We start from the raw sequence: 139,452 nt of genomic DNA, 5'->3' as shown, positions 1-139,452 counted from the left end.
CAATGTATTTGCAATTACATTGGACAATGCATTTGTAAATGATAACTTTTCAAAAACTTTGCAAGAGAACCTTGTTGATAAGGGTCAATTACCTCGCAAAGGAAAATTGTTTCATTGTCGCTGTGCTTTTTTTTCTCGAACGCGCAGGAGAGCTGCGCATCAATATATTAAGAAGGAAAAAACGGGGGTAAAGAGCCCCTAGAACAAAAGACGTTACAACATTGGAGGGTTTGTAACACACCCTGAAAACACTCTTAAACTGATTCTCTCAAAGAACCCTAGGACCAGACCAGACTGACAACAAGAGAGACTAGGAGGGAGCCAAGGCGAGGAGGTGAGACACTCCTCGAGCCCCTGCTACAGACCAGCACTGAGCCTCTTCTTTAAACTCTGAAATAACCCAGGGTAAGACAGGTGTTCCTCCATAAAAAATACAGTGGTTGCGAAGTTTCCAAACTGACCACGCTCCAAGGATAATAATGGAATTGAATCCCTTTTTTACTTGACCCGAAAGCCTACTGCTTGCTCCATTCCACCATTCTACAAAAAATTGATCATTCATCTGTGGAGCAACAGCCTGCAGACCAAAACTCTGTAGAATGATGAACCAAAATTGCCGGGTGAACACACAAGAAACCAATAGGTGGTCAATTGTTTCACCCTCCTGGTCACATAGAGGACATTTTGGTGGGTGATCAAGACCATGCCGTGCAAGCCTATCAGTAGTCCAGCACCTTTTGTGGGCCACTGTCCACATGAAAAATTTGCATTTCCCCGGGCCCCAACTCTTCCAAATTATTTCCCAGGGACTGAACTGAGTTGCTCCAATAAACAATGCCTCATATGCTGATTTGGACGAGTATTTTCCAGAAGTTGTGAACTTCCAAATGTGTGCATCTTCCACTTCCGGCTGCAAGACGACATTGGAAAGAATGTCCCACAAATGAAGATATTCAACCAGCACCGGCACACTCAAAGCACCTTTAATATCTGAGATCCATTTTCCATCATTGAGTGCATCATAAACCGTCCTTTTCCTTGCTCTGACTGCTATAGCACTGAATAAATGAGGCAGGGCCTATTTTAAACTCTGGCCGAGCAGCCAGCAGTCTGTCCAAAAGCGAGTATTTTTGCCATTGCCCACTACTGTTTCAACCGCCACTTCAAAGAAGGATTGGACTTTAGATGAAGCTTTGATGGGGATGATGGCCCATGCCTTTTCAGGGTCCGTTTTCTGCAGCCATAACCACCTAAGTTGCAGGGCATATCCCATGTTCTGAAGGTCAGAAATGCCAAGACCCCCCAAATAAATTGGTCTTGTGACCTTTGGCCAGGCTAGCAAGCAATGCCCTCCCCTTGCATCTTTTCTGCCTTTCCAAAGAAATCCTTTCCTTATCTTGTCAATTGCCTTCAAGGCACAAGGGGGCAACTCCAGTGCCATGATGATGTATACAAGCATTGAGGTGAGAACGTACTGCACCAAAATTGTCCTGCCAGCTTTAGTAAGCAAATCAGCCTTCCAGCTTGGGAGTCGATCTGCAATTTTTTCAATGATGGATTGTGCCTGTGCTTTGGTTAACTTGTATGGGGAGAGGGGTACCCCTAGGTACTTGCAAGGAAATTCAGACACTTGGCATGGCAAGGAGTCCTGCAGAACAATCTTGTCCTCTTCATTGCACTGTATGGGGAGAGCACTACTTTTCTGAAGATTTGTTGTGAGGCCGGATGCATTACCAAAGACTGATTGGCCTATTGTCGCTGTGCTGCACATGTCTTAAATCTGATTGTTCAAGAGGGTTTCAAGTCAATCAGTAGTGCTACCAAGAACATTAGAGATAGTATAAAGTATGTTAAGAGCTCACAAGCTCGGAAGCAAAGGTTTGTAGAAATCGTAGAGCAAGTTGGTATTTCTCCTGGGAAACGACCTCCTCTTGATGTTGTAACTCGATGGAATTCAACATTCCTAATGCTCGAGACAGCTCTGAAGTACAGGAAGGTATATGAAGCTTTAAAGCAGGGGGCCCGCAATACTTACATGAGCCTTCAACCAAGGACTGGAAGGTGGCAAAGAAGTTGTGTAACATGTTACAGCCTTTCTATGAAGCAACCAAGATAGTCTCGGGATCAAAATATCCTACTTCAAGTCGTTACTTTCATATGTTGTGGGAAGTGAAGAGAGAGCTGGACAAACAGTCTTCAATTGGTGACCCTGTGATTACAACTATGGTGAATGGGATGAGAGGAAAAATGAACACATATTGGGATCTGTCCTATTTGAAAATCTGCATTCCAGTTATTCTCAATCCTCGATTTAAGATGCGCTTTCTTGAGTTCCGCTTAAACCAATGGTTTGAGGAAGAAGCATTTAGATATAGTTCTAAAGTGGAGAAGACATTTCGAAAGCTATTTGCTGAATATTCCGTAGAAATCAGTGACCCATTTCTTGAGAAGGCCCATATGATTGATGAGAAAGTTGATGAGAACAATCCATGGGCAGATTGGGGGCAGCATCAAAGTGCACATCAAATGAGTAAAACAAATGAGTTAGACAAGTAATTAGAAGAAGAGACAATGTCGGTAGGAGTTGAGCTTGATATCTTGCAGTATTGGAAGATGCACTCAGGCACTTATCCAATACTTGCACGAATGGCACACGATATTCTAGCAGTGCCTGCATCAACAGTGGCCTCAGAATCTGCATTTTCTTCTGCAGAAAGAACTGTGAGTGACTACAGAAGTAGGTTGAAAAGTGAAACAATAGAAGCTCTTATTTGCTTTCAAGACTGGTTGAGATCAGAAGATGGTACACATGATCATATAGCCGGAAACATAGCTGGAGATGAGCTTGATTGCATCTAATGCATATTGCTGTAAGTATTACTAACTGAGATTCATGCAGTTCTATTCTTTAAAAGTTCTTTGCATATGGGCCAATATTCTGATTGCTTTTGATTTAGTTTTTTGGAAACTTGGACAGCTAATTTTGTCATTGTTTGGCTGATAGAGTGCAAATATTCTGATTGCTTTTGATTTAGTTTTTTGGAAACTTGGATAGCTAATTTAGTGGTTCTTTCGGTATATAAGGAAATTTGCCAAGGGATCCAGCTAATTACTATTTCTGCAACATTTTTGGGATAAAAGGAACTCCTTTTTTGTGCAAATATTTGGTGCAGCCAAATATGTTGGGCTAAAAGACCTGAAATATGTGAGCATTAATGATATCATGTGCATAAATATGTGACCTGAAATATGTTTAGGATGCTAACTTTTATGTTTAATGAAACCCAGCAAACTATTGCATATTCAGGAATCTGGATCCTGATCACTGTTGCATATTTAGGAATCAGGATCCTTTAATTCACTAATGACTAATGATGTGTTCTTTTTTTTAGAATGCGGGTAGATGTTTCTGGGTTCTACCTGCGATGATTCTGGGTTGCCTGATCCCACTATTACATCACAGAAAGGCTTTTGCTGTGGAATTGCCTGCTCCAATGCCATTCTAGTGACAAGATTGATGGTAGCATTGAATTGCCTGCTCTGTTTTAACCTGGCTACAATTTTCTGTTGCTTTTGACATTTTAGTAGTTTGTTAGACTGGAATCGAAGAAGCTGCAGCAACAAGATTGCTAAGCCACGTAGAGAAGTGATGGACTAGTGTGGTTCTGTAATGTATAATCCATTTTAATATTTTCAGACACCGATGTCATCATCCGATCCTGGAGTATATTTGGATTTTGATGTATGGTGTTGAAAAATCTGGAGAATATAGTTGTTATAAGCTTCTTATACATGTATGGTGTTGCAAAATCTGGATCATAGGCTTGTCATACTTAGAGCTTAAGCTTTCTAGCATGGGCGCCTGAGCGGTCTTCTCTGCTAGCCTGCTAGCCTGGGTGGTCACGGCAGCAATTGGCGGCAATTGCCCACACCCGCCCCGCTTGCATCGTGACTTGGGGGAGCATGGACTGTCTGTGGTCGACAAACCGCCAATGCTTGGCGGGACTCTTGCCATGGATATCGATGGAGGGTTAGGGTTCGTCCAATACTATCGCAACTGCATTTACACGTGGTCACGCCAAGCGGGTGTTGTGAATGGGGTTGGAGGATGGGTGCGACACAATGTTGCGGAGCTCGAGATGAAATTGATCCCCTCATCCTCAAACTACGTTCCCTCGCACCGATATGACATGATTAGATTCGCAGAGGGAACAAATACTATTTTGTTCAGTTTATATAATTATATAGACCGGGGAGTCTTCACACTTGATCTCAAGTCAAGGCAGGTGAGGAAGGTCGGTGAAACATGTGGCTATCGCATTGACATCTTACCTTATATGAGCTTCTACACTCCAGGTACCACTTGTGCTTTACTGTATGTAACTTGTGCACCTTGCACATGCATATCTTCGTCGTTGCGATCTATAGTAGTAGTACATAATTAATTTTATTCAAATATATATAGGACAACAACAAATAACACTTAATTCGTTTAGTAGTAGCTTGTAGCATAAATGTATGAGCGATGACACCCATGTGCTCGATCTTGAGACAACACCCAATGGGATTGAGCAATTAGAAGCTTGCAGTTTCATATATATGCACCAAGTTACTCACACAAATCTTTAATCCTAGAGGCCTAGACTGTACCGCACGACTTCTATATGTTTTGAGTAGTCATGATCCATGAATATTCAATCAGATGAGCAAGCAAAATGTGATAATCATGCATGATTTTTTAAGTAAGAGAATTAATATATGGAACCGAAAGCTTGTGATATCATAAGAACCAAAGATAACTACATTTTCTTTTTCTTGGCCGGTTCAAACTATTAAGAACAATTCTCAAAATTTGTATTGCTCAACTTTTTTTTTAAAATTTGCTAGATATCTATAGGGACTAAACGTGTGTGTGTGTGTGTCTATATATATATATATATATATATATATATATATATATATATATATATATATATATATATATATATATATATATATAGAGAGAGAGAGAGAGAGAGACTATTCTTTTACTCACTTCGTGTGCACAAACACCAAGCTAGTTCTTATAATCATCCAGAAGTACATATATCTCAAACATATGCAGACATCAATTGAGTTATGCCACGGCTGTAATTTTCTGCATTTTGTCTTTGCAGATCTTGCTAAGGGCAAACTGTCACCACAATGAATAAGATGCAACAATCTATCCCTTAGTGTGTTATTGTTGGCTTCTTAATGATTAGAGTGTTTTGTCTCAGGGTCTTGTTTTAAGTTTTCCTGTTTAAATAAGAAAAGAGTTGGCCATGTGTGATCATACTCATCTTAGTGATTAACCAGGCAGTTTTTAAGTATCAATCCGGCAGGCATCAAGATCAATTAGTATGTTTCTTCTTTCAATCTTTTCATGATCATGTCTGAGAACATGTGTCCGTTTTACATATTTGTGTGAATGCTCATTTCATGTTTGTGAAGACTGGCCCACATGGAATTGATAGGCTGAATCTTCTGTTATCTTGGACGACAAATCTTTAGTCCAATTCCTATTTGCAACAATGAATCTTCTCTTGTGGGAATTGATAATCATTCAAAATCAGAAGCCACGGCCTATTTGCAAAAAAAATTCAATCTTTCAACATTATCCCATTTTCTGATTTTCACCATATATGCCCTCGAAAAATGGTGCAAATCCTTGAACCATTTCTTAGTAGTAGTTTCAGCTTGTTCTGGCACGTTGCATGCTTGGAACTGAATACATTTGAATTTTAGTTCAGTTGTGAACCTTTCAGTAAACAAGGTTGTCCCTATGATGTATAAACTTAAATTGAAGAATACACGAAACAGAATGGGAAGTTAAAGCCAAATAGTGTTGAGCTGTGTTGTTATTGCTGAAGTAGTTGCCACTGGGAACTTCATTTTCATGAATACACAAATTGGTGTAGATGGATGATAGCCTATGTGGTTTGGATTATTCTCCCTTTTGCTCAATCCTATAAACTTGCACAATTGTTTGGTCTCTGTGCTCACATCTAGACTTGGAGATGATATGAGTTTCAAACGATGCTCTGGTCACTACTACAAAAAGAGTTTGCAGGGACGGTTGAATTTGCATCTGCAGAGGTGGGTGGTTCAACTGCTCCCGCTTCTCACAGCTAAAAATGAGGATTCTCGCAGCTAGAAACCAGTGTGCCGTCGCGCCTCGTAGCCCGTCCACCAGCAGGCAGCAGGGCCCCGGTCGCCCTCCTAGGCTTCCTCAAACCTATGTTTTGCTACCAAAGCTTCTACACTCCTGGTACTAGCAGCCTCATGCACATTTATCCACATGCATGGTTCCTACTATTTTCATTTGTCAACGATATTACGAGATGAGATGGCATTTAGTTATGCTCCTATATATGCTCTTGTAAATAATAGAACTTTCACTTAGTGACAAAAAATTCTGGATTACGATCTTGTATTCATCTTATTGCTTCAACCTTATTTACTTTGTTCGAGTATAAAATACGCTGACGGTCCATAAAACTGTGCTGCAATGGCACCTAGATCCATGAAGATCGCAGCTTCAGGGACACTTCTAGAGTACGAGACTTACAAACCAGTCTAGTGGCTTTTAGCTGACTGCCTGTAATAGTATATTAGCAGTATGCAAGACTAAATGCTACATTTAGCTTATGTTATTTTAATTTTTGTGTTTTACCACAGCATTGGGACCAGCACCCTGCATGAGTTTTCCACCAAGGTTAGGTCTCCTGTTCAGAATGCAGACTAGTAGGAGTAGCAAGTAGCAGTTACTGATTTGAATTACATCTTCCTTCATAGCCAAAGCACAAAAGTTTCAACTAAGAAAAGAAAAACGCGTTAAGTTCTGGAAAGTCAACCAGGTAAACGGTCAAATCATATTGTGCACTAGCTAGCTTCTGACTTCATAGTCTTGTAGTCGGTGATGTAAACATGGTTAGGTCCAGGTAAAGATCAAGATGTGGCTCAAATAATCAACCTGAAGCCCTCTCCATTGAGTGCCCTGCGGATTCGTCTATTTCCGAAGAGAAAACTGTGAAGGCATCAACCAAAACTAGAAGAAAGAAAAGGTCTGGGTGTGAAGGAAAAGACAGAGAAGCTGAAACAAGATCCCGTCACTTCACAGCCCTGCAATGGGCACCAGAAGCGAAACAACGGCTCAAAATAGCCCGGCAATGTCAACCAGAAGCAAAACAAGGATGAGCCGTTGAGGGAGTGCTTATTTAACTTGTTTTGGTGGTGCTCTTGATGAGCACCAATGCTGTAATGTGAATGGGACACATCTGTATGTCATGCTTTTTTGCTGTAAGTCGACAAAGCTTTGTCGTGCTACCATGGCAATACTTGTTGAAATGTGATAAGTACATGGTTTCATGGCCATACGACACTGACTTGTTTCGGTGTCGGAGTCCAAGAAGGCGACGAGGAAGGGCCCGCGGCTGCAAGCGAGGTGAGGTGGTCGCACTCGCCGAGGATTTGGGCGGCGGCGAATTGCGAGTTCAGTCGATACAGATTGACTGGTGGACCCTGTCATGTGGGGCCAGGGTGGCAGTGGCACTGGCACCACAGAGAGATAACTCGCTCAATGGCTACTAGATTGCGGGGCTCTATAAGATTTTCGGAAAATATAATACTATATATATGCCCTTCACAATTATTCCTGAATTGTGAGATGTGTGTTGATTGTGACAATTTTGCTTTCCCCTTGTGCTTTTCATTCACAAATAATTTTATTGAGATGTGCTTTTACAAGACAAATATCAGTAGCCATTTGCGCATTTTGTTTGGTCAATTTCAATAGTACAAGACAAGATTTGGTTAATTTCACGAAGTGTTTTGTGGCCAATATAATAACCATTAATTGTTTCGCAAAAAAAAATAACCATTAATTGTAACAACATGGCATGGATGAATTATACTGCTGCAGTGTTGACGCGTTGAATGAAAAGCCATCATGCGGCCGGGGCGCATCCTCCGATGAGACCACGTGTACACGCACATTCGTTCTCAGTACTGTGGCAATCCAGGAAGAGGATCGACGACGTGGAAGCAAGCAAGGGTCCTCGGACTCTCGGAGGCAGTCGAGGTGCTGCGTGGCCGCAATAGCCTCCCCGTCGGCGCCACGTCGCGGGCGCCACACCAACGGACGGCCGCGTTCGTCTGCGAGCGGACGGCCGCCGCGCGCGGGCCTGTTCCTGACCCGGCCCGGTGGTCCAAGCCGCTTCCGGCTGCTCGGTTGGCGCGGCGCGATGGTAAGGCCTCCGGGCTCCGGCTCAGCCTCTCAGGCGTCCTGGCGGTATCGGTCCGGGCGCACGGGGCGCAAGAAACGTTTGGCGGCGAGGAGGTGGGCGTCCGGCGGCTGCCGGAGGGCAGCCGAGATGGTTCCACGACGACGGCGGGAGATCGTCGAACAGGCGGCGAACCCGGGCCCGGCCGTGTTCAGCATCTCCTTGGTGCGCCCCGACGGGTTCGGTTCGGGCTCCGCCTCCGGTCCAGCGCGTGGACGTGGCCGGGCCTGAGGCCAGCGCGGAGGCCGACAAGGATCTAGCGGATCAAGAACTGCACGCCGGCGTGGGCACACCTTTATTTGTTTCAATTAACACAGCAGTGTTTCGGTTAGTAGAAATTAACCGATTGATGTTTTGTGCATTGTCGTTGCCTCCTTTGTACCCAATTGGGCACAACTCTATTTCAAATAAGCCTTTCCATCCAGTTACTGATCATGCAGATTTGCCATGTCCAATCACGAGACAAGACTTGGTTTCAGGAAAACCGAGAGAGGTTTCAGTAGTTATCTATCAAACTTCAAGCCACCAAATGTTTGGTGCCCAACCATTGTAGCAACATGGCATGTATTAGTAACATACTAGCACTCTTCAAATTTCATAGGCTAATCTCCAAACAAGCAAAACATCAGGTACATTCAGACAATGAACTGTATTCAATCCTAGCTAGCTCTGATGTCAACAGAAAATTCAGGAATTGCATGAAAGCAGCACTATTCTCCTGTCAGGACTCAATGAGCATGTTTCCAACGTATACAGAAACTGAGAAACAATGAGCATGCTTCTTATGCACCCATTCGTCTCCATCACCTTCAGCAGCTATTCTCAGTGCTGCAAAAACAAACAAATAAAAAAACATATATAAGTAAAACTGAGGAATCGATTTGCCATTAATAATCTGTTGTTGTAAAAATTAAATTCTTTGAAATATGAAAGTTAAAAGTGTTTTTTACTCATCCTTCCTTAATGCTTGCACCTCCATTTGCTTGATGAATCCAGAGAAAAGTACTCCATAAAATTTAAATTTCTAGTAGCATGTTTTCACCCTTTGAAAATCAGTTCAAGTAGCACTGCATGTCAGAAGACTTGGAGAGTTAACAAATACTCTGATCTGAAATCATCCATCCTATTGCATGAACTATTCTAGTTATTCATCTATCGTGTGAGTGCGATGAAGGCAACAAGTCATACTGAAGAAAGTGGTTTTGCTTTCCTGAAAAGAATGACTCAGTACTTCAGTCAGTTTCGGTTTGACCTCCCCAAGTAATAGATTAGGCCATTCTTCATACATCAATCCTTGGAGCTGAAAAGCAGTGTCATAAAGTTTCAGTGACGCAAAGTTTGTATTCGTGGTGAATAAATTTAGAAGCATTGTTGAAATAAAAGGAAGCAATTGCCTTTGCGGATCGTGTCTGCTATAAGTTTTGTGGAGTACATGGGCACATCTAGCTCACACCTGATGACTTCCAGCAAACACCAGTTTTAGCTACAACTTTTAAGAAACCTAAGTTTCAGTGTAATTCAAGAAATCTAACTGAACTGTTTATATGTTTGTCGTGTGCTGAATCTTTCCCTCTGGTTTTCCAGGGGGCACCGAGATCACTGATCACCTAGGGTACACCTGACCTGACAAAACAACCATCGATGTTCAGTTCAGTTCATCGATGTTCAGTTCAGTTCATCAATGTTCAGAGCTCAGATACTGTTCTAAAAGTAACACATTAGCATATCGGACTACATGTCTTCCTCACACCTCAACATAAGTTATAGTTTCCTCTTAATTGCCTAACGAGGCAAATTTTAAACATGGACTGATCATCTTAAGCTCTGAAAATCGCAAGCATGAAAATAGTGTGTGTTTAACTTCATATGGCCAAGAACCAATAATTTCAGGCACAGTACTTGTATTCAATCCAAGCTCTGATTGCAAACAGAAGTTCTGAAGAACATAGACTACGATGCTGCTTGAGTGAACATCTTACAGACAAGCGCAAGTAAGCTTTACACCAACCAACAAGCTCTGTCACCACAAAACCCACATATGAACAATGAATATTCAGATACAAGAAGTATCACTTATCAGTAGGTAGAACTGAGTTGGAGAAAATTCTAATCCTAGATGCAGAAGAACCAAATGCTTCCTCCTCATCTTGGCTTGGGGAGCTCTCATGACGCAAAGAAGCAAGACACAAAGAACCGTATTCAATCCAATCTTTTCGAGGAGTAATCACTTATGAGCTGTAGGACCTAGAACCGATCTAGAGAAAATTCTAATCCTAGAAACTTCCTCCTCACTGCTTGGGGAGGCCTCATCAGCCTCACGAGCTGTACCTGGAGAGAGAGGGGGATAGAAACTCATGATGGGCAGTAGATCAAACTCTCCGTTGGCTTTCGGCAGCTTGTGCCACTTGCAATCCTCCATGTTTATGCAGATGGTTTCCTTATCTTTCGTATCCAGAATCAAGGAAGGAGGTTCCTCCACGAAACCCGCCATTCGGACGCAGGGCATTGGGAGGACGAATTTTTCCCGTCGGATCCACTTCGGGGCTCCATCTGAATCAATGACCAGCTCCCGCAGTCGAACCTTCCATTCCTTGCTGGCTCGAAGTGCAGCAAACTGGAGCCTGCCAGCTGCTGGAACAAGCACTAACGTGTCCTCAAACTGGTCATACCTGGGAAGCTTGATGAATGACAGGCGCGACCCGTCCAACTGGTAGCGAATGATGCTTGCTCTTGCTGTCCAGAAATAGACGGAGTCACCCACCATGGTGCTAGGCTTGTGGGAGGAGATGACGGCGCGGGGGCTGTGGCTCTCAGGCGTGTGAAGCACCGCCGTGGCGGTCCAGGCACCTGTGACAGAACTGTAGACGAACCCGTACAAGTACGCGGCGGCGTATGTCGCACCGACGAAGACGATGTTGTAGGGGCCGCCGCCGGCGCCGCAGTCGAGGTGGTCGCAGCCCTGAGCGTTGCAGAGGATGCAGGCGCTCCAGCTGTGGCCCCAGAACTCCTCGGGTAGGTGCACCTTCTGCTGCTCGCCGGTGACGGCATTCCATACGAGCATGGACTGCTTGTTCTCCCAGTGATAGGTGTTCTTCAGGAACAGTACTCGCCCGTGGCGGCTGTCGAGGGCGCAGAGCTTGCGGCCTCCACCGGGCAGGCGTCGCACGCGCGGGGTGATGGATGCAGGAGTGACGGGCGCAAAGGTGGTGTGCACTTGGCTCGTGGTTGCGTCGCAGAAGCTGAACACGTACCCGAGCATAGGGCGCGCGTTGCGGTGAAACTTGCGGAAGCGGTTGACAAAACCGGCATCCGTGACCATGCGGCGCCATCCCTGGGAGACCGGGGTGCATCGGAACAGCAGCTCCGGCTGGTCCGCGGGAAGACGCAGCAGCACCTCCTGGATGATGTCGTCGTTGAGAACACGCCTAGCGCGGGCGGCGCGCGCCAAGATCTGTGAGGTCCGATCTGCATACAAAACAGCAGTAATAATTAAAGGTGGTGCTAGTCTTATCAAATAGAACACTCCTATATTGCCGAACCGGGTCAGCAATTGCAAACAGCAATAATCCAAATGGTAGTAACAGAGACATGAATTTCCCTCAAAAAAAATGTAAACAGCAATTGCAAATCAAAGACATGAATTTCCCTCAAAAAGAAAAACAGAGTACGTGTAACAGTAGTAACAGAATCTTGACCAACAGCAAGTGCAAAAGTTCAGAGCAATTCTATTCTGCACAAGCAAGCAAGATTGGTAAATACCTAGTAAATGGTAACAGTACTACAGTACTAGTAGCTGTTGAGTACGTGTTGACTAGTATCATCTTCAGTTTAATTCAATCCTAAGCACGCTGTGCAGTTACAATTTCGACTGCAAATAACAGAGTAGTAATATCTTGGAATGGTGATTTGTATATGCAATCTTCGAACAAAATCCACAACTTACTGAAAAGAATATTAATGAATGCAACTTCAGTACTCATAATCTACACGAGGCACCCTTTTGTAATGGTTAATTGGGTTTGGGTCAGACTGTGAGCACATATATTATCAGAGAAGTCAGCACACACTGAAAATGATCTAGCAGACTGTGAGCAATCCAGCGTGTATACGTATGTACCAGATTCGGGCGCCACCCAGGCCTCAACGAAGCGGGTGGACAGGTATCCCTCCATCTCATCAGCATCGCCAATGAGGCATTCGTCGCAGGCCACGACCCACCTCGTGCGCACATCCAAGCCGAAGAGCCGCATGCCCTCGAAGAAGTAGACGACGCCGTGGTTGTCGGGGTCGACGAGGGCGAGGTTGGGCACCTTGTCCAGCGGCAGGCGGGCGGCGACGTAGCTTTCGTGGGCCCAGATCTCGGCGAAGGGCGCCTCGTACTCGAACTCCCAGTTCCAGGTGTTGCGGTCGCGGACGAGCGTCCACATCGTGACGGTGGGGTTGATCGGGGGCTCGGCGGCGGCGGCGGCCGTGTGGTAGTCGAAGCCGCCGATCTCGACGTATCGAAGCTTGCCCTCGCTGGGCCTGATGAAGCGGCGCTGGTCGAGGAACTCGCGGGTTTGTCGCGAGGACGCGAGCCATTGGACTTTTGCTCCATCTCCACGCCCTGCAGTGCGCAGCCATCCGGGAGCGGGACGAGGCGCAGGTGTGGGGCGTCGTCGAAGGGGTTGCAGACGACCATCCCGTAGGCGACGTCGACCCACCAGAGGAGCCCGTCGTGGGCGAGGACGCCGTGGCCGCTCCAGCGCTTGTGCTCCGGGGCGGAGGCGAGCTGCTTGGTCGCCCAGCGGCGCGTGGTGGTGGAAGCAGTTTGTTTGCATGGTTGTTCAGACTGTTAGTGAAGGTGTTCATAATGTGTGTTGGTCGAGATAAATTTTGCATGTCTTTGTGGTTTGGTTTTACAAACACTTGGTTTAGTGCTGAAATTTGGTTGTTTCGCCTCTTGCCTAGCAACTTGCAAGAGACACAAGTAATCACACGACCAAAATTGGAGGCAGCAAAACGGCAGTTCCTAACACTGCTCGATTCTTTTTAGCCACACGAAGACTTTGACTACCACCTTTAGGAGTCATATACCCATGAGCAGAGTTGTTTCAGACTTTCAGAGTACGTACACATTCAGTACTTGATATTTGATATGCTGTATAATTTCCTTAGCTTTCAATTCTTGATTCCTTTGGTCTGTTATTTATGAAGCTTATGTTTGTGCATTAAGCTAGTTTTGTTTTGATTAGAGCATTAAGCTAGTTTTGTTTTGATTAGATATGTCGATTGGTCGCTAGAACTGGATCAGTATTAGGCTAGTCTTGTTTTGACAGAATTATATTATTATATACTAGCTAAAGCCACTGATGCCACATCATGGATCAGTATTATGAATTGTAAATGGAATTATAATGTGTTTACATAATCTCTGAATATATTTTTCACCTTTATGTTTCATCTTTAATTAGCATCCAACTCAAACCAGATTTGCTTGTTTTGATGACTAGGATAGCCACATCATCGGTTATTATTCACATGTCATGTCATTATTCACATCATCAATCATTAGCCACATCATAAGCAAATCCATTTTCCATGGTCAAAACCAGTTGCTTGGCTGACCAGCTTATGTTTATGTATTATGCCGGCTTTGTTTTGATTAGAGATGTAGAACTACTTTCTGAATGTGCTTGAGTCTTTTTTTTTTCATGCTGCAGCTTATCATCACTTTGGTGGCCATAAGAGAGAAAGAGTGCTTGATGTCACTTAGGAGAGGCTGAGGAGCTTATCATCACTTTAGTGGTTAGTTGCTTACGAGTTGATTGCAGTGTGAAAATCATCCATAGCTGTCTCCAACGTAGCTTTTAGATTTTAGCTGAAAATGTCAAGAAAATCATCCATAGTTCTCCCACTTTCTAGAGTGCTGAATTAGCACATCCTGTAGTGAAGTGTTGATTAAGAGGCTCACTCGTAGGTGCCTTTTGTTTAGTTGTACATATATACTTTTGCTGTTTGTTACCACTTTGCACTCAATTTGATGTTGAGGTATAAATGAATGTGTTACTGCTATTCTCCATTGGTTTTCACTATCTGTAGGTAATACAAATACACATCTTGGCACTGCTATTTCAAAGATCAGGAATCATGTCATGAGCAATGTGGTTTTGTCTGAGAGAACATATGCTTTGTTCAGTGTTCACCGGTCGATCCGCTAAAACAATGGACTCACTTTGTGTTGTATTTATTTTAATATAATTCATTGTTGTTATGATCATGTTGAATGTTTTTCGAGATTTTAGCTCATTTTTTATTAATCATTTAGTTCTTGTAATACTTATATCCATCTGTGATAGGCTTATCATGTTCTTGGCTTTTCTGGTTTTTTCTTGATTTTTCTGTTCTTGGTAACGTTACCATATTCTTGATCAATGCTTGTGATACAGCTAGATGTGTTAGTTCATTTTATTTAATTTGCAGGATGTAATATACTTCCAAATAGATTTCCATGGAACAACAACGTGGGAGGGGAAGACCTGCCTTGTAGTGCTGCGCTGCCCATTCTTGCCAGTAGCCAGACGATGCCTCTAGCTATCTAGCGGGAGTGTGTGGGCTGCCGCAAAGCTCGCGTAAATGATGGAACTTTTTTCTTTTTTATATTTAAAAAAAATTAAAATTTCAAAAATATATGTCCGTTTTCAAAAATTTTAAAAATATACCCCGGTCGCCCTCCCATAGGGCGACAGGCCCAATGTGTAATTTTTTTTTTCAAATTTGCAACGAAGTCCCTGGAGAAAAAAAAAACAAGCCCTGTCGCCCGGCCCACGGGCGACCGCCGCTGGGCCCAGCCCACAGTCGCGGCAGGGGGCCTGTCGCCCCCCCCCCCCCCCCCCCCCCGCGGGCGACCGGGGTCTCCCCCCTTATAAAAGCCCCAGCCCTCCCCTTCCCTCCTCATTTGAGCCCGAAAATTCCACCAAAAATCCAGAAAAAAAAGAGAGGAGTGAGGAGAAGGAAAGCGGCGAAGCCCTGCCGGATTCAGCACTTGTGATCTGCAGGTTAGTACATTTAGTTTAAATATTGTTATATTTAAGTACTACGTATTTAAATATGAGTAATTTAATTTAATTAGTGCTATAGTAGATCCATTTAAGTAGGAGTTCAATGATACTTTAGTTTGTAGTTACGTAGTAGTAAATTAGTTTAGAAAATTAGTTCTACGCATTTATTATTACAATTGCAGTGCTATTAGAGACATGTTTATAAATTAATTATGATTTAGAATAGAATTTGGCATATGCAGTATAGAATTCGAGAGTCATCACGTAGTTATGAATACTTATACGTTATAGTTGAATTCCATACTTAGTTTTTACGGATTATTGAATAAGGTAGTGAAGTAAAGAGTATAACTCGATAAGTATTATGTGATATACAGATATGTCGAGCAAAATGCAGTTTCAAGTATTTTATGGTGAATACAATGTTATGTATGGGCCAAAATGAATACAATTGCTCGTGGAAGGCATTCGGTGTCATGATCCACAATTGTATTTCATTATTTGTAATATGTAGTAATGAAATATGGCAGGTATGTAATGAAGTATTATTGTATTTATGTGTCTAGTTTGTATGAAATATATATTTAGCTATGTGTTCTCATATATTTTTGAATGCAGGTATGGAGATGGACTCCTTGCTAGACCCAGTGATCGACTCGAGCCACAGGTCTTACTTTGCAGCTGTTGAGCACCGAGCCCTAGAGGTGCTACGTCATCGTCCACCCGGCGAGGCGATCTCTATACACAACGATTGGTGTGACCGGTATGTAATGAAATATTATTGTTTATGACTTATGTATTCGCCGGTATTCCTTTGTTTCGACATTTTTTGTTTTTTTGCAGGTTACGTGAGGCCGGCCTACTGACTCTGAGCCGTCTTGTCGAGGTTGGGCCTATTCAGCTCGACCGATCCCTCCTGACGGCGCTCGTTGACAGATGGAGGCCGGAGACACACACGTTCCACCTCCCGTGTGGGGAGATGACTCCTACGCTGCAGGACGTGGCCTACCTCCTCGGCCTCCCTATCGTCGGGGAGGCTGTAGGTCCGCGTGTGGTGGCGGCCTCATGGAAGGATGAGCTGGAGGCCCGTTTTGCCCTGGTTGACCGCGTGGATGAAGCAGGTCCGATCAACCCGCACCCGCGAGCAGCAGGTCCTTCGAAGACCTGGTTCCTACAGTTTACAGTACGTATTCATTCCAAATATAAATTTAATTGTTACAATTCACATGTTCCATTGATAGTTGAAACTATTTATCTTAATTGTTTATTCAGCCTGCCCTTTTGGCTGCGGATGCCGACGAGTACAGTGTGACCAGATCGCTGGAGGCGTACCTACTTTGGTTGTTTGGTTACATCATGTTCAACAACACTCATGGCAACTCGGTCGATAAGATTCTCCTTCCGTATGCACGGGAGATTGCGGATGGGGACGAGGACGTACCGCCCTACAGCTGGGGTGAGGCGGTACTTGCAGCCACTTACCGTGGACTCTGCGATGGGTGCATGAAGACACATGGGAACGCTATCCTGTCAGGGTGCCCACTACTGCTACAGCTTTGGTCGTACGAGAGGCTAGCCGTTGGTCGCCCATTGGTCAGCCACGAGCCTTACCACGGGGGCATGTACGGCGACGAGGAGGACGAGAGGCCCACTATGGGAACTATCTGGATCTGGCGTCAGGTATGTTCGCAACAAACCTAATTTTGTTATTCATTGTTACATGATGTATTAGCGCACTTTTAATTTTATTTATTCGGAATGCAGAGGTCCTGGGCACATGCGCGGGTTAAACGCGCATATCCTGAGTTTGTTTCGGAGCTCGACATGCTGACGCCCGAGGACGTTGTCTGGGAGCCTTACAGCCCAGAGGCTGTGGCTACCCGTGCACCAGCAGGCCTGTCTTCGCACTACTCCGCGAATGCGAGCCTGTGGCTTACTTCCGCCGTCCTGGTTTATGACATCGCGGTTGAGGCATATTGCCCCTGGAGAGTCAGGAGACAGTTTGGGCAGCGCCAGGAGTTTCCGGTGCCCACCGCGTTGGAGCGTGTCAGTCGCCAGGACCACAGGTAATTATGAATGAACTTGGCTCATACATTCGTGTCGATTCTAACGATTCTTCGTGGTCCACTTTGTAGGTTGTCAAGGAGTGGCTTGCCGTGCTCTGATGATTGGCTCACCAAGATCCAGCCGTGGGTGGACCAATGGGAACAGGCAGACGAGCACTTGGTCCATCCAACAGGACCACACACAGATAGCTCCTTTAGGGCTTACCTCACCTGGTACTTACCCCGGACTCGGGCTCGTCTGGTTTTTGTTGACACTCACCCGCAGCCACACCAGGCGAGGCCTCAGGATGGCTATGCCCGGCACCACGTGGAGGCACTAGCTGGCACGGTGAGTCTCTTGATCATATTTGCATATATATATATAATCATATTCATAAGATAATTCATGTATTTGTAACTTTACTGAATTGATGCAGTTTCGCCTTTGCAACATGATGGAGACGGACTGCTCGACTTACCTGACGAGGGTACGTGCCGGATCCCCAATGACCCAGTTTGAGCAGATAGAGGCATGGTCGAGGCAGCGTGATCAGTTGCGTCAGGTAACGCACAACTTCGGAAGCCGTGTGCAGTACGAAGACAGCCACGGGTCGTCTCAGGCGTCGTCGTCGTTCCCGTGTCCGTCGACCATACACGGGCCGACGTCGCAGTTCTTCCCAAGTACAGGTAACGTACATATCTCTTTAAAATTACATCAAGTGTTCCTACATATTTACTAATATCACATACAGGATACGATCCAGCTACTGCGTTCGGCCATACTGGAATGTTTAGAGGGACAGCACCAGTTGGCGGACCGTATCCAGGGATGGTACCGGGGCCACAGATACCGGCGCGCACAGGTTAATTTATGTTTCGTATTTCGGTTTCTACATGTCATTACGAAATATACGAGCGTACGCTAACATCCATATTTTTTGCGTAGGATTCTACCCCGATGCGGGCACCGGACCTTCTTCTTCCTCCTTTCGACCAGATAACGAGACATTCACCTTAGACGACTTCGACAGCTTGAGTCCAGAAGAGCCTGCCGCGCAAGGTGACCCCGATGTCTTGGGGTATTCACAGCTAGGAGGAGCACCACTTGGGATCTCTCAGCAGCAGACACCGCAGCCCCTTGCGCGTCCTGAGCGACAGGTGAGGTCTCCGGATGTTCTCACCTACTCCGAGGGACATGTCCGTGCCCAGCAGAGGGCTAAGAGGGTCCGACGCCCTAGGGGTGGTTAGATGTATATGATGTTTATTTGTAATGAGATAGCTGTGGACCGCTTATTTGTATCCGATGTTTATGATTGTGGTAGGTTACTTGTCATTTGTTTTTATAGATATTATTTATGTGAACTTATTATGTTTGTGAGTTCCATAATGCTCGTGAAATAAGGGAAGTTCTTGCGATTTTTTTCCGTGATTTAATGAAGGACAAGTAACGTGCGGTAGGAGTTAGCGGCCGAGATCTTGCCGACGATGATGACGAATACACGCTCAAATAGCTCAAAATAGGTCCCTGCAAAAATAAAAGTCCGAGAAAAAAAAGGGGGGCCTGTCGCCCCCCCAATGGGCGACAGGGGCCTGTCGCCCGAGGGGAGGGCGACAGGCCCCTGTCGCCCGTTGGGGGGGGGGGGGGCGACAGGTCCCCCGCCTTTTTTTTTCTCTCCAGAGACTTCGTTGCAAATTTGAAAAAAAAAATTACACATTGGGCCTGTCGCCCTATGGGAGGGCGACCGGGGTATATTTTTGAAATATTTGAAAACAGACATATATTTTTGAAATTTTAATTTTTAAAAATATAAAAAAGAAAAAACCGCTAAATGATGCGGGGCGGGCAGCCGCATCCCGCCCCGCTTGCAACCGTAGATCGAAGTATGGGCCGGGCGATGACTGCCTCAAAAGGAGCCCAGGTCATTCGAGAAACCTGGCCCGTGAAGGGCAGGCAGCCTGTGCCTATGATACCTCCTAACCTCCAGGTCCAAGGAGTTAATTTGTACACAATTACTCGTTCTATCACGAGAGCATTGTAACAATTTTGGATCCGTTTGATTGGCTATCAAAATTTGCCATGCTAAAATATAGGCAAGATTAAACTTTGGCACTTATCCATAAAGTAGCTCACCTTTTAGCACTATTCTAAAATTGCCAAGATTTTGGTAAAAGGATTGGTATGCCTACATTTTGGCATATCCACATTTTAGCATGGCAAATTTTAGTAGCAAACCAAACCGCTTCTTAGTGTAAAAAATTGCTATGATCGACAGTGGTATAAGTCAAATAAATGTAATCCCCCCCCTCCCCCGACCACATACAAAAGGGATGCTAAGGAACACACTAGAAATACTCCTCAAGGAGAAATACGAATCAAAATTACCATTACCACCAAACTCAACGGGTAAACATACTTGCATGCGCATGGCGCACCAACGCATATTGTTAGCGTCTAGTTTGGCCGGAGATGGAAAGGAATGATGATAATCTATCTGGTCCAAGTTGAATGGATTCGGGTACTACTCCTAGTTGTTAAAACCAAATAATTGGTACCGAATCCAAATAAAATTCAGTCCACCGGAAATGTCATCGTGGATAAGCGGAGCCGTAGCCGGCCTGTAGTACCTTCATCTCGACATCCATCGGCGGTGCTGTACTGCATGCCATGTCCACTCGCCGTGTGACACTACGTTTTACAGAAATTCGTTATTTGACACCACTAAAATGGACGCTTCCTTCCTTAACTCTCGTTTTCCCGAAATTCGTTATTTGACACCAAAATTTCCTTTCATCCCTAAAATAACACTTCCATCAGTTTTAAGCATGCAGTAAAATCTGTACATGTTGTGCACTATTTTCGCACTTGCATTTCAGTTGACACATACATACATCAACACATTGGGTTTCTTAAAAGGAGGTGCCTCCTCCACGCACGTCCGCAATTCACGGTTCTGCTTTGCCTCCGCGTGAGCCACGTCGCTGCCTCCATGGTGAGAGAAACACTACACATTTTCCAAAAAGGGAATTTGTATGGAGTATTAAATTAAGTCAATTTGTAAAACCTTTTCAGGAATAGATGTAACTTTTCACGACGAATCTAATGACAGTAATTAATTGACGATTGCGCTACGATCCTAGTGCGCACGTTTCCCGAAAAGAGAATTCCGCATGCATGGAGTACTAAATGAAGCCTTCAGTGATAGATGTAACTTTTCGCGACGAATCTAATGATAGTAATTACTCGATAATTGACTACAGTGATATTACAGTAACCATCCTCTAATCACGCGGTCAAAAGCCTCATTAGATTCTTCAGGGTTCCTAGCGCAGGGGTTCTGGAGTTGCTTTTGCAAACTAGCTTTGTTTGACACCGTAATTAGCGGTCAAAATATTACTATTCCTAGCACAAGAACTAACCAAACAAGACCCTAGACTGTGAACTAGGTAACCGAGCCGAAGGAATGTCATGTTCTATGACACTCCCCCTTCTCTCTTATGCCACATCAGCAAATTTAATGCTTATGATACTTCCATGACTCTTCCATTGAGATTGGCCTTAATGTCGATGTGGCCATTTAACGTGAAATGAGACCATCGAGGTGCTTGAGGTGGGAAGTGTGGAAAATATATCTGAGCAACTTCAGCAGCACATCTAATGGGGTGTTTGGTTATTTTAAACCGTGTCTCACAAGAGTATTTTGATATCAATTAGAAAGACTAAGCAAAAGCTAATTTGTAAAATAACTGCATAAATCTAGGGTTTAAACACGAGATGAATTCATTAAATCTAATTAATCCATAATTAGCATATGTCTACTATAGCATCACATGAGGTTTTATAGATTCCTCTCCTGAAAAATTTTAGGGGTTATGGAATTTATTTTCTCATTAGACTATATGATGGGACTAAATATAATAAGTTCTAAGGGAAACAAACGCCCCCTAAACACAATACCTAATACATATATCTAAAACTCAGAACACCTAAACCCCAACAAAAATTACTCCAACATCATATGATATATGGATAACTATATAATACCTGAAATTTTTAGATCTCAACCTAAATTTTTCTCTTCCAAACCAAAATATAGCAATCAAAAAGGCAGAGATACCAATTTCCTTCCTATCATGCGCGGAAGAAAAATAAACGACCTTTCCCGGTCATCGCATCCGACTACCGTGCGGCCGCCGTTGCACCGCCAACTCCCTAGCTAGGCTAGGCGACTACGAACCCCGAGCCGCCAGTACCAGCTCCCCCTGCCATCTGCACCTCTGGCTGCCGCCCCGCCCTTCCAACAATGCCTCCAGCCACCGTTTTCCCCTGATCTCCCTGCCTCCAACCGCCATGGATGGGAATAGGGTATCCCATGCGCTACTCGGGCTTCGCCCGGCTCGAAGCGAATGGTGCAGCGGCGATTGGGGCTAGCGCCACCCCCGCTCCTGGCCACCTCCAACACGATGGCTGTATAGTGTGATCTTCGTATCAAAAAAGCCTGGAACAGTGAAAGCTGAGATTCACTCATCCAATCAAATCAGGGAGCAGTTGGGCACTATAGATTTTTGCACGAGCTGTTGGTTTTTGCCGATAGACAATGCAATGCAATTTGCTCGCTGTTTAAAAATATTACTATACTAAGAAATTCTCATAAACTTGCTTGTTGTTCAAAAATATTGCTACGCTCGGTTCCTAATTTATGCTTGGTGTTGGTAAGCTTCTTTTCAATTTCTGCTGCTATATAGGTTCCTATATTTATATATTTAAATTTGCTATCTTATGCTATTTACTTATGTATATTAATCTATTTTATTTTAAATTAAGAAACTCATGATACGGCGCGCAAAGCGCGCGTTATGTTCTAGTCATAGAAAAAGATGGCATGCTTCCAGAGGCTGGAGGGAGAGTCCGGTGAGAAACTGAGAACCAAGGAGCTGAGCAAGCGTGAGGCCACGGGCACCTCGGCGGAGGCGCGTGCGCAGCCAGGGGAGGGGGATTCTGTGGGCGACGGGTCCATGGGGTGGCCGGTGCGACCCACCCCACCCCCAAGTCAACCTGTTAATGGGCCAACAACCGAAATCAAACCCACCCCAAACTAATGTCACGGTGCATTCAACCCAAACCAATTTCAACCTACTAATATGTTTCTCCAGCCCAAACCAATCCAAACCGGAGCAAAAAGCAACCCAACCCAAACCAAACCATATGGCAAAACTAAAGTTGCTAACGGTTTGAACCAAACCATATGCCCATGCGGGAGTTCGGGCCGCACAGTAAAAAAAAATGCATATTGTCGACATCTCTTGCTAGGCATTTCTATCAACCATATAATGATTACTATCACAGTATCTGCAATTTGCATTTGCAACAATGAGCAACAGGATGGCGCCAAATTTTGCCCAACGATGGTCCATCGACTTCGCTTCTGAAGCTTGTGCAGGAGCGCTCCTCTTCTAGTTGAAGAAAGGAACCTGAACGTGAATACTCATTGCAGGCAAGACAGAAGAGCAGGAAGAAGCTGATTCAGTCTGAACTCTGAACCAATTGAAGAAATGTGTTTGTTGGCTCGCGGCGAGAGGAGCACGCAAAAGACCACGTCACGACGATGCTGCTGCAACCTCCGGCAAGCACACGATTGTTGCATCGCCAGACAAATTCTCTCCCTCCCTGGTAGATCAGGTCCCGATCGACTATGCGGTGCAGTATGCGACTATGCGGTGCACCGGCCGGGACGTCCACTACGTGCTGCGGCACCGCGCGGTGACCGGGGTGCTTCCTGACGCGCGCCGGGTGAAACTAACTCGATGGTGAAGGCCGCCGTGGAGGGCGTGCCGCTGGCGTGGCAGACGGTGAGCCGCTTCGTGGGGGGCTCCACTGATCACTGACACTGAGTAGCAAGTAGTGCCGGAGATTTTTTATCTTTAATTTCTTTTTTTTGCGGGATTTTTTTATCTTTAATTTCAATGGTGTCAGGTTAGGCATGCATGCTTGTCCAGCCTGTTTTTTTGGCACGTGCAATCCGTGCAATCGCACAGACTCCCAAATTCGAAAGACCCTCAAAATACTAGATATATATTAAGTATAATGAGATGTAGAGACTTTAATTTAGTTGATTGTTGGCCCAATTTATAACAAAACATGGCCCAAATTACTCCTGGAAGATGAATCGCCATAGGTGTATCGCTTGCTGCTTCCTTTCGCACATCGCACTTGCTGGCTGTTGTCGCATGGTATTCACGATCCTGCCGAGTGCCAACCTGCCCAGTGGGCTGCAGCCCGCCACGCCAGTGCTCACGCACCACGACCTCACTCACCACCATCATCCATACCCAGACGGTAGACCACCAGACCGCAGTATGCATTGATGACATCGGCGGCTGCCACGTCACGACTCCATCTAGATATGATAATTATTGAAACATCTTATTTACATGTACTATTTTATAGCATGTATCATTTTTATTGTAGTTATAGCATGTATCATTTTTATTGTAGTTATCAGTTATTACTAGACTAGTAGGGTCCTGTCTATTGTTTCGCACAGGATCTCCGAATTTGCCCGTACGACCCTGATGCTTGTATTAATCTATGAAGTAGATAATAAACCCCTGCCCGTCGAACTCGAACATCACCATCGCGCCTACTTGTGCATCCACCACACGGCGGCATGTCTGACATGGATGCGGCCGCGTTCTGGAGTGCACCGCGCTAGCTAATCGGAGCACAGTGCACAGAGGCACGAAAGGCAATACGTAGCATCGAGAAAGCGATTTTCAAAGCCGCATCCGTGCGCCCACTACTTACTCCCACAGCTCCAGAGTCGCTCTGGCTCTCACAATCGCAACCCTCCAGCAGCATCAGTAACATTTCGCCCTGGATGGCTCTCACCGTACTCCCAACCTTTCAAGTCCCAAATCGTCTAAAGGAAGAGAAATTCAGGATCCCCTCATCTTCACCCCATCCCCGCACATCCTCCAAAATTTCACCTCCAATCAGCGAAATGAGAATCCGCGATGCAGCGGCCGGATGCCCACGAATTCGACCGCACCGACACGTTCCCAAGCGAAACCGGACGAAATCCCCCACGAGAATCGCAGTAACACCTCACCGACTATGGCCGCGTTCATCGCGCAGCCGCCACCACCTCGGCAGGACGTTACCCCCTCGGTGGGGTCGCGCTGCACCCTGTAGCCATCCCCGTCCTGGAGGCAGCGCCCGAGCTCGCGGAGGCAGAGCACGTCGACGTGGCTCAGCGCGCCCCCGAGCAAAGAAGCGCGTGGTGCGCCGGCGCACCGCGCGCGTGAGGTGCACGGAGAGCAGGTCTCGGAGGGAGCCGGCGGCTCCTTCAACCTTTTGTGTTTATAGGCCCTCGTGTACTATAAAAATTAGAGCTGTGTTTCTTTCTATAGAGCCTGAAAATACTTCTTGTCCTAGCCCACTCGCTCGGGCATGGGCAAAAAGGTCTTTTTTCAACATTGTCATCACACCGGCAAGCTAACGTGTCATGCCATGTCATTGAGAATTGCTCCTCCCCACCCCAAATGTCATGCTACTAGGACTAGGACCTAACAGTTGGGTTTTTAGTAAAAAAACTATTAAAGTTATAAGAATTTTTTTTGAAGATTGCCAGGAGCACTGGACGGCGTTTAAGAAGGAGAGGTGAGGCGCCGGGGCGAGCCAGCGCTCGAACCGCGGCGGGCAGCCTGAGCTCCAGCTCAGCTGACCAACCGAGCCCCGCTCGGCTCTCAAAGTTATAAGATGAAGACCAATAAAACTAGCTATGCCTATTTGTTAAGATGATGGTTATTTTTTTTTGAGAATTGATGCATAGTTTCTTTGGGCCCAGAAAGAGTGTGGTGGTTGGTGGAGGGTGGAGTCATACAAATTTGTGTGGACTCCGGTTGTGGGCTTCCCATCCTTGCTGTGTCATTATCATTTGAGTTTAAGAACTTTCCATTCACTTTGTGATTTTTTCTACATAAATAAGGGAGCACATTTTAATAAAACACGCCAATGTCGCCAAATCCGGAGTGAAGTGGGCGGCTCACATCAGAGCAGCGGCGCAGCATGTGGAACTGCTAGGCTCCATGAGCAACGAAGAGTTCGAGTGAAGCTGCAATGACTCTCCTTCATATCCTGTAAGAACCTAACAAGCATCCTGAAATCAACATTATATTTCATTCCTTGCCACCTGCTTTAATCAATAACTAAACCCATCGTCTATTCATGTTAGGGATATGGATGAATGGATACATGATGAATGAGCTTTGGTTGCAAAGAACCCGGGAGATGGGTGCAAGCTGGCCATGAAATTGTTGATCGATGCGAGTGGGAATCCTTCTCAGATTGATTCGATTTGTTGGTAAGAAGCCAAACATCCTCGGATAGATTTCTTTCCCTTGGAAACTTTTGGAATTATTATATTAGCCGTACAATCATAAATTAGAGCTGGATTAACCCAACTGATTTTATGTCTGCAGATATTAAAACTTGCATTGAGAGGCAAGATGATGGCGTACAACTGTGATAAATTGCTTATCTTTCAAGCATTTATGCTCTTGCTCTCTACTGACAGTATTTACGCATGTTTCATGGTATTTATTCTTTTTTCTTCGGTAAGCATGTGTTTTTATTTGTTGTGTTTTGCAAGCAATGAAATATTCTATGAGCATTCTAATTGTAACATAAAGTTATATTGAACTTAGCAAAATTAAAATCCAGTGGAAATTGTCAATCTTCTAAAGTTCTGCAATGTGTTTCATGCGAAGCCTCAAATATCGCTCTGATGTTAGGGCCAATCGCTTGCAAGTCCCACCATCGAAGGTGTGTGCTGCCATCCCATCTTTGTTTTTCTACTAATTTTACCTGAGTCAATCTGTTGGTTGTGCCTTGATTTGCTAATTTTGACCATAGTTAGATATATATAACCCTCACTGTCTCACATGATTGATTTTTATCAGGGGCAATGGATGTATATTCTTCGTTTGCAAATAACGAAAGAAAACAACAATAACCTTACTGAGCTCAGTTGTCGTTTCTGTTCTGGAGAATATTTGAGCTCATTGTTTAATAAAAACCACACTGATCCACTATCCTTAACCTCCTTATCCCAATTAAATCTGTTAGTAATGGGGCCGCGACCCCTCTCAAACCGGGACGCGATCTAACCTTGAATGGGACACCGACCCTCTTCGACCCCGACCCTCGAATCGGAACGGCGTTCCCGGGTCGTGGGACGAGGCATCGACCCCGAATCCTGTAACTATGGTCCAGACCTCCAGAATTGCTTGGGGAAGGAGTCCACTCTGCTATAAAATCAGCGAGGATCTGGCTCTTGACTGCATGGCGAGGCTGGAAGTCCAGTTGGAACTCAGCCAGCTTTGCTGCCCACTTGGCGATATTGCCCGTGGCGTTGGAGTTGTGCAGGATCGCTCTTAACGGGTAAGAGGTTACTACGACAACTCTGTGTGCCTGAAAGTAGTGGCGTAGCTTCCTGGACGCAATAAGTATCACATAGATAAGCTTATGCGTCTCAAGATACCTGGCCTTCGCCTCGTGAAGGACTTCGCTGACGTAGTAGACTGGCTTTTGGATGGTCCGGACCCGGGTGACCAGGTCCGGCTCACCATTATCCACCACGTCGGGTCCTGGGGCCCCCAGTGGTTCTGGGTTCCCACTGGTGCAAGGCTCCTCCGGACCCCCTTGTCCAGGTTCCGGAGCTTTAGGCAGAAGTGAGGCTGACGGGACCCCGTGTCCGGGGCCCGGCTCACCATCCTTGGCGGGGGAGACCCTGGTGTCCCCCTGGCGAGCTTGCTCCGTCCTCTCGGTGACCAGCACCATGCTGACCGCCTCTGCAGACGCAGCAAGATACAGAAACAACGTCTCACCAGGCTCTGGAGCCACCAATACTGGCAATGAGGTGAGATGCCGCTTCAGTTCCTGGAAGACTTGTTCAGCCTCTTCGGTCCAAGAAAATGGACCGGACCTCCTCAATAGTTTGAAGAAGGGGAGGGCCCTCTCAGCCAGCCTCGATATGAAGCGGCTAAGAGCGGCGAGGGATCCAGTAAGCTTCTGGACATCCTTGATGCGGCCAGGAGGCCTCATCGCTTTGATCGCCTTGATCTTGGCTGGGTTTGCCTCGATGTCTCGATGTGAGACCAGGAAACCCAGCAGCTTCCCCGCCGAGACGCCGAAGATACACTTCTCGGGATTCAGCTTCGTGTGCGTGGCGCGCAGCCGGTCGAAGACGAGGGACAGGTCCTCAACTAGTGTTGACCCTACCTTAGTCTTGACCACAATGTCATCGACATATACCTCAACAATATCTCTAATTAGATTACAGAAAGTTTTGTTCATAGCTCGTACAAATGTGGGTAAGGAATTCCGTAGACCATATGGCATGACAATATAGCAATAAAGCCCATCTACTGTTACAAAAGCAGTATGCTTCCTATCATCTCTAGACATCTGAATCTGGTGGAAACCAGAGTATGCGTCTAGGAAAGACAAAAGATCGCATCCGGAGGTGGAGTCCACGATCTGATCGATACGTGGAAGAGGATAGGGGTCTCTAGGACATGCCTTGTTGAGGCTGGTGTAGTCGATACACATCCGAAACTTCCCGTTGGCCTTTGTGATGACGACCGGGTTAGCCAACCACTCAGGGTGGTGGACCTCCTCGATGAAGCCAGCGTGTAGGAGCTTGCGGACCTCTTCATGGATGAAGTTTTGCCGCTCCACAGACTGCTTCTGAGGCTGCTGGCGTGCCGGCATGGCGTCGGGGTGGATCCTCAGATTGTGCTCGATCACCTCCCTGGGGATCCCGGGCATCTGTGACGGTTCCCAGGCGAACACGTCGACATTTGCCCGGAGGAAAGTGACGAGCGCGTCTTCCTATTTCTCCTCCAAGTTCCCCGCGATGCGGGTGGTCCTGGTGGAGTCTGCTCCGATCTGCACCGTCTTCACCGGAACGTTGTCCGGATCAGACGGCTGAACCTTAGGTGCTTTTGCAGGCGCCCTAGGTTGCGAGGTGGACGGATCCTCCTCGGAATGTGCAGCCTCTGCCGCCAGAGCATGCAGTCTCTCAACTGCAGCGACGGCAGCGGTGCGGTCACCCCGCACGGTGAGGACACCGGCAGGGGAAGGCATCTTCAAGACCAAGTACCCGTAATGGGCAATGGCCATGAAGCGATAGAGAGCCGGCCGGCCAATGATGGCGTTGAACGGGAGGTTCACCTCCGCAACATCGAACCGAATGCTCTCTGTGCGGAAGTTCTCCTCGGTCCCGAACGTGACCGGCAGTGTGATGCTCCCCAGAGAGAACACCGGGTGTGGGCCCACTCCGGAGAATGGGCGAGAGGGAGTCAACTTGGACTCCGGGATCTGCAGCTGCTTGAATGCTGCATAGCTGATGACGTTGAGGCCGGCTCCACCGTCGACCAGCATGTGATAGAGCCTCACGTTGGATATGACAGGGGCGGTGACTAGGGGTAGTACACCGGCCCCAGCCATATTCTCCGGGTAGTCGGATGGTCCGAAAGAGATGGTGTTGTTCATCCACCTCTGGTGCGGCGCCGCTTTCGGGACCCCCGGCTTCACCGAAAGGACCTCTCGGCGAAGGGTCTTCACGTCCCGCCGGGAGACAAGCTCCCAGCTTCCACCGTACATTACATACAGCTTCTTGCGGCGGTCGTCGCTGTCGGAGTCGGAGTTGTCGTCGTGGTACACGCCCTTCAGCTCCCGAGCGGGGGACTGGTACCCCAGCTACTTCTCCCCGGCCGCGGCCCCGTTGTCGGAGGCCTTCTCCTTGCCGGGCCGCTGGCGAGGAGGGGGTGAGCCGTCCTTAGAGGACGGCTCACGCCACCCGCTGACCCGCTTTGCAAGCTTCTGGATCTTGCGGCAGTCAGCGGCGCTGTGGCGAGCGGTGGGATGCACTGGGCATGAACGTCCGCTGCCACCTTGCGGGCGAGGGCGTTTGCCATGTGCATTCTGACCCCCAGCCGCTGCCGCTGCAGCTGGCGCCGCAGCAGCAGGTGCCGCTACGGCGACGGTTGGTCCGCCAGGCTGCGACTCCCCGCAACTCCGGTTCTTGTTCTTCTTCTTCTTACCACCACCCTGAGCGGTAGCAGCGGAGCCACCAGCCTTGACATCTCCGTCTTGGGGGGTTGAGTGCCATGTGCGGCCCTCAGCGGCCCTGGCACACTTGTCTGCCAGGGAGAAAAGCGTGGTGACGCTTTCCACCTCGTGCGTCGCGAGCTTCTCGAGCATCTTCTCGTCACGTACCCCCTGTCGGAAAGCAGTGATAATAGATGCATCAGAGATACGCGGAATGGTACCCCGTACCTTGGTGAAGCGCGAGATGAAGGCCTGGAGCGTCTCCTCGGGTTTCTGCCTCACAGCGTGGAGGTGAGCCTCCACACCATGCTGCTGGTACGCACTGGCGAAGTTCGCAGTGAACCTCGCACAGAGCTCCTCCCAGGACTGGATCGTCCCAGGAGTAAGGTTCATGAGCCAAGTCCGGGCTGGCCCAGTCAAGACTACATGAAAGTAGCTCGCCATGACGGCGCCGTTACCACCAGCTGCTGTGATGGCGGTAACGTACACCTGCAGGAATTCCGACGGGTTAGTGGTACTGTCGTACTTCTCCGGCAGGTGCGGGCGGAACTTGGATGGCCACGCCACTGCGCGGAGGTGATGCGCAAGCGCTGTGCAGCCCACTCCAGCCACCGGAGCACCCGACTGTATCCGGGCGTTCACCGGAGGCTTGGGTGCTACCACGTCCAAGTCGGGTTGAGGTTGCGGCCCTCAATGTTGAGACGGCGCTCTCGTGCCCTCTCCACGGAGATGCGGGCGTCCTCTCCCGCACACCTGCGGTTGAGCTCCGCCCGCAGGTCTTCTGTCTGTGCACCCCTTACTGTGGGGGAGCGCATGGATGCCGACGCACCGCCTTGGCGCCTGTGGTAGGGCACCACCGCATTACCAGGCGGAGGTTGTTGCCCAGTCCTTGCGGAACTGGGGGAGGCCTGAGCCAGATGAAGGAGACGGTCAACGTCATCCCGTCACTGCCTCAGGGCGTCTGGCGAGGCTGCAGCAGCCGGAAGGTTGCGAAGCAACTCCCTAGCCGCCGCCAGCGCTCTGCCGCTCGCAGCTTGTGAGGGGGCCCTTGACGGGCGCCCTGTCTCCTGCCGACGAGCAGCGCGCGCCGCTGCCGACGGTGGCTGCTCCACAGGCACGGTTGCCCCTGGAGTAGGAACGCGAGAGGCATGTGGCGTGGAGGACACCACACCCTCTGTCATCTCCATGTCGTCCACCCGCACCATGGAGACGAGCAAGAGATGAACCGAAACCAGCTGAGTTCCCCTACCTGGCGTGCCAAATGTCGTGGTGTGGCAAACCACAGCCGGGTGGCGGAATGCACCCGCCTAAGCCCAGAGGGTGAGTACTCGGGGGTTAGCTAGCGACCAGTTCGATCTCGCTCAAGAACACGATGAACACCAAGGGTTATAGTGGTTCGGGCCGCCGGAGCGTAATACCCTACGTCCACTGTGTGTTGTATTGCCTTGCCTCGAGAGAGTCCACGAGAGCTTGGGCGAGCCTGAATGTGTGATCTAGAGAGCTTGTCCTGTATAGCGAGCGCCTCCCTTTTATATCTCAAGGGAGGACACGTACATGGCTGCTGGGTCCCCGACAGGTGGGCCCAACTGGTGCGGTATAGAGTAATGTACTATTCATACTGTAGCGAAAATGGCCTCTTATGCCATATTTCAATATAATGTTTTGGCGATTGATGACACACACAACACTTGGACTAATGAGATTGTTAAGATGACTATTCTCAGGCTTTTAGGTTCAAGTGATGACAAAGAGAAGAGAGGCGTAGCAAGGCCCGAAGGGCCGCCCCTACGGGGGTTCCAAGGGACAAGGATTGAGGCATTTTGCTATCACCGGTTAAACCGACGTAGGGCAAAATGAACTCACCGGTGCAATCACAGAGAAGGTCTGCGGGCTAGGGTTTTACACCGGATGAACCGACGCTACGGAAGTTATATACGTCGGTGCATTGGTAGATAAAGACCGAGGAAATTACATACACCGGCTGAACCGACGATGCATCGGTCAATTGCATCGGTTCAGTTGTCCAGAGAGGTGGTTTTTGGAGGAACGTGAAGAAGTTACACTCACCGGTTAAACCGACGCTAATATTACATACACCGGTTAATTACATCGGTTAAACCGGCGATACACCGGTTAATTGCTAACGGCTAGTTTTTCAAGTGGCAGTTTACATACACCGGTTGAACTGATGATGGCTTTTGGGGTACGTTGGATTAACCGGCGTTAAGCACATTTCTGGCAGCTTTTCTCCAACGGCTATATTTGCTTGTGCTGCCTATATATACCCCCAAGGCCGGGTCATTTGGTAGTGCTGGAGTTCAAGGAAGTATACAAGAGCTAAAGATCATCTCCAACCACCATAGAGCTTCATTGTACATCATATAGGCTTAAGCACACTTGTGAGAGTGCTTAGTGCTTGTTTAGGCTTAGTTCTTGAGAGAACTAGCTTGAGAGAAAGCCTTTCTGCGGCAAGCACCTTGTGTACTCGTCGTGTGACCCTCCGACTTGGTGTGGAGTGGCAACGACACTTTGTGCGGGGAAGGAGGCCCCTACTTGGTGTTAAAGCTCCAAGATAGTGAAGACGGTGCCGTGGTGACGCTTCGAGATAGACGGTGGCGGTGACCTCGTCTTTGTGACTTGGCGTCACTTAGCCTTTGCTTGTCGGGAGCCTTGGAGGCGTGGCAAGACGGTGACCAAGCGAAGAGACTCGGCATCACACTTGTTCTTTGTGAGCAAGTGGCCGTGGACGTAGGGAGGGACTTTGGTGTCCTAACCGAACCACGTTAAATCGTGTGTCTTGGTGTTTTCACGGGAGTTTGCATATTCTCTCCCTTACCGCTTTACTTACCGCATTACGTTTCCGCATTTACTCTTTCTTGCTTACCTTCACTTTCCTAGTTAGTTTGATTAGAATTGGCTATAGGTTGCAAGTCTTTTGGGGTAAGTAGAGAATAGTAAAGGTAAACCTTATAAATAACTAGCATGTGTATGACGTGTTAGGTTTATCTTATGCAATTAGATTGAGCCCTAGGTTAAAAAAAACGATTAGCGACCCTATTCACCCCCTCCCCCTCTAGGGTCGGACACCCCAGTGATCCTTACACATACATTACAGCGTCGCAGGCGGAGGAGATCTTTGCCCTGGATCTCCTTGCCTGCACCTGGAGTCCCCCGTTCAGCATGTCCAGGCGCTGTCTTGTCGAAACGGCGCCAGTCGTAGCTAGCGGCGTCGCCTGCCACGTAGCTGAACGGGCCGTGTAGCTTGCGGCGTAGGCGGCATGATGAAAAAGCGCCGTGCTGTCGTATCCAATTAATGCAGCAGACGGGCTCTGCGCAGGTGCGGCGCAGGCGGCTGCACTGTGTACCTTGGTAATACGCGGTGCACAGTGAGGTCTGGCAAAGGCTGCTCCGCGTGCCGTGGTGGCAGAGCACGCCTCAACCCACCGCATTGAATGTGGTGGGTGGGCGAGTCTTCCAGCGGAAGGTTCGCGCACGAGCCCGCGCCACGTGCCCCCGGGACACGTGGCGGGTCCGGACCCCCCCGGCGGTATGTTGGTTCTACCGCGTGGGAGGTCCGGATGGACGCGGGAAGTCCCGGACCCCTATGGGGGGTCCGGGGCCTCGGCTGTCAGCTTCGGAGCGTCCCTTCCTCTGGGACACGTGGCGTCTCCGGACCTATCCCAAGCGGGGAACGGGTCCGGGGCCGTTGGCCTGGTGAGGTAAGAGCCTGACCCGTGGGGCCTGGCTGCTCCGTCCTTTGGGAGTAGTTACGGATAACTACACAGGCCCTGCCTTGCTGCAGTAGGAGTGGGTATCCCTGCTACAGGGTACCGACAATGATAGTTGGAAGTGTAAGTGAAACTAATTGTGTTTTAGTTTGCTGAGGATCAATTGGATTTGAATGTTGATCTAAAACCTGTATTATGTTTTAAGTTTGTTGAGGATATAAAAGATGACAGTTTGTTTTGGATCAAACCCATGCTATCGAGGAGTACTGATAGTCTTTAATTGATTGAAAACTGCTTCAATGCATTTTGATTTGATTGTGTTTGCATTGAAAAAAAAAACTCCTATCATAGTCATACATAGGGAACACAGTATCATAATTCACGAGCTGGCCATTACAGCACTGTATCACCAAGCAGGACATTCGATGCATCAATCCCCTCCCACCAATTTCCTGCTTTTTTTTATTGCTTCGATACCTTGTATATTTCTTTTCTCACCTTCAGCGGTCATTCAAATGCCAAACCTGGATACCCTTTTATATTATACTTCTCTATGACGGCCAGCATTTTCTAATGTGATTTTGAAGTAGTTGTGGTGCCATTATATGTTGAAACTGGACTAACTATTGATTAGTCACTTGATATACGTCAAAACTGCTCTTGCGGTAGTTCTTGTTAATGTTGTTCACTTACATGTTGATAGCTTACCTATCATTTCCTTTACATAAGTTTTGATTTTTTTAATATAATTATCTCTCAAATATTCAGGTCTGAGGACAAAAAAGATGCCAGATATCGTCTAGTTGGTGTCATTGAGCACATTGGGAACTCCTTGAAGAAGGGCCACTATGTCGCTTATGTGAGAGGAAGCAGGACAGGAAGTAAGCAGCAGCAGCAGAGCAGTGGCTCTTCCACATGGTTTTGTGCAGACGACTCAATCATCAGGGAAGTCTCGCTAGCTGATGTTCTCAAGTGCGAGGCCTACCTACTTTTCTACGAGAGGATAGAAGATTGAGACATGTATAGCAGTATGTCCAAGTACTCAGAAGAGCACTCACAGGAGATTGGCGAACATGCTTTGGTTTGGCCAAGGATCCAGCCAGTCAGTTTGCACAGTATCATTGAGACTCTTGTTCAAGTTCATTCGTGTTGCTTTTGCTCTGAGGCATCGCGGGGCATCTGACCGACCCCAGCTTGTACCCCAGTTGGGGAGATTATAGCTCATCTGGTCATGCATATTGATAGTCGCTTTTGTTCTTTTGTTAGTGGTGTAACTAGGAAGAGAGTCGGAACGCTGTCATAATACAAGCCTGGGCTTCGTTTTGTTGGATGGTACTGAATCTTACATGCTGATGCTTCACATCTAGTGACGTGCTGAACCGCCTGTTCTTTATTTTGTGGCTCCAGCAAGCATCAGTTTATTGGTTATGGAAGCTTTTCCCTGTTTTGTGTTTTTTTTTTGTGAATGGTTGCAAAGTTTTTTTTTATTGATGGTTGCCTAGGAAGATGATGGTGCATGCCATTCTGGTGTTCTCGATTGATCAAGATGGCTTCGATTTTTGGGTCGTGGTCCATGCTGCTGTCTGGGGTCCACACCAACAGTTTCTAGAATGCTAGAACTTGATTAGGAAAAATTGACTACAGAAATGCGACTGTGTGATTCTATGTTTTTTTTTTGTCCTGAGCCAGAGAATTCAATCAGTTTTCGCAGTGGAAGGATATGAATCAAGTACAAATGGAAGCATCTGGTGCATATATTGAAGAAGCAGAGAATATTGTAGCTAAAAAGACAAGCTGCAAGATTTTCTTTCATCAGAAAACTGTTGCAGTACATGTAAGGAGGACCAAATTCATGTAAATACATCTTGACATGAATTTGGTCTGAATAAAAATGAAATGGGATGAATTCCAAGTCATTCCCAATAAAGATTAAAAATCGCCGTTCCTTGGTACTCTGACAGACAGGTGGGCCTCAACGCAACCTCCCTCAGCTCGACTGCTTTGCTTTGTCTTCCCCGTCCATGGCGGAAGGCTTCCGCCGCCGAAGCAAAGGTCCGAACTGAGGCCGCAGGGTCATTAAGGGAATTCTGAGTGCCTGAGTCCTTGCTGTATTTACACGAGGATGTTGTAGTTAGAGTTAGCAATCTACCACTCAAGCCTGCTATGCTGATTCTTGATATTGCCTACATTTTATCCTGTCACAGATTAATCTCATGCCCTGAAAAATTTGCAAGCAGCTTATGTGTCAATTTTCTGCTGATCTGTATCGCTCTTATGTTTACTGCTGGGAACTGTTCTGGTTACAGCTGAACCTGTGTGTACTTGAGTTCAACTATATACTAGTTTTCTGTTATTTGGTGGCTGGTGTTAGTATGATATAAATCTAGTTGAATGTAACAAAATTAGATTGACACGCAGTCATTGCTTATATCTCTAGGAAAAAGTCAACATGAAATTGATCACTTTTCTGCTTATGATACCAAATGATGCCAAATGGTACCGTGCCACAGTTATCTTCTGGGTGATCAGTGGTGCTCAATCTTTTCTTTGGCAATGAGCCTTCCAAAATTTGTAGCCTTTGTAAACGATCAGGTCTTTTAGACCCAAATGAATGAATCAGGTGGGGGATTCTCTCCCCCTCCATTGACCCCTAAAAAAAAATCCATCCCGTAGGGGGGGCATCGCGTGCTCTGGATCCTTTGCAATATCATTGCTCTGAGCATATCGCAAAACAAAATGACTATGTTAAACTTGCATCTAAATTCTGATGTATACAGGAAAACTCCAATCACAGACCAAAAGAAAAACCACACATTTTTGTTAGCTATGCATATCTGACAACTTTTCTTGTCGCAGCTGTTCATGATTACTTTGTGCCTTGGAGGCTTGGACTAATGAGTAAAGACAATATTGAACTGCTACAGAATTAGAGAGTACAAAAAATATTGAATTGCTACAGGATTAGATAGTACAGACTAATAAGTACTTGTACTTTGGACAAAAAGATCATACCGTTTTCAGCCTCCCATGATTTAGTGTTTGCAGGGATCGTAGTTGGGTCATTGCTATCGACATTGTCCACAGCGTCGATAGCATATCCAAAACTATCCCCGCGAGTAGAAGTAGCTGCTTAGCCAACTAAATACTTTTCCCTCACCAAACCAATAAAACATCCAGGTATACAAGACCTTAAAGTTATAGCTTGTCCGGAACATTGTTCATGACAGAAGCAGAACTCCAAAATGGTTATCTTCAGTGGCATAACCAACTGTAATCAACAACAGACACATTTGATTGCACAGCTTCAAGGTCATATAATCTACAAAAGATCACACAATGGCTGATCCTGACGCATCCTAAGATAAATGTCATCACATATTTTGCAAAGTAGGAGCAAATCACCCTGTTTCCTTGGACCCCTTTGAGAATGCATCAATGTTTTTCTGAGCAAATCACCTCTGCTTTTGGTGACAAACAACAGTGCTACAAGACAAATCTGAGTCAATCAACCATAAATCCATATTTTCAAGTTGCTTTTGAACTGAATCTGAAGCCATACTGTGAGACCAGAAAAGTACATCACTTTGACCTTCTGATATTGATTTGCTTGAGGTGTTAGGCCCTAATTCAATAACTCTGATCCCCTCATCCAGTTTTCCCAGTCTAGCATGAGCACTGCTTGCCAACACTTCGGTCAGCATACGAACAAAACTCTTCTGTTTGAGGGAAGCAGAAAACTCACTAGAAGTACACATCGTTTGAACTCTCGACATAGTAAGTTCACTCCAAGCATTTTTCGACTCCAGTGAGCTCCTTATAAATACCAACCCTACATCTGCTGTAAAGAAGTCAGCTGACTGATCTGATGGTTCGATCAACTTAGTGCCAAGTGAAATCATATTCCCATTTAGCAGCCATAGATTATAGCCTAGGTCCAAGCAAGCTTTTATCACATAAGATTTAACCAATGTTTGCTTAGCAAAATCATCAGAGCCCACAAAACCATTCATTTTGATGCTCTGAAGAAATTCAATACCATTAATGACGGGATATCCTCTATGAGCAATATCATCCAGAAACTCTGAATCATCACCAAGAAAAATGTAGTTCTGCATGTCTGCCTTGTCAAGATGGCAAATCAAGTTTCTTGCAAATCTCTCTTCTACTGAGTACAAACTTATAAGTACAACAGTACTTTTTAGTGGCACCAATTTGAGCACGGAAACAAGTTCACTAAATTTTCTAACAACTCTTCCTGGAAGAACTTCATCAAAGCAAAAATCATACCACCTTAGCTTCTTTAGAGGCTGCAATTCCCATAAATTGAAATCAAGATTCTTCCCATCCAACAAAGTAGAATCTGGCCCAACACTTTTCCCATAGTTCACACCTGCATCCCTATGAGAGACACTGAGAGCCCTTTCCATCAGGAAGTTTGTGTAGATATTGAAGTATCCTCGTGAATGCACAAATTTAATGAACCAAGGGGTCCATATTCTCTCACCCATCTTTTTATACCATCCTGTAGTTTTCTGCAAAGGTTGGAGTGAATAACATCATCAGTCAAGCTAACAAATCTGGGCACAATATGAACTTCACATAACATCTTAGGGAGAAACATGCTACAGATATCTTTTCTTACTAGTCACACCAAAAATTTGACATGATGTTACATAAATCATTCCATTACCACCAACTGAAGAAGCACATAGACATTAAGTAAGAAAACGAAAGCATACCATGCCTTGGAGAATAGGCTTGAGTCCTTTGGCTTTGTGTTCATCGTACCATAGTCGAAATTCTTTCCATGGTTTTGGAAAGAGAAGTTGGCCCCAGGTACCTACCATCTGATACAAGAAAAGCCGAGTCTCACTGTCCAGCTGTATCTTGTTTCCATGTTTACCTGTTTAATTCAAAACCAACTGGTTAACATTGAGTTATTGCCAAACTAACAGAACTTGCGGTAATCATATAACGAAAATTTGATGACAAAGTTCCTAAATTTCTTAGTTTATTTGTGTAGGAAGAATAGATTCCGTATAATCGTGGATTTTATTATATTGAGCCTCTAAGGAAAATATATAGGTGTACAAGACTTGAGCGGCAAGATGCCTCCCGGACATATTTCCTATACTACAAAATATACTCTAACAGTTTGGTGTTCAGTGCTAGGTGCGGTTTTGAAATGTGTTTTGTTCATTTTTCGGTATTAGTTTCTGGTTTTATCAGCTGGAAACCAAAGTACCAAACAGGCTGAAGAAACTGATCAATTGATATATTTGTGCAAGACCAGATTCAGTGTGTGAACACCCTAACCACCCCCCCCCCCCCCCGCCCCCTCCCACTGCAGAAATCCCACTCTCACAGACCTGCCATGCCTAACTCGACTATTGCAGTCTCACCTCACACTGTCTGACATTTGCCCTCGACCCTGCCCTCACACCACAACCTTTGCTACTTGTCCACAGCACTGCCTCCCCACTCCAATCTCTAGTAGCCTGCAGTAGATCACTGGCTCACGGTCCACTAAGAAAGCCAAATGCTGAGCTCTGAAGCTGGTAAAGATGCAGAAGAAAGCAAGAGAGAAATGAGCTAAGCAACTCAATGCTGCTCATGCCTCTTGGATTCTTCTTCTTGCCAAGATGCTTTGTACTTGGTTAAATAAAAAATTGGTTTGATGAAACACACTTTTGCTGATTTCAGATCGGTATTTTTGTCACTGAGAAGGTGCTTATGCTGTTTTCTTGAATAACATTGAAAATTTGATTATGTTTGTGTGACCCTACTAAGGTGATACCAATGGGTTAGGCGAGAAACTGATGTCTATTAATTAGGTTCAGTTTCTATCTTCATTGGGTATCTCAGCTGCATTTCCTAGAAACCGAAGCTTAAAAGTATGAAAGGACCGAATCAATCTAACTGAAGAAACCAGATAGCCGCTTCTAGATTCTAGGCAGACACTATTTCCATGAGCACCCTGTTTATCCTAGACCATGTCAGTAGAGCTTACTGGATGTTAGTTCAAGATCAGAAACGAAGAACATTATGCTAAAAAAATCAGCAATAACTGGCCATGATCACACCTCACTAAGCAACCTCAGCAATATGAGAAGGCTGCAGGCAACCAGAACACGAAACAAATCAAACAACTTTGCCAAACAAAAATCTACTCTTACAGTCAGAGAAAGATTGTGATCAAAATCCTCCGAACTATAATGATGCTTCCAGGCAATCTTGTGGGGGCATTAATTCTGCTTGCAAGAAATTTTTAAGTTGCTAGCCTCTAACTTTCTAAGTGATACTGTTATGACCGGCGTCCAGTACGCTAGGAGGAGGCCCATTAGTGGCTAGGCGCAGGAGATTAGATGGGCTTGGCCCAGTTATTTACCTTATTCCTTTATAAACATTGTAACGTACTTGGTTTGGATTAAGCAAGAGCAATCATATCGCTCGGCTTCCCTCAGGGAGCCGGGAGACCCTAACCCTAGCCGCCACCTGCCTCCTTCCACCTCGCGCGACCACGGCGCCCAGAAGCCGTCGGGCGCGCGTCGTCCTTCGCCCTCCTCCCTCTCACGCCTACAACCTGTGCCCACGTCTTGGTAGGGATCCGATTCCTATCAATCTGGTATCAGGGATCTCTGGTTCGATCATGTCTTCTTCTCCTCCGCCCACCTCCCAAACGCCGCCACCATCGCCGGCCGTGACGCTTCCCCAGACGACCGGCGCCCCACCACCTCCCTCGACGAGCGCACCGCCACCAGGTGCGCACGGGACCTCCGGGGTGCTGACCGCCCCATCGTCGACCGCCCCGATCGTCTTCACTCCAGAGCAGATGACTGCGGCGATCATGGACCTAGGGCAGGCGGTGGCGGGCATCCGGTCCTTCCTCGCCGGATCATATGCGCCGCAGCCGCAGCTGCCGCCGGTGCCGCCTCCACCACCGCCTTCACCGCCTCTACCGTCGCCCGCCGCCACGACGACGTACTAGTACGGGATGCCCTTCGACGGGACGGTGCCGCACCCCATGTCCACCGCGCCGCCGCCGTCCCAGGGCGTTCCCATCCAGCAGATCCGTTTCCCGCCGTCGCCTTCGCCGCTGCCGGCTTGGATTACCGGGATGACGGCGCCCATCTACACGGCACCTAGTTCGCAGTCGTACCTGCAGCCACTCCCAACCACTGGGGCGCACGTGGCGTACGGCGGCGTTCCGGCCGCGGGCGTCCACTACGGCGGGGTGGACGGCTCACTCATTCCGGGCTCCAGCCTGTTCCCGCCGTTCCCCGCCACGACAGCACCGCCGGACCACGAGGGCGCCGCCTTTCCCTCGCTGTCCCAGGAGCCACCGCCCCCTCAGTTCTACAAGCTGGAGTTCTCCACGTACGACGGCACGGCTGACCCCCTGAACTGGTTGAATCAGTGTGAACAGTTCTTCCGGGGTCAACGCACGCTCGTCTCCGACCGCACCTGGCTCGCTTCCTACCATCTTCGGGGAGCGGCCCAGACGTGGTACTACGCCCTCGAGCAGGACGAGGGCATGCCGTCGTGGGAACGCTTCAAGGACCTCTGCCATCTACGCTTCGGGCCCCCGATCCGCGATAGCAGGCTGGCCGAGTTGGGTCGGCTACCGTTCACCTCGACGGTCCAGGACTTCGCTGACCGGTTCCAGGCGGTGGCATGCCACGCCTAGAACCTGTCTTTGCGCCAGCGCGCCAAGCTCTTCGTCGGTGGCCTCCCGGATCACATTCGGGTGGACGTGGAGTTGCGCGACCCACAAGATCTTCAGACGGCCATGTACTACGCTCGGGTGTTCAAGCGCCGAGCGACCGCCATGCAGCAGACACCACCGCCCCGGGCCGCTCGACCTCTGCAGCGCCCAGCGCCACTGCCGGCACATCCGCCGGGTAGTGCCCCGGCCGCACCCAACCCAGCTCCAGCGGCGAACCGCCCCTTTCGCCGTCTCACGCCAGCCGAGCAGCTGGAACGCCGCCGCCAGGGACTATGCTTCAACTACGATGAGCCCTATGTTCCCGGGCACGTGTGCCAGCGGCTCTTCTACTTGGAGTCCGGGGACTACATCGTCGAGGACGAACGGGCAGCCAACGCGGCAGCCGCGGCTCCGGAGGTGGAGGCCGCGCAGGAGCCGGAACCAGCTAATTCATTTGTTGTCTCCCTCCATGCACTGGCAGGAATCCGGACGGACAACACCATGCTCCTTCCGGTGGTGATCCAGGGAGAACGTCTTCTGGCGCTACTCGACACCGGCTCCACCCACAACTTCCTCCAGGGCGACATCATGCGCCGCCTGGGGCTCCAGCCAGCGAGAGGGGAGCACCTCCGCGTCACTGTCGCCAACAGAGATCGCCTACCCTACACGGGCGTAGCCCGCAACATTCCCATCAGCATTGAGGGCGATGCGTTCTCCATCACGTGCGTCGGCCTCAACTTGGGCTGCTTCGACTGCATCCTCGGCGTCGACTACCTCCGCACCCTGGGGGCCATCCTCTGGGACTTCGAAGCCATGACGATGGCTTTCTGGCGCGACGGTCGCCACGTCTGCTGGCGGGGCATGGGCGCCCCCACCCCGGTCGCGCCTCAGCAACGCGCACTGGCAGCCATCGCGAACGCCCAGCAGCCCATGCTGGACCGCCTCCTGCAGCAGCACAGCGCCATCTTCGAGGAGCCGCAGGGCCTCCCTCCAGTGCGGCCGTACGACCACCGCATTCACCTCCTGCCGGATACCGCTCCCGTTGCTGTGCGGCCGTACCGCTACCCGCAGCTGCAGAAGGACGAGCTGGAGCGGCAGGTCAAGGCCATGCTTGCCTAGGGCATCATCCGGCCTAGTACCTCGCCGTTCTCTGCGCCCGTGCTCCTTGTCCGGAAGCCAGACAACACTTGGCGTTTCTGCATCGACTACCGCGCCCTCAACGCCAAGGCGTCCAAGGATTAGTTCCCCATCCCAGTGGTACTCGAGCTCCTCGACGAGCTCTTTGGGGCTCGCTTCTTCACCAAGCTCGATCTACGTTCGGGCTACCACCAGGTGCGGATGCACCCCGACGACATCGCCAAGACGGCGTTCCGGACTCACCATGGCCATTACGAGTTCCTGGTCATGCCATTCGGACTCTGCAACGCCCCGGCAACTTTCCAGGCGCTGATGAATGACGTCCTGCGCCCCTACCTACGGAGGTTTGTGCTGGTCTTTTTTGACGACATACTCATCTACAGCTCGTCATGGGCGGAGCACCTCCAGCACGTCGCCATCGTCCTCAACGAGCTTCGGGCGCATCGTCTCCACCTTAAGCGCTCGAAGTGCTCGTTCGGGGCGACATCCGTGGCTTATCTAGGCCACGTCATCTCCAAGGACGGCGTCGACATGGACGCCGACAAGGTCGCGGCGGTAGCTGCGTGGCCGCAGCCGCGCTCCGCTCGGGGCCTCCGGGGTTTCCTGGGCTTGGCGGGCTACTACCGGAAGTTCATCCAGGGCTTCGGCGTCATCGCGGCGCCCCTGACGCGTCTCCTGCGCCGCGATGCGTTCTCCTGGGATGAGGAGGCCGAGGTGGCCTTCCAGGCACTCAAGGGCGCGCTCACCACCGGGCCCGTCGTCCAGATGCCGATCTTCGACGAGCTGTTCATGGTGGACTGCGACACCTCCGGTGTGGGGTTTGGTGCTATCCTTCACCAAGAGGCAGGCCCCATCGCCTTCTTCAGCCGGCCGTTCGCTGCTCGCCACCTCAAGCTGGCGGCCTACGAGCGGGAGCTCATTGGTCTGGTGCAGGCAGTTCGCCATTGGCGTCCATATCTCTGGGGGCGCCACTTTCTCATTCGCACTGACCATTACAGCTTGAAGTTTCTGTTAGACCAGCGCTTGTCGACTGTGCCGCAACACCAGTGGATCAGCAAGCTGTTCGGCTTCGACTTCGCCGTCGAGTACCGTCCAGGGCGCCTCAACACCATGGCGGACTCCTTGTCCCGCCGTGACGCTGAGGGCGCGATCGAGGAGGACAGCAGCCTGGGCGCGGCGTGCGTCCTCTCCGGGCCCTCCTTCGCGTTCATCGACGACATCCGTCGTGCTACGGCAACCGCGGAGGACGCCCAGCTGCTACGCCGGCGACTGGAGGCCGGTGAGCTGCCGGCGCAGTGGCGCTTCGACGACGGCCTTCTGCTGCACGGCAGCCGTCTCTTCGTCCCCGACCACGCCGACTTGCGCCACCAGGCGCTTCTGCTCGCGCACTCCGCAGGGCATGAGGGCGTGCAAAAGACGCTGCATCTGCTACGCTCCGACTTCTACATTACCGGCGATCGTGCCCTGGTCCAGGACTGGGTGCGGTCCTGCAGTACTTGTCAGCGCAACAAGACGGAGACCCGGCAGCCGGCGGGGCTGCTGCAGCCGTTGGAGGTGCCGTCCCAGGTGTGGGCGGACATCTCCATGGACTTCATCGAGGGCCTTCCCAAGGTAGGGGGCAAGTCGGTCATACTCACGGTGGTCGACCGCTTCTCCAAGTATGCGCACTTCATCGCGCTCGGCCACCCCTACACCGCCTCCTCTGTCGCCCGCGCCTTCTTCGACGGCATTGTACGTCTACACGGCTTTCCGTCCTCCATCGTCAGCGACAGATAGGGCTGGAAAAAAAGCTCGAGGCTCGTGAGCTGGCTCGGGCTCGGTGCAGCTCGCGAGCCTTGAACGAGCCGAGCCGAGCCCAGATATTAGGCTCGTCCAAACAGCGAGCCGAGCCGAGCCGGCTCGCTTCAGCTCGTGAGCCGGCTCGCGAGCTGGGCCAACCCAGTAGCAGGCCGGCCCATCCACCCAGCAGCCCATCCACCCAGCGGCCTCATAGGCCCATCCACCCAGTAGCCAGGAGGCAGGACGCGCCGCGCCGCCGCCGCCACCAGCCCGCCGTCCCCTGCCGGACTCCGGAGTGCCGGTCCCCGCCCTCGCCCCCACTCCGGCCCTCTGGGCCGGCGGCCGCCAGCCCGCTGCCCGCCACGGCGCCACCAGCCATCAGCCGCGCCCGCCGGCCGCCGCCCCTACCCTCCAACGGCGGAGCCTCCCCGGTGAAGCTCGCGGCTCGTGGCGTGCGGCGTGCGGCGGTGCTCATGGCGGCGGCGGATAAGCAAGGACGGCGTGCACGGAGCTCGCTGCGGCGCGCGGAGCAGTAGGGGACGGGCGGACGGCGGCGTGGGGAGCACGGCCGCGGGCGTGGGCGGCCTTCTTCCCCAAAGCCGGCCATCTTCGATTCGCGGGCGCCGCCGTCTTCTCCTCCCCGCCGCCGTCTTCTCCTCCCCTGCGCGGGCGAAGCCGACTGCCACGGGTCCACGCCGGCGCCCCCCTCCCTTCTCTCCCTCGCTGCCCTGGCGGGTCAACGTCGGCCCTCCGCCCCCTCCCTCCCTCTCCGCCCTCACTCTCCTCTCCTTCCTGCTCCCCATCCTCTCGACGGCCATGGCGCTCGCTGCGTGGGCGGAGCACGGCCGCAGGCGTGGGTGCGTCCTACCTCCCCCTCCCTCGCCGCCACCGCTCCGCCCGGCCATGCGCCGCTGCTGCCCGGTCGCTGGCTCGCGAGCCTCCTTCGAGCCGAGCCGAGCCTACTGAATGAGCTCGCCAAAGGACCGAGCCGAGCCAGGCTCGGCTCGTCCACCCACCGAGCCGAGCCGAGCCGGCTCGGCTCGGCTCGTTTCCAGCCCTAGCGACAGAGACCCGGTGTTCACTGGCCACGTCTGGCGCGACCTCTTCAAGATGGCCGGCGTCAAGCTGCGCATGAGCACGGCCTTCCATCCGCAGACTGACGGCCAGTCCGAGGTGGTCAACAAGGTGATTGCCATGTACTTGCGCTGTGTTACAGGTGATCGGCCGCGAGCTTGGGTGGACTGGCTCGCCTGGGCGAAATACTGCTACAACACGTCCTTCCACACCGCCTTCTGAGCCACCCCGTTCGAGGTGGTCTATGGCCGCCCCCCGCCGCCCATCTTGCCGTACACGCCGGGGACGGCCAGGTCCAAGGCTGCGGACGCCCTCCTCCGCAGCAGGGACGAGATACTCGCCGAGGTGCGCCAGCGTCTCCTGCAGGCGCAGCAGCTGGCCAAGAAGTACTACGACGCCAATCATCGGGAGGTGGAGTTCGCCGTCGGGGATTGGGTCTGGCTGCGGCTGTTACACAGAACAGCGCAGTCCTTGGACCCCAGCGCCCGGCGCAAGCTGGGACCCCATTATGCCGGGCCGTTCCAGGTGTTGGAGCGCATCGGCAGCGTCGCCTACCGTCTACAACTTCCGCAAGGCGCCCGCATCCACGACGTCTTCCATGTGGGGCTGCTGAAGCGTCACCGAGGTGATCCGCCTACAGCGCCGACCGCCATGCCACCAGTCCTCGATGGGCGCATCCTTCCTGCGCCAGAGCGTGCTCTACAGACGCAGCTTCGCCGCGGTGTCTGGCGCGTGTTGATCAAGTGGCGCGGCCTACCTGATGAAGATGCGACGTGGGAGCCCCTTGATGAGTTCAAGGGCCATTTTCCGAACTTCCAGCTCGAGGACGAGCTGTTTGCGCAGGCGGGGAGAGATGTTATGACTAGCGTCCAGTACGCTAGGAGGAGGCCCATTAGTGGCTAGGCGCAGGAGATTAGATGGGCTTGGCCCAGTTATTTACCTTATTCCTTTATAAACATTGTAACGTACTTGGTTTGGATTAAGCAAGAGCAATCATATCGCTCGGCTTCCCTCTGGGAGCCGGGAGACCCTAGCCCTAGCCGCCACATGCCTCCTTCCCCCTCGCGCGACCACGGCGCCCAGAAGCCGTCGGGCGCGCGTCGTCCTTCACCCTCCTCCCTCTCACTCCTACAACCTGCGCCCATGTCTTGTTAGGGATCCGATTCCTATCAGATACACAAGATGGCACCAGAGATTATAACACAGTAGCATGGTATCATCATATTTTAGCGTTGCCTACTTAGTTGATTTTCATAATGGTGTTCAAAATTCTTGTGACAACCTATTCTGCAAAAGGCTACCTAGTTGCTTTTCAGATTAGTGTTCACAGTTCCAGTGTCAGAAGTTATTATACAAGATGACAGTTAACATTATAAATCATAAGAATAAGCACATAATCTCCTCAATCAAGCATTACAGAACAAACAGAGTCAGTCTTCTAACCAATCTCAAAGAATGTGACACATCTGCACCAATGGGGTAAGCAAAACATGACGCCGGACTTAATAACAGCTTAATCACCACGAACTAAAGAAAACACATCATTTACCATGCCAAGTCCCATTTGTTAACAGCCTGCTTTCCCGCATCCTTTCTTCCAAACTAAGGCACGAGAGTAAACAAGCATTCGTAAATAAGCTCTCACCTGCAACAAACCGAGGTCGCTGCAGCGACGCGCCGAACACGTAGGGGCTGTAGTTCTCACGGTCGTAGTAGTACTTCACAACGACCCGCTTGAGGAATCTATAGTAGAGCGGCGAGACCTGGAGGTCGTCCTCCACGACGAAGGCGAACTCGTCGTCGGAGCCGGGCCACCACGCCTCGATCCACTGCGCCTGGAGCCCCGCGTTGGCGGCGCGGTAGTGCACGCGCTTCTCGCCGTGCGGCCACGGGAACGCGTCGACGAAGTCAAGGATCTCGTGCGAGGCGGCGAGGGAGGGCAGCGAGGAGTTGGGCTGGCGGTGGTCGAGGAGGACGTGGAGCGCGACGCGGTCCCCGTCGTAGTCCGCGGCGGCGAGGGAGCGGAGGCAGCGGCGGAGTGAGGCAGGGCGGTCGTAGGCGAGGAGTTTGATGAGGAGGGAGAAGCGGCGGGGGTCGGGGCTGGGGCCGGAGCCGGCGATGCGGAGGAGCGTGGCGGTGGGATGAGTGGAGCGGTGGAGGAGGACGAGGACGAGGAAGAGGGGGACGGGGATGATGAGGAGGAGGAAGCGGAGCGGGAGGGAGCGGCGGCGGGGCGATGCCATTGGGGGTTGGGCGGTGGTGTTGGCGGTGGCGGTGGAGTGGAGGAGATCGAGGATGTGCCCGGGGAGATCGACGGAGTTGGAGGGGAAGACATGGGACCGATGGGCTGCTGAGGCCCATATAATTTTTAGTGGGCTTGGGCCCGTAAATGTTGGAGTTTTGAGGTAGCATTTCTGAAGTATTGGCATAGGCCCATGAACCATCCCCCGTCGCCGCCGAGCTGGGCTATTAGGCCTATTTTCTCTGTCAGCCCGTTAGATTCCATCTTCGTTTCGACATCACTCATTTCGCGTTTCACTCTCTCCACAGGGGCGAAACGGTCAATTCTTCGAGCACCGAGGAAACCCCAGCGGAGCAGGCCCAGTTCCCAGCCTCTGTTCTGTTCCTCCTCCTCCCCTCACCTCCCCGCTCCCCTACTCCCCGGTCCTCCTCGAGATCTCCAAGGCCACGAGCGCTTCCGCACCGCTCCGCCTCCGCCGCGTCCGCCGCTCGCGATTTTGGCCGCCGCCGGGGGAGATGGCAGGCCTGGGAAAGGCGATGTACGCGGTGGGGTTCTGGATCCGGGAGACCGGCCAGGCCCTCGACCGCTTCGGCTGCCGCCTGCAGGGCAAATACTTCTTCCACGAGCAGAGTAAGTGCCGCTGCTCCTCCGCCCCACCCCGTTTCTTCCCGAATCACCCTCTGGTGTCCTTCGATTCGCCCAAGCACTCCGCGCGTGGAGGGGGTTTCGTCTGGCCTGAGCGCCCCGAAAGGAGTGGAGTCATCGAATCGGGATTGCTAGATAGGGTTAGGAGCGGTTAGGGGACTGTTGCATTGTTGTGCGCGGTTAGGCTGTGTTGCCCCAGGGTTTTGTGTTATTAGGTTGTTGTGCCCTGATTCTACTCGATATGGACCTACCTTTTTGCTCGGTCAATACATTTCATGAAATCTAGTGTTGTTTAATGTGTGCATAGTTTCACTGGTGTTGCTTGGTAATTGATTGCGTTATATGTACACGGATTGGTAAGATTGGCTGATTAAGGAGGCCAACTATTACCTGTAAGGATTGTGGATCACACTTTGGGTAGTATTCAGTTTTACAAGATGGTGCCAATTCTGTAGAACTTGAAGTTCTGGGATGTCAAATTCTTATGCTAATGACTTTAATGATGGTGTTCAGCCGGATATGTATGACACCATTGTAGAGTTCCACCCTACTGCATTTCTTCTTTGCAACTATTGTACTTACCAGGAGAGTTCAAAATTGTAGAGTAATTCTTCTCCAAGATGGGTTTCTTGTTACTCACTCTATGTGTTCCGCCGTTTCTTGTTTCTTGTGAATGTTTGGCTGTATAGGGTTGATTTGATTTGAATTGAGTGTTGCCATTTATATCCCTTTCTTATGTAAGTTGATTTTCTTTTGCAGAATATGTCACTGTTTATATTGACCGGAGTGTTGCTATTTAAATCTTCTTTTATATCTTTGTAGATTTACTTTGTTAGAGTATGTCATTTTCATACCATCAGTAATAAAAATTATGGATTCTTTAGCCTACTCATCATTAAGCTTCTACTTTTGGGAATGATTCTAGTGCAATTGAACTCCTTTTGGTTCTGTATTTTAGCTAATCTTGTATTTGCACGTGAGCTGCTTTGCACAGAACATATTACGTAACCAGATGTTTTTGGCAGAATTGGCCATCTAGCTGGACCCTTCGAACATTTTTTGTACCTAAAACTTTTGTGGAACCCATGATTTGATCTGAGGACCTCACATGAGGAGCGCAATGCAGCCACATTGTTTTCTTTATAGGAAAACCATGCATGAAATTAATGCATTTTACCACGGCCTCTATATGTAATTTTTTTTTCCTTCCCTGATATAGACTGGTGGGATGATGATCTGACAAGTCAACCAATGACTAGGAGGTATACTGGTTCAGGGGGCAGTTTTGGATAATTAGTAGTTATTGTATACAAAATGGAGCATATTAGGGGAGAACCATTTGGTGAGGGATCTGAAAAATGTAAGAATCATTGAAATTAGGACTTAATGGAACCGGAACCACTCCCACGTTCAGGTCAACATAGATAGAACTGAAATTGTTCATATACTTAATGTGTGTTGATGCATGGGCATACTTACACTCTCCTAGAATGAGCTGCTCCTGTGGGGGTGTTTTACACGGCTTATATGTGCAGTTTGTATTAGTACATTGAGGTGGTTAAGAATCATATTGCTAAAAAGGTATACCAGGTGTGCTGAGTTCATAGGATCTGTGGTTTGAATAAGAAGTGTACTTGTTGTATGGCAGGGTTCAAGAGGCTGTCACAGCTACGAGTTGATTTAAGCGCTATCAGTAGCTACTGTGGTTTTTTTGGGTGGTACATACTGTCATTCATTAATGGTGTAAGGGTGTGTGTATTTGACCTTTTTCTTATTGCAATGATATGAGGAAAAAAAAGAATGCATATCGAATATCCTATTCATATTGAACGTTCCGAATATGATAGGTTTAGCTGTCATGCTAGCATGCAACAAGAATTGTTTGTGGGAAGAGAAATCTCATGATTTGATTTTATTGTGTAAACAATAGATGTATCTTACAATAGTCATACAGATATTGATACTCCAGCATGTAAGCTTTAGTAGTTGTTCTATGCTATTTCCTCCATTCCAAATCGTGTGTTTTTTTTTGCTTTTCTAGGTATGTAGATTTTGGCTATGCACCTAGATATATGTTATGTCTAGATATAATACAATCTATGTATCTAGAAAAGCTAAAATGACCCATAATTTGGAACGGTGGAAATATATTTAATGTTGGAGATAGTTTGAAGAATGCATGCAAGCAGCATAATGTTATTCTACTTTTAAACTGTCAACATCATCCCCTTTAACAACTCAAATTTGTGTGAAAACTGAAAAAAATATGTTCGTCTGTCATATGGTGCCTTCGAGTTGTCTTTTTTCCCCTCTTGGACCATGAATGCTGATAATTTCTAATGTCCATGACCCCTAGTTTGCTACATTAAGAATGAAATCTTATATATGATTTGTTCGATCTGGTATTTCTATGCATGATTCTGTCTCTGTAAGATTATCACAATTTATTTCATTTCAATAGCATTACAATTCCTTGTACAATTGCTGTTTGTGCAACATTTTTATTTCCAAATGCTAATGTGATTGCTCTTTGGACATTTTCAGTTTCAAGGCATCGCACGCTCATGAACGTCTTTGACAAAACCCCTCATGTTCATAGAGATGCATTTGTTGCTCCAAGTGCATCGCTTATTGGTGATGTTCAAGTTGGACCAGGAGCTTCCATTTGGTATGGGTGCGTCCTAAGAGGTTTGTGCTTCCTATCCCAGTGAACATTATTTTGATTATTTTACACAGAAAAAGAAAAGAAGAGCTAATTGGTGGGTACTTCTAAGTTGTGTCTATAACCATATTATAAGCTCATATGCTCATGCATATCATCCAATATTTGAAATGTAAAATGATAAAAGAATAATCATTTGCTTTATGTTTGTCTCTTATCAAAAGGTATTTCCTTATGTGACTTAACTTTGACGAGGTATATTTCAGGACAACTTTGGTGATACATTTGTTCATTGACTTATGAATATGTAGTGTTAACAACTTAACACTGGGTAGAAATTTCAATTTTGTGTTGCGTTGAGTGGGTTTTGCTTCTAATGCAGCCGTTTTGTTTATGTATACCATTCTTAATCATGCAACTTATGTAGAGGTGGTTCAGTGGTTTACATATGTTTGCAGTTATGGGATACACATACACCCTGTGTTTATTTGTGCAAAAAGAGCAAACATCAAAACACACTCAACTTGTGGATAAATAAAATATCATTTAGTGCCTGTTTGGTTGGGTTGAGTTCTCTGGTTTTTGCTTCATACACCTTGTTCATTTTTTGTCTTTTCTATCTGGTTTGCATGCTTGTCTGAGATACTGTTTGGGGTGTGTGTGTGGGGGGGGGGGGGGGACTTTTTTTACTCTATAGAGAATAGGAAATACTCCCATGTGAGAGGGAGGGATGGGGATTTCATGATGCTAGAGTATTTGTCTGGACTTTTTCCTAGCTTGGTCATATTTACATCGTCTTAGACCATGGGATAGTTAATTTTTCAGAGTTCAGATCTAGAAGTAGACAAAATTTGCTATAGCCTTAGAACTATTTTTAGTTGTTTCTTATGGCAACTTTTAAATTTCTTAGTATATCATGCTACATTTTGTGCTTCTAAGTTGTTTTTTTGGGTCATGAGCAAGTTTATGAACTCAATTTTAGGGGATGCAAACAACATCCAGATTGGATCTGGGACCAATATACAAGACAATTCTCTTGTACATGTGGCGAAGTCGAATCTAAGTGGGAAAGTCTTTCCGACAATTATCGGTGAAAATGTCACAGTAGGTAAATATACCTTTTGATTCTAGTCTCAAGAAACATGTATTTTTCTTTAATAATTTTTGTCCCATATGGCCACACTTTATTGATGAGTCACAATCTTACATGAGAATCTAGCACAGCAAACACAATAAAATACTATTTGGCGCAACTCTGTATATCTCAGTTCTTCACAGCTCTTGATCCTGAAATAATACACAAAAGTTAACATTCTACAAACAACATTTGCAGGTCATAGCGCTGTCTTACAAGGATGCACCATCGAGGATGAAGCTTTTGTTGGCATGGGGGCAACCCTATTGGATGGTGTTGTTGTGGAAAAGCATGGAATGGTTGCTGCTGGAGCCCTCGTAAGACAGAATACTAGGATCCCTTCTGGAGAGGTGCTGCATCACTTCCTCAGCTATCCTTTGGCTTTGATTCTTATTTAAGCCACCTCCACACCCTTTTTTTTCTTTTATTTCACCCAACTGGTTCCACCAAGGCCATACCCAAAGCAGGGTTTACATGCAATGAGGGAACCCAATTGATTACACTATATTGCACAAACCACTTGTTTCTTTTGGTGTCTATAATAACCATGTGACAATTAAGTTCTAGTCTCCACGGGTTGAATTGGAACAAGACTATGCTGTATACCTGCATGGCCCTTGTTTGGTATCTTGTTTTTTGAAATATTTTCTTGACTAAGCTCTGTTGGATTTAGGTATGGGGAGGAAACCCAGCAAAATTTCTGAGGAAGCTCACCGCTGATGAGATAGCTTTTATTGCTGAATCGGCTGCCAACTATTATAGTCTGTCCAAGGCGCATGCTTTTGAGAATGCCAAGCCTCTAGAGAAGGTCGAGTTCGAGAAGGTGTTGCGCAAGAAGTTTGCTAACCAGGATGAAGAATATGATTCCACAATCGGTGTCACTCAAGAGGCACCACCGCAGCTGACGCCTTCCACACCAGCCCAATAAACCTCTGTTTTTTGTTTCTGTTTTCTCTTTGCTGCCATCATGTCTTCTATTGGACAGTGCTGGATCGTTGATTGGGACACTGTTCCATGGGTTCGGCGGGTTATGTTTACTTTTCCTCCCCAATAATCTTGGGTCGAGCAATGTTATAAAGCTGGCCATGCACTTCTTCCAGTTTCTGTATCCAAGTATGTTTAAGATGTGCTCCCTGGAAAGACGGACCCTACTAAATAGAGACATGCATTTTTTTGACGTGGATACTGAATTACATTATTCTATACAGGAGCAATGCATTTGCTTTGTCCTTTGAAGGCCGGTTTCAGCGATAATATGCACCATTGATTGGACATGAAGTTTGCTGATTGCAATTAGTTTGTTTTCAGGGACTTCTTTTTAGTCCCTATCACATAAAAGGAATCTTACCATTTATAGGAGTATCAAATAAAATCTGTTTATAAAACTTTTTACATTGATGGGTGCTAATTTGGAAGATGAATCTAATATACCTCATCAGATTCATCTTGCAGTTTAGCTCTAGGGTTATGCGGTTAGTTTTGTAATTAGACTTCATTTAATACTTATAAATATCAAGATTATTTTTGATGTGATATAGTCTAAGTTTAGTCTCTGGATCCAAACAATTCCTAAGTTTTCATGCTTTTCAGGGCAGATGAATCATCTTTCTTAAGACTTCAAGCACAGGCTTTCTTTATGAACTGCTTTATACTGGATGAACACTGAATATCCATTGGATCCCTGCAACTCTTGTGGTTGTGGACATCCTTTGTAGAGTCTATGCGAGAGCGAATGTTTCTGAGCAATTTGGCAACATAATATTTCAAAAGTCAGCTATTATCATTGTGGGGGCACTGTTCAGTATTGAAGGGTGAACGGCGAACAGTGCAGCCTTATTATTGAAGGGGTGTGTCTAAGATTGTAATATATTGTAATATACACCAACAGAAACAAAGGTTGGGCAGAGATGGAATTATTCTTTTTGCAGAGAGCTAGCCATTATACTGCCGCAATTGTTCAGATTGTTTAGGTTGAGTTAATTCCCTGAATGCCATCAAAATTTTAGCTAATCCCTTCAATGCCATCAAAATTTAGATCATCCCTTCATTGCCATTGAAATTTTACTTTAATCCCTTCAATGCCATTTCCGTTAGATTTGGTGCACTGCTCCATGAAAATACTGTGCCGAAACGTTAAACTGCATCTGCCAATTTTTTTTGTTCCATTTTTACCCTTGTAAATCTTCCCCAACCCCAGGAAGGAAATTCTATCCTCTCTCTTTCTCGACGCGCCACCCCTCCTGCTCCCTTCGCCGCCCCCGCCAGCGAGTCGCCCCGCCGCGCCGCCCCAACCCTGCTCCCTCCGCCGGCGAGCCGCCCCTCCGCGCCGCACCCTCCCTGCTCCCTCCGGCGGCGGCGGCGGGCGTAGCCCCTCCCTCGCCGGCCGTCCTACCTGCTCCCTCCCTCGATGCAGCTCGGGTCGACGGCACACGGCAAGTGGGCAGGGCCGTGGCGGCCAGCGCGCGGATCTCCCCCTCCCTCCCCTCCGCGGCGGCGCGCGGGACCACTCCCCTCCCCACTGCTCTCCCATGGCGCGCGGCAGGCACCCGGGAGCCGGCGCGGGGCCGCAGCGGGCACCCGAGAGCGGCGGCGCGGGGCCGTGACGGCCACCCAAGAGCAGAGCCGTCACCGTGGAGGGGGTCCACGGCGAGCGCGTCCGCGTGCGCGCGCGCCGCGGGATAGGCCTCCGCCGCGGCGCGCCGGTGACGGAGCCCGTGGCGGCCGCCATTGTGGCGCAGCTGGCCCAGGCGCTGGCGCTGTGCCACCGCCGCGGGGTGGCGCACCGCGACGTCAAGCCCGACAACATCCTCATCGACGCCGCCGCCGAGGAGGACGGCCGCGGGGCGGCGCCGCGCGCGCGCCTGGCGGACTTCGGGTCCGCGGCGTGGGTGGGCGCGGGGGGCCTGGGCCGCGCGGAGGGGCTGGTGGGGACGCCCCACTACGTGGCCCCCGAGGTGGTCGCCGGCGGCGAGTACGGCGCCAAGGCCGACGTGTGGAGCGCCGGGGTGGTGATGTACGCGCTGCTGTCCGGCGGCGAGAGCAGCGTTGTGGGCTCCGACGCGTGATCTTGGCGGCGCCCGCAGCCTGCTCCCCTCCGGCAGCAGCGTCGTGGGCTCCGACGCGTGATCTTGGCCTCCGGCCGCGAGCGAGGCCGCCGCCTCCGCGCCCAGCGGCCGCAGCCTGGGCCGCGCCACCGTGCCCGCAGGCCCCGCCTGCTCCTGCTGGTCGCCATGCCGCCTTGCCCCGCCGCCGGCCGGCCCTGTGGCCGGCGGGAGCCCCGCCGGTCGGCCAGATTCGCGCGTAGGCAGAAGGGAACCAGGGCGGGGGAGTGGCAGGGGGGCGGAGGAGGAGTGCCGCGGGTGAGGAGGAAGAGTGGCGCAGCGGTGGGGGGCGCCCAGGGGCAATAACATCTTTTTCACCTAATTTAACAGTCAATCTAACAGCTGACTCACGGAATGGCACTGAGGGGATTGGAGTAAAATTTCAGTGGCAATGAAGGGATGGCCTAAATTTTTATGGCATTTAAGGGATTGTCTTAAATTTTGATGGCATTGAGGGAATTAACTCATTTAGGTTGGCGGTAGCCGGTAGACCTTCCATTTCCAGCTGGAATGCCCCTACCTTGTTAGCCGGTTGTGGTGCAATTGCTGACAAATAAACTGGACAAGTAGGACCAACAGTCTTTTATTGAAGTGATCTACAATAGTGCTGTGGGCTTGTAACCTTCAGATATGATATCTCGTGCCTTGATTTTTTTTAAGAAAACATTTTGTGCCATGTTTATCGAAATTGATATTATTCAGAGATTTGTTCATTTGAAGTTCTCCATGAGGGCTACCATTTTTCGAATCAGAGCATATTAGCATCTTCAGAGATGACGACTTCAACTTTTTTCAAAAAAGAAAGATTCAAAAGGGGATGGGAGCTTTACACATGTTTCATGTCACTACGGCTCTCTCTCTCTCAGCTGCTAAGCCACGGACGGCACAAGTTTCGTCCAAAGATTGCAACCTCCCACAATATCTTAAATATCTTAGATATTTGGTCGCCCTGAAAACGAGTTTTTTGGCCACATCTTACACCGAAATTCATGCACCCACAGGCGGCGCAACACGAATCTCGCGTTCGTGTCGAAGATCCTGTTCTACACAAACTGTACAAGCACAAACTGTACAAGCACAAACTGTTCTTCAAATGTCTCCACTTCTCCATCGCGGTGGGGCGTGCATGTACCACAACGAGTGGCCAGCAGGCGATAAGAAATGGCCTACCCTTTTGACGAACAAAGCTATATATAAACCCCGGATTGATCTCCAAAACGCAGCAACGCCTCGTACAGTTTCTTCGTGACAGCAAGTAAAAGCCATACCAAAACTACCACAAGAAAAGTTTTTGTAGCAGCTAGCTGTTGCAAATGGCGTCGACGGTGGCGAGCCTCACCACCCCGGCGACCTTCGCGGCCGCCGACGTGGTCCCGAGGAGAAAGGTCGTCGCCGGCCGCGTCTGGTTCCCCGTGGCGCGCCGCGGCGGCTTCGCCGTGATGAGGTCGAGCGGGCCGGCGACGCCGCCTGGGATCTCCGACAAGGTGTCGGAGAGCATCAAGAAGGCGGAGGAGACGTGCGCGGAGGAGACGGCCTCCGGGGAGTGCGCGGCGGCGTGGGACGAGGTGGAGGAGCTCAGCGCCGCGGCGAGCCACGCCCGGGACAAGCTCAAGGAGAACAGCGACCCGCTGGAGAACTACTGCAAGGAGAACCCCGAGGCCGACGAGTGCCGCACCTACGACAACTAGAGCGCGCATGTATATATGCTAAATTTGCCGCACACGATCGAAGGATAGCGAAGTGAAGAAGTGGCTATGTAAGCTGGTGAATTTGCACGAAGCTTCATATTTCTCCGCCTGTATTATCCTGCATATTACTTGCTTGCGTGTTGCAAATTATATACATATAGTTATAATTTTAAAAGTAAAATACACTGTCGGTCCTCGGATTTGTTGTGTGTGTTTCATCTCAATCCCTAAACTTATAAAGCCAGAAATCCGGGTCCTTGAACTTGTCAAAGTGTGTTATCCCGATCCCTAACTTAGAAAACAAGATATCCAGGTCCATGCAATAATTAAAAGTGGTTTTGAAAATATATTTTTAATTCAACAACAAATCCTACAAATAATGAATATAGTTTTTAAACTATAAAAATATCTCTAAGCTCCAAAAATTCACCAAAAATTACAAAAAAAAATACTAGATATACAGCAGAGCTTAAATAAAAAAAATCTGATTTCATAAAAATGTATTATCAATTCTTCTAGAATTAATTTTAATTTTCAAAAGTTTCTAAAAATATTTTCATGAGCTCTAATTATTTTGTTTAGGCTCCACGTGCTCTAATTATTTTGTAGGCTTCGAAATATTCAAAAAATGATAGTAGAGATACATGGTAGCATGGGGAGCCTAAATAAAATAATTAGATCTCATGAAAATATTTTTAGAAAATTTTAAACATTAGATTTAACTCAGGAGAATATGAAAATATATTTTTATGAGATATTTTCATAAGCTTCAATTATTTTATTTAGATTTTGATGTATCTCTAGTATCTTTTTTAAACAAAAACAGAGAATTTTGAGGGCTTAGAAATTTTTTTATGTTTCAAAAACTATATCAATTATTTGTTGGATAATAGATATAGTTTTTAAATTAAATATGGTTCGAAACCACTTTTAATTATTGTATGAACCTAAATGACTAGTTCTCCAAGTTTAGGGACCCTGATAATATATTCTGATAAGTTTGAGGACTGACCGTGTATTTTACTTTAATTTTCTTATAATATAAGAGGGAGTTGGCAAATAGCAAGCCACTCTCTTGATTCCATCAAACTGACAGGAGCAAATTGATCGAAACTACAAGAATGTTCTGGATACAGGCCGGATTGGGAGGAGGATGAGGAGGGTAGGAGGTTGATCGAGCATAGCTGTCCTGACAACGTTTGCTTCTAATCGATTTTATTTTTGGATGTCTCCACATCAATCTACTGATATTTATCTTTTCCGGCTATCACCTTGTCCCGCCGCTGGACGACCAGTCCACCATCCAGATCAAAACCCAAACCAATATGTACTTCTCTCCGTATATGGGTCTACAATTAAGAATTTTGTACGGTCTATATGCCTAATGGCTCCTCTTTGCCGGTTGAAGACCCGTAAGGATTATTTGGGCTGCTAGTATGTTTGACAAATGTGTGGGCCTAACTTTGAGCCCCTATAAGAGGCGGAGATATCTTGTGTTGTAGCTGTTAAACGCGTCAGATTTCCAAACTTTTACATTTACAGGCTATTTACATTCGTGCTTACTACAGATAAAATTGGTATGGTATCGGATTATAGTTGCGCGTGTATTAATTTGTAGAGATCTACATGATCGAGTCGTGGATGAAGAACTTGTTCGACTCATTTACATGATGGACTAAGGCCCACAAATCAATAATACAAGATGGAATAAACCAAAAATTTAGATGGAAACCTTACTTGCTTTAGAAATAATATAGATTTGACACAAAAGAAATTAAAAAAAAATATATGCATAGCTTACTGTTTGCAAATTTTGGACAAATGCGACATATACAACATAGAAACATTATCATCAGCCATTTGGAGAAAAGAAAACAACATGATTGTGGCTCATTTTACTGGAAACTTTCTACATACTTATCATTATCTTCCTGTCCAAAAATCGGACCCTCCTATACGATAGTATTATGTGCTCATATCAACAAACAACGCACTGGCCAACGTCAAAAGCTGTAAATATGACTTCTGAAATGTAGAAACTAGTCAGCAAGAAACTTTTTGTACTTCAACGAATTGTAACAACCCGCAGCCAACGCCGCACAACCCAGCCCAACATAGCACCTCACTTACGCTTTCGTTCTCGTCTCGCGTAAAAGAGTTAACCCGAAGATTGCAATGCTTCCTACTCATCCCACTCCCAATTTTCCATTTGGGAATATTTTTTAGCTATCGCACCTCATGCATGGCACTCCAACTATGGTCCAATTGGCCCATGGGCTGGATGTTACATCTACCCACCCTTAAGGATTCATGTCCATGTCGAGAGCTGAGCTAACTCACCACACGGGACACAAACACATAATTGACTTTCCTGACCACGTTTGTACATCTAGTGCAGGCGCATGTGTCATACCATGACCACACACGGATCCACGCGTCATGCGCACCATGCTTGTGCATCTAACTTGTACGTGCTCCGTGAAACAGCGAAAGTTAGCTCTGATACCAGATGTAACGACTCAACCCATTCACCCTCCCTCTCTCCTTTTTTGCTGTAGCATCCCCATGGCCAAGCTCACGCGCAGCGACTGGGTGACGCATCGGTAGCAGGTCGGAGCAGCGCGGTGCGGCAGGGGCAGGGAGGCGCGGTGCGACGGCGGCGGCACGGAGGCGCGGAGCGGCGACGGTAGGCCGGTACAGCGAGGAGTGGCGGCGGGGGTCACAGCAACGGGGGAGGCGGAGGGGAGGCATGGCGGCGTGGGGAGGCACGGAGGCGGGGAGGCTGCGGCACAGGGAGGCCCGGCGTCGGGTGGTGGCGGGTAGGCGGGGAGGCGGGGCGTCAGAGAGGCCGACAGTTGGTGTATGGTTTTTTTTAAAAAAATCTATAGAAAACTTTTACCACCATGATTATTTTATTTTGGGTGCAAGAATTTTTCTTCAACTTTTCTCAAAACTTTCCCTTTTCAAATTTTCTCATTGAAATTTTTGTCCATTTTCTCTCTTTTTTAAATTTTTTATTTTCCATGCAACAAATTTTTTCTTAAATTTTTTAATCACAATTTTCCATTTCAATTTTTTCTCACTAAATTGTTTTTTCATTTCTCAGAATTTTTCCTTACTTGTTTTTGAAAAAAAATTATTAGAAAACTAAAAATATACTTAAAAAGGAAAAAATGATTTATCGACCGAGGGAACCCCTCCTACGGTCGACCGTAAATTAGTCATCCTCTTATGTTTTATCCTTGCTTTGTGTAAAAGAGTTAACCTAAAGGTTGCAATGCTTCCTACTCATTCCACACTCAAATTCCCATTTGGGAATATTCTTGAGCTATTGTGCCTCATGCATGGCACTACTAAGGTCCAACTAGCCCATAGGGCTGAATGTTAAAAATAAAAGACAAACTACTTAGTAGCTAAAATGACTTCTCTAACCCACGTCATATCTTGGTGCTTGGCAAACACTATGGATTTAGAAAAGTTAAACGATCTATAATTTGGACGGAGGGGGTATATGACAATGACATCATGTAACATTTAGAGACACACTACACAATATAGAGATGTAGAGAACATGCCTCTAATAGGCAGGTTAAATATTGATGATGCTAAAATAGTTAATCTCAATAAAAAAGTGAGGCAGTAGGAAAAAGTTATCCAAAACTTTAGTATTTGTGCAATACGAAGAACTAAAATAATTATATGCATTGATTTAACTCTAGCACCACAATTCCACAAATATACCAGATATGATGATTCTAAATAAGGGTTGCACCATATCCATGCTAATAATAGCACTTTATCATATTGTCGTGACATATATTTTTTTTCATTTCAATGAAATTGAAGATAGAATTGTGTTCACAATATGAGAAATACCAATAATTCCTCGCGAAAGAAGGGCAATGTTAATTAGTTATATCTTAGTTTTCTATATTCTTGATTGAAGGTCCACAGTTCATCATAGTCCAAGTCCCGTTGGAGATGAGTACGCTCATCTCGGTGTGCTTCATACATGCACAAGCACACTCAAAATCCACCTATTAAAGTGGTTAGAATCTTCCTCAACTTTTTGAGGTTATCCACATTTAACTCTCTAGCATTAATTATAAGCCTTATAATTTACATGACTTAATTGAAGATAAAATGAGCCTATCCCCTCTCAAAGATGGCCATTCCTGCTCTTATTCTTTTTCAGTAGCCCAATTAAATCCAACACACGCGCGTGCATAAATATACACATCTAAGCGCCAACATAAACTCCAATACAATTGCGAACTTAATAGAAATAGCTGTCATATTTTTTGCTTTTTTTAACTGATTACAAACATGAGATGATCAACATTAGAGTAAAGGAAGTTACAAAATAAATTACAGGGATGAGGACGGTTTCACAGCTAGAAAACTTGATGCTAGTACCAGGCGGGAACTCCCAGTTGGTACCGGTCTCCCGCCCGGTACCGATCCGTTGATACTAAATGTGCCCGCATTTAGTACCGCTACTCGAGGTGACCAGTACTAAATGGCGAGTTTAGTATCGGTTGGTAACAACAACTGGTACTAAACTGCTCTCCGGGCAGAGTTGTTTTGGGTGACAGTTACCAACCAGTACTAAATTATATTTTTATTTTTTGTTTTTGCTTATGATGTTTCTTTTCTTTTCCTTTTTAGTTTTAATTCCAATTCATATTCGTATTTGTATCTAGCATTCGTATTTGTATCCATTTGTGTATTCATATTTGTATCTAGCATCAGGGATGAAGAAGGTGTTGCCGTTTTATGCATCAGGATATTTAGTACCGGTTGGAACCTCCGGTCAGTACTAAGTTCAATCTATGCCATTTAGTATTGGACTACTTGTTGGAGCCACCAGCTGGTACTAAAATACATCTAGGGATCTAGCCGTTGTCGACGGACCTGTGTTAGTACCGATTGGTACTTTCAACCGATACTAAATGGCTCCCAGGGGCACTGTTCTTTAGGACCGGTACTAAATTCATGCATTAGTACCGGCTTAAAATGCAGCTGGTACTAACGCCAGCGACGAATGTGAAGTTTTCTAGCAGTGTTTAGAGTCAATGTATATAAAAGCCAACAAGTTGTTGTTGATTATCTTGTGGGTCAACCACATGATCCACATTATTTCACCTACAAATCATCCATGAGAAGACATATCTACCAAAATTTTCCTTAATCACATCCAATTCTACAACTTTTTGAATATAATATGAAATTGGTCCTCCAGTTGAACACATAGTCCCAGAATTCGGGATCAATGCCTTGTCCCACACTCAGGAACACTATCCTGATGCGAGTGTCGAGGACAAACAAGCACCGTGTTCGACTGGCTTGCTGGCGGCTGCTTTTGGCTGGAGCCAGCAGCAGCCATGCAGTAGCCCGCCAAAGCAGCCAGCAGCAGGCAGCAGCCGGATTTAGGCCAGCCGAACGGAGCGTCCCATTCAAGGTTGAATCGTGTTCCAGTTTGAGAGGGTCGTGGCCCCATTGCTAGTGAAGTTCACTGGGACAAGGAGGCATACCCCCTTTCGTACCTCCACCCTAGCGTGCAAAAATTGACAAAAGCCTCCGACACTTACGCGGTGAAGTGCAGTTTACACCGATAACACACTGGCCAGACCTGATTCGTCAATGGAGAGGTGCCGTACCATCTCACCGTACCACGATAGCACACAATCTCTAGCTTTTGCTCCTGTCCACGTTGCCATTACTGCAACAAGGAAACCACCCAACAGTCCACGGCGATCTCTCGATCGCCTTCAATCTGTTTTCAGAAAGAACAGGGTTCCTCTTACCTTGTGGCTCACATGTGGTAGCTCGATTGGACAGAAAGCTACTACGCGCCTGGGCCGCTGCTTTTTTTCCACCGGCCGGCACGAAATATCTGCCCGAATCTATCCGCGGTGATTCGCTGTGTCCTGCAAGAGTAAATCGAGGATAGATAGATCAAGCACGTCGGGAAAGCTACGTGTGCCGTTGCTTTTTAACCCTTGCGCAAGATCACAAAGCACGGTCGATCCAGTCAGCAGTAGTTTTCCGCTCGAATCAGCCGTGTTTAGTTAGTTTGTTGGCGAGGTTAGGTTAATTAGTCGCAGATGCGTGTGGCTGGAATTGTAAAACGTCTAAGCTAAAGGTGTGAGTATTACAGCCACAATCGATAAGCCAGTTGCTTAATCGAAAAGGTGGCATACGTAGGCATGCAACCAGCCTATATATTACTATGCTACTAGCTAGCTAGCTGCTTTTTACTGATGGCAGCAAGTGGGGGCAATAAAGCAGAAGATATTTTCCTGTTCAATTCCTTGTTAAATTTTCTTTTGGGTTTGGATACTGATATAGCTGGGTGCATTTGGTTCCTCCTAGCGCAACTAGCGCTACGAGAGAATTTTATATGCATGCAGTACTAAATAAAGTATATTTGCATGCATTACTAAATAAAGTATATTTGCAAAATCTCTTTACGGATGAATGTAATTTTTCGCAGCGAATCTAATGACAATAATTAAGCGATGATTGACTACAGTAATGCTATAGTAATCATACTCTAATCATGCGGTCAAAGGTCTCATTAGATTCATCTCGCGAAGTAGCACAGGGGTTGTGAAGTTAGTTTTGTAAACTGACTTTATTTAACACCTCTAATTAATGGTCAAAGTTGCTACAGTGTCTTGTGCTAAAAAAACAAACAGAGTATAGGGTTCAGAGTTTTAGATCGGTACCACCATCCCTCCTTTGTTTGATGCTCCGCCAAGGTCTCTTGATTTTTGAAATGTTCGTTCGCAAGTTGCTGATAATTTACAACTTTTTTCTCAAATGGTTGGGGATTTGCTAGTTTGATTTTCTCAAATGTCTAAAGCTCGTTGAAAATATTCCAATTAAGTAGGATGTACACAAAATTTTACATTAACCAAGTACAAAAGTAGAACGGATACATTATTAGCATTGAAAGATGCAACTTTTTTGATTAATTCAATTAACCAGTATACTTCCTCCAATCAGACCTATAAATTCATCTAGGTTTTCAATTCAAATATCTTTAACTTAGTCAATAAATACGTACATACTCCCTCCATCCTAAAATACAAGTTATTCTACAAATTTTAGTACAGATTAACAAGAAGATAAAACGACAATGTTTACCCCTATTTATCACCCATATCTAGCAATAGCCGATTTTTACATGCACATGCACATTCTAAATAGGATAGAGTGACTAGTTTTCTGAGATAAATTGTAAATCCTAGAATAACTTATTTTTTGAGGATGGAGAGAGTAAAACTTAATCCTTTCGAGAAAGCAATAAGACATGAAGATCATCTACCTGAATGCCCTATATTTATCATAAACATACTTTTATAGCATCTAACCCTTTTTTATTTAAGACAATATATTTTTACAGATCCTAGAAACCCATATTAATGTACTAACTAATAGAAGAACATACTACTACGGCCAAAGTGAGTTGCCAAGGTGCCGAGTCAATTCATCGATCGTACACCCGCCGTTAGTGATGTCTACAAAACAACAATTAGCCGGTGTACATTTACAGCACATTGACACATTGTGTGTTCGAGCTAGCTAGCTTTCTCAACTGCTCCACTGTGCTCTCCAGAAATTACCGGCGCAACCGCGACAGCAGTCGGCCGCCCATTGGCTAATCGCGGCTATAAGTACCGACCGAGGCCCGCCCTGATCCATCGATCGACCCCCCCCCCCCCCCCCCCCCCCCCCCCCCGCATTTACACTGCTCGCGGGCACAGTGAACCAGACAGCCAGCGACACGAGCGACGAGCCACCAGGTCTCCGAGCGACGACGGCGAGCGCCGCCACCGCGCCCTGCAGCGGCCACACCTCGAGCTAAGAAACGAAGCAGCCATGGCGACGCGTCGCCTCCCGTCGTCCCTCCCGCTGCTGCTTCTCCTTGCGGCGGGATCCCTCGCGGCGGCGGCGGCGGCGGCAAGCGCGCTTGGCGAATCCCCCGAGACGGACACGGACATGGTGCCGCGCTTCGGCCGGATACTGCAGCAGCTGCCTCAGCCTCAACCCATGCCGCAGCCGGACCCGAACCCACAGCCGCAGCCCGGGGTGAACCCGCCAGTGCCACAGCCCCTGCCGCAACCAAATCCAAACCCGCCGCAACCGCTGCCGCAGCCACAGCCCGTGCCGCAGCCACAGCCCATGCCGCAGCCGAACCCGCAGCCCGGGCTGAACCCACCCCAGCCACTGCCGCAGCCGCAGCCCGGGCCACAGCCAGACCCAACAGCCCCACAGCCGCAGCCCTTGCCGCAGCCGGACCCGACCCTGCCGCCCCAGCCCTTGCCGGGGCCGCAGCCGCAGCCGGACCCTGCCCTGCAGCAGCCGCAGCCAGGGACGACGACGCAGCCGGCTCCGAACGGCCAAAATCCGCAGGCGCAGCCGGACCAGGTGCTCCCGAGCGGCGGGGGGTCCAGGATGCTGGTGAACCTGCACAACTTGATGTCCATACTTCTTCCAAGTCTTGCCTATCTGTTAATGTAAACTCTGTACAATATATACGTTTTTCTTTCTTCCTTTATTCATTTGTTACCCACGCCTGTGTGTAAATATGTATAGTCACGAGATATGTATAGTTGTATTTTTCTTATTTTTGCATCGTTGTGCGAGTGTGTAGTAGTGATTACATTGCATAGATTTTTGCGAGTGTGTGGTAATGTGTGTATATATACAATATGCTCCATACGTTCTAAATTATAAGTCATTCCAAAAATCTTGAAGAGTCAAACCATTTCAAAGTTTGACCAAAATTATAGAGTAAAATACAAAGATTTATGACATTAAATAGGTATATGTTATAAAAATATAACTAACAAAAAATCTAATAATACTTAATTGGTATCGTAAATCTTTTTTTTTCTCGAATGCGCGGGAGGAGTGCGCATCATTGCATTAAGAAAGGGAGAATCATGGAAAGTTGATGTTTACAACCCGTGATCAACGTAACCTCGCGTACAATACACAACTCCGGGTCGGATTACTCGCCTAAGAGACTACCTAGACTCTTAGGCGCCAGCTACTACCCACATGTCGGCGTCGGTTTTAATCTTCCGAAGGAGCTGCTGATGATCCAGTGAGTCGCCGCGGAAGAGACGTGCATTCCGTTCTTTCCAGATGTGCCAAGCTACAAGTGCGAAGAGGGTGTCAGCACCTTTCCGGGTGGTTGCCGGGAATTGGAGGCGCGTTTGCTTCCAATGTTCCTGAATACAGATGTCCCCGGGTGGCGCAGGTGCGACCCCGAGCCGATTCAGGATGATCCCCCAGACCTGCACGGTGAACGGACAGGAGACGAAGAGGTGGTGGACTGTTTCCTGTTGGAGATTACAGAGATGGCACGTTGCCGGAGCTGCAAGACCATGCCGTCGTCGTCTGTCTGCTGTCCAGAGGCGCTCCTTGAATGCGAGCCACAGAAAAAGCTTAACCTTTAATGGTGCCCAAGTTTTCCACACTAGGTCGGCACCAGCAAAGGTAGAGGATCCTTGATGCATCATCAAGTACGCTGATTTGGAAGTGAACTGGCCATGGTCAGTCCAGCGCCAAATGCAACGATCGGGCACGTCTGGCTGCAGGCAAGTGTTCTCCAAACGGTCCCAAAAGTAGAAGGTAGCTAGCAATGGCTGGGACTGATAGGCCGCCGGTGATGTCCCTGGTCCAAGCTCGGTTTGGCATTGCCTGTGCTACGGTTCTGTTTTTTCTTGCCCTTGCCGACACTACAGTGAGGAGGCGAGGAGCAATATCATGAATGGACTGCCCATCCAACCATCGATCGGTCCAGAACTTTGTGCGCATCCCATCGCCAACACTGATTGTGATGGATGCCCTGAAGAAAGCTTCCGCTTGCGGCTCAACCTGGATCGGTAGCTCTGACCATGCTCTACTCTCATCTGTACGCTGCAGCCAAAGCCATCTTGTTTGCATAGCCCAGGATGATAGCTTCAAGTTTATGACGCCAAGCCCTCCGAAGACAGCGGGTGTGGTGACCACCGGCCAGGCCACGGTGCACTTGCCCCGTATCGATTGCTCGTGACCAACCCAAAGGAACTTCCTGCAAATGGCATCTATTTCTGTTCTCACCCATGGTGGCAGTTTATCAGCCATCACAGCATAAATCGATGCTGCCATTAGGGTGGATTTCACCAACACAAGACGACCGCTCTTGCCCATCAGCGACCCTTTCCAAGCGGGAAGTTTGGCCGCCACTTTCTCCACCAGAGGTTGCAAGTGGGCTTTGGGAATTGCCTTTGTACTTAGTGGCAGGCCCAGGTAGCGGATGGGGAAAGGCATCACCTGACAATCCAGGATATGTTGGATGACATCAAGTTCTTGGTCAGCCCCAAAGATTGGTGTGATGGAACACTTGGCCAGGTTGGTTCTCAAGCCGGATGCCTCTCCAAATAATTCCAGTATCTCTTTGATCGCCCATGCTTGCTGATGTGAGGGGTGCATGAATAGGATCACGTCATCGGCGTAGATGCTGCAATGGAATTTGATCGCCCGGTTGCCCAAGGGGGAAAGGACCCCTACATCGGCCGCTTTCTAGAACAACCTGTTCAGCACGTCCATGGCCAAGATGAAGAGCATCGGAGAGAGCCGATCGCCTTGCCGCACCCCTCGACGGTGCTGAATTATTGGCCCGGGCTGTCCATTAAGCAGTATCCTTGATGTGGCTGTGCGTAGCAAGGTAGAGATCCATCCTCTCCAATTAGTACTAAAACCATAAGCCTCCAGTGCTTCGAACAGAAACGACCAGGAGAGGGTGTCAAAAGCCTTGGAGATGTCTAGCTTCAGCAGCACTTTGGGGATCTTTTTCTTTCTCAGTAGTACTGCAGCGCGCTGCACGTGCTTGAAGTTGTCAAGGATAGAACGGTTCCTGATGAAGGCGCTTTGATTGGCTTGGATCAGTGTTGCTAGCTATGGCGCCAGGCGGTTTGCAAGCAGCTTAGAAACCAACTTGGAGAAGCTGTGAACCAAGGTTATTGGCCGGTAGTCTTTGGCCGCTGCAGCGTCGGGTTTTTTTGCAATGAGAACAATGAGGGCGCTATTCAAACAGCCAAGATTGCTTCTGTTCAAGGTGAGGAAGGCATTAACCGCAAGCATCACGTCATTCTTGATTATCGGCCACGCCGTTTGGTAGAACTTGCCAGTAAATCCGTCTGGTCCTGGCGCCTTGTCCGGTGGGAGGTCCTTAACCACGTTCCAGACTTCTTCCTGTGTGAACAGCATGTCCAGCAGTTCTGAGTTAACGAGTGGGAGCCCCAGAGCTGCAATGTCGATCCCATTTGCTCTCTCCACCTGTGCGCCCATGAGACCACAGAAATAGTTTAACATGATCTGCTCCATGTCATTGTGAAGAATCGCCAGCCGTTCACCATCGACGATCGAGGAGATACGCTTCCGTCTGCACCGTCCTCTTGCAACTAGGTGGAAGTACCTGGTGTTGGCGTCGCCGTCATGCAGGTGGAGCACACGTGCACGTTGACGTGCAATAGTGCGCTCAAGGGAAGCAAGTCCCAAGCATTGTGCCTTGAGTGATTTGCGGATGTCTAGTTCATCGTGAGACAGTACTCTGTGTTCCTGCGCTTGGTCGAGTCGTAGGATGATTTCCCTTGCAGCAAGCAACTGAGTTTTGATGTTGCCAATGTGTTTGGCGGCCCAACTTTGGAGCTCCCGGGATGTGCTTCGGAGCATGGCGTCAAGCCGCCTGAACGGGTCACGAACACTTGCAGGACACTGCCACCCGCGCTTGACGGCGTTGTCGTAGCCCGCGAACTTGGGCCAGAACACCTCGAAATGGAACCTTGGTTTTGGGCGCAGGGAGGCGTTGGATTGCAGGAAGATGGGGCAATGGTCGGACATCTCGGAAGAGAGCGCCTGAAGGAAGCAGGCAGGGTGTTGCTCTTCCCAATCAAGCGACGCAAGCGCACGGTCGAGTTTAACGAGCGTCGGGCGATCTCGTTCGTTACTCCAAGTGTATGTGCGGCCGTTCAGATTGACGTCCTGAAGTTCCAGTGCTTGGATGGTGCTCCTGAATAGCGCCGAGATTCTTCGGTTGATGCGGTCGTTGCTCTTGTCCGCGGAATCAAGGATTAGGTTGAAATCGCCCACGACCAGCCAGGGGCCGGGACAGGCGTCGCGCACGGCCTCGAGCTCTTCCAAGAAGAGTTCCTTCTCGTTGTTTGCCTGGGGGCCGTAGACGCTGGTGAGCCACCACTGCAGCCCCTCAGCTTGCGTACAAATGCGGACCGTGATCGAGAAGCAGCCAAGCTGCACGTCAGAGATGGAGGCGTCCTGTCGACGTGCGGCGATGAGCACGCACCACGAGTTTCAGAGGCAGGCAGGTACGCATAATCTTCAAACTGTGTTCCCAACATGCTCAGCATGATATCTCGAGTTACAGTTTGCAGCTTGGTTTCTTGGAGGCAAACTAGCGAAGCTTTGACATCATCAACTAGCAACCGAACGACGTCCCGGCGGGGGGGCTCTCATGTTCAGCCCCCGCACGTTCCAAGAGAGAACGGAGATGTTATCCATGGAAGGATTACAACCGGTGTGGATGGCGCGCCTTAGCAGGCCGTGGTAGCCTGCTGGCCATGCTGTTTGGTGGCCATTGAGGGCAACAACTCTTTGATTGCCGCCTTGTGCTTGGTCCTGAGATCACTGCGGTAGACCGCCTCATAGGCGCGTTTGGCCTCCGAGGTCGGCATGCCATTGTCTTTAGCGATGCCAAACCGGCACATCATGATGTGTTCGCCGCGCTTAGCCGCAGGGATGTTTGCCAGTTTCTGGTTTGCAATGCGCTCGCTCCGTTTAGGCAGGAGTGGCTTTAGTGGGGCGTCCCTAACCTCCGGAGGTGGGCAAGCCGGATGCGTCGGCGCCATTGCCAGCGGGGTGCGCACCGCAGTCTTGATCGAGGAGATGAAGGCTTCAAGGACGCAGTTATCCACGGGTGGCTGGCCAGCTGCCGATGCGGGGTGAGCGATGTGACCGGATGCCGAGACGACGTCGACGCGTGGCCGGTGCACCGGGGTGGATGGGAGGGCAGGAGACGGCATGGACCGGTCGATGTGGTCGCTCTCCTCGGCCTCGGACGGCACGTGGAGGTCCAGACCAACGTGGTCCCCGTCGGCGCAGCATGGGTGCACACGTGGTGGGCGCTCATGGTGACCGTCGCAGCGGTGTTCGTTGCCGGTACCGCTAGTAGTTCGCCTGGTGAAGGGAAGCCACCAGGGGGTCCTTCCAAAACATGTGCATGCACGGACACCGGGGAGCATGCCCCGTTAACCGTCGCAGGGCAGATCGTGTCCTTGCTGCCAGCCCGATTCCCCTCGCCTCCACGTTCCTCTCCCTGAGGCCATGGACGAGGTTGGTGAATGCTGAGCAGGACACTGGACACGCTGTTCTCTAAGGTCGTTATTGAGGTCGATGGCATCCCAGCGCATGCCTGGGATCTCGATACTGCAAGCAAACTACTCGCCCCCCAGTGCTGGCTTGAACGCCTGGATGGGGCAACTTCCAGCAAATCAGACATGTCCACCTTCAAGCTGACGGCCTGGACGAAAGACCCGGCGTCGATCCCTGCGGCCAAGAATCTCCTCATTGCTGAGCCGGAGGCCCAGGTGAGTCACTCCGATCCGACCAACCAGCGCATCTTCGCCAATGTCACGTCGTACCTGAGGAAGAAACGTGTTCTTCGATATCCCGTGACTTTCCACCTCCGCGCCATCTTTGATTTCGAGCCGCGGACGCCCTCCTCATCCGGCGAGCCCTCCCCCTCCGACGATGGTGACAGTGGCTCGGATGGCAACCCGGAGCACTCCTACGGCTTCCGTCAGGGTTCGGCGCACGCCCCTCGCGTCGCTGCCTTTCCTCGTCGTGATGGTCGGCGCACCAATGGTGACCGCGGCGGTGGCGGCCGCGCCGCCGGCGGTGGCTCGGCGGGGCACTCTGAGGATTGGCCACGCGGCGCTGCGACCAATGCTGGGCCGGCCCCCCAACGGTCCGAGTCTACGATCCCAAAGCGGAATGCTGCTCGTTTGTCAGCCGGATTGGCCCGACAATGTGGCTTTCCCTCCGTGGCTGCTACCACTAACCGTATGTTTGCTTGCGGGATCAATGGGTTGGGTTGGATTCAACTCGGATTTTGGGGACGGAGCCGACCCATCCATTGTTTAGTTGTACTTTTGATTTTGGGGACGGAGTGAACCCATTTCATGTTTGGTTGAAGGAATTGGAAATACGGGTTGGATGACATGATAACACCGTTAATGAGGGTTTCACTTACCACCAACGGACCCCACCTGTCAACCTCTCACTTTTTTTTCTTTTTATTTTTTTCTCTCCCTTATCTTCTTCCTCAGCCCGTGCACCCGGCCCCCGCCGCCGGTCTTCCGCCACCTGCCTGCGCCCGGCCCCCGCCGCCGGCCCGGTGGCCCCTGCTCCTCCCCCCTTCTCCCTCCCCTCCCTGGCTGGGCGCGAGCTGCCGCGGGCGAGCTCCGCCGCCGCGGCGCGTAACGAGGACGACGATAGGCAGCACGGACGGACGCCGACGGAACCCGTCCGGTTCGCTCCGTCCCTCGAAATTCGACGGGCGGAGCGAACCCGCATCTTACGGGAATATCCTCTCCTGGAGCCGCTCCGCTTCTTTGCCGCTCATCTAAACAGACAAAAATTGAATCGGCTCCAACCAAGTTCGCTCCACACCTCCAACCAAACACACGGTAAGTCGTCGACAAGGTCGTCTCACGGGCCTGTGCCGGAGGCCCTGAGGCGTGCTGCTACTGTGGCTACAGTGGGTGCTGCACCCAATGCCACCCCACCCCCTGCCATGTCGCGTGATAAGGTTGTCGGGCCGCTCCCTGTCGATGAGGCAGAAGTGCTTGTCCTCACCCTCTTGTCATCGAGAGCTGGCCGGGTCGCAAGAGATGAAGACCCAATGATCGCTGAAGCCACCCTCCGGCTACCCCCTCTCGGCGATGCATGCACACAACCGGCAGGATTCTGCCCTGCGACGGTTAACGGGGTCTGCTCCCCGGTGTCCTTGCATGCACTCGTTTCTGAAGGGCCCCCTGGTGACTTCCCTCCACCAGGCGATGCATGCACACTACCGGCGGTATCGTAAATCTTATTACGTTGTTGTATAAATTTGGTTAAATTTAGAAAATTTGGCTCTCCAAAATTTTTGGAATGGCTTATAATTTAAAACGGAGGGAGTACCACTGAGTTCCCTGCATCTTTTTTCGAGTGCGAAAGGGCACGGCGGCACCATGGAAAAGCGAAGAGACCAGTGGCTGCGTGCGACACAATTTGAACTGATGGGGAGCTCTCTTTTCTCTCGTTAATTACTCCCTCCATCCAATTTTGATAGATACTCCATATTTGCATATGGCACAATGACCAAGGACAACAAGTGTGCTTATCAATCTAATAAATGCAATACAAATTTTTTATTGGTCCTCTAATGTTTTAACTGGGAACTTCTCGTTACTAGTGTTATTTATTGCCACAATCAATGCCAATATCAAATGTAGCTATCATTTTAGAATATTTAAGTTTTTAAAATATATCTATTAAAATTGGATGTAGAGAGTAATTAACAACGCAAGGGGAGAGAACTAGGGAAGAAGAAAGGTGCGCGGCTCGATGGTTGGAGCTCACGGCCCAGCTTTTCCCTAACACCTTCTCTGTTCATTCGCTGGGCCGGACGGCCCGTTTACGCTTCTGTTTGCTCTGCTCCGCACCGAACCAGCAGCAGAAATTTAGAGTTTTTTTTACGCCTCTCATCTAGGTACAGTTGTGAAAGGGCTTGTAGCCTAGCGGTTATAAGAGTCTCGATAGCACCTGAGGTCCTGGGTTCGACTCCTCATGGGAGTGAATATTCTGGGATTTAACGACGTTGTGCATTAAGTGGTAGGCGACGTTCCCGTCGACAGCGAGGCGCATGTGGTGACTTTGTCAATCTCGAGGATTTGCCGGCTCAGTCTTCGAAGATACTCATAGGGGTAGGGTTTGTGTACGTGTGTTCATAGGAGTGAGTGTGCGTGCGTTGTGAGTGTCTGAGTTGTACTGTGTATCTCAAAAAAAATATTAGTACAGCTGTAATATCTGTTCATATATATATATATACACACACGTATACCCACTCTACACACGCACACTTCACTTACATCACTATACACGTACAAACAACCCTACAACTACATACAAAACAGAAGACCACGTCCTTTTCGAGATCACCGGATGACTCTATAGGCGACAGACGCATCGCATTTTCTTTGTGGCTCTACGCGTGAGAGGCTGCAAATTAAAAAAAAATATTGTTCCCATATGCGAACCCACACCGAGCAAAGCTCGAAAGCGGGCGGCAGGCGCTCCACCGACCAGCCTTGCCAACGCGCTAAGCGCGGGTTCGCAAAATTCAGAGTTGCCGACACAATAGATGTGAATGTGAGAGCGCCTGCCGCCCGCGTTCGCAAACATCAGAGTTGCCGACACAATGGATGTGAACGTGAGTTGAGATCTGTACGATTTTTTTGAAGGAAAAATTATGTATAATCAATCACGGTGTACGTGCTCAAATAATAGCACGAACTAAGAAAACGTAACCATCCAGCTTTATTTGGCATGACACCTGCCGCGGTGCCGCCTGCCAGCGAGGCGATGAGCACCGGGCAATTGTAAACGCGCTACCCTTACCCTGCAGTCACCAGTCGTCGATACGTGTGTGTGGACGGAGGAGGAAGCAGAGGTGGGACGGGAACGGCACCTGCACCCAATTCCTCTCCACCATCTCCATCTCCTGCCCGTCCGTGACCTTTGCGTGCGTGTCCTGTGCTGCGGAGCCCACTTGCCCGCATCGCCGGTGCTCTGCTCCCCGCGCGCGCATGCACGGGGGCGAAAATGGGGCAGGAGGCAGGCAGGGGCGCCGGCCCTGACGGCGGTCCCCCGCCGGCCGCGGGGAGCGAGGCCGAGAGCCCCCGGGACAGGGTGTCCTTCGCTCCCTCCTCCAGGACCCGCACCCGTCCTTCGTGCTGGGGAGGCATCAGGATCCGTCGGGTGCGCCGGAGCAGGAGCGGAGCGGGCGGCGGCGAGCACGACGCGGCTCCCGCCGTCAGGACGGCCTCCACCTCGCGCGTGTGCGGCGGCAGGGCGGACGCGGCGGCCGGGGCCAGGTCCCTCCTCCAGCGCAACGATTTCTACTGCGACGACTGCAACACGCACAGGTAGGAGGGCGTTCTGCTCCGATTCCCCCGGCTGGACTCCTCTCCTCTCCTGCTGCTGCTGCTGCTCCAGTTTTTGCCGAGTATAATGTACATGTATTCCAATTGGTTCATGAGAGGTTCAATCTAAGATTAAGATTGTACTGCTGAGCTTCGTCATTTTCTATTCCCCCCACAATGATTTACACTGAATGGTGAGCTTAGGCAACCTAGTAGCTTTTACTATATTTGAATTCAGCCAGAATATTGATCTTGTCCTAGTCAATTCATCCCATATTCCCATGATACCTATCAGGCAGTTATCAGTATCTGCAACAAGTCGGACGGAAACTTCCCAGTACTTATTAGGTAGACCATTATCCTACAACATGATATTTATATGCAACTAACCAGAACTCTGCTACAGAAGATAATGCTTTCAGATTTCTGAAACTAGAAGCTGGAAGAAAAATGAACAGACCTGATGTTCTCAACACCTATGTCTCAAGCTATATAAGGAATCACATAAACAAATAGAGTGACTGGTGCAAATCATCGAATCTTGCCACTGCCACAAAGTGTTTATGATATACTCGTGCACTTTAATTCCAACGGTGGCCTGACATAACTTATACAAAATGTGCCGTCTTACCTCCGCTGAGACTACAAAAAAAACCCAGCTACATGAGTACATGACTAACAATCTCCATCTAATAGTGAGAGGAAGTCTAATTGTTCAAAATGTTCTTCAACATCACAATGCTGAAACTATCTAACAGAGGAGAAGGTGATGTCGGTCTTCAAGGAGAAGCTTGGTTAGCACTACAATTCTGTATTGGTGGCAATGATTTCCATCACCTATCCAATCTGTCCAGCCTCCTGCGGCGTAACTCCTCAACTGAAAGCTCCCCATTACACCAATCTTGATGATGCTGCCCCCGCGGACAAGCATGATCCTCACGCATAGTGCTGCACATCTCACATATATCTGTGGCAAATGAGTTATAGTTGGTGCAGGTTGAGCATCTCCATAAACCTCGTGGGCAATCTCTTGCTGACGAATGACATTCAACTATGCCCCGACCTGTTATGTGACCCTGGGACAGGACAGACTTCAGGAGATTCTGAGCAAATCTCACTTGCGAGGTCACGGCCCTGGCACCGCCTGAAATCAGAAGAGTGAGCGGGTCTTGGCCTTTGAACGCACGCTTCAGCCAAAGGTAGACCTTTCCAGCAAGTAAGCCCCCAAGATGGCCAACAAAGGAAGACTGGGGAAGCAAAGCGTGAGTGAGCAACAAATCAGCCCAGACACAATACTTTTCTGGAATAAGGATCACTGAAAGCCACATTAAATCGTTCGACCGGTCAGTCAGCACAGCCTTCATGCCAAACAGCACACCAGAGAATCCAATACTGTGATGATCATAATACGCAAAACTGTCACCAAGCAAGGATAAGCCTTGGGACAAGAGCACCGCGATACCCTGCGACAAGCCAAGCAATGCAACAACCATGGAAGCAAACTCAGCACTACCCATGGACCTTTCAAGTTGTACGCCCATCCACAAGAGAGATGTCATGTTGCCAAATAAGTGAGCTTCGTTCCAGTGGTAGAAAGGTGACAGGAAGAAGTTCTCCAACAACATGAACTGCAACCATTAGAATATGTCAGGATATCAAGAGTTGAATGTAGAACTATCTGTATAACTGAAAGACTATGGCTAAATATGGGATTCTGATGTCCTACAACAGCTTATGTCAAGTACTTCGAGGCATGGTTATGCTCAACAGTGCAACAAAACATTTGGGGGGAAATATCCAATCCTGTAACCATCCCATCAGATTTCCCCGATTGCAACCGGCTGGTTATCAGAAATTAGTATCGCCCCGCCAAAAAAAAAAGTATCGTGCACTACTCAGCCAGACCTCGATCTGATAAAGTAAAACCTCGGTTCAACTTGCCAGGAACAACCAATGTTCAAATTGCATTGCATTGATGAAACATTCAATCTTAACTAGCCCTAGAACGGGGGAAAAGACTGCAGAGCCATGATAACTGTAGTGGAATTCTCTAGCAGGGAGACAAAACCTAACACAGAATTCCACCATCTGGTTGTGCTGTGCATAGGTAGGTGCGCTTACATACCCTGACGAAGAGTTGGTAGTTGAGGGCAACCTCGTTGATCCTGGGCAGGATCCTGTGGAGGGGCCCGGGCCGGAAGAAGACCAGCACGTTGGCGGCGAGCAGCGCCGCCGTGACGGGCGGCCGGTCGGACCCCGGGCGGCCGTACTGGAGCGCCACCTGCAGCCCCAACAGGGGGGTTATCCCCTTCATCGGGTCGAAGACGAAGCCGCGAGGGCGCCGGAAGCTGCTCATGCCGGACCCCATCTCCGAGACCGCCGGCCGCCACCAGAACCAAAAGCCGCGGCCGCCGTCACGCAAAACTCTCCTGCTCGAAAATCCCCCTGCTTTCTAATCGTCTCGCGGCACCTGCTTTGAATTGGTTTCGGAATTTTGGTCTCCCTCTTTCTCCTGGCGCAAAAGAAGGGATGGATTGCGGCGCGGCGGTGCCGCTGCGCCCCGCCGAGTTCGTTCCGTTTGCGGTAGCCCCCTTTCAAGGAAATTGATTTTTTTTTCAAAAGAAACCATCTTTTACTTTAGTTAACCGACTCCTTTTGGAAGGTGTAAGGATGCAAACGACCGATATTAATTGATATTATATTTGTTTTCACATTTTCTATCGGATTTGGATTCAAATATGGATAGACTCGGATACATATATGAATACGAATAGATGCTAGATGCATACGGAGCGAACCAGATATGTTTAAAATTAGATATGGATATTTCTTCGGATAGCGAGTAAAGGCAGCATTTACTCACGTGTTGTAACATTCTAACACCCTACGAGTCCAAATATTAATTAGATTATGCTTAACAAAACAAATTAACAAATAGTTGCATGACATTTCTAACTCACTACGTAGATGAAACAAATTCAATTACATAACATTTTAACTTATAATATAGCTTAGATTGGAGATTACAATTTATTACATTGATGATACTTCACAAGCACTCGAATCAATTCATCCGTTCAAGGAGGCCAGATTCAAACTAAAAACATGCTTGATTAATCAAATTAACAAAAGATTACATACCATTTTGGCACTCAATTCACAATACTGATATTCTAAATTATTACATGCATAAATATGTAGAAGCAATTAAATTATTGCTAGAGTTTTGAACTATTATCAGATATTGAGTTTTTTCTAAAAAAATGGAACAAGTATATTTTTATTGTTAACTTATTGCGAGAGTTCAAGTTTAATTCTTGAAACAGCAATAAACAAGATTCAACTCCAATATAGACCAATAGATAGATTATATTTTAAGAACAATTTTAGTACTAATTTTATATTTTTCTGACAAATGAATTAGTTATAAATTTTTAAAGATTTAATCAGATTTTTATTAATGCATAGACATTAAGATTCAACTCCAATATAGCACCAATAGATAGGTACTAATTTTATATTTTCTGAATGAATTAGATATAAACTTTAAGAGATTAAATCAGATTTTTAATAATTTATATGTTTGGAGTAATGCAACTATCCGAATTGACTATCCGGATTATCCGACCTGTCTGCCGGATATTGAATATATTATATCTGAATCTGATATCTGAATTAAATATCCGATATAGTACCCGGATATTCGAGAAAAACTATCCGAATTGATATCCACCCCTCTCGGTCGGGAAATATCCGTACCATTTACATCATAGGAAGATGTTACAAAAAAAATATAAACTTCGGGGAATCAATGGATATAGTAGAAATCATGATTTTACAGTACAACGGAAGTAAATGTGACGGATGTGACTCCACATTGTGACAAGCGTACAGTGGGTGGCTAGTGCCAAGGATATACTCCATAATTCTAAATTATAAGTCATTTTAGCTTTTTCAGACAGTAGCATTTGAAGTTAGGATGGTCCAACAAGACAAATTTTTATTTAATATCATAAAAGTTTAATAAAGTATGTTCAAATATCTTCAAATTTACCACTAAATATGAAGTTTGCTTAAAAACGTTCACGGATCTATAATACTTTAAATAAGATTACAAAATGATTGCACGAGGCAGCAAGCTACATCAAACCTAAATCACATGTCTCTACCATGCCTAATTATCTACTAATATTGAAGATACCAAATCAATGAAAATTAGTTAAATATCTTGCTAGCAACTGCAACCATACTTCCAAATTGCAATGGGAATGTGCTATCTATCGGGGACGTGGAGTGAAAAAGGTGCTTGCTTTTGGCTGTGCTGAATGCTAAGGCAGTGTGCGCGTGGAGTATTTGAGCTAACTCTTAAGGTGGGGGCCGAAGCCCATCCAGACGATCATCTAGATATGTCCATGTTTCCAGGTACATAGCTTTTATTATGGAACTATATATACATTTTGTTTTGTTTAGATACATAGCAAAAATTATATATTATATATTTATATTTGCTAAAATAATCTACAATTTAGAATGGAAGAGTATGCAGTAATGACTGTAACATCCATAATCATATCTTACGCAGATTTTTTTGACTAAGATTGTCAATAGGTTTACTGTAACATCCATAATCATATCTTAAGCAGATTTTTTCGACTAAGATTGTCAATAGATTTTGTGCCTCCGGCGTTATCTAAACATATTTAAAAGATTTTTTTACCAAACATTATCAATAAATTTATATGCCTCCTGCAGTCCTGCATTTAAGTATACAATGTTTTTGGCTAGGGTAACATTGTCTACAAATGTTGGGCCCACCAATCCACCATCTCACTAATCTAATAGGCTGAGCAAAGTGCTCAAACATGTAATTTATAGCAGCATGTTGCTCATTCTTCCTAACTAATTTTGCGGTTCTATATTTGAGGCCAGTGGAAACATCCCTAATGGTTGCTCTTCTCACTGTTTCTCGTTGCATCATGTTCCCAGACATGATAGTTGAGAGACTCTGATGGCCAAGGCCAATTGGACAATACAGACAGTGCAGCCCTGTCAAAATTCCATATCTTCCCTAGCTCGTTGGTGTGTTCCACAGTGAGCTTAACTAACTCCATCAGTGTTGCATCACTTTATATTTTAATGTAGATGACTTGTGGAAGCACATAACGTAAATCATCCTGAACAATCAGACTATTTGTGATCCAGCTTTAGGCGAATTCAGGCAAAACATCTGCCCGACACCACACAGTATGAACCCTTTAATCAGAACCAATTTCCTCTATCCATGCAACTATCCAAAACACATACTGCTGGGAGTTATTCAACTGGTAACTGAAAATGAAAAGAGAACACATCTGTTATGACAATGGATAGATGACTTTGAGCATTCCAATGAAGTTTTTCAGCTATAAAAAAAATGACTACCATTAACAACAGAAGGTGGCGACATATGCTCAAGTACTTTAATTTCAACATCGCCTGAGGTAATTTATACAAACGTGGGCGATAACTACATACTATCAAGGCTTTGAAGAACCTATAAAATGGAGCCAGCCTCCTTCAAATGGTGAGGAAAAAGTCAATTATGTAAACTGCTCCTCATCATGAGAAGAAACAAATGTGACAACACTTTCTAGCTTCAGAATTGCCAGTATGCAATCTTAGCACTGGTAGCAATGACTTGCATCATCTGTCAAATCTTTGCAGCCTCCTACGGCGTATCTCTTCAGCCGAGAGCTCACCGCTACCCCCAGCTTGGTGATTCTGTCTCCGTGAAAAAGAACGGTCCTCTCGGGCAGTGCTGCACATCTCACAGATGTCTGTAGCAATTGAGTTGTCATAGGTGCAGGTTGAGCATCTCCATAACCCTCGAGGGGTCTCTCTTGCTGATGCACGGCGCCCAACCCTGCCCCTACCTGTTATGCGACCTTGTGAACTGGCAGATCGCAGAAGTTTCTGAGCAAATTTAAGTGGCCAGGTCACGACCTTGGTAATGCTTGTCACCAGAAGAGTAAACGGATCCGGCCCGTTGAATGAGCGCTTCAGCCAAAGATAAACCAGTCCAGCAAGTATCCCACCAAGATGGCCAAGAAAGGATGTCCCAGGAATGAAAACCTGGATGAGGATTAACTCAGCCCAAGCAGCATATTTCGCTGGAATAACCATTCCGTGGAGATACACAAAATCGTCCGACCAGGTGTTCAGCACGACCTTCATGGCAAACAGCACACCAGAGAACCCAACAGCATATTGATCATAATATGCAGTATAATCACCAAGGAAGATTAAGCCCTTTGACATGAGCAGCGTCATACCCTGAGACAGGGCAAGCAATGCAGCAACCATGGAAGCAAACTCAGCACTACCCATTGATGTTTCAAGCTGTATGCCCTTCCACAAGAGCGACGTCATGTTGTAGAAGAGGTGACTTTCACTCAAATGGTAGAATGGTGACAGGAAGAAGCGCATCCAATCGCCATACTGCAAAAATGTTCATCGTATTTAGTCTAGGGGCTTAGAATTGAATATAGAGCTACAAGTGTGATTGCATGGGCTTAGAATCGAATTTGTGTATAATTTTGAAGAGTAAATATCGCCCCAATGGAAAACAAAAACAACTTAATTATTGTTGGCTGCACTTTCGTTCCCCTTTCCTACCACATAGGCACACACCCTCCTGCATCTCGCTATCAGAAAAAGGGTGTGGTTTTTGATGCGTGTACTGAAATTCCATCTTTCTAATAAACATAACCTACTGCAAGTCTGCAACTCGCTACCAGAAAAAGTTTGGGGGTTTTGATGCGTGTACTGAAATTCCGTCCTCTGATAACTCTGGGTAGGTAGGCAAAGGTTGGGTACCTCGATGATGAGTTGCGGATTGAAGGAGACTCGAGCAAGCGAGGGCAGGATCTCGTGGAGCGCGCCGGGCCGGAGGTAGATCAGCGTGTTGGCGGCGAGCAGCGCCGCGGTCACGGGCGGCCGGGAGGCCCCCGCGCGGCCGTACTCCATCAGCACCTGGAGCGCCAGCAGGGGCAGCATCCCCCTCGACGCCTTGAGGCCGAAGCCGCGCCGCCGGCCTCTGCTCATGCCGGCCCCCATCTCCGAAACTGCCGGCCGCCACAGAGGCACAGAGCCAAAGCGGAAGCTCGCCGTCACACCCCACCCCACACGCAAACTCCCTGCTTGAAATTCCTCCGCCTTCCTATCACCACGCGCCCACGCGGCACCGGACTCCTTTTATTTCTGGATCAGTTTGGGGATTTTGGTTTGCTTCTTTCTTCGGGCGCAACTCATGGCGGCGAGGAGGCCGAACCTTCCGGAGGACTCTGGCGGTCTAGCCTCGCCGCTCCTCCACCGGTTGCTTCGCCTCATCGCCCCCTTTTCTTTCCTTTTTATCAAAAACTAGTAAAATGTAGGTGCCGCACGGGTTTTAAAAACCTTCGAGAGTTGTGGATCCACCGTACATATAATCAGTTACGTTTATTTCGGCAAAATATGAACCACTGATCAAACATTCAAACCTATAAATAGATTATTATGATCAGGAAAACTGTAAACTCTGCATATTCCTTTTGACTGGCATAAGACGCAACCTATCGTCAAGTTTCATGTACAGTGATTTTCTTAAGTAAGTGACAATTTCAGATTTCATATCTTCTCATCTCTGGATCCAGAAACTGCAACAAAAATCTCATCCATATATATACAAGCATATAGCTTTATCTTAGTCTGACAATCTGTCTGATCTTCACTATTTTCCTTTTCCCCTTAAGTTGACTCCAAAACCAGCGATGCAAATTTGACCCATGGTCATCTGAAACATTTGTTGCCTCTGAACCAAGGCTTTTATGTTTCAAGCAACTCCTAAACACCTCATGGTGAAAACTGTCATCAACCTATATTCAAATGATGCTTCTTGTGTTTTAAACAGATATTGCACTTTTTTCATCGATGTATTCCTAATTTCAGATGATTAATATTTAACTAAACAAAAATTTCAGATGTTTTAAATATCAGGTACCTGATATATACCTGCTTATAAGTACTAAAAGAGGACGTCCTAGCAAAGAAGCTAGAAGCTAGCGGTATTCATCCAGCATTCCAGCAACATTTATGTCTAATAGGTAATAGCACGTGATGATGGCTTTGTCGAACACCGTGGACATGAAGTCCGGCCGCGCCACTGGCAACCTAAGCGGCCGGGCACGTCACGTCCAACCTCTTGCTCACGCCTGCGTGCATGGGCCGGTACTTGATGAACGCCCTGGTGAGCCTCAGCTCCAAGTCTCCAACTCGACCACGCCGGAGACGCTCTCCCACGCGAACTCTGCCGCCGCGTCGCCGCCCACCTTTGGTCCCGGAAGGCCGCAACGACGACGCCGCCTGCATGGGGAACCCTTAAGTTTGTTTTGGGTCCACGCTCCTGTGCCGACGCCCGCCAGCCGGGCGCCTGTCAAGCACCTCCCCACGAGCAAGAGTTCGGCGTCGAGCGGCGCGGCGTGCTCGGCGCGCATGGCGCAGTTGCGGTTGCACAGGGCCCGGTGTAGAACAGGTCGTACGCGAGCGTTGTGCCGTTGTCGCCGGTGAGAGCGAGGCACGACACCGACGCGTCCTTCACGGCGGCACGCGGACAGGGTGGACGACGCCGAAGGCCGGGACGAGCACGCAAATGAGCACCACCGCGATGAACAAGTCGCAGACGCTGCATGCAGTCTACGGCACAGAGGCAGCAGCCGCAGCAGGATTTCAGGATGCAGCAAAGAGACACCATGAAACATCGTCGTCGTCCATGATGCCAACCAATCTGCCTCCGGACGGTAGCCTCGAGGTCCATGAGATGCTACGCTGCCACCAGCGTGCGAGAGCGCTCCGGCGCGAGGAAGGTCCGCAGCCCCGGCAGCGTAGGCGAGCTCCGCCCCTGGCCGCGCCGAGCCGTCACCACCGCCGTCCGTGCCTTTTCGCTTAACTGCTCCGCCGGTCCGTGCGCCGCCTCGTGGGGGAGCTGCTCCACCCACGCGTGACCCCTCCTTCGCCGCGCGTGGCGGAGCCGCGGCCTCGTGGGAGAGCTGCCTGATCGGCCGCGCGTGAATCCTTTGCCGCCGCGCGTGGCTGCTCCGCCGGCCCCCGCGGGTGAGCTCCGCTGCCGCACCCGAGCGGGAGCACCCGCGGGCCACGGGCGAGCTCCGACGGATGGGGAAGGGAGGCGGCAGAAGTTTTCATGCGCGAAGAGGAGCTCGAGAAATCGTGATTTGCGGACGGGTACGCGAGCGGCTAGGTGCGGGAGGGGTGACAAAAAAAAATTAACTTTTTTGGCAGAAACGTTACCCAATATGTGATTTTTATGGGTCTCCACTCCCTCTCATCTCCTTTGGCCCTGACACGCGGATCCGACGTGAGGGGTACGGTGGACCCAGGGTGAGAAAAGTTTTCAATCTTTATAGTACAGATAGACTAAGAAAGATGTACGTGCCACAGGTACGTATTTAATTTATCTTCCATCAAACAATAATGTTATTTAATTTTTTTTCAAAAATAATACACATTTTTTTTTCTTCCATAAAACAATGATGTCATTAATATCCTTCTGAAATCATCAAGTAATGATGCCGTTTATTTTTCTTCTAAAAATAATACACGTCTTTTTTTCCTTCCATAAACAATGATGTCAATTATTATTCTTTTAAAAGAAAAAATAACGTGAATTATAGGTTAATGTATGTGCAAAGGAAAGTATGCGCATAGTAAAAGAAAGTAATACGTTAATACACGTCTTTCTTTTCCTTTCATAAATAATGATGTCAAATATTATCCTTCCAAAAAAAATGATGAGAATTATGGGTCAATGAATATGCAAGGGAAAATATATGTGTGCTAAAGGTAAGTATTATGTGGGTACAAGAGATGGGTATTGAAAATTGCTGGTGTAAAAAGTAATAGGATTTTGGTGGAAAACATCGACGAAATCAATATCTCCCTCCCTTTCGTCAAACTTTTTGACCTGACAAGTGGGGCCTCCGTGAGGGGTACGGTGGGCCTAATCTTGGTGAGAATTATTTTCAATTGTTTCAACTTTTATAGTATATAAAAATTGTTTGCATTCTTCTTAATAAATTTGTCTCATCTTCCCTCTTATTTACCTTTTTCCTTCAGAAAAATGTGTTTCTGTTCTTTTTCTTCTTTGATAAACCTTCTTTGTCCTTAAAATCTAAGATTTGCTAGTGCAGACCCCTTTTTGCAATTTTATCTCTCTCCTATAATATGATGTGGTAGTGTGCAGCTGTAGAGCTAGGCATCCGAAGGATTTTAATTGTTATTTTTATTTAAAATAACTTTGATACATTTTTATAACTAAACTGCTTTTTGTGGTGAACTAAGGAGCATATGCTTCATAACGTAAATTGAACTGATAATGATGTTATTACACCAATATGATAACTTCGATAAATTTTAGCTATCTTTTGTTGCATGTAGCCTGGTTGTTGAGATTCTAGACAGCCTTTCAACGTGAAAAGCTAGAAATTCAATCAAATAGTGAATTTTTCGTGCAACTGTCAGAAAGCTAAAAGCTTAAAAAGTTGAGTTTGTACAGAAAGCTGAAAATTGTGGTTTTCTAAATTTTTTTTGGATTCCTAAGCCTAAAGAGTTAAAAAAAATATCATCTAAACGGTGTTATTAATTTTTCAGAAGCCCAGCAACATCTTTTCATAAATACTCTAAAAGAAACAGGTCCTAGGAGTATATCTGCCATAACGTACATGCACAGACGCTAGTAACATGCATGCATGCTTATCTTTATAAGGCCCTCTTTGGCACCGCTTCACCGGAAGAGCTTCAGCTTCGTGCTATAGTGCCACTGTAGCGTGAAACTAAAGGACCCCGAGGTGCTCTAGCCAACTGGGGAACATGTGAAGTTGATGAAGTCAGTTTTACCTAGCTTCACTAGCTTTGTGCTGCAGTGCGCAACAGTGTGTGAACAATGATGAAGCTGAAGTACCGTGGAGCGGTGCCAAAAGGGATCTAAATACACATGCATGCAACTCTATCCATGTGAGCACCTTCTATGAGCTAAGCAGACAAATCTCGAGACTGACCAAGTTACTGTAGGCATCTCGCTATCACCACTCAAAGAATATTGGCCGGTTAAATTTAAGATAAATTTAAGAAAATAGGAGCACTCGTATCCAGCTGAGAACTCAAATTCAATTAGAATGCATCTCTACTACTTTTAAAAAAAATAAATCATTTTTTGCTCGCTTTTCCAAGAATGTGAAAACCTTGTGCAGTAACATTGGTGCTTTTACCAATCTGGATGAGTGACATTAACCTTTTTACACCTGTTTTGGTGCGAGGATGGCAATACCGCAATACACAAAGGCTCCAAGTAAATTTTGGTGCGAGAGTAGTTTTAAGCTCCGTAAGACTTAATGTGGAAAGCCAAGGCGGAACCCAAGCAGGCCAATTTATAACTGCAACAAGTTACCAGAGATATCTTGGGACGAGAAACCCTCTTATCAACACAGTTGACTTTATGTCCTACGGATGCTGACACTACTACGTAACATGGATGTAATAACACTAACTTGTGTTACTATAGGACAATAAAAGTGGGGAAATTTGTCCACAGCACACTGTGAAAGCATGATTTTGTGTAGAGCACACCGTCAAACTCGAATTTGTTCCCAGCACACAGCGAAAGTGTCATTTGGTCTACCACACACTGCATCCAATAAACTATTCATTTTCAACTGAGAGGTCAGATAAAAAGATTGTTTTGCCCTTTGCTGGGGCCTACCTGTCATCTTCTTCCTCGCCTCTCTTCTTCTCTCTTTCCCCTCCGTCTCCTCACTGCCGCCCCCATCACGGCCTCCCGCGGCCGCCCCAAATCGCACCCGCGCACTCAAACATCCCAAGCCAGACCCCTCGCGCCGTCACGCCCTCCGCGATGCCCCACCTCCACTCACGCGCCAAGGCGGCCGCGGCGGCGGCCGCCGCCTTCCCGCCGTCACCGCCGGCGCCGGCCGGCGTCCCGCAGGGCACCCCCGTGCCGTCCCCGTCCACCTCCCTCCGCCTCGGCCTCGGCCCTGCCTCCCCCGACAGCGACGGCTTCAACATCAAGTCCCCGGCCGCCGCGCCGCCCCAGCGCAGCTTGCGCCTCGCGGGCGCCGCCGCCAGCCCAGCGACCCCCGCTGCTCGGGACGGCGGGTCCTCTGGCTCCGGGCCCGGGGCCGGCGGGAGCGTGAAGGGGACGGGGAGGGCCCGCTCCCGTGCCTCCGCCTCCACCCCTATCGCCGCCTCGCCGATGTCCGGTAACTTCGGGAGCGACGGCAGCGGCTCGGCGGCGGGCGCCTCCGGCTCCGGCTCCGACGACGCGGCGCCGTTTCTGAGCTTGCAGTCGGGGTCCCGGATCGCGAAGCGGCGGGTAGAGGCCGGCGGGGAGGCGGGGCCTAGGCCCGCGGCCAGAGGCCATGCGGCGGTCGGTGCGCAGGAGTAGGCGCAACGAGAGGCAGCGGTGGCCTGTCGGAGGACGAAGGAAGGACGAAGGAAGAAGATGACAAGTGAGTTCATGGGCAAAATGGTCTTTTACACTTTGGCTCAGCTAAAAATGATTATTATACTCGGCGTGGTGTGTTGGAGACAAAATCGCACTTTCACAATGTGTTGAAGACAAAATCAGCTTTCGTGATGTGCTCCATACAAAACCACTCTTTGAGAGTGTGCTGCATACAAATTTCCCATAAAGGTGTTACTACGTTGTCGCGGGTTTCTAAGGGTACCCACAGCCGGGTGGCGGAGCGCACCCGCCTATTCCCTGTGAGGGAGTACTCGGGGAAGTACTAGGCGATGGGGCTGAATCCACGCTGAGACAAGGACTCAAGAACACGCGATTTAGAGTGGTTCGGGCCGCCGGAGCGTAATACCCTACGTCCACTGGGAGATGTATTGTTCTTGGTGGTGTGTATCAACCTATCCTCTGCTGGCCTTAGTTCTTGCGCAGCCTGAGGTTTTCTAGGGGCGCTCCCTCCTTTTATAGATCAAGGGGGAGCGGATACATAGAACGTTGATGCCCCGACAGGTGGGCCCAACGTGACTGTGGCTTAGTGATAGCGAATCTTTCCTCTGAAAAGCGTACTGCTACTCTCTGACACAGGGGGGTCTTCTCTTGTCCCGTCAGCTAGGTGCCCGTTGGAGTAGCGTAACTTGCGGCGTGACCTGCTGAGGCTATTATGCAGCGTCATAAAGGGCGAGCCGAGCCGTCGTATCCATCTGTTACGGCAGCCTGGCAGACGCGGCGTGGGCGGCGCCAGTGCCCCCACTACCTTGGTAATACGCGATCAATAGTGTCCCCAGGCTAGTCAAACGCCTCGGCTTCTGCTATATCAATGCGGACGTCCACCTACCGCAATGAATGCGAAGGTAGGTGGACCTTAATACGGAGACCAAGGGCCTCATACACGTGTCGGCCCCGGACCATCCTGAGGCGGGACGTCGAAACCTTCCCTTGGAGGGGGGGTCCGATTGCTATGCTGGGGGTCCGGGACCCTATGAGGGGTCCGGGACCCCGCGGGGGTCCGGACTCCTCGGGGGGTCCGGAGCCCTGGCTGCTTGCGCTTGAGCGCCTGTCTTTCCCCGGACCTTCCCCGGCCGTGGAACGGGACCGGACCATTGTCGGGAGGACAGGACTTCGGACCGCAGGGGTCCGGCTGTCTAGTTGTAGTCAAAGATGACTACTAAGGCTCTTGCCCAGACACAGCAAGAGGGGGTACCCCAGTTCTGGGGTACCGACAGTGGCCCCCGGGCCCACCTCGGGAGAGGTACGAACCCGCGGGTGGGGCCACCACCGTGATGTGTTCCTACGCAACTTGATTGCGTTGGTGTGCTCTTGGAGAGTGCGGGCATCCCGGACCCCTGAGGCCGGTATGCCTGTTGCCAGGTTTAGGTACTAGAGCGCTCTCCATGAGGCGACGAAGGTGTAGGCTTAGGGTACGGAACCAAGCTAAGCGGCTACACTGACTTCGGATCGCTCAGGGAGCAAGCACCACTTCCCGGACCCGGCTTTTGTCGACCGTGGCGAGCGGTCTCCGCCGGAGCGGGCCACCGGAGTGGACTTGGAGCGACCGTGGCGAGCGGTCTCCGCCGGAGCGGGCCACCGGAGTGGACTTGGAGCGACCGTGGCGAGCGGTCTCCGCCGGAGCGGGCCACCGGAGTGGACTTGGAGCGACCGTGGCGAGCGGTCTCCGCCGGAGCGGGCCACCGGAGTGGACTTGGAGCGACCGTGGCGAGCGGTCTCCGCCGGAGCGGGCCACCGGAGTGGACATGGAGCGACCGTGGCGAGCGGTCTCCGCCGGAGCGGGCCACCGGAGTGGACTTGGAGCGACCGTGGCGAGCGGTCTCCGCCGGAGCGGGCCACCGGAGTGGACTTGGAGCGACCGTGGCGAGCGGTCTCCGCCGGAGCGGGCCACCGGAGTGGACTTGGAGCGACCGTGGCGAGCGGTCTCCGCCGGAGCGGGCCACCGGAGTGGACTTGGAGCGACCGTTGCTGACAATCCGATGAAGCATGTTACCGGACCTCATAGTAAGGTGCAAAGAAACCAAGCCTTATACTAGAAGAGAGCCCGGGACCTCTAAAGACAGCAGTCCTGGATACTAGAGTTCTTGTAACAGGGTAGTGAAGTACGTAAACTTAGGGTACATTACCAGGCTAAGCCACGCGGAGCTTCTCTACCCCAGGATACAAATACCACTTCTCCAGAGCAGGTCCTTAGGGGTCCGGACTGCCTTCCAGCTAGAAGGGGTGTCTTCACCTGACCACAAGCCAGCAACTTAACTTGGATTGTTAGCAACAAGGGAAACTCCGGTCAAGAGGAAAGAATAGTTAAACCAAGGCGAATAGATTTAATCAGGGTGGAGCCTAGGTAAAACTGAGAAAGAGAATCTCCTTTATTATTGTGGTTGTTACGGTATACATCGGAGGTCGGGATTACGAGGTCGGACCTCCACCGCTCCGGACCGTTTTTGCCCGTTTGTGTGATAGGGCCAGAGGTCGGGTTTACTAGGTCGGACCTTGACCGCTCTGGACACACACGTAGACGCCACGCTATTACAAAGGAGGAATTCTCTTAGTCTTTTCTTAGGAGTAACCTACGGCTGCATGCTATACAGCGTGTTCTTCGGAGGTGAAGGCGCCCTGGACGTGCCTGAACCGCATCATCCAGCATCACCTCGGGAGCTCGGGGGACCCCTTTTTGCCTAAGAGCTGTCACATGCTTACATGGCATGGGACTAATTCTTTGGCTTTGAATGGAAGAGGCCCCCTCCCCCTGCCGTCGCCGTTGCCGATGGAAACCAGAGCGCTTGCGCAGCAGATGGACCGGCGCGACGCGTGGAGAAGTGCGGTCGTTCACCGGCTTGTCCTTGGTGCTAGCGCCAGGGGCCCCCGCACGAGGAGGCGGGGTCCTGTCTGCAGTAGCGCCGAGCAACGCTGAGGTGGATCTCCGGCGCTGGAGACGGCAGGACGACACGGTCCACTTCCTCCGGGATGGCCGTCGGCTCCAGGCTCCATGTTGAGAGGAAGCCTTGAGCCGACACCATGCCACCGCAGAGGAGGTGTGGCCGTTGCTTGAGAGAAAACCTTGAGTCGACGTAGGGGCAGCTGCGCCCAGCGGCGCCTCCGCTGTGCGCCGCTACGCCGGCTCCGAGGTGTCGCAGTGGCGACGCACAGCAGGCGTCGCTGCCGTGCGCCGCCGCACCGAGGGCGTTGCTGCGCCGGTGCCAAGACAGGTGGAGTGAGTGTGGCCCTGCCTTCCTTCATCTCCTCGCTCGTCGTTGCAGAGGATGAACACGGCCCAGAAGCCCGAAGATCCAGCCAACGCCTGTCTTCCCCACGGACGGCGCCAAAATGTCGCGGGGTTTCTAAGGGTACCCACAGCCGGGTGGCGGAGCGCACCCGCCTATTCCCTGTGAGGGAGTACTCGGGGAAGTACTAGGCGATGGGGCTGAATCCACGCTGAGACAAGGACTCAAGAACACGCGATTTAGAGTGGTTCGGGCCGCCGGAGCGTAATACCCTACGTCCACTGGGAGATGTATTGTTCTTGGTGGTGTGTATCAACCTATCCTCTGCTGGCCTTAGTTCTTGCGCAGCCTGAGGTTTTCTAGGGGCGCTCCCTCCTTTTATAGATCAAGGGGGAGCGGATACATAGAACGTTGATGCCCCGACAGGTGGGCCCAACGTGACTGTGGCTTAGTGATAGCGAATCTTTCCTCTGAAAAGCGTACTGCTACTCTCTGACACAGGGGGGTCTTCTCTTGTCCCGTCAGCTAGGTGCCCGTTGGAGTAGCGTAACTTGCGGCGTGACCTGCTGAGGCTATTATGCAGCGTCATAAAGGGCGAAGCCGAGCCGTCGTATCCATCTGTTACGACAGCCTGGTAGACGCGGCGTGGGCGGCGCCAGTGCCCCCACTACCTTGGTAATACGCGATCAATAGTGTCCCCAGGCTAGTCAAACGCCTCGGCTTCTGCTATATCAATGCGGACGTCCACCTACCGCAATGAATGCGAAGGTAGGTGGACCTTAATACGGAGACCAAGGGCCTCATACACGTGTCGGCCCCGGACCATCCTGAGGCGGGACGTCGAAACCTTCCCTTGGAGGGGGGGTCCGATTGCTATGCTGGGGGTCCGGGACCCTATGAGGGGTCCGGGACCCCGCGGGGGTCCGGACTCCTCGGGGGGTCCGGAGCCCTGGCTGCTTGCGCTTGAGCGCCTGTCTTTCCTCAGACCTTCCCCGGCCGTGGAACGGGACCGGACCATTGTCGGGAGGACAGGACTTCGGACCGCAGGGGTCCGGCTGTCTAGTTGTAGTCAAAGATGACTACTAAGGCTCTTGCCCAGACACAGCAAGAGGGGGTACCCCAGTTCTGGGGTACCGACATACGTCTTCTAGTAACACATCTTGTTAATGTTCCTATTTTCAATGTTACTACAGTCTGATCTATTAGAACACAAGATATATGTTAATTTACATCCAAAAAAGTGTTACTACTTTGTAACACAATTACTCATCTACTGGATCATTTATCAAGTGTTACAATAATTGTCCTTGTAACACATTATTTTAGCTCTAGCAACACTTTCACCTTGCGGTAGAGCATATAATTTGGAACAAAGGAACATATGGTCTGTAACACATATGTTAACCATTAAGAATTTAAAATAAATATATATTTCCCACCAGCATGTGGAATATATTGTTGACATGAATTTCAGTGTAAACATAACATATTGCACCAACCAAATATTTCAAAAAAATATAGGACCTTGCATTGATTGTAGGAAAGTTCCACTTGTAGTACTTGTTCACATCACATGATAGTCTATATAAAGAGCAAATATACATAGTGGTGAGCAGTACAAATCTGCACTACTGGAAAGCAAAATGTAAATATAAATATCTAGTATTCTTGAAATTCCTTGCTTCTGTATCCATCCGAAATCTAGTATTCTTGAAATTCGTTGCTTCTGTATCCATTCGTGTACGCATCAATATAAGAATTCAATCATTGGTAATTCAAACCTGCATAGAGAAAGTAAGTTGTAACATTAAATATTGTACTATCCATGTATGCTACACAAAAAAAATATAAATATAGCTGTAACAAACATAATTCAAAGGCCAAGCAATTTGTACTATTTTGGTATGGACATCACCAGTGATGTTGTACCCGGTCATGGGCCTTACTGATAGTTCATCTTTTGCAATAGGATGATTGATACACACTTTCTAAATTTTTTTGATGACCCCACCAACTATAAATTTTGGACTAGACCTGACAGCAGCCTTGGACCCAACCCACTTCAATTGACATACTTACTAAGCAACAAACGAGCATTACTTATGTTAAGATCGTGAAGTTAGATTACTATTATGTTTGTCCATCTTAATTGGAGATTGCATATGCTTTGAACGCTTGTGGCTTGTGTTATGATTGTAGTAACTCCTGGCACTCCTTGCTGATCTTTATCATCTCAAATGAGATATGAAATAATATAACGTAAAATATTACTACAATGAATGGAAAACATCCTTCTTACCTACCTTTTTTTTTTGTTCTTCTACCTTCACATGAATTCCTTGTTTGTGCATCAAATCTGAATTAAACAATGATATATGATCAGGAGTTAAAAGTGAACTGAAGTAAACAAGCTGCATGTTCAATTCTATGTGGATATGATAAGCATGAACTGGATAACTTCAATGAAACAAGAAAGCTGAAACATAGTTTTTTGACTTATGACAAACATAAAACTTTTCAAATCAATCCATCAATTGGATCCGCAAGGCATAAAAAATATATACTACTAGCAAACAAGCCCGTGTGTTGCAATGGGAAATAATGGTATTACCAAATATGAAACCAAATAGAGTGAGAATAAGGATCTTCGCTGTTCCAAAAATAGAGTTTACACCACTTTGTTATGTTCCAGCTAATACTTCCTGCCAGCCACAATTTTGCTGCACGGTCATGCACACCAGCTTCATGTTGATGACGTAGCTGGCGCTAGACCGCGTGGACCGCTCGATGAAACAAAAAAGGTTCAGAAATCTCTCTTTCAAGCTGAAACAAAAAGGTTAAGTCAGTGTATGTCTTCTAAATCCCTTCAACCAGATCATGACTAAGATCACAAAGACTCGCCTCTGCAATCCTTGCTGACATCCTAGCCTCCTAGTCCATGTATTTGTTTTCTTTAATTCTGCTAGGTTCATCAATTTTGCTTTTTCATCATCGCCAGAAACTATGCAGCTCCATCTACTGATAAAGGAAACCAAACTACATAAGAACAAACAGCTGCACCATACAAACAGATGGGTAAGGCTTAGTATGAGGCTTTATTAATAAACCAAACAGTAAAGGGGGGATACTAAAAAAATAAGAACATGGAATCTCGGTGTTACTTCATCCATACATGTTCATACCTGGGTAATGCGGTTGCATAGTTCCTGAGTTGTTAATCTTGGTTTCAACCTCTCATATCCTAGATAGTGAAAACTGTGGCACCAAGCACAATTTCAGTTTGCTACTCTATAATTGTCGATGAAATGTTTACCAGCATGGCCTTCTATTCAAATCCCTAGAAAATGATTTTTTCTATATCAGATCAAACAAGCATTTTTAAGTTAATATAATCATCATATAATGCTGCTTTAACTAAGAATCGCTATTCAAATCCATAGAAAATGATTTTTTTATATCAGATCAAACAAGCATTTTTTAGGTCAATAAATCATCATATACTATGGCTGCTTCAACTAAGAATAAATTCTCCGTATATATTTTATTATCTGAAAAGGTTTACTAAGAATCGCTATGTCAATTTAATTCATATGCAATACAATGAGGGAAATAGTACAATTGAGAGTGGCAGGACTATCTCAAATTTTGCATCGAAATCTTATTTAAAGAGCAATTATGGTCTTGCTTAAAATGATAAAACAAATATATGAGAGTAAAGCCATGATGAGTTGCTTATTTGGACATAGTAAGGTAATACCAATGCCACTTGATGAAATTATTTATCTCAGCCTCATGTGTGTTTGAATGGAGAAACCAATATAGATGGTAGATATATAAATTTGAGGACAATCTCCCTAAGTGCAACCATTTATCAGAATTATGCTTTTGTGATGAGGCAAAACGCTAAAGTTCAGCAGCAGAATTGCTAAGTTTTCCGCATGGAACAGGACATTGGAGTTTACTGTGTCAGGGGCTGGACATTTAGACAAACACCTTGCAGGTAGTGGAGGTAACGTGGTTCCTTGCAGATAGTGGAGGCAGTGTGGTTGCGCCAGGACGGCAGGAGCAGCAGGAGGGTCGAGGACAGGCGCTGCCCTGCCGTGCTCCTTGGCGGGGACAGCCGGCGCCCTGGCGGAGTGCATCGCGGGGACGGGCGGCGTCGGCACGGCCGCACGCCCACGGCCGGGGACAAGCAGCACCGGCGCGGCCGCGGTCAGGGATGGGGTTGGGCGCCCCTTAGTGCCCGCAGCCGGGGAGGGGGACGGGCAGCGACGGCCATCGATGAGCTGCCTGGGTGTCTCGAGGCGGGGATGGAGATCGGGGCGGCAGTTGGAGTCGCGTGTGGGTTCTAGCGGCGGCGAGGACGGGAGAGAGATGAAGGTAGATTAGTGTAAATCTCCTGATTTTCTATGGGCGAAAATGTAAGACTGAGTCCAACACCGCCACTGTGCCCTGCTTGATTCGTCGTCCAACAGAAGCGGCAACGCCGGAGGCAATTTCCATGGCGAGGAGAGAGGTGAGCTAAAAATAGATTCCCTCTCACCTCGGAGGCAAATCCGTGCTGCGAGCAGCGAGTGCCGGAGGCGGAGCACGGAGGCGGGAGCGAGCGCCGGAGCTGGAAGGAGGAGGGTCGACACGGTGGGGGAAGGGAGGGAGGAGGGCCGCCGCCGGCGCCATGGACCGTCGTGCTCTTGCCGGCGCGTGCGGACGAAGCAGAGGCCGCGGCCGCCGCGCGCGCAGGGGAGGGAGAAGGAGGTCGGCCGGGGGAGGAGAGAGCTCCGGGCGCAGGGCAGCACCGGCCGGCGAGGGAGGCCGGAGCCTGCCGCACCCAAGCCTGCCCCAGCCACGCGGGCCGCTGTCGACGCCGCCGCTGCGCTTGCTCGCCTTCCCATGCTCTGCTCCACCGCTGCGCCGCCGCCGCGTGGGCCACATCCACCGACGCGAGGCCCGCCGCCGGGGGCAGGGCCCCTGCTCCAGGGCCGGTGGTCGCGACCGCGAGCTTCTGGGGCGGCGGGGCTCTCCAGGGCCGGCGAGCTCCTGGGGCGGCGGGGCTCGCGGGCGGAGGGAACAGAGGAGGGGAGGAACGCGCCGCGGAGGCCCCGCGTGCGCGAGCGGGGAGGAGGAGGCACCGTAGGAGGAGACACCGGGGGAGGAGGGCGGCTGCTGCTGCGCCTGCACGGCGGGCGAGGAGGCTGCGGAGCGGCAACGCGCGGGCCGGACCTCGAGCTCCGGCCGCCAAACCTCCACCGACCTCGAGCCGCCGGACCTCCATCGACCTCGAGCGGCCGGACCTCCATGGCCCCTTGAGCGGCCGGGACAAAGGAGCCGCTGTGCCCCGCCCTTGATCTGCCCGGGAGGGAGGAGCGGCAGGAGCTTGGGGAGGGGGCGCCGCCGGCGGGCTCGGGTGGGATGGGCGGAGGAGGCGACTGCGCAGTCCGATTTGCTTTAACTGTTGGAGACGAAGAAAAATGCGTGAGCTTTGGTTCTACTGTGTACAATGCAAACGAAGATATGCATGTCGTATTTTGACTACCGCTGTTGAAGTTGGCCTAACTGCGCCATCCTACAGCTGGTGGAACCGTGGAGGCAGCCCAGCTCGGATTCTGAGAATTTTAGAATCCAAAAATCTTGCTACTAGAATCCTCAGTATAATCTGACTTATTTAGAAGCCATGCAGCTTCCTGATTCTGGATTCCTAATTTTTTTTGTATTCCAAACGGGCCTGTAATTTTTTGGCAATTAAACTTTGTAATCCCACTTTTTTTTTCTTATGACACCCTTTCTTCAATCGGTGACCCAACAAATTTCGTAGATACATGTTTGGATCAAATTAACTCAAATTAGCACAATTTCGTGATACATTTTGATCAAATTACAAGATAACTCCGGGAACCTGGGTTCTTCCGATGTCTGTCTACGGTAATCCACTTGCTGCCTCTGCTCCCTTGTCATCTCTCTTGTCTCCGTCGCTGGCCAACAAGCGTTGCCAGAGCAATTTCTACAGACCCACATGTTAATTGTAAGCACCAATCCAAAAATCTCGAAATGCTAACCCTTAAAATATGTTCAAGAATGTCACCATTGCTGGCAGTGCAAACATGGCATTGTTTAAGATCTCTGTAACTTTTTTTATTGTAATATTATGTTTGTTTTACTATCGTATATGCATTTGTGATATATTTTATATGTTCCAGTCAAGTGTTACAACATACTACTATTCTGTAACATCGTGGTTGTAACATTAATTTTGTGTTACTATAGCAGTTGTTAGTAACATATTTTTATAGCAGTTGTTAGTAACATATTTTTCAAAACAAACGCTATGTGTTACAACTTTCATTTGTAACACATAGCTTTGTGTTCCTGTAAATTTCTTTTATATCATATTGATGATTGCGTTGCAAGAGTGTGTTATCGTATCTATGTTTTGTACTAGTGTGAGAACATGAACAGCGAGGTACGACCGTGGAACAACCAGAGCCAAAGGTGTGCACGTGTTACTGTTGCTAATTACTCGATGAATTGGCAAGCAAATTAAGCACTATTTGTGATCATACTTTGGTTGAAAAACCAATTTACTATAACAGAAACCATGAAACTGCTGATCTTATTTGTGCCACACACCAACTAGCTAGGAATACAAACGAAAGATGAACTAATTGAACTGCACGTCGTTGCAATCACTAGCACTCACTATAGATATCCTGCACAGAGCATGCGCGATTTATTCAGAAATCAACGGGTGCAGACAGTCGTGGAAGGCTTCTACTTGGGCGCGAACTTGGCCTTGATGGCGTCGACCTCCCCGTTGTCAATCCGGAAGGCCTTGGCCAGGATGTCGGAGGACACCGGCGGCGTGGCGCCGAAGAGCGTCATGGCGATGGCCTGCGTGCCCTGGAGCTGGCTGTTGAAGGCGGCGACGACGGCGGCGGGGCCGTGCCCCCTGTTCTGCTGGAAGTGGACGAGCCCCCTGGGGAAGACGAAGACGTCCCCCTTGTTGACGATCTTGGTGAAGAGCTTGTTGGCGGTGGTGATGAAGCCGACCTCGAGCGTGCCCTCGAGGACGAAGATGATCTCGGTGGCGCGCGGGTGCGTGTGCGGCGGGTTCTGGCCGCCCGGGGCGTAGTCGATGCGCGCGATGGAGACGCCCAGGGTGTTGACGCCGGGGAACTTCTCCACGTTGGCCGCCGTCACCACGGAGCCCGCCGGGTTGTTGGTGTTGCCGGGGTTCCTCAGCCCCGTGAAGAAGAAGTCGTCCGCCGTCACATTCGCCTTGCACGGGAACCCATTGATCTTGATCGCTACGCGCCCAAATGGATCAATCAGCCAGCTGCGGCAAGCTCAGTCACAAAAATCTTGGGAGGGATCAGAGTCATCGTTGACTTACGGGACGCGAGGTCCGCGACGCAGACGTCCTGGAGCAAGTCGGGGTCGCCGGCGAGGGTCGGGGCGGCGAGCGCGAGCACGACGGCGCAGGCCGCGGCGACGTAGAGGTGGATCCTCGCCATGGCCGGTTGATCGTCGTAACTCGGCACTGGACGATGCTAGCTACCAGCAGAGATTGCTATCAGCAGGTGGCAGATGGGGTAGTGATGGAAACGGGCAGAGCCGGATCCCGTACTTATAGGCCGACCCTAACCGGCCGCCAAGACACGGGAGCTGTGGAGACGGACGCGCACGGAGGACGGGCAGGTTAGCCGGGGGAGAGGAAGGAAGGCGACGACGGGGGCAGGAACGAGCTCGCAAGGACAAAAGCAAGCGAGCGCGGCTTCCCGGCTGTTAAAGGTGGCCAGGGGCAGGTGGGTGCGTCGCGTCGGGGAGGGATAGGCGAACTGCCACACATGCCCGATGATTGGGGCCGCGGCCGCCGGGCTCGGAGGACGACGCAGTCGTCGTCGTCGTCGGCACGGCGCGGCTTTGAATTTTCTGCGCGCGTCGCCGCTCGGCGTACGTACGTGGATGAACTGCAGCGACAGCGGCGGACGGGACGGGGCATGGGCCACCGCCTCCGGCGATCCGGCCGGCGGGGGCGGGGCCTCGGCGACGCACTTTCCGCTCCGTTCCGTCGTCGCGTCGCACGCACTTGCGGATCGATGCCATCATCCACAGCCATGCTGCCTCTCGGTCCTTGGAATCTTGGATCAACCGTCCGTCACGGTTAATCAGAAACGGAGGCGACTTTGATTCCCAAACCGTGGGGGGACAGCGCCCTAATTGTGCGGGGCTCACACACATGCCCCCGCGCACCAGGAAGCACGACGAGCGATGAATCGCACACGCGACGCGGTTGTCTCCAAGCACATGGTAGATGGTAGTCGTACAGTTCTTTTTGTCTTTTCTTTCTTCCTCTCTGGATGGAGATTGTTTTATATTCGCGTTAGAGCATCTCCAACACATTACTTATATCATATATCCAAAATATATTATCTCTTCATAACTAATAACTACTTTTATATTTTAAGTAATAGTTGCTGCAGCAGGCTACCAAAATGCAATCATCAAGAATAGTGTAGAGGAAAATCCCTTTATTTAGAGGAGAGAAAGGTGTATTTTGGTGATTACTAAAAAATTATAAGTAATGGAGATTAGATTGATAATCTGCTGGAGCACCTCCATCACTAAAATATTGATTTTTTTTGTATTGGAGAGAGGATTAAGTAATCTATTGGAAATGCTCTTATATTACACTAGTGGTAGCAGTGCTATTATTGGAGATCAAACTAATCGAGTTTAGATCTCTATCTGGAGTTTAGTTTGGTAACAACCGGATAAGCAGTGGGAGCACATCTACTCTAATTGATAAACTTTATTTCATTTATTTGCCACTACACTGGATGTTTTGTCCTACTAATTTTTCTGATCTGTTCTCTGACGAGACGAGCTTCCTTGTGTGGTGGTAGTACTAGACAGTAAAGACTAAGGCCATGTTTAGTTCACACCCCATAAACCACGTAAACGCAAAAAAACATCAAATCGAATGTTTCGACACATGCATGGAGTACTAAATGAAATCTATTTACAAAATTTTTTACATGGATGGGCTGTAAATCGTGAGACGAATCTAATGGGCCTACTTAATCCATGATTTGCAACCCATCTGTGCAAAAAAATTGTAAATAGACTTCATTTAGTACTTCAAATTAATAAAATTTCATCGCAAATTTTTTTTGCAAAACATCTAAACACGGCCTAAACTGACCAAGTTGGGGTTTTTCTCAGGCGTATAATCGGGTTTGCTTGTTGACTAAACAAAGAGGAGGATAGCGACTACGAGTACATTTATCCCTGTTGTCCCAGAAGCTAGCTGTCGCCTCTCCTGTCCCGATCCATACTCTTTGCATCAAAAGATTTAAAGATGGGATCGAAAGCGATGGGGATGGAAGCAGCAGCAGCAGCAGCAGCCGGTCAATGGCCGCTCCCGAAGGTTTCTTTCCTCCGTTTTTTTTCCTCTCTGGCTGATCAGAGCAATGACTCGACCAGGTCTAGTTTTTCATTCCTTTGGTACCGTCAGGTAAAAAGGAGAAGAATTATGGTTGTTTGTTTCCCCTTTTCGTTCATCTGCTACCGTCACCGAAGAAGGGAGAAGAAGAACATGGTGGTTTCCGCTCGGTTCCAGGCTGATCCGCACATGCAATCTTTCCGCAATCTGAAGTAAACTGACCGTGCACCGGCCGGGGGAAGTGGGGAACTGCCGCTGCTGTTCTTATGAAGCTGACCCGCGACCGGCCGGCGGTAATAAAATGCTGTTACCATCCTAAAGAAGTAAAAATAGTACTAATGAAATGCGCTAGTTCCTTCATTGCAAGTTGAACGTATATGCCCAAGGAATATGCTGCTGAGCCGTTGCAGCAGCATGTTCAGACTTCATTCAACTGAAATTGTTTTCCCCGCTACTTTTCAAAAAAAAAAATTGTTTTCCCCACTAGAGATGGAGAGAGAAAAAAAGAACAGATCCAGCGTCTCATGTACTGTCAGCCATTTGCCAGTACCAAGTGTGCCTCATAAATTCAGTCGCCGGCTGCGCCGCCGCCAACCACGCTGCGTCCGGATCAGACGGTGGCCGGCCGGCCTGAACAGAACAAGAGACCGTTGTTAAGTGGGTGACTAATTTTTAATCCGGATCATATCATATGTTTGATGCCAATTAGAAGAATCAAACATAAGGTACCTATAAACTGATTGCATAAGCTGGGGTTAATTCACAAGAATGATTTATTAAGACTAACTAATCGATCATTAGCAGTGGTAAACTATACCACAATATGACCAAATTATGTGACAACATTTATATCTTTGCTAAAAATTTTAAGTTTTGGGTAAAGTTTAGTACAATCTATTAGCAGTTTCGTTTAGATTAATAGTGCTAAACTTTAGCACTTTGAAGCATTAGCTTCACATGCATCCAAACCACCCTAATTTAGATCCAGCGGCAACTTAGGAGCGAGGAGTAATCAGTTCGGCCGTCGCCGTCGGCCCGTCAGGCACCTGCCCTGCTGACGCGCGGGCGGGTGGCCGCGCGCTCGGCTCAGCGACCTGCCCCGTTGTGTCCTTTCCCCTTGTCGCTGGGGGTTGTTCAGAACCGAGGTACAGTTAGTTAGCGCGGGATTACGTAGGAAAAATTATCGTCTGACGCATGCGCGTATCCTGATCCTCCTTTTAGGTTTTGCTTAGTTGGAATGCCCAACACTGACAAAAGGATCGACTTTGCGAACACGTTTAGATTAACGTTCGAAGGGCGCAGACAGGTATTATCGAAATTGCATGCCTTTTGGCGTTAATAACGAACTTGGAGATACCAACTCTATAATTAATTCTGACGGCGCAAGATCGAAGAGTAATGTTGAACTAGCTCTCTCTCTCGAAACCCCTCCTTTCGCTACAGTAGAGACAGGCGATAAAAGAGGCGAAAAGGGGGAGGCTCGTGCTCTCGCCGGCGAGGTCGCCGCTCCCCTCCGCCTCCGGCGGCCTTCGGGCCATCGGAGGTGTGGGGGAACGGTGGCTCTCCTACCGGCGTTGTAGATTAGGTCCCTCTAAAGGTAGGGTATCGTTTCCCGACGGCGGCTGCAAGGTGAGGGCGGCGGCGCCACAGTGGAATAAAGTCCCCCAGCTCTTCCTCTACCTCGCCTGCGTTCGATCCGATGCCGGCGACGAGCTCGTGGGGTTCCTCCTGGTCGGATTTGTTGCCCTCTGTGGCTCTCCTGATCTGGCGTCGGAGGTTTGGATCCTCTCGGCTTTTCGAGTTCCTGGATGTTCTCTGCTTTCTTCTTCTTCGTTCTTGGTGGTTGGGCTGATGGTGTTGCTGGAGTTCTGCGCTGGAGCGCATGGGAGCGTGAGGGCGAGCGGTTTGGCCAAATCGTGGGGTCCGACGGCTGATGATCTCTTCTCGAGGATGGCATGCAGCTTTACCATGCCTGGTGTTCGATCTCCGGTTTGGAAGGTCAAGGTTTGTGGTGTGGTGCTCTGGTGCGAAGCTTCGCGTCGGCTCGTCCTGAGGTTGAAGAAGAATAGTAGGGCCTTTTGTGTAGTTTCCAGGTTTCTCGAGGTCCTTTGTGTAACAAAAGGGTGTACTGTGCTTACAGTTCTCTTTTAATATATTTTCCACCCTTTCTCGCAAAAAAGAAGAGTAATGTTGAACTGCAAATAACTTTTGGCCGTGTTTGAGCTGTGCGGGGTTTAACCAACCAGTCATACTCTGCCAAACATCAAGCCAATCAAGTTTCCATTAAAAAAAAGCAATAGCTAAATGATGGTGTGCAATATCGCTCAACCATAGACCACCAGTTATTGGATCTAGTCCTCCGCGAAAACTAAGAAATTTTGCATATTTGGACCAATTCAAGCTGAAAAGGGGGTTGCTCCTTCGGCAAAACTAGGATAAAGTTGAGCCAAAAGATCGCGATTCAAGATAAATTCATACCAACGTAGATCTTTGGAGAAATTTCTGGAGTCATAGTTTTCATCCCAAGTACAGGTATACACATGGGCTTCTACGCCTTCAGCCAATTAGCCAGCAGTGCTTTCCTCTCACACCAAATCAGCACTAGCCACTAGCCACCAGTCAGCCAGTAGTACTTTTCTCTCATAACAAATCAACACTAGTACCAGCCACAGCCAAGCAAACAGAGTATTGTGTACCTCAATGGCTCAGCACTTCTCCTTAAAATGGTTTGCATAAATTGATCATGCTCATCTTGTCCATGATGTACACATTTGTTAACTCATAAATCTTTTCTTGAACAAATCTGGGCCAAACAAAAATAGTATGAGATTGCGACCAAGCACGCAAACATGCAATCTTCATATGGAAAAGTCCAGTTTATATTCTAGAACTACAAAATAACCCTAATTTTCAACATCCAACTGCAAAATCGGATAAAATGAGTGACATCCAACTGTTGAATTTGGACAATTTTTGCCCTTTGAGTGGTTTCAAAAGTGTTTTTCATTTTATGAAAATTTAAAACCTTCAAGTTAAAAACTAAACAATCATAAATAATTGTTTTTAAATTAGAAGAATTTGGAGTTGATGCAAGTATTTGTCTAAAAATGTAACCTATCAATTAATACTCTACTTGCCAGTTATTCGAATTCATTTTATTATATTCCTAATATTTGTTTGCTTATAGTTATGTCTATTATTTTTTAATAAATAATATTCAAATATAGCACATGCGGATAGATTACATTTTGAGAAAAAAATCTTGGTACCACTTTCATATTTTTTGATTTAAAGGAAAATAATTTTGATTATCTAAATATATTTTTTTTTAAAAAAATATCTTTGAAATCAGCCAGTTTTTGTGTCTGGGTTATCTGATTTTGTAGTTGTAGATGAAATTCGAACTATCATGCTAGATCAAGGATGAAAATTGGATTTTTTCCATAATTATATGAGTGCTTTGGTGTGAGACAGACAAGAGTAATTTAACCTCAGCATGAAATTATCTACCATGAAAAGTCAAACCTATAATTCGAGAAGTGCTACAAAAGTCGTCTAACCAATTCAACTAGAGGTTGTTCATCCCTCATCATATAACATGTAGATCTTTTGTAAACTGAGCTACTACTATCCTTGTGGGCCTTTTTGCCTTGAGCATGTATCACATCTTGGGAACTAACCTACATGCTGATACGATGCACTACTTGGGCTGAACCTAGGCTGCAACAACCCCTCTCCACAAGCCCGTATTCCGTTTGGATCGCCTAGAACTAAACTTCAAATATAATTAAATATTAGATGACTAAATTTTTTTCCATACCTGATTCGATTCATGGAGTAAACTTTATGTGGCGCACATATATAGACATATACAAATGTTCATTTTGCCTTTAGATTTTGTTGTTGTTGTGCATGCATGTGTATAGTGAGGTTAGTTTGATCTCTGTATGTGTTCAGACAATAGTCACTATTTTTCTCTACCTATCATATAACAATTGATATGTAATACGGTAGTAGTACTTCTTGTCCAGAGATTCTTTCAGCTGGTAGCGGCACTAACTTAGAGATCAAACTAGTCTGAGTTTAGACATCTGTACGCGCATATATAATGGGATTTGGTAACCGGATAAGTAGCTGGAAGAAGGGGGGAAAGTAAAAACAGATTTAGGCCTTGTTTAGATCTTTACACCTAAAATCTAATTTTTTTTGTAAATCGTCTCTATGGTGTACTAAATATAGTCGAAAAATAAATCGCATTACACAAATGGACTGTAAATCGTGAGACGAATTAGGTCGTGATTAGACACTAAATTGCTACAGTAACATGTGCTAATGATGGATTAATTAGACTTATTAGATTCGTCTCGTAGTTTACAGACGAGATCTATAATTAGTTTTATGATTAGTCTACATTTAATATTTGAAATGTTGAAAAATTCCGTCCCAAAATCTCAAAATTCAAAATCCAAAGTGCTCTGAACAGACCCCCAGCGCACTGTGTACTGGCGTTCACCAGTGCCCAAGTGTGGCTAATAAAGTCGATTTTCACCAACCCAGCCTCCCAGCGTCAGCGATGTGTGAATCGTGATGCGTCCAGCATGCCAATCATCATTCATCATCGTCTGACTCATGCTTGGGCTAGTTGGGCTGCGCAACAGCGAAGGCTCTGTTGCTTGCTTGGGCTGCATGTTGGGCCAGAAATTATTGGGCTGGAGCCTCTGGATTTCCAGCCCACGCGCGCTTTCCTCAGCTTTCCTTCCAGCCCAAGTGCAAAACAAACGGTTAGCCCAGGCGGACGTGGCAAGCCCAACCCACCGTTACGAACTCCAGAGGCCCCTCTGGGCTCTGGCCTCAGCCCACTCCCATGCACCTTTCTTTTCTTCACCCGTTCCCCCGTTCCGCCATTCGTGCGCCCCGCCCCCGCCTTCTCCAAATCTCCAATCCGATAAGCCAACCCAAACCCCACCATGGCGTGCACGCCGGCCGTGTCCGCCCCCTCCGCGCTCGCACCGTCTCCGGCCGGCACGGGCACCCGTCTCGGCTCCTCGACGGCGGCGCGGCGCGGCGCGCTCGCCCTCCGCCCCGCCCGCGCTCTCCCCGCGCTGAGGCTCGGCCTCGGCGGCCGCCGCGGCGCCGTCGTCGTCCGCGCCACCGCGGCGGAGGTACGTGCCGGTTACGGGCGCCCGCCCGCGCTCACCGAGCCACGAGCGCGCGTGCTGACGGGCGGAAATCGGTGTTCTTCTGCAGGGGGCCGTGGAGCTGCAGGCCAAGGTGACCAGCAAGTGCTTCTTCGACGTGGAGGTCGGCGGGGAGCCCGCGGGACGCATCGTCATCGGGCTCTTCGGGGAGGTCGTCCCCGCGACAGCGGAAAACTTCCGCGCCCTCTGCACTGGTGCGTACGCTGCGAATCGAGTTCACATCAGTACTGGTTGCTTTTGGTTTAGGAGCTCACCTTCTACTTCTACTGCTGCTCGTTTGGACATTTGGTTTGGGGGCTTGGGGAACAGGTGAGAAAGGGTACGGCTACAAGGGCTGCTCTTTCCACCGGATCATCAAGGACTTCATGATCCAGGGTGGCGACTTCCAGGAGAACAATGTAAGCATATTTACCGATCTGCATTTTGCCGAATTGCCTTAATGGCTGCTGCAGATGTTACGAAAGGAGCATATGCATTCGAGGGAAAGTTATTTGTCCATTCACCAATCGATCTGGCTGGATGCTTGTAACTTTGTCTAGATCTGACCATCAATTTACTTGTAGGTTCCACTGAAGTTTCAATTTAGGTATTTTTTAAGAAACTTTCAATTTAGACTTCAGGTATTTCTCCCAGTCAAACTGTTAAAAGTGGGAACAAGAATTCCTACAAAAAATGGCGGCAATAAAATTCCTGTCATTTGCCCAATTTTTCTTTCCCTTTTGCATTGAGAACAACTCAGCTATTTTGTTACATACAACTAAAAAACAGGTCCCCATTCAATGTAGCAACACTGCTCAAGCTATAATGTTATAGCTGTGCTTGAAAAAAGAATAAACATCAGTTCTGACATTTTTTATTTGCCAAGCAGGATCATGTTTAGTTTGGCATGATAAGACTTATATTGCACTTAGTGATTGGTATATTTGCCACAAGTCTCCAAATGGTTTAGTTCCATGCCTTGCTTTCAAAACATGGTTTTCTGATGATCTGAACTAATATACCATTTTAGGATTAGTATCACCATTAAATGGCCATCAATGCACAAGTTTATTGGCATATGGGTCCAAGATATTGAAGGGGATCTTTAGTTCCAGCCCATTGAGTCCTCCATAACCATGACATTCATTGAGCATACTTGGATCTGATTTCTATTGTCTCCATGGGCAGGCCTGTGTAATACTGATCATTACACGCAATACCTACGAGATTATCAATTAGTATTAAGAATGCACTTTGAAGGGGCATCCAACTATCCGCATTACATCATCCAATATCTATTCTCTTGTGTTGAGAGCACAGTTACCACGTTCCCGTACTGGGAACGCTGGTACATTTTCATCCCAATAGTGTTAAAATCACTCTTAAACGACGTACCACGTACCATGTTCCTCGATCTGGGAACTCTTGTGACTGTGGTTGAGAGCACTTGAAATCCATTTTGCATTATATGGTGCAATGCACCTCCCTCCATGCAATTTTTAAATTCTCTTTCCATCATTCATCTTAGTTCATACATCCATTGGGGTTTCCCTCCAAAATTGTTCCAATGAAGGTAACCCATTATGAAAGCTTTGATTTTCTTTTCCTTTAGTAATAACTTTCTTATAAGCTAGCAAGGGCTTGAACAGAACTTGAAAATGCGAATTGGTATCTCATAACGCAGAATTGATTACTGGATCCCAAGTTTGCCAAAGTACATTTAATCTGCAAAACTGAATTTGAGTTTATGATCACTGAGAAGTAAAAGCATGAATATTTTTTTTAGATTAAGGAATAATTCCGGCCTTGATCATTCACAGACGAATGACTACAGCCAAAAAGCATGAATATTGGTGGTGAAGAACCGACTTGTCAGCCCTTTTTTTGTGTGAAACAACTCAATATGCTGATGAGTCGGATGGAGTAGGAAATCACCTCGTGGGTTTGCATACGGAAGCTACCACAATACCACTTTCCTGGAACAATGGAAGCTGCCACTGGCAGCTTTTTAGTTAAGGGGACCACTATATATACTGGTTAAAGAATTTACAACCAAATCGTCAAAGAGTAGAAAAGGCATCCCTTGAAAACAAAACAAATTTCACCATGATCTTGTCAGGAAAATCAATGATGGGTCGTCAGCTCACTTGATTCTATCATGAGCTTCTTCTTTACTTAGTCCTAAGCTATTACTGGTGACCACAGGGTACTGGTGGGAGAAGCATTTATGGTGAATGCTTTGACGATGAAAATTTTACATGTAAGTGACTTCACACTCTTCAAGCCTTCTACCTGATTACCTTGTGTTGCATTTTATTTTTGAAAGGAGTGCTATTAAGTTTGTTCTTATTAAGATGGACATTTTTTGTGAACTTTCTCTAGCTTTTCGACACTCACCCTATAGCTTTTTATCATTATGAGAAAAATTAGACTCTGCATTCTTTGGTGATCCTTCTCACATGGTCAGATTTGCTTTTTAAATGGGATCATAGGCAGCACAAGGAGGGATGACAAAATCCTCTTCAACACAAATCCAAATAGTGCATACAAGGACTTATAGGGCACTGATTCTGAATGAACGTTTACTTAATTGCGAAATGTGGGTGTTTTGGTACCAGTTCGCTAGTTCTTAAATTGAGAGGTTCTTTTCCTTAAACTTTTTCCAGTGAAGCATGTTGGACCAGGTGTACTAAGCATGGCGAATGCTGGCCCTGACACAAATGGAAGTCAATTTTTCATTTGCACTGTGAAGGTAAGGCATTCATGATCTCCAGCAATGAAGGAATTCTTTTCTCTCACAATTGTCCCTTCTGGAACACCTTGAATTTTGTAGCATTAAGAATCTGTTTCAAGTAAGGAAAAAGTTTATATTACCCTCAACTATTGGACCTTGACTACTTAACCCCCCAAACTACAAAACCGGTTATTTTACCCCCTGAACTTTTCAAAACCGGCCAAATAATCCCCCAAGGCGGTTTTGGAGGGTGGTTTTGTCTTTTTCTTTTTTATTTATTTCATCTGAATCTTTGAAAAAATCATAACAAATCATAGAAAAATCCAAAAATTGAAAATCAAAATTTGTTGGACTCTACATGAGTAGATCCACACAATAAACATATAATATAGTTTGCTTTCATACAAAGTTTTTGTTGTAGATTTAGATATATGTTTTTTCTGCAATTAAATAGAATAATTCATAGCTGCATTTTCCATGGTTCAATTGTGATGAAATTTTTATGATAAGCTAACTATTGTATGCTTCAACTCTAGTAAAAACTTCATACTCATTGGATCATGTGTACCTTTGTTATAAATTTATTTATGTTCATGCTGGTTAAATTTAAATAAATCTATAACTAAATTATACATGATCCAATGAGTATGAAATTTTACTGAAGTTCAAGCATATAATAATTAGCCCACCATAAAAATTTCACTACAATTGGACAATGGAAATTGCAGATAGGAATTATTTCTATTAATTGTAAAAAAAGTATAGATCTAAATATACAACAAAAACTTTGTACTAAAGCATACTATATTATATGTTCACTTTGTAGATCTACTCATGTAGAGTCCAACAAAATTTGATTTTCAATTTTTAGATTTTTCTGTGATTTGTTATGATTTTTCAAAAATTCAGCTGAAATAAATAAAAAAGAAAAAGCCAAAACCACCCTCGGAAACCGCCTTGGGGGTTATTTGGCCGGTTTTGAAAAGTTCAGGGGGTAGAACAACCGGTTTTGTAGTTTGGGGAGTTAAGTAGTCCAGGTACAATAGTTGAGGGGGTTATGTAGACTTTTTCCTTCAAGTAATGATTCACATCTTTTTAAGTAATGATTCACATTTAAATATGTTGATCAATATTCGATACATTACGTTGATACAGTCTTGAAGACGTATGTGGATATGATTCTATACATACTTCAAGTTCTTTGGTATATTTGTTACTTCAAGCATTACAAAAAAAATAGAAGAAGTTATTCTATTATAGCTTATTTAGATAGCTTTAAATCCACGTTATAGTTAGATACATCCTTAAGATAGTGGCTTAGAAACAACTCGTTGTCCAAAAAAGGGGGATGGAGGAGGTTCCATTCAATACTGCCTGTTTACATAGAATCAAATTTCCTAGAGCAATGATATATCCCATATCCTAGAGAAAATTGAACAACTTGAACACAAATTTCCACTGCCTCCTCTTTGGAAGGATTACTATCCGGGCCGATAAAATTGTCATGCGTGATTTACATCTTTTGGTACTTGAACTTCATTGTCTTCGAGTACCTTGATACTCTGAATTATTATGACATTAACCATTTGTATTGTTCAAATTGTAAAATGTTTTCATCATATGAAATTTTTAAAGTTAGTCTCTTTGTTCCTTTTGGACCCTTGGCCAGCACTACCAACTGATTAAGTTTGAGTTGTTAGGCTGTTTTTTTTAAATAACGATCAGTCTCGCCTTCCACTTCAATATGCTTTCCACTGTTCTGTAATTTTCTGTACTAAAAGTTTATTCATATGCTTTGGTTTATTACATATTTCATAAGTCAGCACCAGACATTTTCAACTCAATTACATTGATTGGTCTGTTATTTATGTATGAACAAGACAAGATACAAGGGAGCATATATACATCTAGATATGGCAGGATAATATATCAAGAATAAACTATCCCCAATCCAAGCATACCCTTGGACTTATCATGTTTTGTTTTCTCCGTCAAGAACTGGTCATTTAGATTTTATTGGCTCACACTCAAATAATGGAATGCTTCTCAGACTCCGTGGTTGGACAACCGTCACGTCGTGTTTGGACATGTCCTGGAGGGGATGGACGTGGTGAAGCAGCTTGAATCTCAAGAAACCAGCAGGTCTGATACTCCCAAGCAGCCCTGCCGAATCGTGAATTGTGGCGAGTTGCCCTTGGACGGCTGAGCAATGTCAATAGCTCAGTTTTGGGGGTTAAACCGACACATCCTTCTTTTTCTTCGGAAAACTTGAGCCTTCTAGTAGAGGGTTAACTGATTTCCGTTTAGGTAGTCAACTTTAGGACATTCTTTAGGTCTTTTTTTTTGAGCGAGAATGTTGTTTCATGCAACAGTGTAAGAGGAAATGATACGGTGCTGCGTTCTTATTTTAGCCAAACCTTGTTGACGGTACTGTTATGCAATGAAGCTCGGAGCCATCTGTTACGTTGTAAGCTTGGAGCATCGACGCGCGTTTCGTGGCATCATTTGAGTTGTAAGTGCAGAGCAAGAAGTTCTGTCATTGGGTTGTGTGAGTACGTGTGATGACGGCTCTGTTTGGTTTAGTAGTGCTAGGTGTTGTAGTTAACTTTAACCATTAGTTACAGGTATTAAATAAAGTCAGATTACAAAACTCATGTGCTACTTCGCTAGACGAATCTAACGAGGTCTTTGACCGCATGATTAGAGGATGGTTATTGTAGCATTACTGTAGTTAATTTTTAATTAATTATCGTCATTAGATTTATCACGAAAAGTTACATCCATCCATAAAGAGATTTTACAAATAAATTTTATTCAATACTGCATGTATACAAGATTCCCTCCTAGCGCTAGTTGCGCTAGGAGGAATCAAACAAGGCCAACTCGGAGATACAGACAGATGTTACTACATACTGGCAATGAGTTAGCCAGAGTTGCCTCAAAAAAGGGGATGAGTTATTAGCAGGTTAAATGTTGTCGGGCTTCTTTCATATCGACAAGTAAGGCAGTGTTTAGTTCCCAAACTTTTCTGTACAATACCCGTCACATCGAGTTTTAGAACATATGCATGGAACATTAAATGCAGTTGAAAAAATAACTAATTACACAGTCTAACTGATTCATAGGAGATGAGTCTAATGACTTTAATTAATTCATAATTGGATATTAATTATCAAGTAACAACGAAATATGCTACAATACCCAAATCCAAACTTTTTCACCGACTAAACACCCCCTAAGCATGCTTGCATTTCACGCCACACGCCTGGGAAAACACTCATTAATCGCAATACCAACAGAGGACAGATCAGCAGAGCTAGAGCTGCTACAGCTAGTCTCCCTTCTCCTGGAAACCATTTCTGCATGAATCTATCCTCCACCCTTTTCTATTGTACTGGAACGCATGGATGAAGAACACCTGTAAAGCTGTTGGGGTCGCCTTGCTCCCCGCTGGCCAAACAACAGGCATCATCCATGCCAAAAAAAAACATTTGTTCTGTTTTCCACTTTTCTTCGCCTGCACTCTATACTCGTACAACAACAATCATGCAACGCAAAAGAAACACACACACACACACGGTCCGCCGCGCTGCACGTGTCACCCCTAGCGAGGCGCGCGATCCCGTTGTGCACGTACGGCTAGCTCCCTGCCCAAACCACATGTTTGCTAATCCTATAGCTTTCTTTTCTTTTCTTTTTCTTTGGGACCAGCTATGACCACACACACACACACACGAGTACACGACGCATATTTGTACAGTGGAACGCAAAAATGTTGTCAGAACCAACTGTTCTTTTTTTTTGTAGTTTTTTTTCCTTGATGAGATTGGAACTTGGAAGACTGTTAATGTTGGAGATGATGACGGGGTTATCTCTCATGGTGATCGCGTGCCCGCATCCTTAGCCGAAGGAAGAGCTTGGATGGTGAGTTCTTGGACTCGCCGCCTGGACCTTCACGAGCCGAGGCGGGAGGCGGCGGAGGCGAGCGCCACCGCCTGCGCCCACACCTTGAGCCGCGCCTTCACGTCCCTAGGGTCGTCCCCTGCTCAGTTCGTCCCACAACGACGACAGCCAACAAACAGCACGTCAGCACAAGAAGACCACGCAAGAGTCTGATGAGATGATCACGAGGCGGAGAAGAAAAAAAAAACGGGAACGCTTTGCGACGAAGCAAAAGCGCCCGGGGGTCGTGCGCTTGCTAATGGTACGCTCGGCCCGTGAGGAAGCGGACGCTCGGGTGAGCAGGGCAGAGCAGTGGCAAGCACGGTGTCGCTCTCGGCTCGTCGGCGTCGGCGTCCGGAACTCCAACCACCGCGTCCCGATCAGGCCCTGATGAGCGCAGGCGCGAGCACGATTCCCGGCCACAAAAGACACGGGCGACGAGTGCGATGGAATTCCCTCCAGTACCATGTACATGTACTACGTGCTTTTGGGTGATTAGTGATTAGACAGGAGCTAGTACGTGACACTTGGCGGCGCTGCTCGTTAGCAAGGTTCGTCCGAGTGCACTGCCTGGTAAGGCAGGGCAACGAACCGGGCCGCCGTGGAATGCGATTCCCCGTCCGGCTCAGCGTCCGCCCGGCACCCGGTCGGCTCTGTGCTTGCCAGGTGGAATAGACCCGCCGGCCGGCCAGGCGAGGCGATGCGGTGCGAGCTAGCGCGCCGGTCGGCTCGAGCGGACCGGCCGATGCAACTCGCGTTCGCGTACGGACAAGCCGTCCGGAGCACTCGTTGACAAATGACAAGCAAACCCATGGTTGCTTCGATCTACTCCATTCTTTTCTACTCGAGCTTACGTTTGCCGTGGCAGCAGCAGCGGCGACGGCATGTAGAAAATTGGAGAAGCTGGTAGGTACGGAGTAGTTAATGGTAATGATTGGGGGACGGTGGGTTGTTACCGGGGCTGGAGATGCGCCAGCTGCCGGAGGCCGGCGAGTTGCCGCCGCTGCTGGCGGTGTCGACGCCGGAGAGCGCGTGACAGGGGATCTCCACGGTCCAGTCGCAGGGGAGCCCCAGGCCCAGGTCCCGGCACGCGCGGACCTCCTCCATGTCCATCGCCACGCCGCCGCGCCCCGCGGCGGGGGACTCGCCCCCGCCGCCGCCGCCGAGGACCACCACGGGCACCGCCGCGGCCGCCTCCTGCCGCTGCTTCCGCGCCCGCCACGCGCGCTCCAGCCACACCTCCCGCGCCATCCGCTCGCGGTGGTGGTACCGCCGCCGCCTCCCAGCGCCGGGCGGCCACCGCGCCTCCGTCTCGCTCGCGTACTCCTTGCCGCCGCCGCCGCTCGGCCCGGGCCACCACGGCGGCGACGACGACGACGTCTGCGCCGCCGCACGGTCGGGCGTGCCCGGGAGCGACGCCGACGACGGGGCCTGCACGTCGTACGGAGGGGGCCACGCGCCGCCGTGCGTCGCGGCGTTGACGTCCGACCGCACCTCGAACTCGTCGTCGTCTTCCTCCTCCGCTTCGTCCTCGTCGTCGGCGTCGCCGCCGTCGGAGCCCTCCATGGATAGGCGGGACATGCGCTTGCTCATGTCCCACTCTTCCTCGTCCTCCTCGTCTTCCACGTCCTCCTCCTCTTCCAACTCCGCGATGAAGTTGCCGTCGTCGTCGTCGTCGTCGCGGCCGATGACGTCTCGGATGGTCGGGGGAGGCGAGGCTTCTGTCAACGGGGACGCCATTCCGAGCGGAGCAAGCTGTGATGACGGAGCTGGAGATTGAGGAGGCTGGGCAAGAAGAGAGAGTCAAGAGGGTGAGGTGAGGTTGATCGGGGAAGACTTGCGGCGCAAAGCGACTAGATCGAACCGAAATCTTTGTTTGGTTGCTGCAAGTTAGTAGATGGTGGAGGGAAGCAGCTGAGAGCATATGCGATATTCCAAGGCAATGGCTCGATGGGTCTTATATATCGGCCGGGAATCGGGAATGGCCTCAAGAACATACAGCTCCTCACCGTCATGGGATACCTTATTACTGTAGTAACAAGCTATTATTACTGTAGTACCTCCCGTGCGTGTAACAAGTATTGTTACTGTAGTATAGGTTGTCCAAGCTAACAAATTATTGTAAGTCTGTTATAATCGAAGGAAAAAATATAATGCTTGCAAATTTGTAACACGCTTTAGGGATTCATCTTCTTTAGTGGTAGTGGATTTTTGTTCTTTAGTTTCACATTATCCTACATCTGGCCGAGCATTTGTTTTTGAAACAAGCCTCGGTGGAAACTAGCTGTTGTTTACTGATCAACCATGCTATGTAACAGTTGTGCGTGAAGGGAGGCATTTTCGTCAGTACTATCTTCCAATGGCTCGCAGTACCATATAGAACTCGTGCATTTTTGTTTGTTTGTGTCATCATGCCGTTAAGCATCAACCACATGCCTGCCCGCCACATTAATCCCGGAAAGTTTACACGGCGACACATATGCCAGCCTCTGTTACTGTTAGTACCCCCTTGAACAGGGTAAAAAACACCAGAACGTAACCCGTCTCCCTTTCTTTGCTGCACGAGCACAAAACAAAATTGTTTCTGAACCGCAACGGCCCAGCATTTCCTTCCTTGCTCCGCAGGGAAGAAAGGTTAACGATAAGGATTGGCGAAGAATGAGAAGAGAAAAAAAACGTGGGTAGAGCATAGTAGTACTACGTGCGGGGGGCGCCTGCGGCTGGGATCGGGGCCGCCGGCTAGCCAGCTGTCGCCGCCGACGTGGCCGCGCGAGGGGCGCGCCAAGCGGGCAGGCAGGCGTCCCTGTCGGGGGCGGGCAGCCAGAGCCAGCCAGCCGGGCCCCGCCGCGAAGGGTGGCGCCGCCCCGGATCCGGCCTGGTCAACGCGCGCGGCCGGGCTGTGTGGCCGAGGCCCCCGGGCGGAGGGCAGGGGTCGGCGCCCGCCGCGTGGACGCTCGCTCCGCGGCGCAAAACGAAGGTTGGATGACTGGACTTGGCCCGTTTAGTTCACACCCCGTAAACGCAAAAAAATCGTAAACGTAAAAAAGTGTAAAGAAATTTTATTAATTTAAAGTAATAAATAAAGTCTATTTACAAAACTTTTTGCATGGTTGGGCTGTAAATCGCGAGACGAATCTAATGAGCCTATTTAATTCATGATTTGCAACAGTGATGCTACAGTACCATCTGCTAATTATTGATTAATCATGAATTAATTAGCATCATTAGATTCGTCTCGCGATTTACAACCCATCTGTGCAAAAAGTTTTGCAAATAGACTTCATTTAGTACTTCAAATTACCTAGATTCCTTTGCAATTTTTTTTTGCGTTTACACCCCATCGGATCTAAACAGGGCCTTGGTTAACCAGGGTTTGAGAAGCTGGGAAGATTGTCAGTACGACTGACCCATGGTGGTTAGCATCAACGGCGACGAGTGAACGAACCAGCTGGAAGTAAGTACTCCGCACGTACGACTAATTGTTGCACGCCTTTCTCACCCCGCGTTTACCGCCGCCGTCGCTGTACTCCGAGATCACGATGACACGGTGAATGTGAGGTACTCCCTCCATTTTTTTTATAGTTCTATTTCCAAAACTCAAATATTCATAAATGATAGTCTTATTTGTTATTGATAAGGACCATGGCAATAAATAACACCAGTAATGAGTAATTTGTAGCAAAGATATTGGGGTACTAGCAAAAAGATTTGTGTTACATTAATTAGATAATAAGCAAGGCTGTCTTTCCTTAGTCATTGTGTCCAGATGAAATAGGACTATCAATAGAAAATGGAGGGGGCATTGTTTAGTTGTAAAATTCAAAATTCCAAAACTATTATATGAAAAAAGAATTATTTTATATGCATGGAGTATTAAATTTATATTTTATCATGGTGTTGGATCCCAAGTTTTTATGGAATCCTTTTTTTGTTACCGGGATCGACCCCAAAGCCATAATGTCTCGAAACGCAGAGGCTATAGAGAAACTTTTCTTTTTTCCTTTGTATCGAACTTTGTGAAGAACTCCATTCTATCTCTCCAACAAAAAAGTGGGCTGCGCCTCAGTTGTACACTTCCTTTGTTCGGAGAACCCTTGTTGATTCTGAACTTCGTTCGCAAAGTAAGCGTCCTTTTAACGGGCCAGCCCTTTTTAATGCGCCGCTTGACCTAGTTTTGAAAATGAGCTTTGCTCTTCTGGGCCCGTGGTTCGCGAGAAGGAAAAAGGACTAATCTTTTGTTACATCTGGCACGAGATGAAAAAGAGAGAGCTTCGTTTATCGATGAACAGCGGATTGACGGAGCTCTTGGCATTGCTTAGGCGAATTTCGGTATCAAGAGATGAAAGTGAAAAGCAGAGGTATCCTTGGACCCCATAAGCTAGTTCCAGTATCCTCATTTCTTTGGACACCAAACATGCAACATATCCTCCATTGGCATTAACACATCATAGTGAAGCTGCACACAAGACATTCTAGCCTTGTGATCTCGAACACTACTTATGATAATAAGAAATCAAAAGTATTTAGTGGTATGATAATAAGAAATCAAAAGTATTTAGTGGGTCAGGCGACACCCAGATTTGAACTGGGGATAAAGGATTTGCAGTCCCTTGCCTTACCGCTTGGCCATGCCGCCAAATCCGATTCTAAATCGAGAGATAGGGTGACCGGAACAAGAAAAGGGAGCTAGTCGTTGGAGGGAAGACAAGGCTTGTTCCGTGCGACTCCACAGAAGATTGTCCACAGGAAGCCTCATCCAACTGACCCACCCCAAACCCCCTCAAGGGGGTTCTGAGGTTTGTTTATAATCCTATTATGCCTAGGGCCACCCCTCCTTGCGATTCTAGTAAATAAATAATACGAACTCTTGGGTAGTGTAGGTATCTCAATTTGCAAATAGGGGTATCGAGGCCCATCAACCTACTACTTGTTGGTTTGGTGGGAGAAAGAAGAGTGGGTCAGAGGGCTTCTTTCACTTGGACTCTACTTAGGGCGGGGAATCGAAAGCCATTGCCTGAGGCCTACTACGGGAGTTAAAGAGATAGGCGACAAGAAGGCGGTCACTGGCTGCAACTAATGGAATTACCCACTCGGATGAGACCCATTAGAAGCGGCTGCCCCTGGCACTACCGGGAGGGTGCCTGGCCGGGGTTCGAAAGGACCCTTTCAGTTAGCAATCCTTGCTGCGCACTTTGTCGTGAGAATAAGATCTCATTGGTTATAGAAAGAAGCCAGTAAAGGCTCATGACCTGAAGACTGCAGGTTTGAATCCTGTCCCCGCCTAATCACGTCAGATACTCGTATGAGTCCTGATCACCTGGGTCAAAAAATCTATGTTCAAGTCGCTTGCCTAACAAATAGACGACTGTGTACTGTAGTTAGTCTGTTCCGTTGGTCCGATCCTACCATGAAAAGTGTTGCTGTGTCAAATCGAGATTTGTGTGGGTGTTCAGTCTACCGCTCATGTTCGACGCTATCGAAAATCATGCATTGGATGGATGCCCGGGCATTCAACCATTCCATTTCGTTTTCTTTTAGTTCTTTTCTTTTAGAAGAGCCAAAATTCCTTAAAAAAATTTAGCGATTTTTTAGCTCGCTAAAGTTTAAAAGCCTGTAGTTGAGCACCTATCTGAAGGTCCAATCGGTATCAGTAGTTGCACGCAACTCTAAAGAAGACGATGACAGAAAAGTATGAAATAAAAAACGAATGGTATAATTTGCTTGTAAATTGTGAGAGGAATCTAATGAGTCTAATTAGATTATAATTAGACACTAAATTGCTATAGTAAACATATGTTAATGACGAATTAGTCTTACTAAATTCGTTTTGTAGTTTACAGATGAGTTCTTTAATTAGTTTTGTGATTAGTTTATATTTAGTATTTTAAATGTACAAAAATTCTATTTCAAAATTTTTACAGCTGCAACTAAACGATATCTCAATCCAGCGGTGCGGCGAAGCTGCCGTGGATCAAGGCGCGCGCGCGTGCGACGAGCGAGCCACCGTGCCGCCCCCTGCTTCAGCTCGATACTGATAGGCCAACTCCCGGCGCCGGCACATGGGCATGGGGCGAGCCGCTGCAGTTTCTATATCCTCCGTCGCGGCGGCGGCGGCGGCAGCAGCATCTCTCCCGGATCGGAGACAATCATGTACTAGCTATCTCGCGCACTGATTCTAAACGCGACGCACGCCGGCCGGGCACAGGAAGTGGCTCCGGCGAGGAGGTTTGGAAATCTGAACGAAAGCGACGCCTGCTTGGCTTCTGTTTGGGCCGGATCAGCGCGGATCGGTTGGAAATATGTATGCAACGGGTGCTGCGTGGGAACGAACGGAACGGGCGCCGCCCCGCGCGAGAAAAAATTCAAAACTATTAAATGCCAGGTTATGGCCGGCTTGCACAACTTTCAAATTGTTTCTTTTTTTTTAATGTGCAGCTGCTTCTTCTTTTGTTTTATATACTCGCAGGCCGCCCTTTTGGCGTGAGCCAGGGAAATAGGGAATGCTGGGCCTGCTAATGAATCTGCATCACTACCGAGGCACGCAAGGGAAAATTTCTCAAGCATTTTGGCACTATCAGCAAGCCATTCCTCGCAAAAAAAAAAACCACTGGTCTGTTGAAGAAAAATCATTTGCTGCACTGCAAAATACTCTGTCCTCTTCTCCTGTCATGGCCTTACCTCTAATACTTTCTGCATTGAACCCGACCCGTGTTTCGGAGCGAACAGGCCACGGGTAGCGCGGGCGGGATCGGCAGAAACCGGCCGGGCTGTTGCTTCTCTGGGCTGTCACGGCACGGCACTTAGGCCCGCACGAGGCCCATACCGAGCGAGCCCCGCGAATCGTTTCGGGGGCCGTGCGTTGCAGGGCCGGAGCGGGCCGCGGATGCGCAAAAGCGATGGGTGCCGCCGCCCCAGGTGGACCTCGCTCAGTCGCTCGGCTCCACCAGCGCCGGCAGGCGGCAGCGCCGCGACGAACGCAGGCTGCCAACCCCCGTGTTCCCCGCTCCCCAACCAGCCTCCCTCTTCCTCGTCCTCCACGACTCCCCCGCCAGTCCGGCTCCGGCGCCGAGCCCCCAGCGCCGGCCATTGCGGGTTGGTTCGTCCGAGGTGAGCTCTCCACTTGCTTCCTTACGCTCCTCGCGTTCAGCATTTTAACCTGGCACGAAAACCCTGAACCCTCTCTGATGTAACGTTGATGCTGATTGATCCATTCCAGTAGCCTGTTTAGTGTTTACCCGATGTTTAATCGAGTGCCGGCGCCTTGCAAAGTCGCCCCTCACCCGCGTTGTTATTCGAATCGCCTGCCATTGCTTACCCACTTCAAACTTTTTCAGAGCTAATTACTTGCGCAACGGTAGTCCGAACTCTGAAGGCTGGGTGTCTGTATTCAGTATTTACCTCTTCTTCGCTGCTCACTTTTCTGGCAATGCTCAGGCGCCAAATGGCGCCCAAGTGAACTGGGGCAGATGGATCGAACCCATCATCGAAAGCAAAAGTAAAGCATCTATATATTGGTTGTTGCTTTTGTACACCTTGGCTTGGCTTTGTAAGTCCCTTATGAATGGCCAAATTGTGCATGCTCTTTTTCAGTCCTCCTCAAACAGTTGGACTCTTGTGGTTTGTGGACGGATGTTTTTTTTTTAAGAATCGTCTTTTATTTTCTCAACATTCGTACTATAAATGTTGTTACTCATGACTTTTGTAATCAGATGTTTGGTTGATAGGTTGCTGAAACCACTATTGGATGAAACGAACGAGATCAATCTGGATCAACCCGTGGACTGAGGTAATAAGTCTTCTCCAAGCTTTTCCTGGGCCAACCTGTCATATGTAGCGAGCTGTCTATCATCAATTGTCCGTCGCCTTCCATGTCAAAATATCAGATCCTGAATCTAACATTTTATTCAGATGTTTTGTTGAGAAGCCACGAAAACCACCTTAGAAAAAGTCAATATAAAGGTTCCTGAATCTGTTCAGTGTGGATAGTGATCACATTGATACACCTTGTCTCAAAATTTGTTTAATAAGTCGGGTCAAATTAATTCAGGCTGGGTGAAGTTGACAAGTTCGCTTAACATAGCTGGAAACATTCTGCTCTGCTGAAATTTCCCACCAGAGGACTTGCTGATTTTTCAGATTCATCATGGCTAGTGTAAAACTAGGATTCCTTAGTTTTGTAGAATCCCATGAAACCAACTCTTGAAAGTTTGTGCTTTGAAGATGAATAAAAAATTGGAATCCTTAGTTTTGTAGAATCCCATGAAGCCAACTCTTGAAAATTTTCCCTTTGAAGATGAGTAAAAATTGCTTTTCAGCTGATATGCTTTGTTTTTGACCCAAAATGGCTGTTTATTAGGCTCTGTTTGGCAGAGCTCCCAGAGCAGCTTCTAGGATGAATCCAGGAGAAGCTCTGCCAAATAGTTTTTCTAAGAGAAGTGACTCTATGCTGATTCTGTGGAGTGATTCTCTGAAATGAACTAAGGATTTTCATAAAGTTAATCTTAGAGAATCACTTTCAGCCATTGAATTACTTCTTTCAGACAATCAGAATCGGGTTGAGCTCTACCAAACTGGCCTTTATAAAGTGGGAAAGTTTGAAGATGAGTAAAGCTAAAACATGTGTTTTAAAGGCTGTTTGTTATAGGGGAAAAAGAACAAGTCCAAATCATTGAGACCTTACACCTTAGGATCACCAAATTACGGAAAGTTGAAAAATAAAATATTTGCTGAACAGAATTGTAAAAAAATACTAGATGAAATATGGTGCCTAAAGTGCAAAACTTGAAGTTTGAAGTAACAACTTGCTGGAGATTTGTTTTCACTCTCCCATATTTCCTGCTGTCATTTCGTTTGTTATATTGTTGCCATCTTTTTCTGTTGATATTATCAGCAACTTGTTAATACTTGTTAGTTGTGCTCTAGCAAAGGCCATAATGGGTGTCATAATGTGTTAGCCGTCAATTGTCTTTATTCAGCTATATCTCTTTTCATAAGAGGTGTGTTACACTGCCAACAGACAACTGCAACTGTTGCTGATATGAGCTCTCTTTTAGCACTTCTGTTTTGCCAAGCAGCTGCATGTGATTCTACTTGTGATATCAATGCGGTTTACTGAACTATCATCAATGGTTAATTCTTATGCTTCAATTGTTATGCGCAGAAAGATTGATCCTGACCTTTGAATACGATCTTGTAAGTTATAGAAATAATTAGAAATGATATTTCAGCAATTTCTACATTTTTATCTATTTGAATCTGCTAATGTGCATGTTGATAATTTCATTAAGCAATAGCTGACCTCTATCGACTTATCGTGTTATTTATAGTTAGTATTCGATATCAGTTTCAATGTAGCATTTGTTGTATGGTGTTAAACTGCAGACTCTAGTTTGTAGCTGTTCTGTTCTGGGCAGTGCTTGTTGTCTAAGTTCTAACATGACCACTGTGCACCCTGCCAGGGGCAAAGCTAGGAGTGAAATGATCCTGGTGCACTCTCCATACATAGAACAAAATTGTATAATTTACATGGTAAAAATTGAGCTAACTACTAGAAATTTAATTTTTACCATGGTGCACGTGCACCAGGCAAAAACACTATAGCTTCGTGCACCGCCACAGTGTTGGGCTTCCTCTTGTTTCTTCTTCTTCTTTTTTTTAAATATCTTGTTTCATCTTTTTTAGACATGGGTGCGTCTGTAACTATAGGCTTGTTGTTTGTGTGTGTTGGTGTGTGTTGGGTGTGTTTTGTGTTGGCTGGGATCTCTTCCCTTTTTTTCATCTTCTTAATATAATGATGTGCAGCTCTACTGCGTTTTTCGATAAAATAGGTGGTCTGTATTACAGCACTGTCCATTACATAATATTGCCATTCTCTTCTGCTCTCCAATTTCCATTTATTTTCTTTCATGCAATTTTTCCTCTCGCACTAACCAAATCTTCTCTATACATGCTGATATATTCAACAATACAATATTAAAGTTGTGATATTGTATCTTCATTTTTACTATGACATTTATGGTGGTACCTCATAAAATATAAATTAATTACACGTTCCTGTGTTCATGCTAGATTATGGAACTTTTGCACTGCATGAAATTCTTACCAGATGCTAGCTACTTATTTATAGTTTCTTTTTTTTTTTCTGTTTTAATTTGGTGCCATGTGAAAGAAAACCTCTAACATGTAACATCTGAAGCTGGTTTGTAGGAAGTTAATGATAGAAATATGCTAACAACAGTTGAAATTGTGCTGAAAATAAACCATCTTTAGTATTGATCTAACCTTGGCCTATGTCTATGCAATCAAGCTAAGCCTAGTAGGAAGACTAAAGCAAATTAGAGAATGATCTATGCTAGCTCGGGACATGCAAGTCCCTCAATTGTATCAGTCAAAGCTTTATCATTATTCATTAGCCATCACTTTCAACTTCTGCAGGCTTTTATCTACCTTTTTTGTTTCCTAATCAGATTTCCTAAGATTTCTGAATCGTTGTATCAGTTAACTATTCCGTAGTGTAAATGCTTGCATGTTATATGACTGAAAGGTAAGACTAATGTATGCTAAAATGCTTTGCCCTCTTGGCACTAAATGTCTGTTTCTTCACATTGCTTAAAAATACATCTAAACATTCAGGAGAGTTGCAATTCTGAATTAGCGATAAAGATGAATGTACCGCACCTGAGATAGGGCAGGGAAAAGAATGTAACAAACCTGAAAACTGCATTGTTTTAGGCAATAGAGTAAGTTAAATTACCGAGTGGCCTAATTAATTCATTAGCAGTTGTCAGCTTCTCTCTATAAGTTGTCTTCATATTTAGTGAATTTAACACTATGGAAACAGTTTCCTACTTATTTTCGGTAACTGACTGATTCCTCTCCCTCCATACCTTCTAGTTTAAGAAGACATCCCTGTAAGAGTAGCGGTTGTCCTATTCCATCCATCTACTTAGTATGGCAGGTCTGGTAAGAAATATCCTCATTTTCTTTATTTTTTTTACCCTTGGAATTTGGCCTCTTTGGACAACACCAACTCAATCAGTCCTTTTCCATTTAGTATGCAAGTGGAAAGAGATCAGCTAGCTCCAGATTCTCTTTATCAAAAGGTGAACAAAGAAAGAAAGAGGTGAAGGAAAAGTAGCACTAAGGTCAATATAGCTTTAGTCCTGCCCCATGAATATGCAAGCGATTCATTCAGGAATTTCTCCAAAGAAAGATGTGGAAAGAACAAAGGCAAATCATCAACAATTAATTTTGTGTCTCATGCACGTCACAGTTGAAAAAAAAATTGATATTGCTTGTATGGTTCCTAAGATCTACCGACACATGCAGTATTTGATCTCCTCGGGCTTGGTACTTTCGATTCGCCACGTTCTTGCTGACCTTGGGATTTACCGAGGCCAAGGCTGACACTTATCTGTTCATCTACCGCCGTGGGGATGAGACTGCTTACCTGCTGCTCTATGTTGATGATATTGTGCTCACCGCCTCCAGTCAGTGGTTGCTTGAGCGCGTCATCTCCTCTCTGCAGCAGGAGTTTGCTATGAAGGATCTTGGTCAGCTCCACCACTTTTTGGGCGTTACTGTTGAGACTCGCCTGTCTGGCCTGTTCCTTCACCAGCGGCAGTATGCACTCGACATTCTGGAGCGGGCTGGGATGACTGATTGCAAGCCATGCTCCACTCCTGTCGATACTCAGGCGAAGCTGTCTGCTGATCTGGGTGATCCCGTGGCTGATCCTACTGCCTACCGGAGCCTTGCCGGTGCCTTGCAGTACCTGACCTTCACCCGGCTGGATCTCACCTATGCCGTTCAGCAGGTCTGTCTTCACATGCACGATCCTCGGGAGTCTCACCTTGCTGCACTGAAGCGTCTTCTCCGCTACGTCCGTGGCACTGTTGGTTTCGGCTTGGTTCTTCACCACTCTCACACCTCTGAGCTGGTGGTCTACACCGACGCTGACTGGGCTGGCTGCCCGGATACTCGCCGCTCCACTTCCGGCTACGCCGTCTTCCTGGGCGGCAACCTTGTCTCCTGGTCGTTCAAGCGGCAGCCGGTTGTCTCCCGCTCCAGTGCCGAGGCGGAGTACCGTGCTGTCGCTAACGGCGTGGCGGAGGCGTCCTGACTACGACAACTCTTAACGGAGCTCAACAGCCCGCTCGCCAAGAGCACGCTCGTCTACTGTCTCTCCACCAACCCCGTTCAACATCAGCGGACGAAGCATGCGGAGATCGACCTACACTTCGTGCGCGATAGGGTCGCCATCGGCGATGTTCGGGTACTCCATGTCCCGATCACCTCCCAGTTTGCTGACATCTTCACCAAGGAACTACCCTCCTCGACCTTCTCGGAGTTTCGCTCCAGCCTCAACGTAGCAGGTGGCTAGTTGTGGCTCCGGGGGGGGGGGGGGGTATTTGCCATTTGTACTTTCTTCTTGTTCAGTCTTGAACACCGTTGCAACGGTAGTTCAAACTGCAGGGGGTGTTGGCTTTCTTGTTGTCCAGTCTTGAACACCGCTGCGCCGGTAGCCCTTTGTACTTTCTTCTTGTCCAGTCTTGAACACCGATGCGACGGTAGTTCAGACTGCAGGGTGGTGTTGGCTTTTTTGTTGTCCAGTCTTGAACACCGCTGCACCGGTAGTTCAGACTGCGGGAGGGTGTTGGTGTATATTGATCCCATGTATAGAGGCCCATCTAGAAGCCCATATATAAGAACTATATATCCCACCCTTCTAGGGTTTGGAGGAATAGATCAATTATTCTCTCCTACAGTATTCCACATTCTTGCCTCATTTATTTGGTAGAAAAAGATCAATCATGACTCACGTATACAAAAAGTCGAGCTGCATGCATGTACAGATAAAGACAGCAACTTTAAGTGAAAGGAAGGTAAACTCTGGGACTTACTTATCTCTAGTCTATTATGCTGTAACATAAATCATACTTTTGTCTCCTTTTTTTTTGTAATGTACTGCAGTATCTTTAACTGATGAACAGTTATCAGTGTTGATCTCTGTATCATCATAAGAATGTACCTACACAAACACCTCCACATAACCTGCAAATAAATCTGTGAAGAAATATTGTGTTTTCTAGGCTTCATTAATCCAGCTTTCTGCTACTGCTCTGGTCCCTTCGTGCTGAAACATGTGGCCTAGATATTCTCAAAAGACAAGGACATTCTCTGCAAATCCTTGTCATACAAATCTGATACTACCTGCAGATGTTGTGGCTGCAGATTTTGAGACCAAGCAGCACAGAGGCCCTCCATGTTGAATTGGCTCTCAGCTTTGACCACATCTTCATACAGTGATTGGCTAAGATTCTGCATGGTTGCTGGTGTATCCTTAAAGGTTTCATGGAGCAAGTCAGGCCACTTGAGTTCTTCCTCTAGGTGGCTATTTTTATCTGGTGATAAATCTGTCCATGGGAAGATACTATTCTCCAGAATTGAGCTTGTGCTTTGCAGCTCGAATCCCAAGCTGTTGTTTCCACTGCTTCCTTTACTGCTGCTGCTGCTAGGGTTAGTTGCATCCCAATAGAATTGGGTACTCTGAATGCCTGTACCTCCAGAGTGTGGATTCTCTGGTGACCTATTGAGCCGTGTTGATGTTGAGAGAGTTGATGGAGAAACTGGTGCCATCACAGTGGAAACGGTGCTGCAGCTTGACTCATTCTGGTTAAACCAGAGGGAATTCGTGCTGCCACCAGGCTTGCTGCCAAGTTCGTTGCTGTAGCATATCAACTGCTGGAAAGGGAAATTTGGGATTGGGCCAGTTGAGCGGCAGCTGGGCAGGTTATCATGACCAGAAACAAGCTGATCAAGGAATAGCTCCTTTGGTGGCACCCTTAGATGTGCCAAACCAGTAGTTTCTTTGCGATGCTTACCGAGCCCTGGCAGCAGCTCTGGTGATTGTGCTGTCTCACTGAGAATATGGCTCAAGTTGCGAATTGCTCCACCACTTGAAGGGTCATCGTCACTGGACTCGGAGGTTCTCTCAGTACTGATTGTTGGAGCTGCTTTGCTATCAACCTCGGCAAGGGGCTTGTGGGTGTTGGGGTCAATGCCTTTCTGTCGGAGCTTCTTCTTGATGCTTGAGTTCCACAGATTCTTGATCTCGTTATCAGTTCTTCCAGGCAACCGTGTTGCAATCTGAGACCACCTGTCATTTACGTGAAAAAGGCATAGTTAAGGAAAGCTTGCTTTAAAGCAATGGGTGCAAAATTCTGACAGTGCAACTTGGGATGAAATTTACCTGTTTCCCAAAACAGCATGGAGTTCAATGATAAGGTCTTCCTCTTCCTGAGAGAATGCACCTCTTTTGAGGTCAGGCCTCAGGTAATTTATCCATCTCAGCCTGCAGCTCTTGCCACATCTCTGAAGCCCTGCAATCATTAATTGGGCAGTTATGAGAAGACTGGGAGAAAGAAGTTGTCTTGGAGAGGAACACGAAACAGTGGAAATTAATTATAAAGAAGAATAAAGTGCGTAGGATTTTGATTGTACCTGCAAGCTTTGGGACAGTGCTCCAGCAGCCGTGCCCATGTTTGGTTATGTGGTTCATGAGCTTCTCATCTTCCTCAGGAGACCAGAGCCCCTTCCTCAGCTTCTGCTTGTAACAGCAGGAGTGCCTCCCCATTGAAAGCAATGCAGAAGCTGAAGCTGAGCTCTGCAATCTGCACAGCTCACACCTTAAGGAGCAGCACAGAACTCTGCAGGCAATCCTCCGGCTCTAAGAACACCTCTCAGCGATTAATGGATCAAGGGTGGGATTATTGTGGACGAACTGCTTATATGGGCTCATATAGTGGTGTCTGATAGAGTGGAACTTGTGGGAGAACGGCAGCAACTTTTGCCTACAGATATCAGGATTTGGAGGAAGGCACTGGTAGCCAGTAGGCTTAAGGGTACTCTTCCCCTTTTCTTTGCAGGCCTCCCTCCCCAATTGCCCACCTTCTTTTAAAGCTGGTGGTTGTGAGGGCTCTTAGCCCTTCCCTTTGTTTCTGCTCTGTAAGAGGTGTGTGTCCTTATGTCTTATCAGCCCCTAGAATCTATGTCCCTCCAACCGTCGGTGGGCTTCAGGGTCGGTACCTCCACTTGTCCCTGAATATGCTGTTACTGCATTGTCATTACCACAAACTATTATAAGAAACTCTAGGTAGTTCATCCTTCCTATATCAAGAAGTATTGTTACTTTGCACTCAAGTCAGTCGAGTAAAAGATGGTTTGTCAAAGTTACATGATTCAGAAAAGGATTGATGTTCTTTCTCCTGTAGTGAATGAATGTGACATGTAGAGCAGCTAGTCTGTCACTGCTGCTGTGAACTTTTTCCCCGGCAACCTCTGCGTCACATGTATTCCATGCAGGGAAAGGTACACAGCTGGGAGGCTTTTCCTCATCAAAACATCTATACTAGGATTTCAGTGCAGACACATGTTTGCATACTCTCAGTTTCTCTTATCTCCTAATATGTTGAGCCTGACCTAAGTATCAGCCTTCATGTTTTATTTCCGCAGGGAAGTCACCAGATCACTTCTTACTCAGAGAAACCTTCCATCAATCATCAACGGGCAGCATCAAATATTTGCATTCCAGGACAGAGAGCATCTTCCTTTTCTTTGTCTCCACCAGCCAGCAATGCAAATTTTCTTTAGGACGTCCAGGCTCCAATCAGAAATCTTTGCTCCAATCCAAAGAAAAAGCATGCTGGCACCTGTGAAGAAGTTCGCAATCAGTCGAGAGAATCAGACCTTCTGTACAGATGATTGCCTGCTGTGGTATGCTTTCTTCACTGGCCGTGTTCCGACGCAAAGCGAAGCGCAACCGCAACTTGCACATGTTCAGTAAACCTTGGTCGGGTGAGTATAGGGAGATGCATATTGGTTGTTGGATTTCTTATGGTTCTGGTGCGAAAACTTCCATACCGTGTTTTGGTTTCGACACAGAACAGTGGGGGTATAATAGTCCTAATGAGGTGGCAAACCCGAGCATTTTATTTGCTTCCCTCCATTGCTCGTCTGCTAAAAGAAGTGGCTTGATTCATGACACGATGATTGGAAGATGCAATGGCATCCTCATAGTGCCCATGTGCCTGTGGATACTGTTGTGATTAAACAAGCAGAATCGATTATCATTGATTGAACGTTTTATAATCAGGGTGATCTGTACAACTCGGCTTTTCCTGATGCTCAGAAGCTTCCGTTGTTCTCTTGTGAAGATTTTCTGGGGCTTTATAGTCTTTAGAGTTTGCTAGAGGCTGGGGCGAACAAATAGAAACGGTGTGTGCTCACGAAGATTAGAGTGATTTAGTGTTGTCGGGATCACCACTTCACCACAATTATGAAAAAACTGATGTGCAGAAAATTGCTCATTATTTCGACAGTGCAATCCTTTAATTGGAGGTTTTGGGTCATTCATGAACTTGCCCATCACTCGTTATCGCGATTTTCTAAGAGTTGCCTTTCCCCTTGCTCCAGATGCATGTATAGGAAGCAATTGAATGAACAGAATATCTGCACGGAAAGGACCTGCATTTTTCTATTTGTTTTCTTATTTATCATTTGCGTCTTGGACCCCGTTCATTTAGAGGATGGCAATTATTAAAGGCGCCCTTAGAATAAATAGACTCGGTGAGTAAAGAAATGAGGCCATCTGCAGGTCCTTTATTGGAAGGTGAGGTGGTCACGGGAAAAGCTGGTTTGACAAATGAGGCATCTTTGTGGGGTCCTGCCGGTGGGCCCAGCCTCCCTAATGTATAGTACTACCTTCAATGATTAAGCCAGTGGTTACTGTGCGCAGCTAGCATTTGGTTTGTAGCGCCCAAACTCTGAAGCTGCACAGGAAATTAGGGGGGGGGTACGAAGGGGAAATGCAATTAGTTTCCTTCAACTTTTCTTACTTTTATTTTATAAAAAATATTTTTTACTTTTAAATACATGCAGCTTGAACAATAAAACCAGAATCTGATCGTTTTGAAGGGAAAACAAAAGGCTGCAACCTGTAATATATGCTTCAGTTATTCTAGATGGAAGGCTGGACTTCTCCCTGCTTCGTCCAAAATTTGAGCTACTAAAACTTTAGCTTTTTCACGTAGCTATAACACAATCAGCGTGCAAGCAGCTCATTTCCAGTCATTGACACCTAATTCTTCACCAAATTGAGTTGACCTATTCCAGTGAAAAATCTTTCCTCTCTACCTTATTGGCTTATTCCAGTGATTTTTTTTTTGCCTTCCCATGTTTAAATTACGTCACACGAGACCCCTTCAACTAGCAGACCAGATTACCTATGTGAATCAGTCGATAATATCTCTAGCTAGACTTAATAATCAAGAGTTGATGACGATTAGACGCAGGCATGGCCCACACACACATGGCTCGTACTGGTTGTGTGGGAGCAGAGGTGCACGGACCGATAGCAACAGTACGTATAGGTAAAGGTCCTCACGCACCACCCCTGGCCCTACCTATGCCACCAGCAACAGACGATTAGACCGCTCTGGTCCGCCGCCCCGGCCGGCGGCCTATCGGCAGCGGCGACGCCGTCGGTAGGACGGTAGGGCACGCCGGCCGGCCGTGGCCAGCGAATAGCGACGTCCGGGCCGGAGAAAATCAGAAAAAGCTCCGGCGCCCGGCGGGGACCGTGGCGCAGCGCAGCTGTGGGTGTGCGTGACAACTACGACGACCCAACGCGGATCGCCATCCCGATATTAATCCTCGGCTAAGCAAGTGGCTAATCTTTGTTCGCTTGTTTATTTCCCCCCTGCGCGAGCATATACATATATGTAAATAAATATATTTGTTTACGTGGAGGAGGTGCATGGGTGTGAAGGAATCGTAATGATCGCCGGAGGCGACGAGGGTGAAAGCAAGAGAAGAGGACGGAGGGAAGGGAGGAGCCGAGGAGGAAGACGACGACGAGGTGAGGCGCGTCACTGTAGGCGCATAAAGTCGCGGAGCGTCGCCGTCAGTTTGGTTTTTTGGTTCCTTGCGTGGTTGCTAGCTGGCCGTCCTTGTACGTATGCATGCATGCCCAGTTGCCCACATGTACGTATCTGCTACGACGCGTTTTCAATGAGCGAGGGTGCTCTTTGCTCGTACACTTGTCTCCAGCTTGGATTTTTTTTTCTAATTTGCATTGCCACGGTTTACACTACTACTACAATAATAATTGTAGGGGCATCCTTTTTTTTAGGAGTGGCACAAAAGCTAACCTGCTCCTACATATTGAGCGGGATTATTATAGCAATCCATCTGTCTCTGAAAATGCATTTTTAGAGGCTCTGAGATGGTGGATGGGTGATGGCATGACCCGTCCCTACAATAGTCTCGTGTAAAAAAAATTCATAACTTTTTTACATGATCCTACATGAAGTCAAACTTTATACCAAAATTGTAGAGGTTGTCGAGATCTAAAATTTTGTAGTTGATAATTTTTTCATTTAAAGTCATTTAATAATCCAAAAAATATTATAAGTTCTAACTTCAAAATATGAAAGTTTTGATTCTTTTTTCAAACAACCTCAGATGTAGAGTAGTCCCATATCAAGTTGTAGTGGTAAGATCTAAATTTTTTTATAGTTTATACATTATTCATTTAATACAATTCAGGATCACAAGATCATTTGTTAGTTGTGCCATACACATAGCTATGACTATATAGTATCTCATACAAGTCAAGTCATACTTTGAGGTTCCCAAAATCTTAATCTTTATATACATTGAAATATATTTGACATATTTTTCCGTATCTATAGTTCACGATAAGCATAGTGTAGAAGTTTCACTTGTTTATTTTTTACTATATTTAGAGATTTAAAAGAATTTTTAGAATAAATAGAAAAATATTTTTAGTGGTGAGTGATGGCGTCACCCATCTCTAAAAATAAATTCCTAGGGACGGATGGTGGCTTCATCTGCTCCTACAAATAAATCAACTTTAGAATTAATAAAAAATAGCATACCTCGTAGTGTCATGATCGAGTGATTGTGTTGTGTGGTGGAGAGAAGGGTATGCGTGAGACTCCAGGTTACGGTTCGAGCCCTAATTTTTCAAGTGTGCATATCAAGTGTGAGACTTCAGGTTACCCATATCAAGTGTGCATATTTAGTAAAAAATTGTACCTAAGTAGTAAAGTGGCTTGTGGTGGTGGTCAGTTGGGTGGGATATTTAATTTGTTTTTTATATTGTTGTTTTCATGTTTTTTCTTCTATTTTTTATTTTTTGGAAACACATTTGTACGGACGGGCACATTGCCCACCTGTACAAATCAATTTTAAGCTGCGGGAAGTAGGGACAGGTGTTGCACCCGCTCCTAAAAGTACATTTTTACCCACCCCTAAAAATTCTTTTTGTAGTAGTGTTAGAATGTGTTTGGTTTGGAGATGGGTTGGGTCCATCCATGATTTTAGGGTTGGGTTGAATCCAGTTTTTGTTTGATTGCTGGGATAGGTTGGACCAAGTTTTCTGTTCGGTTACAAGGATATAGATGTGGCTGTTTTTAACACTGTAGACATTCCTGTGGGACCGACATATCATTCCTCTTCACCTTCTGCCTCCTCTTCCTCTTCTCTCCTCTTCTTACCCATGCCATCCACCCGCCTCACCATGCTCTGCTCCACCGCCAGCGTAGGCCGCAGTAGGCCGAGCTAGGCTCGGCCGCGCACCACTCCTCCGTTCGGGTCGGGCGTAGTGGGAGCTGGGCGTGCGGGGGCTCATCTTCGAGCGAGGGGTTTGCGTCGTGCTGACACCAGTATCCGCCGTGCCTGGCGGGGAGCTCGTCGGCGAGCGCCCAGAACTGGGTGCGATAGAGGGAGCAGAGCTGCACCAGGCGGTGCCGACGCTGGTGAAGGATATCCTCTTGGGACAGCACTGCGGGGAGTCGGAGCTCTGCGTCGCGCGCCGCGCTAGGTGAGCTGCACCGGCAGGCGTGGCAGCGGCTGGGGCTCTACTCCTCCACCAGAGCTGGGCGCGGGCGAGCTACCCTACCCCGAGCTCACTGCGCCGCCCCTGGCCGCAGGGGGAGGCTATGTATTGATTAGATGCACCTCCTAAAAAATGAAAAATAGTGATTATAACTAAATTTTCACTATATTTGCACCCCCATGATACAACTCTATGCACCCACTAGGCAACTGCACCACTCCAATTTGCTCTAGCTTGGTCACTGCCTGTCCACTTGCCTCCGCCTGCTCCTCCACCGCCGCATTGCAACCTCACCTGCGCTACCCCACCATTTCCCAACCTCGCCTGCGCCGCCGCATCCCGACCTTGCCGCCCCCTGGCCGCTTTCCCTGCACCGCCCGTGCTTCGCCTGTCCGGCACCGGTGCTCGCTTCCCCACCGTGTGGCATGCTCGAGAGCTGCTTGGAGGAGACATCATTCAAGTAGGGGTTGGATTGATCCCTTCATTTTGGAGGGACGAGGTGAACTCGCATCTATGGGGAATATTCCCCTTTGGGTCCATCCCAACCTACCTCCAATTACAACCAAACGAGGGTCAAAGTGGGTCAAACCTGTCCTGACCCACGTCGACCCACCATCCAAACACTACCTTAGATAAAGAAATTGCCCTAGTATATATCTTGTGAGGTCCGATGCTATGTATTATTGGAGCAGCAAGGTTCTTGCTTGGTCAATAAAATTAAATATCTTGAGACCATGTAGTTAGTGGCGAATCCAGATATTAATGTTAGGATGGTCCAATACAAACAATTTTTTTTGTAAGCAGTTGTTACGGACTATTAGAAGGTGCAAGCTACCTTCCTAGGATGAAAATACAGTGGATGAGTTCATTGGGCCGGATCTTAGGGTAGGCCACGGCTCACCCCTGGATCCGCCACCGCATGTAGTTTTCACCACCCTCTCTGGTTTAAAAATTGAAAACTAGTTCAATTTCTTGAACCAGATCAGTAGGGTGGTGAACACCAATTGGTAATAGCCAATTAAATTGAAAGGCAGTGAAGAACCACGAGATGGGTTCATCATATTTTTGGTGTCCTGTTCTCAGAAGATAGCCTCTATTAAGGATAATAGTATGGAAGAAGTTTGGATTCATAAATTATGGACATACAATAGAATATGATCCTCGTGAGCTGATGTATTATGAAACTATACCTCTAAGCAGATCTTTTGCCACAATTTAACATAACACAAAACCCTGATACATTACAACCTCGGCCATATCCTTTGGTTCTGCATCGATTACCTCATTTGCCTCCACACTGGTTATATTCTCTTTATAGTTGGAGATCTTCTACTAAGTTAAATTGTCCTCCTTGCTGTCGTCCTTCTCATTCTCCTCATATTGTTGTTGATCTACTCCTCCATGTTCAAGGCTGACAGCATGAAAATATGCACTCACACCAGAAGTCAATATCACTGTCATTTCTAGTGCCCTTCGGATTTAAGGAAAGGTCAAAGATTGTCTCCACAAGGAGACTGCCATTCATATTACATAGAGGGCATTACGTAAGATTAGTGACTCCGCACAAATGTATGGGTGATTTTCTATCCGAAGGGAGGTCCCTTTTCTGAAAAGCATAATTAGTTGTGCTAGAAAATTGTAGTTCGTGATGGCTCTTGGCCAGAACCATGAGCAATTAACTGATGGAGTGGGTAAGTTAATTGCTTTATATGAATTAATAATAGCCTCATCATCCAACCTACCTCATTGCTAATTGCAACCGAGCATTTTATTTTTTCTACCCTTGTTAACTAGAAAATGGCATGAAAAACCTTAGGGAACCGAAAGGACTTAAAACTAAAAAGTTGTCAACTACAAACTTGTAGATCTTGTCAAGAGCTACAATTTTGATATAGTCAAAACCGAGCATCAACTCCTCTATAATGGCACAATAAACACCAAAACTAGAACTAGGAGTTTAATTTTAACCATTTCCACAATTTTTGGTGAATTATTGATTTTAGGAAGCCATGTATAGAAATGAGGCAAAACATGCATAAAGCATAGAGGAAATGCACAAAAGATCATATCCTGCGTTACACAAAAAAAGATGGACCCACAAACAGAGCTTAACCACCTTAACTTACCGCCAAACGCACCAAACAATCATGAGGACTCACCTAGCAGTCCCCCCCCACCGCCAAAGGGCGATGGAAAAGGATTCGGTGGGTGGGGTGTGGTGGTGGGAGTTGGGGGGGGGGGGGGGGGGTTGGCCAACCCACCACTAGAGCATCTCGAGCCTAGCTTTGGAGGGAAGGCTTCCCGCGCCCTCCTCAAGTTGGTTTCGAATGTTTCCATGTATAACTCCACTGGGAATCACCCTTGGAGGAGTATAAAAGGAGGAGGAGAGCCCCTCTCAACACACAACACATTTGAAGAAGAAGAAAAAAAGTAGAGAGACTCCACCTTAGGCCTACTTTGTAGCATTATGATAGGAAGTGTGTGAGGAGGATGGAGAGGCCGGACTTGTCGGTGTCACTCTTCTACCTTGTATCTCATCAGGTACGGATCATTTGAGTAAGTACCTGAATTTATTTAAGTGGTAAAGTTCTTGATAAAGTTATTCTCTTCTTTTTATTATTTGTTTGCGGGATGATCATCCATTCTTGTAGCGGACACTCTAGTAGAGGGCCCTTGATAAAGATGGGATAACCCTTGTAGGATCTTGGATATCGACTAGAAGGGGGGTGGGGTGAATAGGCGATTTTAACTAAAAACACAAACACTAAAGAAAATTTAATTAGTGACACAAGATCTCCTATGTCTATAAAACCTATCACTAGAGAGGTTTGCATCCTAGGGTGACAAGAGGCAAAACAAAATCTAGGAAAGTAAAGATCTCAAAGTAAATTGTAAGAAAATGAGCAAGAGAAATAACCGAGCTTGACACAAGAAATTTTTCCCTATGGTGCTGATGGTTTTCCGATCACCCCTAATTCACGTTGAGGTGGATTCAAAGAATCAACCACTCCTCTATCAAGACTCCTCTTGATCTTGAGCCGGCTTGAATCAATGAATCTCTCCAAACCTCGATTACACTAGAGTTGCTCTTTACCACTCAGACGAGGTGAGCACAAGAACCTCTCACAAATAATTTTGGGGTACCTCCACAATCTTCTTGAAGGGTTCCACGAAATCACCTTCGCCAAGCCATCTAGGGAGTGGCAACTCCCAAGAGTAACAAGTCGATGACACTTGCTTGAAGATTCCCTAGTGCTTCAAAGCTCAAACACTTGATGCAATGCACTAGGATGCTCTCACACTCAAGGAAATGCAACCTTAAGGAGGAGAGAAGAGGAGAAGGGAGAGGAAGAGAGGTGGGAGAGATGACTAGAGGGAGAGAGTGAGAGAGGACGATGAGGACGAGAGAGGGAGGAGAGTGAGAGAGAGAGGAGGAGAGGAGACGAGAGAGAGAAGGATGACGGAAGAGAGGATGCGGGAGATCGGAGAAGAATGCTTTCAAAGTGGCCAAGAGTACCTTCCACGGCTGAGCAAGTGATATATAGTGCCCCCTCTCGGAATCTAGCCGTTACACTCCAAACCCGTGAAAACAGGGCTTTCGTGGATTATACGCCATTCAAAACTAGCGAGTCAGAGTGCAATTAATGCGTGTCAGAGACGACCATTATAGTCCTGGCGGACTACCCGCGCTCCTTCGGCGGACTATTAGCATTTCAAAACTCCAAAAACGCCTAGAGAAGAAAACATCTGTCTAAACTCACAGATGATCGAAGGACCGTCCGCACCACAGTGGCAGACCGTCCTCAGTTCACACTTTTCTCCTACCAGAGACAAATAGGTTTCTGTCCAAACATTTTTTTAGCCGGCAGACCGTCCGCCCCTAGGGGCCCACTTGACTATGAAGCGCTCGAGAACTTGTTAGGGATAGATCCCCTGGTACCCGCAAGGAAGGAAGAGAACAAACTCCTATAGGATTCCTTTATAATTCTACTAGGAATCCTACCTTGTATCCGAGTAGTAGTTCTTCCCCCTGAAGTATATAAAGGAGGGTAGGGGTACATAGATTGGCAGAATCACCTCAAGCCTAAACTAGGGCAGATCTCAACATCAAGCACTACAAACCACCATACAATATGTAGATTATTACGGTATTCAACATACTAAACCTGTCTACATCTTGTGTGGTGTGCACCTTCGAGTTCAAGATCTTGGCAACACCTTGCCTACAATATACTACCTCGGGGTATCGCTCGGTAGGTTGGTGGTAAAACACTGACTTCGAAAATGAGTCCCCATTGTGGTCCTAGATCCGCCCCTGAAGGAGTCATTCTTGTTATGCTATGGTGATTACAAGTGACGCGACAAGGAAAAAGATCTTATGAGCTAGCTAAACCAATTGTTTTCCATGCGCCCATGATGGTAGAGTCATTAGTTCATGTAAGAAAGTGTGATGACCGTGAGCAAACCCTAACTAGTTAGCTAATTAGTTGGGTAAATACGAACTGCAGTACATCAGATGCCGCCCCTTGCAAATGCGTCAACTACTTTCACTACTCCAGCGCCCCAATCATCGTTGGTTCTAAATGCCCATCACCAACGGTTTTGGTGGGCTCTGGATGTCAGTTAGCAGGGATCGAACCAATGGTGATGTTATTTTTAGAAAAAAACAAAAAAAACACTGCACACGGTTGCGGGGAGGTGGCCGGGGGAAGGGGGAGCCGGCAGCTGGGGAGAGGCACCCGTTGTCGGCCTCCTACTATGACACCGCCCTCCCGCCTGGGCTTTCCCATGCCGCACTCGCAATCTCACCAGCGCTGATGCTGCCGCGCCACGTGCGCGTCCGGCGCTACGCTCACGAAGAGGGGGGAAGGAGAGACGGAGGAGTGGAGGTTGCCGGGGGAGGAGGGGAGGCAACCACGACAGAGATGGGGGATGCCAGAGGGAGGAAGGGGGTGGCTATGGGGAGGGGGTGGGAGCTGGTGGTGGAGGAGAGGGGTGCATTGGGTAGGAGGAGGGAAGGAGATGTTGGGGGAGAGCTGGAGGAGAGTTGGGGAGGTGGTGTGACGGGGGGCAATAAAACCAAGAGAAACAAAGAGAGAGAGAGAGAGAGAGAGAGAGAGAGAGAGAGAGAGAGAGAGAGAGAGAGAGAGAGAGAGAGAGAGAGATTAGGTAGTTGTTGCATCAACGGTCCGGCGGGTTGATACTACAACCCGACGGTGGTGCTAGGTTATAGCATCACCGTCTGTTCCAAAAGACCATGACAATAATAGGATGTTTGCAACATCTTGTTCTATACAAGTGTTTGATCGGTTGTTCGGTCCAACGGGCCGGCCACAGAAAGAAACTATCTCTAAATCTAGAAGGAGCAGGCTGCTTCGTGCTGTGCTCAATTTTGCTATGTATTTTAACTCTAGGTTTGTGTCTTGTACGTTGATGTTGCAGTTGCGTCTTGTCGCGCTCAACAATCAGCGTAACCTTTTCAGATTATCTAATGACATGTGCCCTAAATTAGCTTCTCCTTTCCCAACTTTCCCAAACCTGCGGCATTCATTTTGGTTGCCTACGTAATCATTATTACTTTGTTGAGACTCATATTTGGCATGGATCTAATGGATCCTACTACCTCCATTTTTATTTACATGTCATGTTAGGTTTATCCTAAGTTAAATTTGATTATTTTTATCTAATATATAGAAAAATATAGCAACAACTATAATATCCAACAACATATGCATTATCAATATATACTTTATAATGGATTTAATAAAACAAATTTAGTATTGTAAATATTATTTTTTTCTATAAATTTGATCAAAATTTACCAAGTCTGATTTAGAAAAAAATCTAATACAACTTGTAAATAAAAATAGAGGGAGTAGCTCTTGCATACTAGTAAGTCTCACTACGAGATAACGTGGGTTTGCTGTGTGCCACATGCACACAACAAAGCTCCTTATGCACACGGAAAAGGCTTTGCTGTGTGTAACACACGGCAATAAGCTCATGATAAATCTCGGCCGGCAAAGCCAGCTTTGCCATGAGCCTTTTTCCGGGCACATGGCAAAGTCTTTGCCGTGTGCTGTTTTGGCCCACGGCAAAGATAATATGTAAACAGCAAAAAAAAAACAACGAAAAAATAGCAAAAAGTTTTTTTAATGGGGAGAGGCCCCACCTGTCATTTGCTGCCCATCCCCATCCCAAGATGCAAGTCGCGGCATTTTTTGCACGCTGCGTGGCCGACGGGATTCAAACCCGCGACCTCCCTCTTGCATGTAACACTCTCTACCACTGCGCCACACTCACATTTATGTCTATACTCCATTTTCTTTCCCCACATATTATACTTAACTGAGTATAAATTGCTTGTTTGAGACCCTAAACAAATTTCAAATTAAAAACTTATAAAATTATAAACTACAAAGTTCCATAACTTTTTGAGATCTACAACTTTCATTTTGGCAGTTTCTCCATCCGAGGTCGTTTTCCAAAATTTGAATTTAACTTTGTCGTGTGCCAGATCTAGGGCACACGACAAAGCTTGGTTATTTCATGCAGTTTTGTACCATTTAATTTGTTCTACTATTTCATATTTCCATAACTTTGTCACAATTTGTACCTTACCAAAGTGACAAAATAATTCATGTTTGATGATTCTATGGAAAAAAATCCATTATTTCATGCAGTTATAGCTCAATTTCAATGTATATCACATGATATTGTTTAATTGCAAGAAAAATTAAAATTATCAAACAGCTCTGAAAAATAACCAAAATTTTACATGAAACAATCTAAATTGTCTATTGGCTATAGAAAAATTTTTGAAGTCAAACCCAAATTCGATCGTCACTTTCGCTCCAAACCTAACTGCATCCTTTTCAACTCTCTGATTCTTCTTCACAAATGTTTCCATTTGTAAGCATCGTACGTGACAAAATTGCGAAATCAACTCAAATTTTTACCATAGCCTCCACGTATGATATCATGAGATATTGACAAATCTCATAATTTTCAGACTTCATTTGCTTTTTTAGAATTTTAAAATCATTCAGACACAGGTTCGTGGTCGTGTTTCTTGCACAAGATGTTTGAAATTTCTTTTCATTTGATGGGTATGGCCTCAAACTAGGTTAAATAATATGAATATTATTTTTCATTCATTTTATTCTACTATTTGAATCACTTGCAGTTTAAATTTGACTTGATTCAAAAAAATTGCTTGAAATGCAATTAATTAGTCAAATATAGCAAATTAATACAAAAATGTACCAAATTTTAACATAGAGTACCACTTGTTGTATGTGAAGAGTAGAAAAGATTTCGAGGTAAAAAGAGAAAAAATATTACTTTGCCATGTGCCAAAATAAAACACGCCTTGCCGTGTGCAAGAGAAAAGCACACGTCAAAATATGGATTTGCGTGTGCAAAAAGAAAGTACACTGCAAAGCATGTCTTTATTATGTGTTATATCTTTGTTGTATGTACACACGGCAAAAATATTTTTTATCGTGTGCCCAATAGAAAGCACACGGCAAACTACTGGGCACACGACAACGAGCCGGATTCCGGTAGTGTCTTAAAACTAGTACTTGTTGTGGTCGATTGGTTAGTTACGTCTGATCTTCTTTGCACGAGTCGCGTTACACTGATCTTAGCTTCCTTCTTATTGCAAGAGACACCATAACCTTCGTGTATTACAGGAGCAACTAAAACACACTTGTAGCTTACTGTAACTGATTTCTCATCACAAGCACGCCCAATTAACCTTTATATATAGCTAGCTAGAGAGAGCTCACCGGAACTACTTTGGCTGTCATCATAAAAGTGTGGCGCATTGCATGCACACGTTTTTGAAAAGAAAAAGGAAGGAAAAAAAAAGTTAGGTGTGAATTATGAAATGCTAATGTATCTTTTGTGCGTGTGACACAGTTATGGGGCACTATCAGCGGCCCTGTTTAACCGGTAACCCGTCAATTAATCAAGGCAGCACGTCCATAATAATGAGCCGTCCGTACGCGCCCCTCCGATGTGAAGCCGCACCTTCCGCCGTGTCGATCCATCTATCAAGCGGCAGTTTTAAGTCGCTGTAATGCATGCACCGAGCACCGTATGCACCACGCACACAAATTTATACAATGTAAGTTATACATCCGTGTGTGCTAGTATGCTATCAGCATCACCTCGCAGTACAACTACGTACCACTACTACAAAAACTGTCCCGTTGCAAACTGTCCCGTTGCCAGATTTCTAATCGGGACTAAAGAATGTGCAAGGTTCAGAAATATAATTGGCAAAGAACCAACCCTGCGGTCCACAGTAATTGAAACTAAAAACTCTTGCCTCGTGTATATGTAACTTACTTACACTACTTAAAAAATGATTTGAGGAATGTCTCGGTTTTTTTTTCTAGAGGCGGGTCAAAATTTGACACGTTGCTACAAATGAAGTAGAGTTACTGTAGACCCGATCCACCCCTGAAAAAAAATCATTTTCAGGGGCGGGACACCCCCTCACCCGCCCTCACAAATGATTTTCAAATTTATTTCAGAAAATCGTTTAAATAAAAAAAAGCAAAACACGTCAAAAAAGTAAAATTTTTACCATAAACCTATTTTGATATGTAGAACTAGAAAAAATATTATAAACACATTTCATAGTATAATAAAGTGATTATGAGTGTGAAAACCACAAAGTGAGTCTTTGTATGAGATAAGTTAGTGTGGAAGCTATTCATTGTGGTTTCCACACCTTGAACTAGTATGGACACTCAAATTAGATTTTAGTATTTATCCTAA

At 47.5% G+C, this 139,452-nt stretch overlaps 13 protein-coding genes, 1 long non-coding RNA gene and 1 other non-coding gene across 19 annotated transcripts; 7 read left to right on the top strand and 8 right to left on the bottom strand.

Annotated features, from left to right (window-relative positions):
• The first annotated feature begins 2,660 nt into the window (after nucleotides 1-2,660).
• LOC120675854 lies at nucleotides 2,661-3,791 on the top strand. Its single transcript, XR_005675519.1, has 2 exons — nucleotides 2,661-2,870; nucleotides 3,393-3,791. It is a non-coding gene; the product is annotated as an uncharacterized LOC120675854 (long non-coding RNA).
• Nucleotides 3,792-34,962: 31,171 nt separating this feature from the next.
• LOC120675695 lies at nucleotides 34,963-47,226 on the bottom strand. Of its 4 annotated transcripts, XR_005675451.1 has the most exons (5): nucleotides 46,569-47,226; nucleotides 37,968-38,131; nucleotides 36,241-37,760; nucleotides 35,729-35,943; nucleotides 34,963-35,446 (listed from the first exon to the last, which is right to left on the bottom strand). XR_005675451.1 is itself a non-coding variant. In XM_039956895.1 (3 exons), exons 1-3 carry the CDS (start codon nucleotides 47,164-47,166, stop codon nucleotides 36,681-36,683), a joined length of 1,842 nt encoding a protein of 613 aa, XP_039812829.1. In that variant the 5' UTR covers nucleotides 47,167-47,226; the 3' UTR covers nucleotides 36,001-36,680. The 4 variants fall into 4 exon arrangements, 1 of the variants encoding a protein (XP_039812829.1); XR_005675450.1 differs by lacking the exon at nucleotides 35,729-35,943; XR_005675452.1 differs by lacking the exon at nucleotides 35,729-35,943 and having other exon boundaries at nucleotides 34,963-35,334.
• Nucleotides 47,227-47,507: 281 nt separating this feature from the next.
• LOC120675696 (gamma carbonic anhydrase 1, mitochondrial-like) lies at nucleotides 47,508-52,832 on the top strand. Its single transcript, XM_039956896.1, has 5 exons — nucleotides 47,508-47,795; nucleotides 50,355-50,498; nucleotides 51,455-51,580; nucleotides 51,806-51,957; nucleotides 52,281-52,832. Exons 1-5 carry the CDS (start codon nucleotides 47,681-47,683, stop codon nucleotides 52,533-52,535), a joined length of 792 nt encoding a protein of 263 aa, XP_039812830.1. The 5' UTR covers nucleotides 47,508-47,680; the 3' UTR covers nucleotides 52,536-52,832.
• Nucleotides 52,833-54,135: 1,303 nt separating this feature from the next.
• Nucleotides 54,136-54,672, top strand: LOC120674606 (phosphoenolpyruvate carboxylase kinase 1-like). The gene is made up of 2 exons (XM_039955762.1): nucleotides 54,136-54,180; nucleotides 54,244-54,672. Exons 1-2 carry the CDS (start codon nucleotides 54,136-54,138, stop codon nucleotides 54,670-54,672), a joined length of 474 nt encoding a protein of 157 aa, XP_039811696.1.
• A 1,244-nt stretch (nucleotides 54,673-55,916) lies between these two features.
• LOC120675697 (calvin cycle protein CP12-2, chloroplastic-like) lies at nucleotides 55,917-56,593 on the top strand. Its single transcript, XM_039956897.1, has one exon. It carries the CDS (start codon nucleotides 56,022-56,024, stop codon nucleotides 56,394-56,396), a length of 375 nt encoding a protein of 124 aa, XP_039812831.1. The 5' UTR covers nucleotides 55,917-56,021; the 3' UTR covers nucleotides 56,397-56,593.
• Nucleotides 56,594-64,283: 7,690 nt separating this feature from the next.
• Nucleotides 64,284-64,925, top strand: LOC120674605 (procyclic form-specific polypeptide B-alpha-like). Its single transcript, XM_039955761.1, has one exon. The coding sequence runs from the start codon at nucleotides 64,284-64,286 to the stop codon at nucleotides 64,923-64,925; it is 642 nt and encodes a 213-aa protein (XP_039811695.1).
• An 8,184-nt stretch (nucleotides 64,926-73,109) lies between these two features.
• LOC120675915 lies at nucleotides 73,110-73,917 on the top strand. The gene has a single exon (XM_039957125.1). It carries the CDS (start codon nucleotides 73,338-73,340, stop codon nucleotides 73,662-73,664), a length of 327 nt encoding a protein of 108 aa, XP_039813059.1. The 5' UTR covers nucleotides 73,110-73,337; the 3' UTR covers nucleotides 73,665-73,917.
• A 217-nt stretch (nucleotides 73,918-74,134) lies between these two features.
• Nucleotides 74,135-76,264, bottom strand: LOC120675914 (rhomboid-like protein 14, mitochondrial). The gene is made up of 2 exons (XM_039957124.1): nucleotides 75,783-76,264; nucleotides 74,135-75,285 (listed from the first exon to the last, which is right to left on the bottom strand). Exons 1-2 carry the CDS (start codon nucleotides 76,023-76,025, stop codon nucleotides 74,491-74,493), a joined length of 1,038 nt encoding a protein of 345 aa, XP_039813058.1. The 5' UTR covers nucleotides 76,026-76,264; the 3' UTR covers nucleotides 74,135-74,490.
• A 2,507-nt stretch (nucleotides 76,265-78,771) lies between these two features.
• LOC120675182 (rhomboid-like protein 14, mitochondrial) lies at nucleotides 78,772-81,052 on the bottom strand. 2 transcript variants are annotated; one of them, XR_005675258.1, is made up of 3 exons: nucleotides 80,513-81,043; nucleotides 79,079-80,134; nucleotides 78,772-78,985 (listed from the first exon to the last, which is right to left on the bottom strand). XR_005675258.1 is itself a non-coding variant. In XM_039956287.1 (2 exons), exons 1-2 carry the CDS (start codon nucleotides 80,750-80,752, stop codon nucleotides 79,340-79,342), a joined length of 1,035 nt encoding a protein of 344 aa, XP_039812221.1. In that variant the 5' UTR covers nucleotides 80,753-81,052; the 3' UTR covers nucleotides 79,010-79,339. The 2 variants fall into 2 exon arrangements, 1 of the variants encoding a protein (XP_039812221.1); XM_039956287.1 differs by lacking the exon at nucleotides 78,772-78,985 and having other exon boundaries at nucleotides 79,010-80,134; nucleotides 80,513-81,052.
• Nucleotides 81,053-91,210: 10,158 nt separating this feature from the next.
• On the bottom strand, nucleotides 91,211-94,743 carry LOC120674604 (translation initiation factor IF-2-like). The gene is made up of 2 exons (XM_039955760.1): nucleotides 93,990-94,743; nucleotides 91,211-91,227 (listed from the first exon to the last, which is right to left on the bottom strand). The coding sequence occupies exons 1-2, from the start codon at nucleotides 94,741-94,743 to the stop codon at nucleotides 91,211-91,213; spliced, it is 771 nt and encodes a 256-aa protein (XP_039811694.1).
• A 1,225-nt stretch (nucleotides 94,744-95,968) lies between these two features.
• LOC120672443 (germin-like protein 1-1) lies at nucleotides 95,969-97,250 on the bottom strand. The gene is made up of 2 exons (XM_039952840.1): nucleotides 96,834-97,250; nucleotides 95,969-96,747 (listed from the first exon to the last, which is right to left on the bottom strand). The coding sequence occupies exons 1-2, from the start codon at nucleotides 96,952-96,954 to the stop codon at nucleotides 96,212-96,214; spliced, it is 657 nt and encodes a 218-aa protein (XP_039808774.1). The 5' UTR covers nucleotides 96,955-97,250; the 3' UTR covers nucleotides 95,969-96,211.
• A 6,537-nt stretch (nucleotides 97,251-103,787) lies between these two features.
• Nucleotides 103,788-109,267, top strand: LOC120672442 (peptidyl-prolyl cis-trans isomerase CYP20-3, chloroplastic-like). Its single transcript, XM_039952839.1, has 6 exons — nucleotides 103,788-104,047; nucleotides 104,133-104,277; nucleotides 104,393-104,481; nucleotides 106,268-106,322; nucleotides 106,729-106,814; nucleotides 108,847-109,267. The coding sequence occupies exons 1-6, from the start codon at nucleotides 103,853-103,855 to the stop codon at nucleotides 109,000-109,002; spliced, it is 726 nt and encodes a 241-aa protein (XP_039808773.1). The 5' UTR covers nucleotides 103,788-103,852; the 3' UTR covers nucleotides 109,003-109,267.
• A 1,004-nt stretch (nucleotides 109,268-110,271) lies between these two features.
• Nucleotides 110,272-112,894, bottom strand: LOC120676769 (neurosecretory protein VGF-like). Its single transcript, XM_039958106.1, has 2 exons — nucleotides 111,695-112,894; nucleotides 110,272-110,838 (listed from the first exon to the last, which is right to left on the bottom strand). The coding sequence occupies exons 1-2, from the start codon at nucleotides 112,476-112,478 to the stop codon at nucleotides 110,750-110,752; spliced, it is 873 nt and encodes a 290-aa protein (XP_039814040.1). The 5' UTR covers nucleotides 112,479-112,894; the 3' UTR covers nucleotides 110,272-110,749.
• Nucleotides 112,895-115,303: 2,409 nt separating this feature from the next.
• TRNAC-GCA lies at nucleotides 115,304-115,374 on the bottom strand. Its single transcript has one exon. It is a non-coding gene; the product is annotated as a tRNA-Cys (tRNA).
• Nucleotides 115,375-123,505: 8,131 nt separating this feature from the next.
• On the bottom strand, nucleotides 123,506-125,740 carry LOC120672796 (transcription factor MYB61-like). The gene is made up of 3 exons (XM_039953384.1): nucleotides 125,241-125,740; nucleotides 124,990-125,119; nucleotides 123,506-124,896 (listed from the first exon to the last, which is right to left on the bottom strand). The coding sequence occupies exons 1-3, from the start codon at nucleotides 125,371-125,373 to the stop codon at nucleotides 123,888-123,890; spliced, it is 1,272 nt and encodes a 423-aa protein (XP_039809318.1). The 5' UTR covers nucleotides 125,374-125,740; the 3' UTR covers nucleotides 123,506-123,887.
• Nucleotides 125,741-139,452: the final 13,712 nt, after the last annotated feature.

Source organism: Panicum virgatum, chromosome 5N (genome assembly GCF_016808335.1).
Source record: "Panicum virgatum strain AP13 chromosome 5N, P.virgatum_v5, whole genome shotgun sequence".
In the NCBI taxonomy this organism is placed as follows: Eukaryota; Viridiplantae; Streptophyta; class Magnoliopsida; order Poales; family Poaceae; genus Panicum; species Panicum virgatum.
Note: the sequence above shows the minus strand (reverse complement) of the source record. Positions and strands in the feature narration are given on the sequence as shown.

What these genes read in the sequence shown, in the direction of transcription:
- LOC120674605 (XM_039955761.1), top strand. Translation starts at nt 64,284, where the DNA reads ATGGCGACGCGTCGCCTCCCGTCGTCCCTCCCGCTGCTGCTTCTCCTT.
- LOC120675696 (XM_039956896.1), top strand. Translation starts at nt 47,681, where the DNA reads ATGGCAGGCCTGGGAAAGGCGATGTACGCGGTGGGGTTCTGGATCCGG. An exon ending in CGGTGAAAATGTCACAGTAG is followed by an intron (nt 51,581 to 51,805) that starts GTAAATATACCT and finishes CAACATTTGCAG; the next exon opens with GTCATAGCGCTGTCTTACAA. An exon ending in CTAGGATCCCTTCTGGAGAG is followed by an intron (nt 51,958 to 52,280) that starts GTGCTGCATCAC and finishes TGTTGGATTTAG; the next exon opens with GTATGGGGAGGAAACCCAGC.
- LOC120675695 (XM_039956895.1), bottom strand. Translation starts at nt 47,166, where the DNA reads ATGGCATCGCCCCGCCGCCGCTCCCTCCCGCTCCGCTTCCTCCTCCTC. An exon ending in GCGACCTCGGTTTGTTGCAG is followed by an intron (nt 38,132 to 46,568) that starts GTGAGAGCTTAT and finishes TGAATTAAACAG; the next exon opens with GTAAACATGGAAACAAGATA. An exon ending in AGCCTATTCTCCAAGGCATG is followed by an intron (nt 37,761 to 37,967) that starts GTATGCTTTCGT and finishes CAACCTTTGCAG; the next exon opens with AAAACTACAGGATGGTATAA.
- LOC120674604 (XM_039955760.1), bottom strand. Translation starts at nt 94,743, where the DNA reads ATGGAGGTCCGGCCGCTCGAGGTCGATGGAGGTCCGGCGGCTCGAGGT.
- LOC120674606 (XM_039955762.1), top strand. Translation starts at nt 54,136, where the DNA reads ATGGCGCGCGGCAGGCACCCGGGAGCCGGCGCGGGGCCGCAGCGG. An exon ending in CCGGCGCGGGGCCGCAGCGG is followed by an intron (nt 54,181 to 54,243) that starts GCACCCGAGAGC and finishes GTCACCGTGGAG; the next exon opens with GGGGTCCACGGCGAGCGCGT.
- LOC120672443 (XM_039952840.1), bottom strand. Translation starts at nt 96,954, where the DNA reads ATGGCGAGGATCCACCTCTACGTCGCCGCGGCCTGCGCCGTCGTGCTC. An exon ending in CGTCGCGGACCTCGCGTCCC is followed by an intron (nt 96,748 to 96,833) that starts GTAAGTCAACGA and finishes TTGGGCGCGTAG; the next exon opens with CGATCAAGATCAATGGGTTC.
- LOC120675697 (XM_039956897.1), top strand. Translation starts at nt 56,022, where the DNA reads ATGGCGTCGACGGTGGCGAGCCTCACCACCCCGGCGACCTTCGCGGCC.
- LOC120675915 (XM_039957125.1), top strand. Translation starts at nt 73,338, where the DNA reads ATGGGGCAGGAGGCAGGCAGGGGCGCCGGCCCTGACGGCGGTCCCCCG.
- LOC120676769 (XM_039958106.1), bottom strand. Translation starts at nt 112,478, where the DNA reads ATGGCGTCCCCGTTGACAGAAGCCTCGCCTCCCCCGACCATCCGAGAC. An exon ending in CTGGCGCATCTCCAGCCCCG is followed by an intron (nt 110,839 to 111,694) that starts GTAACAACCCAC and finishes CGAACTGAGCAG; the next exon opens with GGGACGACCCTAGGGACGTG.
- LOC120675914 (XM_039957124.1), bottom strand. Translation starts at nt 76,025, where the DNA reads ATGGGGTCCGGCATGAGCAGCTTCCGGCGCCCTCGCGGCTTCGTCTTC. An exon ending in ACTACCAACTCTTCGTCAGG is followed by an intron (nt 75,286 to 75,782) that starts GTATGTAAGCGC and finishes TAATGGTTGCAG; the next exon opens with TTCATGTTGTTGGAGAACTT.
- LOC120672442 (XM_039952839.1), top strand. Translation starts at nt 103,853, where the DNA reads ATGGCGTGCACGCCGGCCGTGTCCGCCCCCTCCGCGCTCGCACCGTCT. An exon ending in GCGACTTCCAGGAGAACAAT is followed by an intron (nt 104,482 to 106,267) that starts GTAAGCATATTT and finishes TGGTGACCACAG; the next exon opens with GGTACTGGTGGGAGAAGCAT. An exon ending in TGACGATGAAAATTTTACAT is followed by an intron (nt 106,323 to 106,728) that starts GTAAGTGACTTC and finishes AACTTTTTCCAG; the next exon opens with TGAAGCATGTTGGACCAGGT.
- LOC120672796 (XM_039953384.1), bottom strand. Translation starts at nt 125,373, where the DNA reads ATGGGGAGGCACTCCTGCTGTTACAAGCAGAAGCTGAGGAAGGGGCTC. An exon ending in CACTGTCCCAAAGCTTGCAG is followed by an intron (nt 125,120 to 125,240) that starts GTACAATCAAAA and finishes TAATGATTGCAG; the next exon opens with GGCTTCAGAGATGTGGCAAG. An exon ending in CATGCTGTTTTGGGAAACAG is followed by an intron (nt 124,897 to 124,989) that starts GTAAATTTCATC and finishes CGTAAATGACAG; the next exon opens with GTGGTCTCAGATTGCAACAC.
- LOC120675182 (XM_039956287.1), bottom strand. Translation starts at nt 80,752, where the DNA reads ATGGGGGCCGGCATGAGCAGAGGCCGGCGGCGCGGCTTCGGCCTCAAG. An exon ending in ATCCGCAACTCATCATCGAG is followed by an intron (nt 80,135 to 80,512) that starts GTACCCAACCTT and finishes ACATTTTTGCAG; the next exon opens with TATGGCGATTGGATGCGCTT.